Source organism: Amia ocellicauda, chromosome 9, assembly GCF_036373705.1.
Source record: "Amia ocellicauda isolate fAmiCal2 chromosome 9, fAmiCal2.hap1, whole genome shotgun sequence".
Lineage (NCBI taxonomy): Eukaryota > Metazoa > Chordata > Actinopteri > Amiiformes > Amiidae > Amia > Amia ocellicauda.
In genome coordinates this window covers 42854329-42998507 of record NC_089858.1, presented here as the reverse complement: position 1 = coordinate 42998507, position 144179 = coordinate 42854329, and the positions used below count along the sequence as shown (strand labels likewise).

Here is a 144179-nt window from a genome sequence, read left to right as displayed (position 1 = left end):
CAGAATAGGGAGTATGTGTGGTGTGTATAGGGTATCCATACAGCGTCGATATTTAGTATGACTGTAAGCAAATTAACAACGGATCAACCTTTAATAATGGTATTCCGGGTGCGCTAATTATTAATCACACATTCAGAATGTGTTGATATCTTCCTTCCTTCCTAGAAATATTACTCTCATTAGGCCTACATGACACTGAGATATTGATACACGCATTTGTTACATCCAGATTGGATTACTGTAATGCCATTCTGTCAGGTAGCTATTTCTGCACTTCAGTTTGTTAAAAATGCTGCTGCAAGAATTAAAACAAAAAAATATGAACACATCTGTCCAGCTTCTCTTCACTGGCTCCCCGTGTGCTACAGGATTTCAAAAGTTCTCTTATTAGCGTTTAAAGCAATAAAGGGACTGGCACCTCCCTATTTAAAATATCTTCTTATTGAATACACTCGAGGTCGGCCGTTGAGATCCCAGGAAGCTTAGTGGTCCCTAAAATACACAAGGAAACTGCAGGTGGTAGAGCATTTAGTTATAGGGCCCCAAAAGTGTGGAACAATCTTCCAGCTTATGAAAGAGATCCCCCCTCTGTCTTAGCCTTTAAATCACAGCTGAGGACTCATCTTGTAGTCTGTGCTATGGACATGCAATGCACAGTTGTATCTGCCCAGAAGGAGATGTTGTGACACCCACAGCCTGACTATTCCCAGTTCTGCCACCAGAGGCCACCCTAGTCTCCGCTACCTGATCTCTGCTTCCAATCCTTCAGTCATCATCCTTGTTTCAACAATTACCTTTCCCACCTGTTTCGTGTTCCCTTGCTTATTAGTTCTTGTATTCATTCTCCATTGTCATGCTCTCTTGATGCTAAGTCTTGTTTGCCTCATCGCAGCAACTCTTAAGCCTTTATCCAAGTGTTCCATGGTATCCCAGTGTATTCAACCCCTGTGTAGAAGCCTAAATTAAGTTTATCAATGGGGTAATATGTAGGGCAACAATCATTTACACAGTTTGTTGATTTAGAGGAGTGCTAGGAAAATGTTTTACAGTGTTTACTGTGTATACATGGTTCATGTTTAGGATGTATGGGTTAATTGTTATTATTCCTTGCACTTAAGATTTGTGGATTAATCGGGGATGATTGTTGTTTTGTAGTGGTTGTGTATACCTTTAATTGTGCTTTGGATTTGCTCACGTGGAGAAAGTGTTAGGGCTTTAGGTGAGGCAAGCATGGAGTGGAGCCAGATAGTTTTTTGACCTCGCTCACTCTCGCTACACTTCTTTTATGTTAATTAATTTCCTTTTGTATATCGTGCTCATCAGAAATTATCGCCTTGATTTTGTGGAATAATTCAATGGTTGTGGAATGGACAATCACCTTTTGTACTAATTATTTTATGGAGAAGTAAACAGTTAAACTTTCTCAAGTGCACGTGTGCATTTTTTTGCATGTGGATACTGACAAAGGGAGTGGATAAAGAGCGTCAAGCTAAGGCTTCATTCAGTTTGGAAACTTATACCCTGCTTTCTCTTGTGATTACACCTTCTGGATTTCTATGTTTTCTTGTTTGTTCAATCACCTGACCTCCTGACTGTGACTCCACAACACCTCTTGCCTACCCCTATTGTATCGAAGAGCTTTCCATATATTTGTTAACACACATATTATTTATATGAGTTTACTCGAGGAACAACACCCTCTAAGCACAGCGTCTTTTTCCCAACCACCCCCTCTCACCCCTTAATTGCTATATACAGTTAGGTCCACAAATATCTGGACAGAGACACAATTGTCATCATTTTGGCTCTGTACGTCACCATAATGGATTTGAAAGGAAACAATCAAGATGCACCTTTAAGTGTAAGTTTTCATCTTAAATTTGAGGGTAGTTACATCCAAATTGGGTGAACGGTGTAGGAATTATACCCATTTATATACAGCTCTGGAAACAATTAAAAGACCACTTACATTGATTTCTAAACTTGAAGTGGTCTACATTTTTTCCAGAGCTGTATGTGGTCCCCCCAATTTTAGGGGCTCAAAAGTATTCTCACAAACTAACATAATCATTAATTAAATTGTGAGTTTCAATACTTGGTTGCAAATCCTTTGCAGTCAATGACTGCCTGAAGTCTGGAACCCATAGACATCAACAGATGCTGGGTTTCTTCCCTGGTGATGCTCTGCCAGGCCTGTACTACAGCTGTCTTTAGTTGCTGCTTGTTCTTGGGGCATTTTGCCTTCAGTTTTGCCTTCAGCAAGTGAAATGCATGCTCAATTGGATTCAGGTCAGGTGATTGACTTGGCCATTGCAAAACATTCCACTTCTTCGCCTTAAAAAAGTATTGGATTGCTTTCACAGTATGCTTCAGGTCATTGTCCATCTGTACTGTGAAGCGCTGTCCAATGAGTTTTGAAGCATTTGGCTGAATCTGAGCAGATAATATAGCCCTAAACACTTCAGAATTCGTCACATCATCAATAAATGAAAGAGAACCAGTTCCCTTGGCAACCATACATGCCCATGAATAACATGATTCACAGGTGAGGTGGTATGCTTCGGATCATGAGCAGTTCCTTCCTTTCTCCATACTCTTCTCTTCCCACCATTCTGGTACAAGTTGATCTTTGTCTCATCTGTCCATAGGATGCTGTTCCAGAACTGAACAGGGTTCTTTAGATGTTTTTTGGCAAACTCTAATCTGGTCTTCCTGTTTCCTGTTTACATCTTGTGGTAAACCCTCTGTATTTACTGTGGTGAAGTCTTGTCTTGATTATTGACTTTGACACAGATATGCCTACCTCCTGGACGGTGTTCTTGATCTGGCCAACTGTTGTGAAGGGGGTTTTCTTCACCAGGGAAATAATTATTCTGTCATCCACCACAGTTGTTTTCCGTGGTCTTCCGGGCCTTCTGGTGTTCCTGAACTCACCAGTGCATTGTTTCTTTTTAAGAATGTACCAAAATGTTGATTTGGCCACACTTCATGTTTTTGCTATCTCTCTGATTGGTTTGTTTTGATTTCTAAGGCAAAACTGAAGGCAAAACGCCCCAAGAACAAGCAGGAACTAAAGACAGCTACAGTACAGGCCTGGCAGAGCATCATCAAGGAAGAAACCCTGGGACCACATATAAAAATGGATGTAATTCCTACACCGTTCACCCAATTTGGATGTAACTACCATTCTTTCAAATCCATTGTGGTGCCGTACAGAGCAATAAAGAAGACAGTTGTGTCACTGTACAAATATTTATGGAATTAACTGTACTTATGCAGTATGTAGTAGGGTAGTATGCAGTTTCGAATACAGCCATTGTCTTAGATATTGTGTGAGATTGGGCATGGGCAATGTTTGTATGTAGACTGTTATGCTAACAGTCTTTATTACTTATTCTCATCATATTATTTCAGGAAATATAAAATATACGTATTCATAATTTGAAATATTTCGAATTGAGAAACATGGGATTGAAAATGTATGATGTATTGGAGCATGAATGTGTTTTCATTTGCTATGCTCAATTAAATACTGAGAAACAGCAATTGTGCAATAATTCAAAACTGAAATCCAAATCAGTCACCAAACTTATATGCATTTACTTGGAAATGCAAGCAAATTAACTGCATTCTCAACAGACATAGTACGGTATATGACTAGCCTATTCCAGACATTTTGAAGGTCTTACATTTTTGCCTGCATTTAACCCTCCTATCTGAATATTATTAGTTAAGTAATTCATTCATTAACGTTGCTTAAATAAACTTCTGTAACGGAATGGATTGCAAAGGCTTTGGTTGTTTTGGCACTTGTGACAGTGTGGGGTGTACGTCCAGCACTGCCGGGCAATGGCAGGAATAGGGGGAAATTACGGTGGCCCTGAAGTGCAACTGCTGAAAAAATAAAGCAGCGGCTGTGAGATTTGGAAGTACTGAAAAAATAAAGCAGTGGCTGCGAAATTTGGGCTGCGTCCCAAATCGCACACTTGCTCCCTACACCCTTCGACAAGTGTACACTTTGCGTGACGTTGTGTTTACGTCACAGAATGTGCACTTGACTGAGGAGGGTGTAGGGTGAAACTAAAAGCGCTCAATGGGACACACTTCTGCGTCAGCATTCAGCGCCTTTGCCTTTGTCTGAAAAAGTACCTACGCAGTCTTTTCTTGTATTTGTATTTAATAATAATAATAATAATAATAATAATAATAATAATTTTGAAATACACTGTTCGTTAATATCACCTCCTAGTTGTATAGGATACTACTTCAGTAATTAATTAAATGATAGTTTCCAAAACATTTTTTGGTTTAACTTTCTAATCGTATATTTAAATCATGATTATATAATCATTTTATTTTATCTATCTACGTATTATTTCCTTGATACATAATTTAATAATTTCTACAACTGTCTAGCTAACATTACATTTATATACACCCGCCGCTGCTATATTTTCCCAGTTGACTTGTTTCCGCCTTTAACGCAAAGAGTTCTGGGACTTCAGCGCTAAAACACTTCCGCGTAAGTGTGCTCTTTTGTACACTTCGTCGAATGGAGAATTGAAGGGCACAAATGGCTCGATTAGGCTCCCTTCACTCGTTCCCTAAGGGTTTAGGACATACCTTAGATGGCCACCGTAGTATTTCCGCCCCGCAAGGGAAGGGAACGAGGGAACAAGTGTGCGACTTGGGAAGCAGCCTTGAATTGCTGAAAAAATAAAACAGCAGCTGCGAGATTTGGAAGTGCTGAAAAAATAAAGAAGCTGCTGCAGCATTTTCAGAAGCAATTATGGAAAGGGAGGGTACATTGTGAAATATATTTGACTGATGCCATTGGACAGCAAGCAAGTCATGTCGGCCAAGCCTGCTTCTCCGGAAGAGTTCGGGTCTCGGCTCGGGTGCCTGTCTGCGCGGGTTTCCCCCGGGTCTCCCTCTTCCCACCATCCGCCAGGTTGATCGGCAAACCTAAATTGCCCAGCAATGGGCTGGCATCTCGTCCTGGGTGTATTCCTGCCAATCCCCCATGCCTGCCGGGATTGGCTCCGGCTTCCCCGCGACCCTGACCAGGATAAGCGGATTCGAAAATGGATGGATTTTTATTTTATTAAGGACTTTTGCATTGTCTCTCTAAAGTATCTTAATTCTACATGCGTTTTATACTGAATGTACTTTTCTGCTTTAAAACCATGTACTGTCTGTAATGTTCTGTACAAAACCTGTTGGGAACCTTAATCTTCAAATAAACCATTTACAAATGTGCCTGCACAATATATATATATATATATATATATATATATATATATATATATATAATGTATTTTATATATAAAATGGTAAGAAAAGTATATTTAATTTATATAAACAGCAAAATCTTTTATTATTATTATTATTATTATTATTATTATTATTATTATTATTATTATTAATGAGTATTATTCTATCTTTTGGAATTGCTCTCAAATTAGCCTGCTCCACTTATGCATGACCAGACATTGTAATTTACATTGGATCAGGACTAATTTACTTTTTAAACGTAAAATCTTACGAATAAACGCCACAAGCATCATGTTCTGTTTAGGAATCTGAGACACTGAAACTATTTATTAGTTTGTTTTTTGTTTTGTTGTGTTGCGTTTTGTTTTGTTTTTAATTTAGCCACTGTTTTGCCATGTTGAAGCCCTAGAGATCAGAGTCCATGATCTTGAGGCTCAGCTTGCTGATCTGCACTGTATTAGTGATATAGAAGAATTGGTCAATCAGCCCATGAGAGGGATAGTGTGCTCGCCAAAACCTAGGAGGGTTGAGCCCTTAGATCATGAAAATGTAATTGGATTACAGTAGGTTGTAGGGTAGGCCAGAGTTCTGCAAGACTAAGTTAAAGAGTTAGGTAAGAAACTAAAGAGCAGGATCTCCATGGTAGTGTTCTCCAAAATACTACCAGTACCGCGTGCCAGGCCAGTGAGACAGGCAGAGATTAGAAACTTAAACATGTGGTTGAAATCTATGGAAGCATATAGAGGACTTAATTCAAATGTTAATGCAAAATGGAACATCATTATGCAATCCCACAATTGCATAATCATGTTCCATTTATGCATGCATTATTTGGTACAAAATGAAAATGCAATAATCCCATTTTCATTTTCATTTTCATATACTAGTACGCACATTCACAGACAATATTAAATTTTTAATGCAAAAACCAATTGCAATTGCATTTTCAAAAACTTCCCCTGCTTTATGGTTGACTTTATTCAAATTATAATGTATTTGCGAAAATAGAAAAACAGCACCCCTCTTTGCAAATATATGTCCTAGCTCTTATGCCATTTTCTGGACAAAATGGAAATGCAAATGTCAAATGCTATTGTAAATGCATGGTCAAGGACTACTATTACAAATGCATGATCAACCCGGCTTCAGGATGGACTTTATTGAAATGATAATGCAAATGTGAAATGAGAGAAACAGCGTCCATATTTGCAAATGCATGTCAAACCTCTTACACCGTTTTTCCGGACAAAATGTAAATGCAATGTCAAACGCTATTGCAAATACATGATCAAAGACTGCTATTGCAAATACATGCTCATGCTCTATACCGACCTCTAACCTTTGACCTCTGAACATGCCCACACAGGAGTGAAGAGCTTCCATTAGTCAGCAGTCTCTGTTCGCTGTTCTCTGCTCTGTGGTCTCTGTTCATGAGAGAAGTGCTCAATTTCAAGTATAAGTATTGATGCAGACCCGGAGATCAGACGGCTCATGGAATTACGATTATTTGGAATGTTACTCTTGCTTCATTTATTTAAAAAAAAACGGAATACATATGATGAGACTATTGACTGTAAACACTTTACAGGGAAGTAAAATTAGAAGTTGATGTGCACTGTATAGAACGATAAGTGTAGATCCTGTTGGCTAATTTCATATACCGATCAAGACCTATACTTGTTAATATAGAACACAGCCATCGTGCCAAATCAAAGTTTGACATCTGTGATCACAATATGGTTATGGCCAAAATGGTTTAAGAGAAATATGCACAAAACTATCAAGAGAAAGAGAATGTTATATAGTACATCCAAAAGAGACAGAGACTAAACAAAATACAAAGAATACATAGAACTAGACAGGGATCATGAAAGCAAAGAGGGAAATAGAAGGCAGCTCTTGTAGCTAAAACTAATGCAAAGAGCTTTTTTTTCAATACAATAACAGCAAGATTTCAATAAAGATAAAAGACATGATAAAAATGGAAGTATCTTAGAAAATGAACAAGATGTGGCAAATGTATTTTACAGAGGATTTTACAAAAGAAAAAACAGAGAATATGCCACAGGTTAACAATCTGTCCACTCAAACTCTAAAACAGATTAGGATAAATGAAGGGACTAGCAGAATTAAAAATTAACAAATCACCTCGACCAGATGGTATATGTCCAACTGTACTTAATGAAATTAGGGACATTATTTATAAGCCCACAGGGGATGTGCCAACTGATTGGAAAACTGCAAATGTCATACCTATCCACAAGAAAGGGGACAAAACTGAGCCAGGAAATTACATACCAATCAGTCTCACCTGTATTACTTAATCTGTAAAATCCGTAAAATGTTGGAAAAAATTGTTAGACATAAAATATAGGAGCATCTTAATGAAAACCATATTCTTGGAGATACTCAACATGGGTTTTGACAAGACAGATCATGTGTTTCTAATTTATTAGAATTTTTTGAACATGCAACTGCAGCTGTAGATCACGTGAAAGCATATGATATGACATACTTAGATTTTCAGAAAGCTTCTGATAAGGTTCCACACCAAAGACTGATCCTAAAAGTAGAAGCTGTAAGCATTCAGGGTAATGTAAGTAGATGGATTATGAACTGGTTGATGTATAGGAGACAGAGGGTGTTGATTAGAGGAGATGCTTCTAACTGGAGTGAGGTTGTTAGTGGAGTTCCACAGGGATCAGTACTAGGGCCTTTGCTTTTCCTAATCTACATTAATGATCTGGACTCTGGGATAGTTAGCAAATTGTCAAATTGGATTAGCCGCACATAGCACTTTCCAGGAGAAGTAGAGGAGTAGCAGTGCCAACTAAGGCAGCGTGAGTGACTTGTAGGGTTGTCTGTGATAACGAGAGGGATAGATCGGAGGCGGAATTAATTTGACGTATCTACCCTGACAGCTACCTTTTGAGATGAACTTTAACGTGAGCTAGGTGTACTATGTGTTTACAGATGTTTCAGTGATGTTTCCTTCTGGCTGCTATAGCGGAAATGCTTAGTTTTAATTAGGGATATTAGTTTCATAGTTTTAATAAAAGGTATTTTCTAATTGGGTTTTAGCGTAGTTATTACATTGTATTTGCATCCCCTTTTTCAAGTATTGTGCTGCCCATAATTGGTTTTCTTCATTTCTGTGTATTTCCTTACCTGGTGTCCTGCTGGTGTGCCAAGATCCAGACGACCTGTGCGGGGGAGGGTGTAGGTTTGAGTTCTCTGACTCGGGGTAAAAATCAGAGTGGCGTAGTACTTGGTTAGGGTGTTCCCGTGCCTGAGGGGCTTTTCCAGATCAGCAGGGACACACGGACCTGGGGACACAAATGGAAATTGGGCTTCAAGACATTCAACATGGGAAAACGGGAGACACTTCTTCACACATAGAGTTGTCACAATCTGGAAGAAACTCCCCAGCGATGTGGTTGAAGCTGAAAATTTGGAAACATTTACAAATAGACTAGATAGGATCCTTGGATTACTTAGTTACTAATTGACACCAAACGAGCACTATGGGTTGAATTGCCTCCTCTCGTTTGCAAACTTTATGTTCTTAACTGTAATCGCAAACTGGCAGACCAACCAACAGCATCTCCAACACCCAGGAGCCTCCAGCTCCTCCACACTACGTGACACTGTGAGCAGCTGCCAGGTCTGCAGCACTAATTCATGTAATTCGGAGTGAGACCAGAGGGCTCCATCGCCCCCAGATAAAGCAGGAACAGATGTTTGTCCAGCCCCAAACTGCCTGTCTAAACCGTGCACAGGCCAGCCCTACTAAGCTCAGATGTGCACATTCAACAGACTCTGGGCTGTCTGGAACACCACCTGCTGTTTGAAACCTGATTAATGCTTCTGTGAAGATACGAGTAAGCATCTCTGTGCAGCGATGCAGAGAAGGTGTTTCTGGAGGTATGCTGGAGTAATTCACAAATGCAGAGATATTTACTTATTGAATTGCAAAGCCGCACAAATAAATACTTTTTTCTAGCCAACTATAGCAATGTAATATAGATCTGCACATACAGAATGCAGTATGGCAATTTGTATGTGTGTGTACAATTTTTGTAACATGTCATTAACAGTATGTGTTGATTTACATCTGTACAACACCATACCCACACCACCTTGGCACTCTGCCTTCTGTCCTTCTATTTGGATGATAGAAAGTTGGCAACCCTAGGTGCACCATAGAAAACGGGTTTTTGTTTCTGTGTTTCTTTGTTTGCTGTAGATTGGTAAATGCGACACTGCCACCTACGTATGTGTTAACGTTACATGCAAGTATGTTGGCAGACACCTATGCGAATGTCTGTGTATGACGCCCACGCATGTAGGCAGAGTTGCAGATGCAGACGCATGAATCAGCCTTGACTCCACTAGCCCCTGTCCCCCCTCCTGCAGCGGAAGATACAACATTGCTGTTCTGAGCCAATGCTGAGAGAGAGAGAGAGATGATTTTATTCTGTCTCCAGGCTAGGGCAGATATAGGCATATCTTATTATGCCAATATGAGTGAGATTACTCTCTCATTGAACCCTTTGAACAACATTATTTAATAATTTATCTTTTCCTGATTAAATGTACTGTAGTGCAGCCAGTGTCTTCAAAAAGCGGCACCTTTCTGAGTCTTTATGGGGTGCAGATAGAAGTGAAGAGGGAGATAGGAGTGTCGAGTGGAACTGGCTCCTGCACACTGTTCATGCAGCCAGATCAGATAAAAATACAGGACTTGTATTAATACTGAAATGATTGAAGAGTCTTTTAAGTAAAGATATGACAAGTCAAGAGATAATAGCACAGCAATTCAGCTCCATCTTGGCTATTGTGATTTTTTCCTAGAGGGGTGAAAACTTTTACCAGCTTAGTTGAACTCTGCCAATAAGCAATAACCTTATACAGCACCTAAATAGATTTCTTCACTGGTACTGATCAGTTAGAATTATTTATATTATTACAGCTTAAATGTACCTTTCATAATTCCTTTAATCACCCTGACTCACTCCTCACATGAGAGCAATGTAAATAGATACATATACTGACACTGGTAGATGAAAGCAGGGCAGTCTTGGTTGAGGATATCAAATTTAATTACCGCTTTCTGTTTTTAATGGTTGGATTGTCGATATAACTCTATACTTTATTTTTGGCTATTTTCACTTTTACACATGGATGTTTACACTATATGCTATTTTTGGTATGTTTATAATATTAATCACAACACTTTGTGTTTGGAGGTACAGCAGAGGTATTATTTTTGTGGCAATGTTTTTTAATCCTTATCAAGTAAAGATGTTTTTTACCTACGGATCATGACTGTAATTATTGTTATTATTGTAAATTTTAACAGTTAAATGCATCAATCTGGTGCACTTTGAGAGGAAAAGAGGCTGGATGATCCGTGAAGAATTTTGGGCTTTTGTAAACAATCCAATCATAAACCCATGCAGTTGTATCAACTTGTAAGACGCTTGAGCCTATCAAAAAAATTAAGTTAAAGCTGTCACGTGTTGTACAGGTTTATTTAAAGTGTTGTCATTCTGCATACTGCAGTCAATTAACGACAAGAAGAAAACAAAAAAAGATACAGGCTTTTTGTTTGCTATCGTTGTTAGACTTCACCACTAACGGCAGGAATGACAGAGAGGACACAGGGTTAACCACAAACAGGAACTTTATTAAGTGCAGAGGGGAAACAGCCAGAGAGGTGTGAGGAGTTGAGGTTGGGGGGGTTGAAGGGGAGTAGATCAGAAGTGGTCGCTTGGAGGAGGCGAAAAGGGAGAGGGTCCAGAGTGCACGTTGTAGGTTTGTGACGTAGGAGGAGAGAGGAAACTTCAGAGTCCGAGAGAGGTGAGAATGAAGAAAAGGAAGCTTGGTCGGTGGGAGGTTTGGGTGTGATGGGAAAGGAGGGGGGACTGTTGAAGGGCTTGTGGATGTCTGCAATCTTGGAGGAGAAGAAGGAGGTGAATTCATCAACAGTGAGAGATGAGGGAGGAGGAGAATGTAGACAGTAGAGAGCAGTAGAGTTCGAGGGCAGCTGGGAGTTTGGTCCATTTCCACTTCTGTTCGGTGGCAGAGTAGTTCGGGTTGAGCGGAGAAGCTGAAAGTTTGGGTACATTTATAAATAGGCTGGATAGGATCCTTGGATCACTCAGTTATTAATGGACACCAAACGAGCACGATGGGTCGAATGGCCCCCTCTCATTTGTAAACTTTCCTATGTTCTTAGCTGGACTTTCCCAGTCTATGTTTGGGAAATTGAAATTCCCCATTATAACAGCCTCATCCTTGCTACATGCAGTCCTGACTACAAAGTACAATGCAACATCTTTCTGAATATCTGCATTGGGTGGTCTGTAACACACTCCTACCACTAATCCTCCAGATATTTTATTTGAAAGTTTAACCCACAAAGATTTTGTTTCATTAGCTGCATCTAATTTGAGTTCTTCTGCCTCAATGTAATTTCTGATACATACATTTCCCCACCACCCCTTTGATTTATGCCTCTCCTAAACTTATGTCTCTCCTAAACTGTGTGTATGTTTCTATCACTCCTACAACATCATAGTCACATGCCAGCACTGTGGCTTCTAGGTCTAACATCTTGTTCCTTATACTCCTGGCATTGAGGTACAAACATTTCAGGACTTTCCTACTAGCAGTTCCCTTTGTGTCCCATTGTCAGAGCCCCCCCCCCCTCTGTTCAGACATAGACTGATGTCTGGTTTGTACAGGTCCCATCTATCCCAGAAGAAAGACAAATGCCCCATAAATCTAAAGCCCTCTTCCCTACACCAGGATTTCAACCATGTGTTGAACTTTCTAATCTCTGCCTGTCTTCCTGGCCTTGCACGTGGTACCGGAAGTATTTGAAAACTACCGTGGAGGTTCTGCTATTAAGTTTCTTTCCTAACTCTTTACATTTGTCTTGCAGAACCTCTGCCCTTCCTTTTCCTATGTGTGTGGTCCAATGTGGACAATAACCAGTGGATTTCCTCCAGAGTTGGCCGGTAGTCCATCTACTAGTTTAGGGAGATCTGCAACCTGAGATTGCAAAATTGCTTCTTCTCTCACCTGTCCTTTGTAGCTCCAAAACACTTCTATTACTATTCATTCTTAGAATATCGGCCAAAATGAGACACCTCACCACAAAACAAGGCTTAAGACACACTATTTACTTCGACAATATAATAATAAATATATTTTAGTCTTTGGCTACTTCTGTTGGCACCTGTGCCACTGCAAGTGACTGTAAAGTCCAATCCTGGAGCAACAGGATTTGCCACAGGTGGGGCACGTAAGGGATGGATCTGGGGATTGGGATGATTTGCACAGAGGTGTCTACACTGTTGTTTGACTCTATTTTGGAGGGTATGTTGTTTTTCAAGGAAGTCAACTCCCATTGTACTAACTGAGGTTTGCAGCAGTAATCTCAAAGTCGCAGGGCTTGATGTTACACCTCTGTAAACCTATGTAGAGTTTTCTTGAGCTGGTCTTATAGCGCAGTTTTTACCCCCCAGATCTTCTACTGGCAGCCAGTAATTGCCAGTAATTGCCTGTCTAAGGTAGATGGATTTCAGGCATCCGTATCACATGCCCTACCAATACTGATGGATCTGGTTTTAAGGAGGATGTTGACATGGCAGTGTCCATACAATGGGAGTATTTTTCTTTGAAGGTGTCTCACCCACCAGCAACCTATGTAGAGGGGCAGCAATCTTGGCAAAGGCAGGAATAAAGTGTCTATAATACCCCAACAAACCCAGAAAAGACCGCACCTGTCACAAGGTACCGGGAACCACCCAGTTCTCCACGGCCACAACCTTCTCCGGGTTGGGGGCCACCCCTGCCTTAATACCCTGTGACCCAAATACCCTACTTCTTTCTGTAGCAGGCAGCATTTCCGAGGCTGTAACTTCAGGCTGTACTCATGAAGTGTCCAGAAAACATGTTCTAGGTGACAGATATGTACCAAAGTCCGGGGAATAATCAATGATATCATCAAGATAAACAAGTAAAGATTTATTTACCTTTTCCCCAAGTCACCTTTGCATCAGACGTTGAAAGGTTGTCAGGGCATTACAAGTCAAACGGCATCCTTTCAAACTCCTATAGCCCCAAAACTGTCTTTTCTCGGTCTTTGGGGTCTACTGCCAGCTGCCAGTACCCACTCGCTAGGTCAAGGGTCAAGTACCTGTTTCAATCTTCCTCAGTGGGGCTTCTTCAATTGACCCAGTGGCAGCAGAACCTCAGGCAGAATGAGAACTGTCAATATTTAATGTTGGTTTCTCACTGCAAACTTTAGTGTCTAATCCACAATAATACTTTTTCTTTCTCCAGGTGCAGTTCGGAGAATGAGTTCACAAGATGAGGCAATCGCTGGGCCAGTAATAACAAACATTCTGCCTAGTTTTTGATTAAGAGTATAGCCCCTCAAAGTCCAATCCTTTTTGACACAGATGTAAGGGAACCTGCATTAATAAGAGCTTTGTCAATTTACAAGCATGAAACCATGAATCTGGACTTTGATTGTGGTTTTAGGAATGAAAGCAAAAAGATTTGAGTAGTGTATTATGAAAGAGCCTTCTTTCTGCCTGTCATGTGAATCCACTCTAACAGCCCTGCAATGACACAATATAAACAGCATGGAAACTGTAACCACATCATTGTTTTAATTAGTTTCTTTATCAAAAGTCTAGATCTGATTTAGCTCTTTTTTAGGAGACTATTTCTGCTATCTTCTCCAGCAAACTTAGTTTTATTTGGAAAACCAGCTGTGTTATCTTTAGCATCTTGCTCAATACCCACAAAGACTAACAGACTGATTTCCATGAGGGGCACCATTAACTTCTAAAGTGTGGAGATCATACTGATGCTATTTTTATTTTATTTCCTTTTTTATGAGCTTGTTTGGTCAATGATTCTTTACAAAACATTGTTGTATCTATGTATGTATCTCAACTATGTAGTGTGTGGGAATGCTGTTATTGTCCAGGTTTGCACTACCATTCCACATTGTTCAGAAGCAATATCTCATCTGGAGATTTTTTTATAGCAAGGGGTTATACATAGCATTCATAGCATAGTAAAGACCTGTCTCTTCTACTGTGTCTCTACAAACTGCCACAATCTATAGTTCCCATGGGCACAAGAAATATGGTCACAATAAAAAATTGTTCCACGAAAAAGTGAACCCCCCTCCCATAAACAAATAAAGCTACTAATTGTAAAAGAGTTACATCATGCTTGCAAAAATATTTTTCAAAGCTTCACATTTTTTTCTGCTTTTCTGCCATAAAAATATCCTGTTCATTCATTTCTACATGTCTGCAGACTTCCAACATTAATCAAACAATAGTCCATAATCAAGGCTCTTAGGTTTCACTATACTGTAGATATAATCAACTCCACCTTGTGAAAATGCCCATAATTATGAACCATGTTACAACCATGTTACAACATCCTCTAAATGTGAATTATGTAATTATGGTTACAGAGGGAAATCAGAATTACTGTAGAGTGAAATGAGGGAAGTCTGTTTAGTTGTAAATGGAAAGTGAAAAAATAAATTTGACTGTTGACTTGAAAATGCAGTCATGAGCTGATCATTGTAGACTTTAAAAAGCACTATGATCCATCTGTAGAATCATAATTGTCCTCTTTGGTTTTTGATCCAGACTGCAGCTAACATATTGTGGGCATAATAATCCTGCCACAGTCTGCCCAGTAATCTAGTGTGGTATTCACAGTAGAGTGGAATAGAACCAAGTCAAACAAAGCTGTTTTGTGAAAGGCTCAAACCACGGTGTGAGTGAAATTCTATTTCTGTCTCTGCACTTTAGTTAGCTAGAGGGAAATACAAATTAGACAGAAGCTATTTCATCAGTGTATATGACTCAACAGATAGTCACTGAGCTGTTCTTCTTTTTACAGAGTATGTTTAAACAAATTAACAGGGGGTCTTTAGGCTCCTTCAGATTAGTTTCTGTATTTATGATGCCAAGATGTCTGAATGATGCTAAAAGTGCTTTGTCAAGTCTGGTCATATTTTTAATCTATTCTGTTCCTTTCTCTTCCACCCCAGTTGTCACCAAGTCCAGATTTAAATACAAATTTTCTATGCTTTGTGTCTTTGAGGCCTGGCAACAAGGGTAACTTTGCATAGGGCCTACATTTAATTAAACAAACAAAATAACCCAAGAAAACAAACATTCTTAGGATTAAATCCTTGTCATGGTGCTTTGTAAGTGACATAATAACTATAATTTAAGGAAAGGTAATCTATTCCATTTGTAATATGAGCAGCTGAGCAGCTGAATTTTCAAGAATACTGCCACCTAAACAGGCAGCATTATGTTGTTACTCACAAAAATATGGTTATCTGTTCTGATTCAACAAATACTGTTTTCCCTCATAATTTGTCATGTTACTTTGTTATGCATGTTTGTTTTTTAACTTGTTGAATGTCATTCTCCTTTTTCTTTGAATTCTCTTTTCTTTGGTCTATTGTGAAGTAGAATATACATATCGTAAGGGTATGTGAAACCATTTCATAATCACAAACCCTGTTACAGAACAAATATTAAGATTTACTAGAATTGCAATCCAGCATTATTTCTTACATTTTTATGATTGCAATGTTATGGATTTGGTTTCATTTTAGCCTGAAAACAGGCTAATTAATTCCCACTGTTCTGCAAACATCCACAGTGCTTATCTTGGCTCCAAATGTCACATAACACAAATGTTTTTGTGTATGGATCGACTCAAACACTATTTATTATTATTGCATTTTATTTATTTATTTTGTTAATTTGTTGGTTAATCTAAAATGTTTATTTTTGGTGTCTTATCTCAATTTCTCAATTCATAATCCTCCGAAGACTAGTTACTATGTGTGAAAATGTCTCCTCCCCTCTGGTGGTGACAGGCGGTGATGCTGTATCTGGAAAATAATGAAAGTTAGATATTGTTAAAAGACTTATTGCACATTTTGCAATCTCAACCGATTTCCTTGCACAGGACTTACCTGTATTGATCTATGCACAGAACTGCAAATCTCAAAAGATCAATTCATAACTGTAGATCTATTGCCCATGATAGGCTTTTGCAGCTGCTCTCATTGGGGCCCATTGTGACTACTGACTGGATTCACAGCGTTAAGGCTGGACCTGGAATATAAGGTTGAACTCTACAATAGCAGCTTATCTAACATTCTTAACAATCTTGCCTCTAAAAAAACAACTGTCTCCTATACACCATGTTCATCTAACTTTTTCACCAACATGCCTGGCACACCACTGGCTAGTTTCACTATTTTGTTACTTTGGTTACTTTTGCATATTCATTAGAAAGATATAAAATACAAGAAAATACATAATCACAACCAGCAATAGATCAAATGCTTTATATTAAAATGAAATACTGGAATCCTGGTAAATCATGTAAACATCCTGGTGTCTGAAGAGCACATTCACAAAGTGTTGCTGCATTGCTCACTAGATAGTGTGTCGGGGGATTTGTATTGACTTGAGTGTTAAGATTATACAGCCAAATGTCTCATCATTTAATTATTTCCCCATACTAATCTAAGTCATTGAATTTAAAGAAACCAGATGTAATTTGAATTAACATCAAGCTTACGCTTACAATATTAATTATATGAAGTCCTATAATTAATTCCTTTCATTTGTAATACAGCAATACCAACCACTCATGCAGTGCGAACAGCTGAGGTCACAAGGGGAAATTAAGATTGAAAATAGAAGGCATTTCTTTACACAAATAGTTGTGGGGGTCTGGAAAAAATTACCCAGTTATGTAGATGAAGCCAGTTCTCTGGGTTCTTTCAAGAAACAGTGCTGGGATTGATTAGCTACTAAAAAGCAAAAAAGCAAGATGCACTGAATCATTTATAATCTTTGGTATGTCCATGTTGTCCTTATGTACTCTTCCTAAACTGAATGTCCTTGCCTATTTAATCCCTTTAAGCACAGCCAATCGTGCACTGCCACCTGGGAGCCAAAGCCAGCAACGGAATCATCTGAATTGAAGACCAGCTCCTCCAGTCTATAGCACACTATACTCCACCTTACTTTAGTTTCTTTGTTAACTTCAGTTACATGCAATGGGTTGTCCACAAGCACAGATTATTGACCCACAGAAAATTCCCAGAGAATTCCCAAATAATTCAATTAATTCAAATTATGCACAAAATGAAAGTATTACCATCTGTCACACAACAATAACATGTAATGTCATAATCACAATAAAATAAAGTAATATATTCATGATAAAATTAATCCATAAAACAGTACAGCATCTAGCTTGTTTCCAGTTTGTGTTTTGTGACAGTTGCATTGTGTTGCTATGACAATTGTATTTAATTTGATCTGAGGTACTGCGTTCATGAATTGGACAATCTCAGTCTGGGGCTTAAAATAAAAGTTCCTTGTGGCACAAAAGTACAATCTCAAATGGATTGGAAGAAAGAAGATGATGCCAGCAAAAAGTACATATCCACCAAAATGTAAGAGATCATGCTTGATAAATTCCATGTGCTTTCTATAAAGACAGGGACTGCTTTATTGTACCTTCTGTCAGCACACTATTGACCACTGTTGGAAACAGAGGCTGTTAGGTTGTATTTGTTTATAGAAAAAAATTAGATCCAATACATGCATTTATACATATTTTCCATAGAATTTAATTAAAAAGTTCAGCAGAATTTGGAAAAAATTCCAATACATTCCATCTGGCATTTTCTTAAGATACTTAGAAAATGTAATATCTGTCTGTCATTTGAACTATTGTAAAATGTGTGTCAGAAGGAAGAAGGTAAATGAAATGTTGTGAAGCTGTAATAGCTGTGGCTAACTGAAAGTCAACTGAACCCTGGCCAAAATTATAACATTCTTATTATTTTAACACTATTTTTAAAATTATTTTAGCTCTTCAAAAAATCTTTAATAAGGAGCTATTTTAGTTAAACCATAAAATTCTTTAATCAAAATTCAGACCTTTCTATCGAGTCTAGAATCTAAAACAAGAATAGAAGTGCTGTATTATAAGTGATTAGGAATCTGGCTCTCATTATAAACCAAGATATTATTAGTGTGTATCATTTTGAGTATGGTAATAACATATTCATATGAATAATAATCATAATAATAATAATAATAATAATAACAGTGGATGTTATTATCTACATCTATGTAATAATAATAATAATAATAATAATAATAATAATAATAATAATAATAATAATAATAACAACAGGGGCATGCAGAGACTCAAAACAACCCCCCCTGGGGGCAGTGGCGTAGATTTGGTTTCAGAATTGTGGGGGACGTGTTCCCTACGCCTATGGAGCCAAGGATACAATATTGGGGTGAACAATGTAACATTCTCTCAACATTGGGGCGGGAAGTGTGTCCCCTGTCTCCTATGCCTATGCCTATGCCTGGGGTGTCAGGGGAGAGACCATATTGCGGGAGTGCGGATGAATTGTTGGGTGAGGGGGGCGGGCATAAGAATCAGCAGTGGCTACTGAACAAAAAGCAGAACGGAAATGCAAAAGGAAGAACACAAATGCAAAAATTGAAACAAAAACAAAAAGAACGCAAAAGCAAAAGGAAGAACACAAATGCAAAAAGAAAAACACAAAAACAAAACTAGAAAAAAAATACAAAAAGCAGAACGCAAAAGCAAAAGGAAGAACAGAAATGCAAAAAGGAAAACAAAAACAAAATGCGAAACACAAAAACATTTTTTTTTTAATTACCGAATTGTGTAATCTACAGTCCTACCAATAGTCCCGCCTGTTATGGGCAAGCTACACAGGACTGAAGCACTGCTATTGGTCATCGGTCTCTGTTTGCTGTTCTCTGCTGTGTGTTCCCTGCATAAGAGAAATGTTAAAAGTATACGTATTGATGCAGACAAGGAGATCAGACGGCACCTAGAATTACGATTATTTTGAATGTCACTCTCACTTAATTAAAAAAAAAATAAAAAATACAAATAATGACTCTATTAACTCTAAACTATTTCCAGGGAGTATAATTAGAAGTGGAGGTGCACTGTATAGAGTGACAAATGTAGGTCCTGTAGGCTAATCTCGATCAAGACCTATATTTGTTAATATTGAATGCAAAAATACTAGCTCTGGGACCAAATCTCTTTTAATATCAGAAATAAACATAGTTTAAACAGAGAGCTTAACTTACATTCATTGCACCTATTATGTGTGTGTTCCCTTTAGTGTTTACAGTGAACACTGTCCTCATATGTATTAAATGTACTTTCTCTCGTGCACATAGAGCACAGAGTACAGAACAGCAAAAAGAGATGCTGACCAATGGCAGCACTTCAGTCCTGTGTGGGCGTGTAGCTTGCCCATAACAGCAGTGGGATTTTAAATAATGCGGCTGAAAGTTTTTCTTTTTGCAATTCTGTTCTTCCTTTTTGCTTTAGCGTTCTTTTTGTTTTTGTTTCTTGTTTTGTTTTTGTTTTTCTTTTTGCATTTGTTCTTCCTTTTGCATTTGCATTCTGCTTTTTGTATTGTGTTTCTCTTTTTGCATTTGAGTTTTTCTTTTTGCATTTGTGTTCTGCTTTTTGTTTTTGTGTTTTTCTTTATGCATTTGTGTTTCTCTTTTTGCAATTCTGTTTTTGTTTTTGTGGTTTTCTTTTTGCAATTGCGTGTTTCTTTTTCCATTTGTGTTTTGCACTTCAGGGCCACCGTAGATATATTACGTGCTACAAAATTGCTAGCCTAAATCAATAAAATACAATTAATACATAAATAATTGGATGTGGTGAAATATATTTATACATAGTTATATAGAGTAGACATTTATCGTTACACCGAGACTAAGAGAGAGAGAGAGAACCTCTACTATGGTGTAAAGTGTTCATCTAACAGTAGGGTAGCACTACTATGCCTTGGTTCCACTGGCTTAAGCGTCTGTGCTGTGCCATGCCATGGCGTGCCCAGAGCTTTTTTTGTAAAACCAGGCCGTTGTGAAGTCCATCCCCTCTTATGGGAGAAGCAGAGGGATTGTGGGTTTGGCTTGTGTTTCGTTTTAGAAACAAAGACAGAGAACAACACTACAAGCGATACAGCCTGAGGGGTGTACTACGAAGCGAGGTAACTGGCTTATCCAGGTAACTTCAGGAGTAACTTTGTGAGGTCGGGTGTAACTTCCCGATTAACCTGTACTACGAAAGGTGGATAAGTTTTACCCAAGGTATGTTGTCATGGCAACTGCTCAGAGCAGGTTATCTTCGTGCTTAACTCGATGTCACCCTATATAAGCACCGCCCCTCAGCCCACAATCTTGTCAGGAAAAAAGCCGGGACATTTGAAAGACCCAATCAACATTGGCGCACGTATTGTGAGAGGCTCACTCTGCAGGGCAAGGGTGTTTAGAGACCGTGCAAATCCTCTAGCTTACCCCAATGATGTTCTCTATGAAAGATATCAATTGTCATCTGAGGGAATTCAGTATCTTTGCCGGCTTCTAGGGCCAGACATCACCAATGCCACTCGCCGGAGTAATGCCCTCACTATTGAACAGACAGTGCCTTGCTTTGCAATATTTTGCCAGCGGACACAATTCTATTGCTGATGCTGAACATCTGAGCAAGAATACTGTATTATTATTATTATTATTATTATTATTATTATTATTATTATTATTATTCTTGGCAGATGCCCTTATCCAGGGTGACTTACAACATAAGTGCAAAAATACAGTTAAGTACAAGGCATCAAACATTACAAATTCAATTTACATTAAACATAGCAAATTTAAATATAATACATTTTACAACTTCCAATTTGCACAGGTAAGTACAATAAGTGAGGTCATACATCCTGGACAGTAAAAGCTAAGTGCTGTCAAGATGTAGGGTCACAGTCAAGGGCTGCAGGAAAGGGAGCAAGGAGGAAAACAATCAAAAACGCAAGAAGCAAAATAAAACTCTGTGAAGTGCTATCTAACGGGGATTAAAAGGACTAACATTACAAGTACTGTCTGAAAAGATGTGTCTTGAGTAAGTGCCGGAAGGAGGTCAAAGACTCTGCTGTTTTGACTTTGGTGGGACGCTCGTTCCACCATTTAGGGGCCAGGGATGAGAAGGAGCCGGCTCTGGAGGAAGGAGAGTGGAGAGGAGGTAGAGTTAGTCTTCTGGCACTGGAGGAGCGCAGTGGTCTGGAGGGGATGTATGGAGAGACGAGTGTCTAAAGGTAGCTTGGTGCAGTGTGGTCGAGACAGCGGTAGGTGAGGGTCAATGTCTTGGACTGAATGCGGTCCGGTATCAGGTGCCAGTGGAGGGAGTGGAGCAGTGGAGTAGCATGTGCAAATTGGGGCAGAGAGAATACCAGATGAACCGCAGAGTTCTGGATGAGGTGGAGCGGGCGGGTAGTAGTTGCAGGCAGGCTGGCCAGGAGGGAGTTGCAGTAGTCCAGGCGGGAGAGGACCAATGACTGGACGAGCAGCTGAGGAATTGAAGAAGAGTGGGAGAAAAACAGGAGATCCAATTTGGAGAGGTTGAGCTTGAGGTGGTGCGAGTGCATCCAGACAGAGATAGCAGACAAGCAGGAAGAGATACGAGAGGGGATGAGAGGGTCAGAAGAGGGAAAAGACAGGAAGATCTGGGCATCAGCAGCATACAAGTGGTAGGAGAAACCATGCGATAAGATGAGGGGGCCCAGGGAGCAAGTGTAGAGAGAGAACAGGAGCGGGCCCAGGACGGAGCCTTGGGGTATGCCTGTGAGGAGAGGTTGGGGGGTGGATGAGGAACCTCGCCATGTTACTTGGTAGGTCCGGTCGCTGAGGTAGGAGGAGAACCAGGTGAGAGCAGTCCCAGAGATTTCAAGGTCAGCGAGGCAGGAGAGGAGGATGGAGTGATTGACAGTGTCAAATGCTGCAGAGAGGTCAAGGAGTATGATGACTGAGGAGAGGGAGGCTGCCTGAGCACAGCTGAGGGAGTCAGTGACTGCCAGGAGTGCAGTCTCAGTGGAGTGAGCTGTGCGGAAGCCGGATTGCAGAGGATCAAGGAGTGAGTGTTGGGACAGAAAGTCAGAGAGCTGACGGTGGAGTGCACGCTCGAGAGTCTTTGAGAGGAAGGAGAGTAGGAAGACAGGGCGGTAGTTCTGAGGAGAGGTGGGGTCCAGGGTTGGTTTCTTGAAGAATGTGATGACAGCAGCTTGTTTAAATGCAGAGGGGAAACTGCCAGAGAGGAGTGAGGAGTTGAGGAGGGAGGAGATGAAGGGGAGGAGATGAAGGGGAGTAGATCAGGAGCGGTCACTTGGAGGAGGCGAGAAGGGAGAGGGTCCAGGGCACACGTTGTAGGTGTGTGACGTAGGAGGAGAGCGGAAACTTCAGCGTCTGAGAGAGGTGAGAATGAAGAAAAAGAAGCTTGATCGGTGGGAGGTTTGGGTGTGATGGGAGAGGAGGGACTGTTGAAGAGCCTGCGGATGTCTGCAATCTTGGAGGAGAAGAAAGAGGCGAAATCATCAGCAGTGAGAGATGAGGGAGGGGGAGGGGGAGGGGGAGGGGGGGCAAGGAGGGAGGAGAGGTGGAGAAGAGTTTCGGGTGTTGTTGACAGTGGATTCGAAGAGTGATTGGAAGTAAGACTTCTTGGCTGAGGTGGGTGAGGAGGAGAATGTAGACAGTAGAGAGCGGTAGACTTTGAGGGCAGCTGGGAGTTTGGTCCTCTTCCACTTCTGTTCAGCGGCACGCAGACTAGTTCAGGTTGAACTGAGAACACCAGAGATCCAAGGCTGAGGAGGGGAGGGATGGGCAGGACGAGACGTGAGAGGACAGAGACAGTCAAGGGAGGAGGTGAGGGAGGAGAACAAAGAGGAGTTAGCACAGTTGACAGATAGATGGGAAAAACAGTCAATGGAATGTAAGAGAGTGAGGGCAGTGGAAGCAAGGGTATAGGGGAGACAGAGCGGAGATTATGGCAGAAGGTGAGAGAGGGATTGGGTGGAGTGGGGAGGGAGGGGAGGGAAAGGGAGAAGGAGATGAAGTGGTGGTCTGAGATGTCCATGGGTATCACGGAGAGTGTTGAAGGGGAGCAGCCTCTAGAGAAGATGAGGTCTAGCTGGCGGCCAGCCCTGTGAGTGTATGCTGTGCAGTTCGCAAGGTGGTACTTGCTCTCTCTAAACTGCTGGATGTATTTATTGTGTTCCCTGTCCATTTAAGCATTCTAAAGATCAAAGAGGCTTTTTATGCGATCGCAGGTAATTTGCAAAATATAAAAGTACTTGGTCTATTTTTAATTTGCATAGGCTGGGCCTATATACAGAACACATTTTTTTCTATAGGAATCCCGAGGGTGATTGGTGATCTGACATGTAGGCTAGTGTACATTATTTTGTCCTCAAAACATCTACCGATATTCAAGACAATTAAAGACACATTAGGTGGTGATTTTCTTACAATGGTATTATGTTAAAATGGCCTGATAATTCCTTTATCAGATGACGTGATCACCATTTAATGGTGACCAGTCTGGAGGCTAGTTGGCCTGGGTCGGTGCGAGATTCACACATATTTCGGGAATCCACTCTTGGTATATTTCACACATCATGCTGTATTGTGACAATTTCTTTCTATCGTTCAAAGGGCATTTTGATGGCCTGCTGCTTGAGGACAGAGGCTACCCGTGTCTGCGTTACCTGATGACCCCTTATCCTGACCCACCAACAAGGGAACAAATAAAATATAACGTGGCTCACAGTAACACAAGGGTCAGGATAGAGATGACATTTGGGGTCATAAAAGCACACTTTGCTTGCCTGCAAGGCTTACGGGTGTGTGTGGAGCGGGCATTTGAGATGGTGGCAGCATGTGTGGTGTTCCATAACATTGCCACTATTAGAAAAGAAAGAGCACCGTGCCAGCTGCCGATGCCACCAGATGTAGTGGACCCAGTGACATTGGATCACCCAACAGGAAGAGCCGTCAGAGAGGCCATCACAAATCAATTTTTTAACCAGTAAGAAGAGACACATGAAAATATTATTTATTGATATGTGTATTTATTTATTGGCATTCTCCCTTTCCTGAAAATTAAAAAAAAAAAGTTACAGATGGTAGAGACATATTGATGAAAGGATGGTCAATGTATAGCAATGGTCAATGTATACCAATACCTTTTTGTCATGTTACAATTTTTCGATTTCCAATTTAAGTTTATTTATTTGTAACCTTTTTTCTGGCAGTCGAGCTCAAGCACACGCTTATAGAGCGACCATTGTCAGATCCAGCCTGCACAGCAAAACACACTGAGAGAACGAACATGGCATGCTGGATTCGACATAATTTGTGTAACATATTGTCAGTATGAATAATCCTTTTAATAGCAAAGGAAAAGCTACCCTTTGGGTTCTCTGAGAAGCCTGAGAGGAGGTAGCCATGTGTGGGGAGAGTGGTTGATTTAGCTCCTCCTGAAAGACAATAATGTGACTGCCAACTGACCAAAGCTTTGTTCTCTTGAAGGTTCATTCTCATTAAATAGATGTATGACTGGAAATATCAGCTCATGACAATTTGCCATACACAGCCTAGTATTAAATAGACATGAAAGTACAAGTGATTAAATGGGTCAACCTGGATGTGTGTGTCAGACATGGCTGACATGGTCTCCTCACGCAAGTACTCCTGAAAAACAATTTAAGAGAAAAGCTGTTAAACATATCAGCATTGATAAATCCACTAAACTCCTCAATTATTTCTTACTTCTACCTGAGAGTCTGTTGGTCATGCTGGTGGAGTAGATCAATAGTATCCCCCTGAACTGTACATAAGACATGTGAACTACATACAATTATTTTAAACTGGGCAATCAAAACTATTTATATGATATTACCCTGTACATAAAGGGTGGACATCGAGCTGCCACCATGGTCAGAACTGACTGCCCCCTCGATTATGCTTCCATTATGGGCCTTCCTCTATTGTTCACCAGTGCCAACTCCTCAGCCTGTGAAAATGTAGCAGGGGGTGGCCCTCCTCCAGTTTTCACTATGTCTGCCTTTTTTCTTTTTGCTGTGAACACACGAATAGGCTATTGTAAGTGTAGGCTACACACCACATATGTACTGTGTATTATTGATGAGAAGTAGTAGTATACACCACTTCATAGAATATTTTTATATTTTACCCTTGTTGCCAGGTGCGCTTTCCACTGGGGTTGCAGCTGAAATGATTGTTAGAATGAAGTTATTCTGAACACAATAGCATTCAATTCATACAGGTAGCCCTACAGCCTAGGTGCTTTAGGGAGTAGAGCTTAATTCATTAACAGTGAGTAACGGGTCAATTTCAGAGATATAGCCCATGTGTATAACTGAATTATCCTAATTGTTTTCACATATTTAGATAGACTATTTTACTTGTCCTTACATCTCAATCATATTACAAATAAAAGAAGGGTCTGTAAGACAAAATAGAGAACATATGACAAGAATACTGTTCTTACGAATTTACTCTGTCGGCAATGCGATGCCGACAATCCTCCTTGGCTTTGTTGGCCGCCATGGTGTTAGATTTAGCCATTAACCTTTCTTTAAACTCCTCAAATCCTGACATTATCATTACGTGAACGCACACAACTAAGCGACATCTTAATCACCTTCGTAGTTCCGTTTAACACCAGTTTAGGCAAGTAAAACTCCCTTCGTAGTACACCCCTCTGGCGTGGAAAGGACTTTTGTGTCTGTTTTATTCTTTCTGCTTTACATGATTGTAAAAAGTGTAATAAATACACGTTTCTGTTAAGAGATATTAGGAAGAACTAAACGTGTATAGACAACATTATATTCAGACAAGCATGTTACCATAAGAATACGTTTCCATGTGCAACAATGATACTAAATAGCAAATATGTATTGTTATTATTATCATCATAATTTGTGCTAGTATATATGTATTTTAAATGGCACAATGTGACTCCCTTAATTTATTACTCTTTCTGCAGATTTGCAACTCCAAACAATACTTTTTGCCGAATTATTTATAATTTACTTAGCAGACATCCTTAACCAGGGTAAATTACAGTTGAAACAAAATACACAAGTTTCAAGATTAATCATCCAGCTACAATATAGCAGGTTATAATTAAACTAAAGTGTTCATGTTTCAGTCATGATGCATTTATTAAACCAGTCCTTAATGTTTTAGAGGGAAATCCAGATCTGCTGTATTTATTTATTCATTCATTTAACTTGTCTTAATTGTGTTTCAGGCTGTTGTTTTGTGGAAGGTGTGCAGGGACAATCCCTGGGATTGTCCCTGCACACCATCCACAAAACAACAGCCTGAAACACCACCCAGTTGTTCATAAAATATTAATAACATCGGCTGCTACCGCTCCGATTATTATCCTTCAGTTTATTTTTAACTAGTCACGGCACTGCACCGGGGTCCTGTGAAATCAAAGTTTTTAATACACTCGGATATTAACTGTAAGCAGTCATTGTTTCTGTATGTGGATTTCACGCCATGCTGCTAGTAAACCTGTAATTTCTTCGTGATCGCACTTGAGATTATATCTTCCAACATAATGTATCTGATCTCTTCCCTGTCTGTCTGCAAGTCCAGCACACATCTCTTCCTTCAGAATGGAGATATTTCCTTAGTGGGCGTGATGGACGCTTACAGTCACGACTGGCAGCAGATAGTTAACCGTCCACAAAACACGGACGCGTCCACCAGTGGAAATGGGGCATTAGTTGAAGGCCCTACCAGCAGAACTGTCCCTCGTTCCTGCCTGATCTTCTCCAGAACCACTGGGAATGTGTAGGGGAGACAGCGCGGCCACGTGTGGGCTAGCGGGTCAATCCTCTGACTGGTCCCGAAAGGAGAACCTTAGAGGACAATGTGTGGACTCCGCCAAAGCGAAGAGGTTCACCTCCGCCCTGCCGTAGCAGCTCCAAAGCTGCTGAATCACCAGCGGGTGGAGGCACCATTCCGACACCGGAGGGCCTCCCCCAGAGAGGAGGTCTGCTGCCATGTTGGAGATGCTCGGGAGGTGGGCAGCTTTGATGGAGCGCAGCTGAGGCTACATCCATAGAAGCAGACAATGCACTAGCCAATATAATGTGTGCGACCGGAGACCTCCCTACCTGTTGATGAAGGCAACCACCGCTGTGTTGTCTGTCCACACTAGAACATGACTGCCCCGAAGGGCCAGCATGAAGTAATGGAGACCAAGGAGCACAGCTCGTAATTCCAGGGCATTGATATGGAGGGTCCTGATGGGCACTGTGCAACTACCCCGGACTTCCTGTCCAATGCAGACAGCTCCCCAACCCTGCTTGGAGGTGTCTGTTGTCAAAACCACTCGGTGGCAGATGGGCCCCAAGGGCACACCAAGGGTTAAATTCGAAGGGCTCCGCCACCAACGGAGCACCTTCCAGCATGTCTGAGTGACTGTCATTTGATGTGCTCTGACGCAGCAAGGATGCTTCCCATGGGACCCAAACAACCACTGCAGAGGCCTTAGATGAAAGAGGCCGAGGGGGAGGGTTTGGGACGCAGCCGCTAGAAAGCCCAGCAGCCTCTGGCAAAGGGACACCCTGGCGCGGGGTTTTAACCGGAAAAGAGAGATACACGCGTTAATGGAGGCAACTCTCTCCGGCACCAGCATGGACAGCATGGCAATGGAATCGATGCCCTGCTGAGTTGGCACAAGACAGCTCTTCTCTCTGTTGACCCGAAGGCCCAACTCAGAGAGGCAGTCGAGGATCAGGCTTGTGTGGCTCTGAACCTGCCCCCTGGAGTTCAAACAGACCAGTCAGTCTTCAAGATAATTGAGGACGAGGACCACAAGGGGGCCAATACACTTGGAGAAAGTGCGAGGAGGTAGAGACAGGCCAAATGGGAGAACAGCAAAGTTATACACTCAGCCTTTGAAGGCAAAGCACAGAAACTTCTTGTGCGCCTGCTAATGGGGATGTGAAAGTAGGCATCTTTAAAATCCACCAAGATGAACCAGTCTCCAGGCTTGATAGCCTGAGACATGGCGCGCAGGGTGAGCATCTTGAAATGCAACACCTTGAGGCGGTGATTCAGGTACCTCAGATCCAAGATGGGGTGGAAACCGCCTTCTTTCTTGGGCACTACGACATAGGGGAAATAGAATCCCTCGTGCTGCCCCGGAGGGGGCACTTCGCAGATTGTGCGTTTCTCCAAGAGAGCGGCGATTTCAATGCGAAGCACACCACATACCAATACTTGTAGTGTTCCCTGTTTTTTCAACCTAGTGCCCCAGTAAAGTAACATGTGGTTGGTGTGTAGTGCCCCTCCCCCACTGTGTTATGTTGCGTTGCCAGTGGAGACGCACTTACGCCCTGCTAGTCGCTCCACTGTCGCAAGAGCACCCCGGCTGCTGGTGTGCCTTTGGTACCTGCATTCGCTCTGCGAGTAGTCGAATCATAGACTGCTTAGACAGAATTACTGGTATCTTGTTTGTTTTAAATCTAGTGTATGGTTCACCATATACTGAATGTGATTTGATTGCATCTTTGGAAGGCAAATTATTAAAAATAATAATAATTGAAAATAATAATAAAAGCCTACTTCCACAATGAAGCAATGTTTCCAGGCTCTTCTTACCCTGCATGTGTCTGCGATGTCTTTTTATGAATGTTTAATACAAACGCCAGTCTCCTACAATCGCCGGTCTCCAACTCATGCCAGGGCTTCTTGCAGTTATTTGGAATGAATGCCAGGGGCGTTTAATTGAAGTTTTACTGTATAAATACCATAGTTGTGATTGTGCCCCTTCCAGAGTCCGCTGTAATTCACCTCCCCCCTCCAACTCTCTGAGATGTCCTCCACCCCCCACCTCGTCAGCTTGCAACTCGGTTCCACACTCACAAACACATACACACAAACAACATGGGACTCACAATGATATGTACAATAAGTAGGATAATTATCTAGATGATAACTAATAATAAAATGCAATTTCTTCAATAACCTAGCAAATAAAGGTAATTATTTCCTTACATATTTTTTAAATTTCCCACCTGATCTTTGTACTGTGTGTGTGTGTATTTTTCTGTCTTTATTTGCTTCAAGAACTACAGCTCCCAAAAAGCAGTGGCACTGAACTGCTGAGCAAAACCTTTAGAGGAGAGACAGCATAGCATTATGGGGGCTGTAGTTCACTGACTTGACTTGACTTGACTATATATATATATATATATATATATATATATACACTCACCTAAAGGATTATTAGGAACACCATACTAATACTGTGTTTGACCCCCTTTTGCCTTCAGAACTGCCTTAATTCTACGTGGCATTGATTCAACAAGGTGCTGAAAGCATTCTTTAGAAATGTTGGCCCATATTGATAGGATAGCATCTTGCAGGTGATGGAGATTTGTGGGATGCACATCCAGGGCACGAAGCTCCCGTTCCACCACATCCCAAAGATGCTCTATTGGGTTGAGATCTGGTGACTGTGGGGGCCAGTTTAGTACAGTGACTCATTGTCATGTTCAAGAAACCAATTTGAAATGATTCGACCTTTGTGACATGGTGCATTATCCTGCTGGAAGTAGCCATCAGAGGATGGGTACATGGTGGTCATAAAGGGATGGACATGGTCAGAAACAATGCTCAGGTAGGCCGTGGCATTTAAACGATGCCCAATTGGCACTAAGGGGCCTAAAGTGTGCCAAGAAAACATCCCCCACACCATTACACCACCACCACCAGCCTGCACAGTGGTAACAAGGCATGATGGATCCATGTTCTCATTCTGTTTACGCCAAATTCTGACTCTACCATCTGAATGTCTCAACAGAAATCGAGACTCATCAGACCAGGCAACATTTTTCCAGTCTTCAACTGTCCAATTTTGGTGAGCTTGTGCAAATTGTAGCCTCTTTTTCCTATTTGTAGTGGAGATGAGTGGTACCCGGTGGGGTCTTCTGCTGTTGTAGCCCATCCGCCTCAAGGTTGTACGTGTTGTGGCTTCACAAATGCTTTGCTGCATACCTCGGTTGTAACGAGTGGTTATTTCAGTCAAAGTTGCTCTTCTATCAGCTTGAATCAGTCGGCCCATTCTCCTCTGACCTCTAGCATCAACAAGGCATTTTCGCCCACAGGACTGCCGCATACTGGATGTTTTTCCCTTTTCACACCATTCTTTGTAAACCCTAGAAATGGTTGTGCGTGAAAATCCCAGTAACTGAGCAGATTGTGAAATACTCAGACCGGCCCGTCTGGCACCAACAACCATGCCACGCTCAAAATTGCTTAAATCACCTTTCTTTCCCATTCAGACATTCAGTTTGGAGTTCAGGAGATTGTCTTGACCAGGACCACACCCCTAAATGCATTGAAGCAACTGCCATGTGATTGGTTGGTTAGATAATTGCATTAATGAGAAATTGAACAGGTGTTCCTAATAATCCTTTAGGTGAGTGTATATATATATATATAAATATATATACAATAAATATATATATAAATAACCGTAAAACCATATATATGGCATTACAAAAAGAAAGTACGATGTAACTTGATAAAAGTGTCTGTATGACAGAAAGTATGTTGTTGCACCACTTTATATTACAGTTTTTCCCAATTGTTTACACAATACAATTGGAACTTGAAATGCAATCATCGAAACCTGAAACTCATGTACCAAATCCCTAAACCAAGTCTGCAAAATTGCAAGCACAATTCCCGCTTTAAACTCAGTTTCCAATTCTATATCACACTTTTTGCAAAACACTTTACACAGTTCTCTACATTAGGCACAACATTCAAAATTAAAATCTCTGTAGTCCCTTTGGAAAGCAATGCCAATCACAATGCCAAGCTCTATACACCAATTGGCAACACCCACTCCTCACAGGTGTAAACAATAGTTGCTGAATTGTTCACTTAGAAATCATAGCTTTAGCAGTATAAAACCCACAGATGAGCTCTCCTGTTTAGGAGGAAAATGGAAGTCAATGGTGAAGCAAGGGCTAGAGGTCAAAGAGTGAGAGTAAGAGAAGAAAGAGGAGGACGAGGACGAGGAAAGGACAGCTGTCTCAGATGAGATCAGGGCCACATTGGTTGACCATGTGCTCAACCATGGATTGAGTATGAAGGAGGCTGGGCAGAGTTCAGCCCAACCTGAGCCGCTACACGGTTGCATCTATCATCCGTACATTCAGAAATGTAGACCGGTAAGTTACCTACACTATGCTCTTTATGTATGTACACTGATCAGCCATAACATTATGACCACTGACAGGTGAAGAGAATAACACTGATAATCTCATTATCATGGCACATATCAGTGGGTGGGATATATTAGGCAGCAAGTGAACATTTTGTCTTCAAAGTTGATGTGTTAGAAGCAGGAAAAATGGGCAAGCGTAAGGATCTGAGCGACTTTGACACGGGCCAAATTGTGATGGCTAGACGACTGGGTCAGAGCATCTCCAAAACTGCAGCTCTTGTGGGGTTGTTCCCGGTCTGCAGTGGTCAGTACCTATCAAAAGTGGTCCAAGGAAGGAAAAGCGGTGAACCGGCAACAGGCTGGCCCGTGTGGTCCGATCCAACAGACGAGCTACTGTAGCTCCAACTGCTGAAAAAGTTAATGCTGGTTCTGATAGAATGGAAGCCTGGTCTGATCAATCACGAGTTCAAAGTGTTGACTTGGCCTCCAAACTCCCCAGATCTCAATCCAATCGAGCATCTGTGGGATGTGCTGGTCAAACAAATCCGATCCATGGAGGCCCCACCTCGCAACTTACAGAACTTAAAGGATCTGCTGCTAATGTCTTGGTGCCAGATACCACAGCACACCTTCAGAGGTCTAGTGGAGTCCATGCCTGGTCAGGGCTGTTTTGGCGGCAAAAGGGGGACCTACACAATATTAGGCAGGTGATCATAATGTTATGGCTGATCAGTGTATATTCCAACCACTGGATGGAGGACGTAGAAAAACTCCTTTGTCTGCTCCTGTAATTGTCTAGAGTTGTAATGGTTATGGTGTTTTTCTGCATGAAATTGGCTCAAAACATTTTCATACAGAGAGAAGCTATTGTTGTACACTGCAAAGGGTCAAAACCTGCCGTCTTAATGACTTCATGCCTGAACCTGACACAGGCTTCTTTAAGGATCACCACATAATTTTTACAATAGGCAGCCATGTCCTTTCTGAAATCAAAAATGCCTTCCTTAACCGTGTCATACCAATTGAAGAAGTCTTGCCTCTCCCGAGTCATCATGGTTTCAACCCTGTAATAACTGGGTGCTGGGTAGTGTCCTCTATAATTCGATCATGTTAAAAAAGTGGCAGAACCACCCCTTTTCTCGCGTTTCAAAATCCAGCGCTTTGGGTAAAGCGCTCATTTTCATGGGTAAGAAGTTGAGCGAGTCTATGTAACGTTGGTTGAAATTGTGGTCTGTGAAACACATTATTTTACAACCCTGTGCTATGATGTCGGGGGTTACACCGTTTCCCACCAAATATTTAATCAAGATATAGCCCCTAAGCATTATGAGCTATGAATGTGTAATCACATGACACATGACTTACCGGCTGCAGCCCACTCACGATCCAGCATATACATACATCTATACAGTGAATATAATTCGCTATATGAACACCTGCTTCCTGCTTACACTCAAAGTCATAAAAGACATACTTGTTTTGTAGGGGTGCCGGTTTAACAGACTGGATGAAACACTGGTGCTCGGTCTCGGGTGTTAAGCCGGCATTACAGAGATGACACCTCAGAGCAGCACACTTGTGGGGTTTATCCTCTTTAAAGGTGTACTGTCTGTAACACTGGAGACAGAATTTAGTTTTATCGCAAGGGCTGATGCTTTGACCCGTACCCCCTCTAGGTATTTTGTGTTCAGAAAAACAGAAAGCGGATCGACAGCTTCTTAAACAATCCTTACACCGCACTGTGGGAGCTTCACCCTTTCAACATTGCAGATGGTAACACACATTACAGTACCCAGATGGTTCTTCCGGTCGTTAAAGCCCTTGTAACAAAAATCACAGATGTACGAGCACCCCAAAAAAGCCTTCAAATGTCTAACTCCATAGTAATGATATTCATGAAGGAAAAGAAAATAAACAATACATTCATAATACGTATAATTTTTACATTTGATACATTATTAAATGAGTCTTACCAATTCGTTTGTGTAAAAGTTGAGCACATTGGTTGGTGCGCTCTGTAATCCTGCAGATACACTGGGCTTGTTAGAAACATCGCACTGTGCCAAAGATATTTTAAAATATTTAAAAAGTATATATAAATAAATAATATCTAGTGTAAAAGGCTGTTGAGAAGTTTTAAAATCATTGATTCCTATAAGAATTAAAACATTTAAATACAATTTAAATATTATATTAAATACATTTCAAATATTAGTTACATTTCAACTATTATATTTCTTAAATATGTATTTAAATGTAACACATTTGTATTACACCCTTTATGAATGAGTGTACTGCTATCTAAACGCTTTGCAATTATATTTCTTGATTACTTTAATTATACTTACCATCAAAGTTTGAGAAGGTTAGTCTCCATTCAGCGTGTCCAGTCATCTTCACAGGGATTGTCTTATTTGGACCAAAGTGAAACAGCGTGTTGACCAAATGGACTCTCAACCACGGATCCGCTTTTAAATAGCACGCTTTGTGATTGTATGTGACGTCAGCGTATTTCACCCTTTTCATTCACGAATCTGAATCTTATTTTCTTATCTTTTAACACACAGTGGCTGTATCGTGTCTCCTGATTCCAAAAAAAGCTAAATGGACATCATGGTTTTATATCTTCGTACAACCTAATGGTTAAGATTAATGTTTATATGTTGACAGCCTTATAGTTACAGGTTTCATTAATTACTTCATTAAATTATTGTGTTAAGTTTTATAAATACTAGCGACTAGACAACAGGTCGTTCTCATCAGAATCTGAGACATTGATATAAGAGCCACAGCTTGCACAAACACACACACACACACACACACACACACACACACACACACACACACACACACACACATCATGAACATTGTATTTATTCAAGCTTTACATGAACTTTTACTTTAAATAAGGCATTTGATATTGTCTGTAACTCTGGAAATTCATTGTATTGTGTAGGAGTAGATTATATTGATTATATTATTTAATTCTCTTTGCATTTCATTTAATTTTCAGGGTATCATGGCACATATGATTTACACCGTCTCTTGGTGAGAAGACCGTTCTAAAACAGTTGAGATCTCAAGATATTTCTCATTATTACTAAGTAGTTCCGTGTGAATAAATTTCTTATTTAATACAGTTTCTCTTTTCTTTCTTTCTTTCTTTCTTTCTTTCTTTCTTTCTTTCTTTCTTTCTAAGGCTACATGGAATAGCCTTTGGTCACATCTATCAAGAAATCACTGTCGGGAAACTCAGGAAAGAGTCAGATCTGCAGAAAGTGTCTCTTTCACTTGCCGATGTTGTAGCACCAGCACAACCTCCAGAGAATGAGTTTTTTGAACACCTTGGTCGACATTGGAAAAAACACGAGACTGTCATCTGTGTTTTTAAGAACTGCAATTTCAGCACTAATATTTATGGAACATTTGTCTCCCACAGAAGCCGAAAGCATACTCCTCACTCACTGCAAGACTTTAAAGAAGACCTGCTAAAGAGGTATGTATGTTCTTCAAATACAGATGATTGCAGTGATGTGGATGTTCAGGATGAACTGTCTATTACTAATGATGTTCGAGATGATGATGATGTGAGAGATCTACCAAAGCTCATTTAAAAAAGTTGTTGTTTCTAAAACTATTGATGAGGTTGTCAAAGAGTTACAGTTATTCTCCCATTCGGCATCAGGTCCCATCATCAAAGAAATTTTACATTCCTGTTTGAGGAACACAATTGTGAGATTGATGAGTCTGTTGTGTTAGCTTTGTGATGCCAACCCCTTTACCTCCACCCTGAGTAGTGGCGGTCCACTATCTTCTGCCTACAAGAGAAGGGCATATTTTAAGTAGCAGTTTGCTGTGGTGGAACCAGTGGAGTATGTGCTCAGTAGGGAGGAAGACAGAAGCTTCCAGTATGTTCCTATTCTGAAGTCATTGCTTCAGGCTGTGACGCAGATCTTGCATGATGGAGAAGCTCAGAGTAATGATGAAACTCAGTACAGGGCATTTTCTAATGGCATTTATTATAAAACAAATGAGTTGTTTTCTGGAGAAGTTCCTACCATTGTTATTATTCTCTATGTGGATGACTTTGAGATATGCAATGCTCTGGGCACATCAAGGAAAAAACACAAAGTCACTGCTGTGTACTGGGTGTTAGCTGATGTTCCTGCACTGCTCATATCTTCACTGACCTCCATCTCAGCAATTCTCTGCAAGGCTTACGATGTGTAAAGGTTTGGTTACAGTACTGTACTGGAGCCACTGCTAAAGGATCTTGTGAGCTTGGAAGAGGAGGGCTTGTATGTCCCAGCATTAGGCAGAAGAGTAAAAGGAACACTGTTTAGTGTTGTGGCAGATAATCTTGGGGCCCATTCTATGGGAGGATTTGTTGAAAACCTCTTCAGTTGATGATGAGCAGTCTGAGTTTCAGGTGGAAGAAGTGAGAACAGGGGCATTTCAACTCAGAACTAAAGAACAGCATGAAATGCATGTCAAGACATATGTCTGTGGAGTCAAGAGGCAGTGTGCACATACAGAGAATCAGAAGTACTTCAGTGTTTTGTCAGGTTACCCACCTAATGTGTTGCACAATTTGCTTGAGGGTATAGTCCCTCGAGAACTGGCTCTGTGTCTGTAAATACTTCACTCTTGATGAACTCAACAAAAGCATCAAAACATTCCCCTACAAATGGTCAGACAAGACTGATACTCCACAGCAGGTCCCTCTGAATTTTGCAAGCAAAGAAAAGTGTCAGAGGGAACACCCATGAACACTGGTAATTGCTGCGATTCCTACCCCTCATAATCAGATCAAAAATCCCTGAGGGTGAACCAGCTTGGGAAGTACTTCTAGTGCTCAAGACATAGTTGAGCTTGTAAGTCATGTTCACAGAGGAGAGTATTTGTTACCTAGACAGTAAGATCTCTGAACACAGACACAAGTTTCTCCAGATTTTCCCACAAGAAAAACGAATCTCCAAACATCACTACCTGGAGTATTATCTACAGCTGATCAAGGCCTATGGTCCACTTGTGTTGCTGTGGACTATGTGGTTTGAAGCCAAACACAGCTTTTTTAAGCGTGTTGTCAGGCACACTCACAGCTTTTGAAATATTTTGTTGTCACTGTCCATGAAGCATCAGCTGATGATTGCATACAACCAGCATGATCCCAGTGTTGTGAAAACTGTCTTGCAGGCTACATAACTGTCTACTGTTGTAGATGTTACTGTGGTAAGAGAAGACATCCAGGAAGCACTGCAAGCTAAATTCCCTGGTGAGACACATATCCAGATAACCAACAATGTGTGCTACAGTGCACAAAGTATGCAACTGGAATGATTTTGGCTAATGGCTCAACAGGTGGTCTGACAGATTTTGGAGAGTTTATCCAAATAGTTATTGTGAAGGGCACGCTTGTATTCATTGTGAAATGCTTGAGTGCTTGGTCAGCTGAGCATCTCAGGAGCTATGTCCTTGAGAAAACATGCACTGTGAAAGTGCTAGAGCCAGCAGAGCTGTCCGATGTGTTCCCTTTAACACCTTACATGCTCGGTTGAAAAAGCATTGTAACCCTGAAATGTTACATTTCTGTGCCATAGATTGCCAACATATCCTTGACTTGTCAAATTCAGAAGTCATAGCTGGAACAAAAAGACAGCAAGAGCTTTGGAAACACACTTACAGTGTTCTCTAATGACCAACATACCACTTTTTCATGATGAAGTTCAGGCCTATCAGCCTGAAGTTACATTAAGATGTACATACAAGAAAATAAATGCAAATAAAGTGCAGGAACAGAGTATGTTATTATGGTTGATCCCTCAATTATTGGTTATGTGGCCTTCATGTTTTCATTTAAAAGAACAGATTAACAAAAATTAGAAGAAATAGAGTTTGGGGTTGGCCTGGCACTGTGTGAAGCCAACTCTGGGGAAAACACTATATTGTATTTTTTTACAGACTTTTGTTGTTATGGTACTTACTGAAACATTTCAAACATTTTGTGTATTACAGATTGACTAATGTCGCAACCAGCCCATCGAGTGATACTTTTAGACTGTGATGTCCAGAAACTGACATTACCATCTGGAATCCCTGGAACAGTTGGAGAACTTTATTCAGTTGTTCGAGATACATTTGGAATTTCTGTGGATTTCTGTTGGCATTAGAAGGATGCTGATTTTGGTAATGACTTTTTCTCCTTGCTTTCGACAACTGACATCAAGGATAAGGACACTATCAAGGTTGTGTATATCCAGGAACCCCCTACAGTAACTTTGACATTAACAGATGTAGACGGCTCCTTCACGAGCATTGTTTATGGTCCTCCTAAGCCTTCTGATGATTCCTGCTCATCTGCGTCCTCCCAGGACACATTACCTGTTTCTCCAAGACTGATGACAGAAAGCCCAGCCCAGAGGTCAAAGGGATGAACCACTTCAGATCCAAACTTCGAGGTACTGTCTGCCCAGAAATTGTGGTGAACTCACTCAAGAGGAAACCAGCACGTGAACAGGCTCCTGCTAAAAAAAATGTAAAAAAGCCTAAAAAGGCTGAAGTAAATTACCTACCTCCTTATCCTCAAGGTGAAACCAGTGGAAGTTTGGAGATAGAAAGATTGGACCTCTTGTGTGATGAAAAGGGATAATTGCCAGGTGGTTGCTGAGAAAATGGCCAAGACATTCTCTCTTTGTAGGCAAGAAATCATTTATGAGGCACCTGCAATCAGGGACTTCATGGGATGCTGGCCTGCATTATTTGATGCAACACAGGTAAAAATGTTAGATCTTATATTTCACACATAATACTCTCATATGCCTCCCCTTTTTGTTTTCTGTATTTGATTTTCAGGTTACAATCCTAATCCTAATGCAAGAAGTAAAAAACATTCTCATACATTGAAATATTCTTGAATGCACCACTAAGTTAACAGAAATATGTGACTTCAATATTACATGATCAATAAAAAAAAAAAAAAAGCTAAAATGTTGATTGTGGTGGATTATCTGTCTGTGTTATCATTATCAGTTTTAAGCAAGTTTAAAGGGGTCATGAACTGCCTTTTAAAATTTTGTACTGTTCTCTGTGGTCCACATATAATGTTATCAAGATTTTTACATCAAAAAACATTATAATTTAGATGTAACAGGCTATTTTCCGTCCTGTTTTGACCCCCCTCATCGGAACACACAGTTTGAATAGGCGTGACGGATTGCAGACTCAGAAAAAAATGCCCACTGGTATGATTAGCTAACAGTTTTTCATATTTAAACATTTTCAACTCCCCCGTCAGTACACGTGTGGAATTGTTTTGAAAGCTTCCGATGTTGAGAAATGGCAGCTGGTGAAATTCAACCATACATGTTTGAGCCAGAGTCTGATCCTGAATCAGAAGACAACGAACCTGCACCTCAAATGGCAAGGATACTACGGCCTGCGACAGCGTGGTAGATAATCATCTTTATTTATATTTATACTTTATGTATTTGTGAGGTAGTTAGCCTATTACATTATATTAGAGTCTAGCCGAAGACGCTACAGAAAGCGGTTTGTCTCGTAATGTTGTTAACATTTATGCATATTACACGTTTTATATTTCATTCGAATTGTGCCTTGTTTGTAAATGAATCCGCGGTAAAATGAAGTGAACAAAGGAACAAGTTCTTACTGACGCGGTCTGGAACTTCATTAAAAATAAAATTTTCTGTCCCGTTTTGACGCCCCCCCATCGGAACACACCGTTTGAATAGGCGTGGCGGATTGTAGACGTGGAAGAAAACACCCACTGGTATGATTGGCTAACAGTTTTGCATATTGAAAAATTTTCAACTCCCCCGTCAGTACATGTGTGTAATTGTTTTGAAAACTGCATGTATGTTTGACAGCCTACATCCTTCAGAGATGGATGCTGCTGTGATTTAGGTTAAAAACGCATAAATACTCAGTACATATCAAACGAGCTGTAATAACAGACAAAGCAATAGTGACCACGTAATAAAAACAGTTACTCACACTTGTGGTGGAACATTACTGTCGGATCCAATATAGTTGGCACAGCATCGTCTTTTAGTTTCAATCTTTCTGAAAATCCTGTGTCAAATTGTGCCATGTTTGTAAACGAATCCGGGGTAAAATGAAGTGAACAAAGGACCAAGTTCTTACTGATGCGGCCTGGAACTTCATTAAAAATAAAGTTCATCCACTCTTTCCTAATGTTGAGAACAGAAGGAAGCCAATGCAAAGACTGTTTTTCCACAACTTGGCAATGCACAGCGTCTTGTTGTCTTCGGAGCCATTTTTTTCGTTTGGTTTCTGCATAGACCTGCGTTTGCCTCTCTCGTTTTTTACCTACTAAATGCATTATTCGGTGGGCGGGGCTACACAGGCAGTAATGTAGAAGCAGGTGTTGATCTTCTTCTGCGGAGTTGGGGTTTAGCCACACTATTACGTAATAAAGTGGCACATTCCAAATCCTGTAGTTTTTGCAGATTGGCTTCAATATAAGCTGTTTTTAGACTAATGAGAAAGTTTTGAGTTCTGAAACTTACAGGATGTTTTTATAGTACAATGACCTCTTATATGTCAAAAGATCAAGGGAATTTTGATTTCTCAGTTCATGACCCCTTTAAATTGATCTAAAAGGTCTTTACTACACTGTGTAAAAAAGCTGCAGGTTCTGAGAAGGTTGGTGGGCATTGAAAGTTAATATTTAATGAACACTTGCTTGGAACTTTGATACTGTAATTTTACAAAATGTTTACAAAGGTTTTACAAAATGTTTAATGAGTGGAGTTAACATTTTAAAGATTTAACACATTTGGCACTGTGGTTTTAAATTCGTAAAAAAACTACTGAAGAAAATCTAATTGGAGCAACTTAATTTTTACAATGGTTTTCAACTTAAACCATGTGTTCATGATTATGGTAATTAAGTACATAACACATAAAAATTACTTTTAAATAATGTGGAAAAACTAGTTGGAGCAACTTATTTTTATGAGTAATCAACTTAAACACTTGTCTTTAAGCTACCAACAATTAAGTAAGTGGTAATAAAAATTGCCTTTGATTGTAGAGGAAAAACTAATTCCCTTAACTCAATGTAGTATGTTTGTTCAATATAATTTCAACAGAAGTTGTCATAACTCAAAAAGACTAATGCAAACTGTTGTGTTATTTTTTGTTTGTTTAGAATAAACCTTTGTTTTTACAGTGCAGGCTATTTTGGCCGTATCTGGCTTCAAAACCGTTTTCCGCTTCAATATAATTCTGCTCGTATGTTGCAGTGCAGTTGCACAACAGGGTTCTTTATTCAGCTGAATACAGCAAAGCAGGAGAGTCGGGGTTGGACTGCCGACAACACCAATCAAGCAATGTTTTTCTTTAATAATAATTAAACACATCATCAATGCATACACTTCTCCATGTCTCGTTTTCATAGTTTAGGACTACTTAATTTCGTATAGTCTGAAGCCTAAACCCCTACAACGAAACCACAAACAAACACTAGAAACCATGACAACATGAATAAACTTTCAGTTCACAAATTGTTACATGTTTTGAAGCCAAAATAGCCTGTGCATTTTACAGCACAAATTGGCACAATCGTAGCATAAAGGACAGAGACCACTGTTAAGTGATTAAAATATATTGTGTAAAATCTCAAGAACCATGTGGGTACGAACAATTATTTTTGCAGCACAAACGTAATCACAAACGAATGACACCACTTTGGATCGATTTGGAGTTTGATGGGGTGCTAGCTGAAGTCATCGCTGATAATTAAAAAATGAATATCTAAAAAACTATAACTATACTGCAAAACAAATACAGCACAAACCAGCACAGACGTAGCACAAATGAAACAGATTATTTTGGTGCGATTTGGACTTTGATGGGGTGCTGAGTGACGTCACTCATTAAAAAAGTATCGCTTAATAACTTGAGAAATAAAATAGCACAAATGTTTCTTTTAACGGCACAAACCAGCACGAACGTAGCACAAACGAGATACATTATTGTGGTGCGATTTGGACATTGATGGGGTGCTGTGTGACGTCATGACTCATAAAATATAATATTTAATATCTCGGGAACCATACCGGCAAAAAACAGCACAAATGCAGCACAAATGAATGCATATATTTTAATTCATATTCCGAACACATAGGGTGCCAACTTCATGGAGGTCTGTAACCTTGCATAGTTGCTTGCCTGTCAATTAAAATAGTCTCTGAAGACGTGCACTGTAGGTCCACATAGCGAAGCAAAATCCTTCCCCAAGATCGCTGCAGCTCAAAAGTTAAAAGAAAGTTTGACCCAGTCCTGTAGTTGTTATAGTCCAAGTTGATTAGCTGATTAGCAAGGGGACCTGCTCTCCGATTAAGCAACGGACAGGTCGTTAATAAAGCTGGAGACCGCTTGCGGGGTTCCAAATAATCTGTCCCTCGAAGTCCACTCTCAGATAAAGCATATCAGATATTTCTCGATCGAACAGCCTTTTTCACCTCATCAAACTCGTTCCGACATCTCGCCAGTTCAGTACTTATGTCAGGAAAAAACACTACTGTCTTTTTTTTTATATAGCACCTTCCCCTTCTCTTTTGTTAGGTGCAGGATATTTTCCCTGTCCTGATATTTCAGGAGTTTTATGATGACAATCCTGTGGTTTTGATCTGGAACTGGTTTGGGTATCAGAGCACGATGAGCGTGATCAACTATCAATGGCTCCCCAAAATGTTCTTAGCCCAGTACTGCTACCATCATTTTAGTGAAGAAGGAGATTGGATCTGCTGCCTCGGATCCTTGTGGCACATGCCTACAATACATATGTTACAGCATCGGTCTTGGTTTTCCAAATCATCTGCTTTATTTCTCAGCTATTTGTTTTGTTTTGTTAAAGTGTGTATCTTTTTTCCCAGCTGCACCACACTCTGTTGTGCTGATACGACTCTCGGTCTTGATCCAAAATTATCTAAGCAGTTTTTTAAGCCATCTGTGGTCGTGTGCAGTTGGGTTGTTTTCGAATTTAGTTGCTCTGCGAGATATTTGTTACCTTTTTTTAAGGATATGAGCTCTCTTCGTTTGTCTGTCCAGCGATCATGTTTTCTGGAGTGCTATGAGTATCAGAAGAGCAGGCCCCAGAGTTTGATTCCTCATTTTTTTGTAATTATATTTTCCCCTGACATTCTGCAATCATCAAACTATCGGCCCTCATACAGTGTTAGTTTATAGTTTGGTGTTGGACACAAAATAAATGTAAAAATTCGTGATGATGGTGGGGAGCTCCTTACAGATGCATCTGTTCAGCACTGCATCATCACGTGACCCCCTTTAAAGTAAACTTTAAAGCCAAATGAAATTACATACTGCTTATTCTATTTATTTTTATTACTGGTATTACTATTATGTAAAATGACTAAATATATTAAGTTCAAATATAGTTTGATCCACTATTTCACATTGCCCACAACAGCACCACAGATATCAGATACATTTGTTTAATAATAATACTGCTACTACTAATAACAATTATTAATATTTTATATAAAAGTTTTGCATCACCCTAGTTTCATGTTGAATTTTGCCCATGTTATAGTGTTCTCAAAGTTAATTTGGAGGAATTTTCTCTGTGAAAACGGTGTCATCGTCCCCCCATGCATAGGCGTGGTAAGGGGGGAACCCCCCTTCCTTGCGAAATTAAGTATAAATATATTTGTAATAAAAATTATGACAATATAGTATACATACAACGCTGACCCTTGTTCCCACAGCCAGGCGATATGGTATAGGGGCTCTGTGGGATTTGGTCTTCCCAGCCTATTACCTTTAACTTCAATGTTTGTTTATCTCTTGCAGATTCTACCACCAACATGGCACTTACCACCACAGGTAAGTGCTTCCGCCTGGTACTGCACTGTACCCGGCTGCCTCTCTATCTCTCTCTTCTCCTTTCAGGGATGCACAACCTAGAGAAGGGCAGTACTGCAACCCTGTTGGTAAAGGTGCGTCAACAGATGGAAACTGGTGAGTCCAGGATAAAGCAATCAATATACAGTCCAGTATTTTAATGCTAAAGGTCCATGCAAATGTGTAAATCAGTAAATAATAAGTTTTTTTCTTCCACAGTTACGTAACCCGAATGTTTGTTAAGCCGACAGGGAAAGCATATGGGAGGAGTGGACAGCAGCAGCCATTTCAAAATCAGAAATGTTTACTTAAACATCTTGTAGTTTCCTGTCTCTATTCACACAAGTTTAAATCCAAAATAGCACGAGTTTATACACTTAGCTGTTGCCCTGGAAGAAGCCATCCTCCTCTGCTGCAATCGTCCTCTTTACTGCTCACCAGGAATCAATTCCGTCTTCTGGTAACAGGCTTGTAATCCACATAAACCAGAAAGAAAGCCGCTTTGTTTTGTTGGTACTAGCAATATGTCGGAACGCTTCTCAGGTGTTCAAGCAAAACTGAAAGAACTGTGTCCAAATTCATTCTATGTACAATGCAGTAAACATTCCCTGGATGTGGTTTTGTAAGCGGTACCAAGGGAAGTGGTGGGTGAGAGAGAGACTGTATTTGCACAATGAAATACAAAACTTAATTCTCTGACACAACAATTTAGTAGTAGGTTATACAATATTTACTTTTCACTCTGCTGCACCTCCTACTCAAAATACCTTCCCATGCCTGTGCCCTCATGCACTACATGTCAAACTAATAAAATTGGAAGTTAGGAGTTGCTTCAGTTTATGGAACATTGTTTCCTTGGCAGTATTCCACATACCACCACAGTCCTATCTGATCTGGAAAGCTGTTATTGTAACTGAGTTGTTACTGCATATAAATCAGAGATAGGAGAGCAAATGAGCTCTTCATTATCAATCTGTTTATTTTGATATGGTTTGCATGCCTTGTTCCTCCAGGAAATATAGATACACATGAGGATATAAAATCCATTTTAGCTCTCATGTGGTGTCCAGGAAGTTATAAGGGATTACTAACTGGTTTTCATATGTAATCAGGCTGAAAGGTGTTTAGCCCTTTGTGTACATCTGTAATCTAATGTAATTTAAGCCACATAATTATGATTCACTACTCTACACTCCCAAATGTAACAGTTATTCTCCCCCTGGATTATGTGATGGTCTCACGATCTCAGATATTTTCCAGGAGATTGTTTCATGAATAGATTTGCTAGAGAAATCCACCATCATTTATCTTTCATAAAAAAGCACTCACAGGGCTACCACAATTCGTGACATCTAATTTGACCAGCATTTCATCCTTTAGAAAATGCAAAGGTAAAACCAGACATTGATAATCTTACATGTTTTAACCATCCCAGTCATCCTTATCATACCAGATTTTTAGCAGTATTACTCAAAGAGTGCACAGTATAACGTCATCCACTGTTACACCCTGTTTTAATAAGACTAGACTCTGAATATGCTTAAAGAGTTAAAGTAAGAAAGCTCTTTTCATCCGATAAAAATGTTCATTTAATTCTATCAATATGACATTCATTACCTTTGCGTATTTGTAAGGATTCAGTTGAATATATGTTTTTCATAAATTTTGCAGGGCATTTTAATCTAAAATACATGTCACGGTTGCCTCAGGGGAGGACCGCTGAGCTTAGGAGTAAGGACCCAAGTGCAGAGCTCGTATAAGAGGTCGAGGTCGAGGTCGAGGTCGAGGTCGAGGTCGAGGTCGAGGTCGAGGTCGAGGTCGAGGTCGAGGTCGAGGTCGAGGTCGCAGGCTGGCGACGGAGACAGGCTTGGTGATGCAGGTGGAGCTGACAACACTTCACCCAGAGTGAGGGGTGAGCAGTGAGGGGTTTATAAAGGAGAGCAGAAACTAGGAAGGCAGGAGCAGGACCAATAAGAGCAGAGGACAGGAACAGAAGTGCACAAGGGTGTGGAGGAATGTTAATTGACCGAGTGAAAAAGGAAAGCAGTGAAGGGAGCAGGAAAAGACAAGGGAACATTGGTGGCCTCTAGTGGGGAAAGAGGGTCAAGGCTAGGGAACTGTGACAATACAGTACCAAAAATACAGCATAAGCCTATGTATGGACTATGCATGATGAGTACATTCCTCTGAAACTTTCATTAAAACTATGCACTGTAATGAAATAGTGCCCCTCTAATGCAAAAATGAAATGTATTTTCTAACTTCTCTCAGTAGAAAGGAATTAAACTATCTTCACTGTTTTTCCCACAGCCTTGAGCACATACACTTAATGTTGATAATGAAAACTATAAATACTAGCAAACAGTAAGACCATTGAAGAATCCCCTTTTTAATTGCTTTCAGAAATCAGACTGTAGAGTTGATTGAATCAAACAGTCTTTATTCAAGCCGCTTGGAGAAAAGTAATACACACAGACACGCAGGTCTCTGTCCTTACTTCCCTAAAATCATAGAGCTTACATGATGTTATATACATACTGCGATATCCTGGACAGGGTGAGTTTGTACCAATAAGGGGGAGACAACTACCTATCTAATGATATCCTCACTATCTTCCTGATTAAGCTTAAACACAATGTTTTCTATTTTATGCCCAAATATGGAGACATATATAGCCATTTCATTTTTAATATTCCACACGTATCTAAGGCATGTCTAGATAGGCAAAGGGAGGTTGTGTGCCCACTTCCCCATCTTCTTGTGCTTTTACTAGAACATATGTTCTGTACTTAATTTGTATTGTGCATCTGCAGAGAGATGCATCTGGTACAAACTGGTAGAAGCTGGTCTCATTATGTGCTCTTTGGTAACCTCATGTACGAGTGAGGAATTTGGGGCCTCTTCAACCATGATGCAAAAGCACGGTTGACATGATAATAGTTGCTGTGGGGAAGACATATCTGGTGAGTCTGTAGTTTTACCACTATCCAGGAAGTTATGACAGGACACATCTGCAATAACTAGAGATAACTTACATGCTGAAGTTAGGCATCTGCAATTTATTAGTAAGCTTTCAATTTTATATTTCTAAAAGTTGAAATGATGGGTATTATGGGTATGATGGACTCAATCTGGAAGAGTGGTATATATCTTACTCATACACTATAAAAATACATAAAGACATCAAAATGTGATTTTAGAACTAGTGGGACCTTCACTTTAACCACATCAACACCAAAATAAACAATTAAAACCCCTCCCAGGTACCAGATTTTGAAAATAATGACAATTATTTTTTAACACTTTAAAATGCTTTAAAATGTAAATATATGATGAACGAAATTCAAAAAATACCTTTGCTCCTGTGTACTACATAAATAATAATATGCAATACACTGAAATGCAAATTAAAAAAATATTCAACATTAGTGTGATGCTGGGACTGGCAGAGCAAGCAGGAACAGGACGAAGACAAATGAGAACCCAAGTGCAGTTTAATGGAGAATATAAATGAAACAAGAAATCTTAAACAAAGGCTAGCCTGGAACAAACTAACAAAGGACTGGAGAACAAGAGGGCTATAAATACACAGACAAGAAAAACATGAACCAATAACAAGACTGAACTAATAACAAGATTAACGAACCAAGGAGATAACAGAACTCATAACAGGACTAATGAACACAAACCAATGTGGAGACAGGACTAATAAACATAGGTGAACCAATGAGAATGAATCACATGACAGGAACAAGAGGGTCACAAGGAACTAAACTTCAAAATACAAAACATAAACAAAAGCACATGAAAACATGACAATTAGACTGGAATATTGTCCATATTACAGCATCTCAAAAATGTCATGATGCTGAGAAAGCAGTTTCTGCTCATCACCTGTGTCACAGGTGACAATGACACTTCCACCCACAACTATGGACACCCTTTTAATGAGGAGGGGACCCTCTCACACCCTCTAGCTTACCACCCATGTTCAGACCCCGATCTCAGGTCCAGGTCTCCGACAACCACCAAAAATATGTAAATGTTTGTTTATTTTTGTTACACAGGGCAAGATGTCTGTGCAAATAGTAGCAGAGTATAATTTAAGTATAAGCTAAGATTGCTTTTAATAAAAGAAATGAATGATAAAGGAATACTAAGAACCCTACCCTAGTTTCTAATCTCTGCCTGTCTCCCTGGCCATGCACATGGTACCGGAAGTATTTAGCAGAAAACTACCAAGGAGGGTTCTGCTATTTAGTTTCTTTCCTAGCTCTTTACATTTGTCTTGCAGAACCTCTGCCCTTCCTTTTCCTATGTCATTGGTTCCAATGTGGACAATGACCAGTGGACTCCCCACGGGTTTGGCCAGTTGCCCATCTACTAGTTTAGGGAGAGCTGCAACCTGAGCACCAGCCAGGCAAGATACCACGTGGGTCTCCTTATCGCTAGAACACACTGTGTGATCTACACCTCTAAGAATCGAGTCTCCTACTATAACTACCTCCCTGTTCTGGGGGGAGTGGACATCATGGTGCTCTGGTGCTCAACTGCCTTTCCATCACCCTCTGAGCTGTCACTGTGCAACTTGGTGTCCAGCAGTTGGAACCTGTTGGGCATTTTTAGCTCTTGGAATGTGCACGCTCTTTTTGCAACCCAGCAGTTCTCTACACTTTCCTGCTCTAAGGTCTCAACTCTCCAAGGTTTTGGTGTGCACACCATCTCTCTCATGGGCTGATTAACCAATTCTTCAATATCACTAATACAGCGCAGTTCAGCAAGCTTAGCCTCAAGATCACAGACTTTGATCTCTAGGACTTCAACATACCGACAACGTTGACAAATTAAATCTTCTTGGATGAGTTCATCCAGGAAGGCAATCATTCTGCAAACCTGACACTGTAGTGGCTTCTAAATGTTACAGTTTTTTCAGTCTCTTGGTTTCTGTTCCCTAGTCAACTCTGCAGCTTTAAGTAGCTTTTGTCTACGTGCCACCAATTCACACCTAACTGGCTCCACCTGTAACAGAATTCTTGCCAGTCTTTGACTAAATAACCTTTCTTCAACCTATTTACGTTCACCAACTCAGCACCTGTACTGAATTGACTTCAATTAAGGCAAACTACAGGCAAGATTAACTTCAATTAAGGCAAAGTTAAAATAAAATGAGGAATGCTAAGACTGGACACCCCAGGACATCTCAGATCACCACTTCATCTCTTTTTCCCTTTCTCTCTCCTCTCTCCCCACCCCACCCACTCCCACCATCACCTTCTGATGTAAGCTCAGCTCCCTCTACATCACAATTCCTCACATCTCTCTGGCTGTTTCCCCTCTGCTTTCAAACAAGCTGCTGTTATCCCACTCCTCAAAAAACCTACCTAAGCAACCAGACTTATACCAGGTTTGAAGGGAATGTCATACTCAGAGAGACTGAGCGAACTGCACCTTTTCACCTTGGAACAGAGTAGACTATGTGGGGACTTGATTAAAGTCTTCAATATCATGAAACACATTGACCACATGAAACCAGAGGAGCTTTTCCAGATCTGCAGGGATATGCGGACCTGGAGACACAAATGGATATTGGGCTTCAAGGCTGTGACAGGCCGCTGTCTGTCACGGTACGGCTGCTGCTGACGCTCGCTAATTAGGTGCCCATGTGCTGCAGCCATGTTTTCCACTGCCTCGCAAACAGTCTGCAGGCAATGAGCACCTTGGCGACTGTGCCATCAGCGGCAGCTGTGCTCCGTCTATTTAATCTTGCTTCCTCCCTGGGGAGGCAGCTAACCACGGAGAGACAACCGACAACCTTACCTTACCGGAGCAACCCGTTAGTCTGGACATTGTTTTATGTGCTAGTTTTGCCTTGTTTCCCCTGTTCGTGTTTTTTTGTTGTTGACCAGTGTCTATAATAAAGTCCGGACACTGCCAGAACACGAGACTCTCTCTCTCCACTATTTGTGTCCGGCTTACAAAGACATTCAAGACAGAAAACAGGAAACAGTTCTTCACACAGAGAGTTGCTACAATCTGGAACAAACTCCCCAGCGATGTGGTTGAAGCTGAACATTTGGGAACATTAAAAAATATACTGGATAAGATTACTTAGTTATTCACCAAATGAGCACAATGGGTCGAATGGCCTCCTCTTTTGTAAACTTTCTTATGTTTTTATTTACTCTTGACCTACCTCTCCTCAGAACTACCGCCCTGTCTCCCTACTCCCCTTCCTTTCAAAGACCCTCGAGTGAGGTGTTCACCGTCAGCTCTCCACATTTCTTTCACAACACTCACTCCTTGATCCTTTGCAATACAGCTCACTCCACTGAGACTGCTCTCCTAGCAGTAACTGACTCCCTCAATTCAGGCGGCCTCCCTCTCCTCAGTCCTAATCCTCCTTGATCTCTCCACAGCGTTTGACACCATCAATCCTCCTCTCCTGCATCGCTGACCTTGGAATCTCTGGAACTGCTCTCACCTGGTTCTCCTCCTACCTCAATGACGGGACCTACCAAGTGACATGGAAAGGTTCTTTGTCCACACCTCAACCTCTCCTCACAGGTGTACCCTAAGGCCCTGTCCTGCACCCCCTCATTGCATCCCATGGTTTCTCCTACCATTTCTATGCAAATGATGCCCAGATCTTTCTGTCTTTTCCCTCTTCTGAACCCCTCATCCCCTCTCGCATCTCTTCTTGTTTGCTATTTCCAACTGGATGCACTCATACCACCTCAAGCTCAACCTCTCCAAATCTAACTATTTTCCCCCCTCTTCTTCACCTTCTGCTGATCTCTCCCTCTCAATCCCCTTAGAATCTTGGACACTCTCTCCCTCTTCTTCTACTAAGAATCTAGGAGTCACCCTCAATCCTGCACTCTCCTACACTTCTCAATAACATGGGGTCATTCCTAAGATTTGGAAAACTGCACATGTGTTACCACTGTATAAGGGTGGGGATAGTAGCGTGCTTGATAATTATCGACAGATCTCTAAACTAATTTGTCTTGATAAAATACTGGAGTCATTAGTAAATATACAGCTGTGTTCTTATTTTAACTGAAAATAGTATATTTAATGAATTTCAATCTGGTTGAGACCAGGACACAGTTACAATCACAGCAACCATGCTGGTTATAGATGACATCGCAAAGGCCTTGGATGAGAAACTAAGTTTTGTTGTGCTATTCATTGACCTGTCTAAAGCCTTTGATACTGTTGATCACTCTGTTTTGCTGAAAAAACTGTCATCATTGGGCATGGATATTAGTACATGTTTGTAGTTTAAAAACTACCTCAGTGAAATAATTCAAGCTGTAGTAATGGATGAGTATGAATTTAAGTTTATTGCTGTTCATAAAGGAGTTCCCCAGGGATCAATTTTGGGGCCTTTACTGTTTACCTTGTATATAAATTATATTTGTAACTCTGTGAGAAACTGTAAATTCAATTTTTATGCTGATGATACAGATTTATATACAGCAGCACCATCTCTTGTTCAAGCATTTTTTAACTTCATGTCTGATTTCCAAATTTTACAAAATTCCTTTATTGATCTTAGATTGGTTTTAAATGGAAACAAAACAAATAAATTGTTTTTACCAAGCATTGGTTTGGAAACAATTTTATAACTATAACTCTGGACAATTCGGTTTTAGAATGTGTCCCTTCATACAAATACCTTGGCATTTGGTTTGATGACAAACTTTTAAAACCTACATTACTGAGTTGGTGAAAAGTTTGAAGTTCAGATATGTTTTTTTTATATAGAAAGACATAGACATAGAAGGGAAATTGTGTAGGATCTAACTGGTACAAGAGGTACCACGGGCTCATTCTGAGATAGGAAAAATGTAATTCACCTTCAATGCCCCCCATTCATGGAATGCTCTGCAGTAGACCCTGAAGTTGAAGACCACTGTGTCTATATCACTTTTTAAACAACTGTTGAGTGACTATTTTACTGTAAATTGTGTGTGTTATTCTTAAAGTGTTATCTATTTTAAGTCTATGTTTTTATTGTATATGGTTGTAATACAGGGCACCACTGTACTGTAAAGTTGGTCTTCCCTGTATAAATAAAAGAAAATAAAGATTAAAAAAAACATGACACGCACCTGCCGATTCTTCCTGAGCAACATACAAATGCGGCTCCTGTGTTCAATGTAATAGTACATTCAAAACACACTCGTTTAAACATCAATTTGCTGGATAAATACATTCCTATAAAATGTGTAATATCAGGTAAAACAACTGATCTACACTCACCTAAAGGATTATTAGGAACACCATACTAATACTGTGTTTGACCCCCTTTGGCCTTCAGAACTGCCTTAATTCTACGTGGCATTGATTCAACAAGGTGCTGAAAGCATTCTTTAGAAATGTTGGCCCATATTGATAGGACAGCATCTTGCAGTTGATGGAGATTTGTGGGATGCACATCCAGGGCACGAAGCTCCCGTTCCACCACATCCCAAAGATGCTCTATTGGGTTGAGATCTGGTGACTGTGGGGGCCAGTTTAGTACAGTGAACTCATTGTCATGTTCAAGAAACCAATTTGAAATGATTCAACCTTTGTGACATGGTGCATTATCCTGCTGGAAGTAGCCATCAGAGGATGGGTACATGGTGGTCATAAAGGGATGGACATGGTCAGAAACAATGCTCAGGTAGGCCGTGGCATTTAAACGATGCCCAATTGGCACTAAGGGGCCTAAAGTGTGCCAAGAAAACATCCCCCACACCATTACACCACCACCACCAGCCTGCACAGTGGTAACAAGGCATGATGGATCCATGTTCTCATTCTGTTTATGCCAAATTCTGACTCTACCATCTGAATGTCTCAAGAGAAATGGAGACTCATCAGACCAGGCAACATTTTTCCAGTCTTCAACTGTCCAATTTTGGTGAGCTTGTGCAAATTGTAGCCTCTTTTTCCTATTTGTAGTGGAGATGAGTGGTACCCGGTGGGGTCTTCTGCTGTTGTAGCCCATCCGCCTCAAGGTTGTACGTGTTGTGGCTTCACAAATGCTTTGCTGCATACCTCGGTTGTAACGAGTGGTTATTTCAGTCAAAGTTGCTCTTCTATCAGCTTGAATCAATCGGCCCATTCTCCTCTGACCTCTAGCATCAACAAGGCATTTTCGCCCACAGGACTGCCGCATACTGGATGTTTTTCCCTTTTCACACCATTCTTTGTAAATCCTAGAAATGGTTGTGCGTGAAAATCCCAGTAACTGAGCAGATTGTGAAATACTCAGACCGGCCCGTCTGGCACCAACAACCATGCCACGCTCAAAATTGCTTAAATCACCTTTCTTTCCCATTCAGACATTCAGTTTGGAGGTCAGGAGATTGTCTTGACCAGGACCACACCCCTAAATGCATTGAAGCAACTGCCATGTGATTGGTTGGTTAGATAATTGCATTAATGAGAAATTGAACAGGTGTTCATAATAATCCTTTAGGTGAGTGTATATGATAATCTATATGATATCTTGCCCTTGGTAAAGCATACATTGGCAAAACCACCCAATCTCTTAAATCCAGAATTGCTTAACTTCGTAGTAATATTAGCCAGGGGTGTCACGCAACTAAATGTTTTTGGGGGACACAGAGAAAACAAATTAAGATTGCTACAAATGGTTCGTATTTAATTTGTCACACATTTACATTACATTATTTGTCATTTAGCAGATGCTCTTATCCAGGGCAACTTACATTTGTACCCATTTATACAGGTGGGCATTTTACTGGAGCAATCTAAGTGAAGTACCTTGCTCAAGGGTACAACAGCACTGCCCCACCAGGGATTTGAACCCACAAGTCCAGAGCCCTAACCACTACTCCACAGTGCTGTCTATAACTTAAACCTTGTGTTTTTTTCCACATTTAGTAAATACGAAGATTTCGGTTTTTTAAATAAATACATAAATAAATGCTTAATCTTCGTTTTGGAAAAATAAATATTTATTGTTTGATTAAATATAAATCCTAAATCTCTGAGTCACAAAATAAATATAGTTTTTAAATAAATATTTAGTCTAAATATAAATGTTACATATAAATATTAAATGTTAAATATAAATGTAAAAGTTAAATATAAATGTTAAATATAAATTTTATTTTGTCTGAGAAATATACCTCTTTGTATCTTTATTGTAATCAGAACCAATTTAATTAGTTTGTTTATTGTGAAAGGACAAGTTTAGTCTTTAAATGTAAGCTGTATACCAATTTTAGGTATTATCAAACCATCATGAATGAGCCTAAAAAATCTTAATATATTGCAATTATCTAATCTGTGCTAATGATGCATTCTCATGTGAGTAATTGCTTTTTCATCTGCAACAAATGTGTAATCTTTTTAAACATGTGATGGGTTTGCTTACTCTTACCCTGATGAAAGCACACAAGTGCCAAAATGTCGATTTTTAATTTTTAATCATCTGATCATTTGGGATTGTATTTTGTATTTCCTTCTTGTAGTTCAAAAGCAATCCCAAAGCAACTTGAAAGTGGTTGAGCAAACCTGCCAAGAAGCATGGGCAAAAATTGCACCAAGCCAGCGGGCAAAGTTGGTAGAGACTTACTTTAGACTGTAACTGCTGACAAGGTACTTCCACAAGATATTGAGTTGAGGGGTCTAAATATTTATGCAATCTAAATATGTATATTTTTTATCTTTAGTTTTTGCTAAATTATTACAATTAAGTAAAATAAATAAATAAATGTGAATGCAGCATTTTGTAACTTTGCAAAATGGGATGCCATAGGAAGAGTCTGAACACTTTTGTAAGTACTATATGTAACCTGTTTTTCCATGTTTTAAATATAACTTTCTTTGGTATTGAATAAGGAATTGTGAATTATTTATCCCTTCTAAAACATGTGAAGATGATGTTGAAACAAAATGTAAAAATGAAATGCATATTTTGTGTTCATTATTTATTTTTTGACAGAATTTGTATGTACAGCATTGTCTCATTCTTTAAAATATAATCAAAGCAGAAACGCTTTTTTAAATCAAATTTAAAATCTGCATCATTGTCTAATTTACACATTGATGTTGAAACCACAGTACTATGTAATGAGGCAAAACTAGTCAGCAACTAAAATGTTTCACCCATATATCTTTACACAAGCAGGCAATAATCTCTACTTCTGCCTCCTTCATATTACCAGCCTAAATATCTGGCCCTTGGCAAATCAGTGCTCAGAGTCAAGTGGTTGGGTGGGGGCAATGGAGCTGTCTATGGTTTGGTCTCGTACAGTCTTCAGGAAGCTCATGATTCTGGAGCCGCCTGTGCCCCTGTCCTCTAGTGCTAAGGGGGCGTGGACAGACTGCTCCCCCTGGACCTGCATCTGCCTGGCTCTGGCGGCTGGCACACTGATGAAACGGCTGACAATGATGATGTGGTAGTTGCGCAGTGAGAGCAGTTGGGACACACAGCTGTTGAAGGCCTGCATCAGTTTTGGCTGAGCACTTTCTAGGACATACTGGCGCAGGGAGGGGCCACGAGACAGTGCCTCAATCAGCTGTTTGTGGGAATGAGGCATGTAGTCCCTCATCCTGGTCAGAAACTCACCTGCATATGGAGAAACCACACAAAACAGTTTATTATATTTATATATAAGAATATCCCAATATACCAATACAATTTCAATATACATATATAGGGCATGCCACTGTTATTAGTTTACTAGCTAGTGTGGCTTTTGACACAATTGATCACCAAATCTTGATACACTGCTTAGAAAACCTTGTTGGCCTGTCTTCACGGTTACGCAGATGACACACAATTATATCTGTCAGTAAACAATACCACAGATAATAGAAACACTAATCTGCTGTGTGTCTGAGATTAAATCCACTAAAGGGATTGGCACCTCCCTAAAAGATCTCATCGAATACAGTTCGCCGTTGAGATCCCAGGAAGTCGGATACTTAGTGGTCCCTAAAATACAAAAGAAAACCACAGGTGCTAGAGCATTTAGGTATAGGGTCCCAAAACTGTGGAACAATCTTCCAGCCTCTGTAAGAGATACCCTCCTGTCTTAGCCTTTAAATCACTGCTGAAGATTAATCTTTTTAGTCTGTTTTTCAAGTCACTAATGCTGCCAGTGTGCGATGTGCATGCAATGCACAGTTGTATTTGGAGATGTCCTGCATTGCATGAATAGTACCTGAGCACAATTTTCCTTTTGTCTTCCAGCAATAGCTCCCTCTGTGGGGCCGACAAGGCACCTTGTCCCCCACCGTGGAAGCCCGACAAGGCACAACCCACCCCAGAGGCACCCCACCACGGAGGGCTAACAGTGCACCCACACCCCAACCCCTGCGAGCCAGCGAGATGCCCCCACCAGAGGGAAGCACCATTTAAGAACCTAGCTGAGGAGGTGGCTCGGGTCAAACTGAGTCTCTCCGCCCTCTATCGGGAGGAGCAAGAGAAGATCAAGGTCCTTTCCAGGGTCCGCATCATGGAGGACGATGAGAAATGCAGCCGCTTCTTCTTCAAGAAAACGAAGGAGAGGCGGCCTGCAATGTCCTCCATGATCGACTCCTCGGGGCAAGAGGTGGAGGGCAGAGAGGCTGTTGAGACAGTGGTGCGGGATTTCTACAGGGAGTTGTATGATCAGAAGGTGGTGGATCAAAATCTGATCCATCACTTTCTGTCCCTGTTGGAGTCCCGCAGTGAGGGGGACGAGGAGGAGGAGGAGGATCCAGAGATCACCACCACTGAACTCTCCCAGGTGATAAAGAGTCTTAACTCTGGAAGGACACCGGGTCCCGATGGGATCCCTGCTGAGTTCTATAAGATCTTTTGGGAGGTGCTTAAAGAAGATCTGGCCCAGGTCTTGGGGTCGATGTACAGAGAGGGTAGATTGGCCCCTTCTATGAAGAAGAGTATCCTCTCCCTTCTTCACAAGAAGGGAGACCCAAAAGATCTGAGGAATTGGCGGCCGGTCAGCCTCCTGTGCACCGACTACAAGATACTGGCCAAAGCACTGACGCTCTGGCTGCAGCGGCCACTACCTCAAGTCGTGGGTCCCGACCAGGTCTGTGGTGCCCGGGGGAGATCGGCGGCCGACAACGCCATGCTGCTCAGGGATGTCGTGGCCTACTCGAACGAGAGAGGGCTTCCCCTGGTCCTAATCAGCTTGGACCAGGAGAAAGCCTTCGACAGAGTGGGCCACGAATACCTGCAGCTCGTCATGGAGAGGATGGGTCTCGCTCTTGGCCTGAGGAAATGGGTTAAGATCATTTACAGCGGTCTAAGCAGCAGGGTCCTTGTGAACCGCCACCTGACCGAACCATTTCCGGTCAGGTCGGGGGTCTGGCAGGGTTGTCCCCTGTCGGCCCTGCTGTACGTCCTCTGTCTGGAGCCGTTCATGCAGCCGATCCGCCGGGACGTCTCCATCTCCCGGGTTCCGGCGGAGAGCAACTGAAGGCCCTGGCCTACATGGACGACATGGCCGTGGTTTGCACAGACGCTCCGTCCGTGGCCAGGGTCGAGGAACTGCTGGACGGCTTCTGCAGGGCGAAGGGGGCCGCTGTCAACAAGGCCAAGAGCGAGGTCTACCTCTCCAGGGCATGGCCTGTCGGCCGGGGCCCGCCGACCGTGTTCCCTGTGAAGCCGTTTATCAAGGTTCTGGGGATCACGATCGACGGGACCAACACGGGCACCCGGAGCTGGGAGGAGGCCATATCTAAGGTCCAAAAGAAGATCCACGGCTGGAGCACAAGGACCTTGACGATGGCTGGTAAGGTGCTGGTCGTAAAGGCCATCCTCTTCCCGATACTCCTCTACGTAGGAATGGAGAGGCTGAAAAGAGTGCAGATGGTGAAGGGTACCCTGGATGGAGGCAGGGGGGTCCCGGACGTTGTGTGGCTGATAAAGGCGCAGGGGCTGGCCTATGTGGTCAAGAACATCCAGGCTGCTGGCAAGAAAGTGAGTTTTATGAACCGCTTTTATTTTGCCAGCAGCCTGAGACCATTCGGCCTCTGCACCATGGATAACACCAGGCCGCACTCGTGGGATCCCCCGCCGTTCTACAGGGCGCTCCGAGCCTTTGCGCTCGAAGTAGGCCTCCATAAAGTCGTGCTGGCCTCCTGGGATTATAAGACCATCTGTAGCCAGATGAGATCTACCCAGGAGACCAGCCGGATAGAAGATTTCCCTCCCGAAACCTGCCGGTTTATCTGGGCTAACGCTACGCACGTTTGCCTCACGAATACACAGAAAGATGTCTCCCGGATGGCTGTGAGTCGGTGTCTCCCCACCCGAGTGTTCATGCACAGAAGGGGCATAGCTCCTTATGACACCTGCCCCTATAAGGGTTGCCTGGGGAAGGAGACGGAGGCTCAAATCTTTAGAGATTGCCCCTCCGCCTGCAGGGTCTGGCTCCTGTTTTTCCCGTTCCTCCGCAGATTTGCCGTTCCTGTGCGGACGTCCGCCCAGCGGATTCTTTATGGCCCTGCCAGGGGAATAACATCTCCCTCCCTGAGGTGCTGGTGGCGTGTCGTCTGCGCAGTGAAACAGGCCCTGTGGGAGGGACGGAACATCTGTCTTTTTAATAAGCAGGAGCTGGACCCGATTGTCACCGCGCGGAGGGGCATGGTACTCATTCGTGAGTATGTCAATCTGGAGGTCCATCAGAGGGGCAAGGTGGAAGCCTATAAGAACTGGCATATACAAGATCTGGGGGAGCTCAGGATCCCATGATGGGACCCACCTCCGGGGACGGTCAGTTCTCCCTGCTGGAGCCCGAGTCCAAGATCTTTTAACTATTTTATGAATGATTGCTTTTAAAATGACTTTTAAAAATGAATTTTAATTGTTTTTAAAGATTTAGTTGTTTTTAAAAACACTAGTTGTTTGGGTTTTTGTTTTGGTTTAGTTTTGTTTTATTTATTTGTCAAATACATTGTCCGTTTTGGATTTAATTTTAAATGCATTGGACCGTTTTTGTTTGTTTTTTATTTTTACCTTTTTAATTGTTTCTTTATTTTGTCCAGTGCATTTTCAGTTATTATCAATGTATTTGACCCTTTTGTTGGTAGCAGTTTTGCTTTAATCACATTTGTTTTGTTGTTTTGTGCACTTGTTTATTTGAAGTTAAGTATTTTGTTTTCGTTAAATCACAAAGATTTTAAAAATTTTAAGTGATTTTAGTAATTGATTTAAAAAAATTTTTTAATCACAAGTATTAAAATTTGAAATGTTTTTATTTGAAAATGTAAAATACTTCAACAATAAAACAGTATTTAAGAACTTTCTGATCGCTTTGCTGCTGTAACAAATACATACACTCTTACCAACTACACACCTGGGCAGTTTGATGGTACATATCCTTCTGGGTAGTGTGCAGCTTACCACAGGTTCTAGTAGCTCCTTTTAGCCTTCTCCCAGCTCATGTCTGTCCCTGGCTGCAACCTCCCACCAACTGCCCTGATTCTCTCTGCCTGCTCCCTTATATACCCAAGAGCCCTGCCCCTTCCTGTCTGGCTGGATTCAAACTCACACCGAAAATCAATTAATCAAGTAAACAATTGAAATCACAGGCTGTTCCAACTTGCATGAATTTCATCGCGGCAACTCATAATGTGACTCAGTAGTGTGTATGGCCCCCATGTGCTTGTATGCACTCCCGACAACGTCTGGGCATGCTCCTGATGAGATGGCAGATGGTGTCCTGGGGGATCTCCTCCCAGACCTGGATCAGGGCATCAGTGAGCTCCTGGACAGTCTGTGGCACTACTTGGCAGCGTTGGATGCACTGATACATAACATCCCAAAGGTTCTCAATTGGATTCAGGTCTGGGGAACGTGAGGGCCAGGCAATGGCATCAATGCCTTCGTCATCCAGGGACTGCCTACACACTCTGGCCACATGAGGCCGGGCATTGTTCTGCACCAGGAGGAACCCAGGGCTCACTCCACCAGCGTAAGGTCTGACGATGGGTCTGAGAATTTCATCCCAGTACCTAACAGCAGTCAGGGTACCGTTGGCCAACACGTGGAGGTCTGTGCGACCCTACAAGGATATGCCTCCCCAGACCATCACTGACCCACCGCCAAACCGGTCATGCTGGATGATGTTGCAGGCAGCATAACATTCACCAGAGCGTCTCCAGACTCTTTCACATCTGTCACATGTGCTCAGTGTGAACCTGCTCTTATCTGTGAAGAGAACGGGGCGCCAATGGCGGACCTGCCAATTCTGGTGTTCTCTGGCGAATGCCAAATGAGCTGCATGGTGCTGGGCTGTGAGCACAGGTCCCACTAGAGGACGTCAGGCCCTCATGCCACCCTCATGGAGTCTGTTTCTGACAGTTTGGTCAGAAACATGCACACCAGTAGCCCGCTGGAGGTCATTTTGTAGGGCTCTGGCAGTGCTCCTCCTGTTCCTCTTCGCACAAAGGAGCAGATACTGGTCCTGCTGCTGGGTTGATGCCCTTCTATGGCCCTGTCCAGCTCTCCTTGTGTAACGGCCTGTCTCTTGGTATCTCCTCCATGCTCTTGAGACTATACTGGGAGACACAGCAAACCTTCTTGCGATGGCACGTATAGATGTGCCATCCTGGAGGAGCTGGACTACCTGTGCAACCTGAATGGGCTGCAGGTACCGCCTCATGCTACCAGTAGTGACAGGGACACTAGCAAAATGCAAAACTAGGGAAGAATCAGTCAGGAAGGATAAGGAGAGAGCAATTGTCTGTGGCCACCAGCTGCAAAACCATTCCCTTTTTGGCGGTTGTCTTGCTGTTGCCTCTCCAGTGCACCTGTTGTTACTTTCATTTGCACCAAAACAGGTGACATTGATTCACAATCGATTAGGCTTCTTAATTCTTTTGAGTAGTGTAGTACAATGTAGGAATATAGCTTCCTTTTTATTTTTTAAGATTTTAAAGAATTTTAAAGAAGGGAAACCTATAAAGAAAATTGTAATGGAAGAGATTTAAATTCCTTTTGGAGTCAGGTCGAATTAAAAAGTCATGTTACATTCTGAAGACACCTTTTCAATTGAATCATGTTAACAGTCTCCCTCTCTCTTGTAAAAAACAAGTCTTAATTGCATTGGGGACTCTTAAGCTTAAATACATTGAAAAGGCCAATTGGGTTTTGCCACCACAGGTCTAGAGAACAGTGCTTCCCTTAACAATTTCCCTGAATTGTATTTCCAAACCTCCCCTTTATGTTATATGTTTTGATAATAGATTTTTGATGCCAAAAGAACAAGTTAAGAATGTCTCATTCTGAAATTGTAGTTCACTTTTGGCGCAGGTCTAGCTGACACCAACCTCATGCACACCTCCCTGACACTTACCAGTTTTGCCCTCATGCCAGACCCCCAGCAGCTCATCAAAGCAATGCAGCAGACTGCTTTGGGCAGCGCTGCCCCCGGACAACTGCAGAGGCTGTTCCTGTACCCCCTCGTACACCAGACCCTCAGACATCATGGGGTTGTCTTTCCACCTGAACATGCCAAACACAATGCATCAGAGCTAGCTGGGCTGTAAGAAAGCAATCATAACCTCTAATCAATCTAGTCCAATCATAATACATGTATTTATATTTATTGTAACTAGTCACTAATGTATTATGGTGCAACATCAAAAAGCAAATATTAAAAGAAAACCACATGATCAATTCTTGCAATAGTAAATGCAGCACTCCTGTAGACTCAATCAATCATTCTCCTTATACATCCCTTTAGGAAAATATACATTATTGTTGTTATTATCATCATCTAAACCATTATGCTATGCAAAAGGTCATAAAGTCACATCATATGCCACTATTTTCAGGAAGAGTACATGCTTGTATTCATAAATTGCTTACAATTGCCCTCCAGAATGCCAAACTTTGGAAAGCGATACAACCATTAAATAATTTTGTGGATCTTGACAAATTAGAAATATAATATCTAATATCATATATATTTATATGAACCTTTCAAGATGTCTTTCATGAAGTAGCACTGCATTTTATTTAAATTTGTATGTTTTAGGTTATTATTACGGAAATTATATACGTAGGAAACACTGTTTTTACACTGTATTTAGGCCTGACATCTCTCAGCAGACAGAGATCCACAATGCACGATTCCTAAAATTATGGTTTTATGTGTTGCTAGAGTGTATAAGTAATGTGTATAGCACTTTTTGAGTTAATGTAATATAGTGCCTTGCAAAAGTATTCATCCCCCTTGGCATTTTCCCTATTTTGTTGCATTACAACCTGTAATTTAAATGGATTTTTATTTGGATTTCATGTAATGGACATACACAAAATGGTCCAAATTGGTGAAGTGAAATTAAAAAAATAAACTGTTTTGAAAAATTCTAAAAAATACAAACGGAAAAGTGGTGCGTGCATATGTATTCACCCCCTTTGCTATGAAGCCCCTAAATAAGATCTGGTGCAACCAGTTACCTTCAGAAGTCACATAATTAGTTAAATAAAGTCCACCTTTGTGCAATCAAACTGTCACATGATCTCAGTATATATACACCTGTTCTGAAAGGCCCCAGAGCCTGCAACACCACTGAGTTAGGGGCACCACCAAGCAAAAGGCACCATGAAGATGAAGGAGCGCTCCAAACAAGTCAGGGACAAATTTCTGGAGAAGTACAGATCAGGGTTGGGTTATAACAAAATATCCGAAACTTTGAACATCCCACGGAGTACCATTAAATCCATTATTAAAAAATGGAATGAATATGGCACCATAACAAACCTGCTAAGAGAGGGCCGCCCACCAAAACACACGGACCAGGCAAGGAGGGCATTAATCAGAGAGGCAACAAAGAGACCAAAGATAACCCTGAAGGAGCTGCAAAGCTCAACAGCGGAGATTGGAGTATCTATCCATAGGACCACTTTAAGCCACACACTCCACAGAGTTGGGCTTTATGGAAGAGTGGCCAGAAAAAAAGCCATTGCTTAAAGAAAAAAATAAGCAAACACATTTGCTGTTCGCCAAAAGGCATGTGGGAGACTCCCCAGACATATGGAAGAAGATACTCTGGTCAGATTGAGCTTTTTGGCCATCAAGGAAAACGTTATGTCTGGCGCAAACCCAACACCTCTCTTCCAGCAGGACAATGACCCTAAGCATACTGCTAAAGCAACACTCAAGTGGTTTAAGGGGAAACATTTAAATGTCCTAGTCAAAGCCCAGACCTCAATCCAATTGAGAATCTGTGGTATGACTTAAAGATTGCTGTACACTAGTGGAACCCATCCATCTTGAAGGAGCTGGAGCAGTGGCTAGAATCCCAGTGGCTAGATGTGCCAAGCTTATCGAGTCGTACCACGAGACTTGCAGCTGAAATTGCTGCAAAAGGAGCCTCTACAAAGTATTGACTTTGGTTATGCACGCTCAAGTTTTCTGTTTTTTTTTGTCTTATTTCTTATTTGTTTCACAATACAAAATATTTTGTATCTTCAAAGTGGTAGGCATGTTGTGTAAATCAAATGATACAAACCCCCCAAAAAATCAATTTTAATTCCATGTTGTAAGGCAACAAATGCCAAGGGGGGCACTGTATACTTGTAACTTAATCAAATAATCATGCATGTCAAAAGCCAGTTTGTATGTTCTTTCAGGGTATTAGGATTTGTAGTCATAACTTTCTGTATAGCAGAAACACAACAGAACTGCAAAGCACCAGATGCGTTGTCTCCATGGCAACTTGAGTCATATTATAAAGTCAACCGAGTGTTAAGAGTTTCACAGTCTTACTCCTTGATAGTAATTATAGTCTCCATAGACAATATAAAGTGTTGCTGTGTCCACTGCTGTGTATAAAACTGTGAAGACTTAGTTATTCTTTACTATTTTCCAACCACAAAGGAGATTAACATGAGTTTGTGCAAGTAAAATGAAAAAATCCACATTAAAAAATGAAAAAATCACCTTTGATCACAATGAATTCCAACATTTGCATAATTTTAATCATCCCCCCACCTATGCTGGTTTGTATGAATAGGCTTATGCACACTTGGCCAGCATTAGAGAAGGGCAGACACTACAGTTGCATGGGGCCTCCGACCACTAGGGGGCCCTGCCATCTTTTTTTTGTATACTGTGCTAACACATCTGTCTCTGGTACCTCATGGCAACAAAATTGTTCACAGTCTTGTCCAATTCCAATTGCCTTGCTCTTTCTCATTATTTGCTCAACAAAGCTAGTACTGAAAAGGCCTCCTTGAAATATTGTATGTTTTGATCAGGGGATCAAGGGGATAGGGCTCAGAAATGACACTAAGAGTAATACAAAAGTTAAGTGCAACTAAGAGGTATATATATATGCGCAGCAGAGGGAATAGGGGAACAGTGGCTGGGAGTGCAGGATGAATGGGAGAAGAGGGTTGAATGAACAAACGTATATGGTGCTGAGGAATGTTTAAGACAAAGTTAGAATTCAGGAGATGATGACCTCTGGTGGCAAACTGGGGAAGTGTTGGGAGGGAGATCTCACAATTGGTTACTGAGATAGAATCTCTGGTTGCAGAATTTCAAATCTCTGTATGAGTGCGTCCATGCCATGGAACTGGTTTAACAGCTGTTGCGTTACAATATTCTAAGAGGATATTTATTTATTAAAATAAAATTGTGATTTAAAAATGTTGCTTGTTTTTTTTTTTCAAATCTTTTTATTATTATTCAAGATTTTAACAAATATGTACACATACACATGCACATACACCGACACATATGTGTACAAATACACACACATGCATACATATACATACACCAATCTAACGCAGAACTCACCAAAATAAAAAATAAAATAAAAAAAGGCTAGGGTACTCCAGATACACTTAGCAAATTAATGGTAAGGAACAAAATTAAATTTCAGTTTAGAACTATGATACTCTTATTAACTGTGCAATAGCATGCTTCACAGAGAGACAAAGGTATCGTTCGATTGTACATGGAAATTAAATAATGGTTGAAAAAGGCCCTGCGAGGAACACCATCTAAGTAACCAAACTTTGTGGAATTTTTCCAGTTTCAAAGGGAGAGAGAGAGACATCCTTTCCATGGCATATAACTCCCACATATATGAAATCCATACCCTGATTGGGGGTGCTTCAGAATTCTTCCAGTAAAGAAGAATAGATCTTTTAGCTGCCTAGCTAATACATTTAAGGAGGTTATTTTGATAAGTGTCAATTTGAAGATTGGTGGAAAGACCCAACAAGAAAATCTCAGGGAGTTTGGGGATTTCCATATCAAGAATATTCTGATTTATATTGGAAATCTCAGTCCAGAAACAGGATATCCTGGGGCTGTCCCAAATTTGATGTAAATATGAGCCTGGGGCATGGCATCCTCGCAAGCAATCCAGGGGGTAGTTATTATCAATCTTATTCATTTTAATTGGGGTGAAATGAAACTGTAGAAGGATTTTCAATTGCATCTCCCTCCATCTACTGCAAATAGTGTTAGCATGACCATGACCACAGATTTCTTCACAAGAGTCGAATGAGAGATCCTCTTCTACAGATAAGCAAATATCCTCAAAACCCAGACTCTTCCTGTCAATCAGTATATTATATATTTTGGACAATATTTTATCTGTGCCTGGACAGATTATATTGATTTCCAATTGAAAGTAGGGATGATCCATGAAGGCCCTATTAGTTTTATTATTTATATAATGAACTACCTGTGCATATCTGAAGAAATCCTTAGGGGATTGACCAATTTTAGATTTCAGTTCCTCAATAGTTAATAAATTACAGTAAATAAATTAAATCTCCTAAACAAATTAACCCGAGTCTCTGCCATTTCAAAAAGGTAGTATCGAGAGGGAAGAGTGGGTTTGAGCATATAGGAGTCAAACTAGAAATGTCTGGGGGAATGCCAATATATTTCTGTACCTCCCGCCAGATCCTCATAGTACATTTCACAAAAGGATTTATAGAGGATCCTGAAGTAGCCGCAAGACTAGGAAGAAATGGAAGGCCGACGGGGATGTAATGTGGACACTTTGGTTTTCAATATCCATCCACAGACCTTGGGTGTAATTATTTAACCACAATTTAATTATTATTATCTGGGCTGCCCAAAAATATAATCTCATATCCGGAAGGCCAAAGCCACCTGAATTTACAGGACACACTAGTCTAGTATAGCTGATTCTGGATTTCTTATCCCTCCATAAGAAAGCTCTTATCTGCCTATCTAAATGTTTTAGACTGGAAGCTGGTACATGCACAGGCAGGGTCTGAAATAAAAATAATAATCTTGGTAAAACATTCATTTTTATAGTGTTTATACGCCCCAGCAAAGATATAGGTAAATCAGTCCATCTATCCAGGTCCATCTTAATCTCTCTTAAGAGCCCAGGATAGTTTACTTTGTAGAGGTTATTGAGATTAGACAGGATAAAAATCCCAAGATATTTAAAGCCATGCATTACCCAATGAAAGGGTATAATTATTTTTTTTTCAACCCTGGTGATATATCTAGGTTCAGGGGAAGGACTTCAATTTTATTAACATTACATTTAAACCCTGAAATCATACCAAACTCCTTAAAAGTATTCAATACTGAAGGGATAGAGGATTCAGGATCAGTAATAAACAGTAATAAATCATCTGCATATAATGACAATTTATGGTTTTGTTCAGCTATATTATAACCAGGAATGCTATGGTTTTCTCTCACTGAAATGGCCATGGGTTCTATAGATATAGCAAATAGCAGATGGGAAAGGGGGCATCCCTGTCTGGTGCCCCACTGCAACCCAAACCTGGGAGAGAGAATCCCGTTAGTGCATACCAGAGCCATAGGATTAGCATACAAAGCCTTGATTAGGTCTATAAAACCTTCACCAAATCCAAATGCCTGAAGCACAGCAAAAAGACCCCCACTCCAACCTATCGAAAACCTTCTCTGCATCAACTGAAACAATCCTGGCAGGTGTTCTACTTTTGTGAATATGGTGCAAAATATTAAGTAAACGTCGAACATTATCTGACAATTGGCACTTTAGGATGAAACCAGTCTGATCATCTTTAATTATCATTGGAAGAACACCCTCCAACCTTTTTGCCAATACTTTGCAGAACACTTTTAGGTCTGTATTTGGTCTGTATGAGCTGCATTCCAGAGGGTCCCTCTCCTTTTTATGAATAACCGATATAGAGGCATAATTCCAAGAAGGGGGGGATGCATCTGGATTCTTTAATATTGTTAAATAGTTTTGTTAATAATGGGGAGATTTCATCCGAGAACTTTTTATACATTTCGTTTGTAAAACCATCCAGCCCGGGTGACTTGTTATTCTTAAATTTTTGTATTACTGACTTAACTTCAGCCATTGTAAATGGAGAGTCTAATAAATCTCTGGCTTCCTGGGAGACCTGAGGTATAGAAAGCTTATCAAGCCAGATTTTGCAACTACAATTATCAGAGATAGATTCTGTGGAGTAAAGTTTGGAATAAAAGCTTCAGTGATGCTATTTTGATCATATGTGATGTTACCTTTGCTAGTTCTCACCCATTGAATTGTATTTAATTCCTGTATTTTTTATGTATAAGCTAGCAGTTTAGCTCAACAGATGTATCCAGGCAAATCTCAATATTTTTTGGAAGCTTTTGAAGATGCCACCAAGACTTATTTGTCGATCTCATGTCAAATACCCCTGATGAATAACGTTTAACGATCTTTAACGGGTCTTTTCCTCCCGGATACCCCGGTGGTTTTTGTGTATAAAAAACAAAAAAAAAATAAAAGCCGTAGGTAATTTGCTAAGTATCGCCCTTCCCCTCATCACCAGCTTACTGGCCAAGTAAAAAATGCAGTTCACAGAAAAAATGTATTTAGTTCCGCAGAAACAGATGGACCGAATTAAAGAGGACTTTCCAGTTGAACACGACACTCTCATTTGGATGAAAATGAAAAAGCTAAACGCTATGCACAAGTTTTGCAGAGGTACCTAGCCTGGACGCATCAGGCAGAATCAGAAAAAGCCATGTTAACTTTGCAGATGCCTGATGCTAACACCGCATACTAAATAATACCTACAGAGCCTGTTTTTGATTATATTTTAGAGGCTATACCACAGAGGCAAAAGAAAAATGCCAAAATATTACTTAAGAGAATGGTATCCAACAATGCTGTAACTTCATGGAACGAGAATGGGGAATTTGGGAGCTCCTATCCGCGGGTCTCATGTGATAGATCTGGTTAGAGCTGTCACACAGCAGCACACGCTTGCCTCAGGCAGAGCTCCGAAAGGCTGGGGCAGTTTTATGACAGCTATGGTGGAGATTAATATCCCCTGTTCTGTATTGTCCAACAGAGTTAACAGGGTGTAATTGGAGAAAGTAAAAATGGCTCCTACTAGGGACAGTTCTATGTGTGCTCAGAGATACCCTATTTCTCCCGATCCAGAGCTTATCTCAATAGAGGAGGCCGCTGCCCCACCCGAACCTCCACAGAGAGAGCGGCCCGCAAAGAGACGCAGGCTGTTTGGAAAATTACCATGTTATCTCTGTAAAATGGGGGCCTATTTTTTGTATTATTATTTTGGTGGGTGTTTGTTTACATATAGGTTATAGAAATACACAAGTTGTTGTTATCTGTAAAATGTTTAATCCTAGTGCGATTCTGATACTAATAAATGTTTTATCATTATTATTATTGTGTTTGTATGCCAAAGAACAATTGTCAGTGGTGTTTAATAGTTTTTTTGATACTTTTTTGTGATAATAGGGTTGAATAAAAATGCAATGTGTGATAAACAATGTTGTTTGTATGTGTGAATTTATTAACTAGGTAAAACCGTAATTATTGTGTATATAATATTTTATTATCTGGTTAACAGGTATTATATACACTCACCTAAAGGATTATTAGGAACACCTGTTCAATTTCTCATTAATGCAATTATCTAACCAACCAATCACATGGCAGTTGCTTCAATGCATTTAGGGGTGTGGTCCTGGTCAAGACAATCTCCTGAACTCCAAACTGAATGTCTGAATGGGAAAGAAAGGTGATTTAAGCAATTTTGAGCGTGGCATGGTTGTTGGTGCCAGACGGGCCGGTCTGAGTATTTCACAATCTGCTCAGTTACTGGGATTTTCACGCACAACCATTTCTAGGGTTTACAAAGAATGGTGTGAAAAGGGAAAAACATCCAGTATGCGGCAGTCCTGTGGGCGAAAATGCCTTGTTGATGCTAGAGGTCAGAGGAGAATGCGCCGACTGATTCAAGCTGACAGAAGAGCAACTTTGACTGAAATAACCACTCGTTACAACCGAGGTATGCAGCAAAGCATTTGTGAAGCCACAACACGTACAACCTTGAGGCGGATGGGCTACAACAGCAGAAGACCCCACCGGGTACCACTCATCTCCACTACAAATAGGAAAAAGAGGCTACAATTTGCACAAGCTCACCAAAATTGGACAGTTGAAGACTGGAAAAATGTTGCCTGGTCTGATGAGTCTCGATTTCTGTTGAGACATTCAGATGGTAGAGTCAGAATTTGGCGTAAACAGAATGAGAACATGGATCCATCATGCCTTGTTACCACTGTGCAGGCTGGTGGTGGTGGTGTAATGGTGTGGGGGATGTTTTCTTGGCACACTTTAGGCCCCTTAGTGCCAATTGGGCATCGTTTAAATGCCATGGCCTACCTGAGCATTGTTTCTGACCATGTCCATCCCTTTATGACCACCATGTACCCATCCTCTGATGGCTACTTCCAGCAGGATAATGCACCATGTCACAAAGGTCGAATCATTTCAAATTGGTTTCTTGAACATGACAATGAGTTCACTGTACTAAACTGGCCCCCACAGTCACCAGATCTCAACCCAATAGAGCATCTTTGGGATGTGGTGGAACGGGAGCTTCGTGCCCTGGATGTGCATCCCACAAATCTCCACCAACTGCAAGATGCTATCCTATCAATATGGGCCAACATTTCTAAAGAATGCTTTCAGCACCTTTTTGAATCAATGCCACGTAGAATTAAGGCAGTTCTGAAGGCGAAAGGGGGTCAAACACAGTATTAGTATGGTGTTCCTAATAATCCTTTAGGTGAGTGTATATGAGAATGTGACAGGCTGTTGTCTGTCACGGCACGGCTGCTGCTGACATCCGCTGATGAGGTGCTCATGTGCCGCAGCTGTGCTGTCCGCTCCCTCGCTAACAGGCTGCGGACTCACGGCTGCGGGCAATGACGTCAGCTGCAGCGTGCCTTCTCTATTTAATCTCACTTCCTCCCTAGGAAAAGACAGCTAACCGACGAGAGCGAAGACGGAACCTACAACCCCTGACTGCCCGGAGCTCCCCGTTTGTATGAACATTTGTTTGGACGTTTATTTTCTTGTTTTGCTTTTGTTTTCCCCCCCTGATTGTCTGTGTTCCCCTGTACGAGCCTGCAAAGCTCAATAAAAGCCAGACACGGCCGTACTCGAGACTCTGGGTCCCCGCGTATTGTGTCTGGCTGTCACAGAGAATTTCAAATTTCATTAACTTAAACACACACACACGCACTAATCTAGCATGTCTATACCTCTATAGCGTTATTCATACATGGCTCTAACATTGGTTATTTCTGTTCATGACTGATTTAGCAATTATGACAGATCCTAAAATCATGCATTCGGTAACACATCTGACAATTCTCATTTTCATGAAGCTTAAACAAATACATAGGTCACGTTCTCCTGTTATAACTTTTCACAAACTGCATTACCATGTTGTCATTATTATGATTATTATTTTTGTCATTTAGCTGACGCTCTTAGCCAGGGCGACTTACATTTGTACCCATTTATACAGCTGGGCATAATACTGGAACAATCTAAGTGAAGTACCTTGCTCATTACTAATTAAATCTTCAGAATACAAATCCAATATCTGATTATAAGATAAACCTTTACATCGCTGTTGTAAAAAATACACACAGTGGTTTCCACATGTTGTGGACAAAGCATCTTGCAACTGGTTACTCTTATACATGGGTAACACGGCATTTGTGTTTAAAAAAACACATGATTGATTTAGGGGAAAAAGGAGCATTGGGACGGAATCCATAAGAAACAAAGATTTCAGCGTTCCCATCTCCTCCCAGATAGATAGCGAGCCAGTGTTCCCCGGGTAAGTCGTGGGGGTGGGTGTTAATAATAAAGCAGACTGGCCTCCTGTTTGGGACTTGTGATCGTTTGGGGAGCTTATCAGATGGAAACACACCCAGAAAATAGTCTCTTATGTTAATGTCCTTAGTCATAATGGCACACAGTTGTTTGGTATCCATGGCTACTTTGCGGAAGGCACAAAGCAATCTTTTTTTTTTCCTTTTCAGCTGTAGTCATAAAGGACTTGGCATCTCATGTTAATTTCATCAATGTTGTCAAAAACAGCATACACTATCATGTTCACGGTGGTTGGTAATCGCTGGGCAAAACGAATTTCTGCTCTCAGGTTCCATGTTTTTATGAGTGAATAGTGCCCGGTGAACTCTTGATCAGGGCTGAGATTGAATGCAAACAGCGTGTAACCTTTGGGAAACTCCCGGACATAGTTATAATTTGCGAAATCCGGTTGTAGCGGTTTAGTGGGGATCTGCTCCCCATCTGCATACAGGGCCAGGAAATTAATATCACAATGTTTAAAGTTGAAGGGATTCTGTGTAACGTCACCGCTGAATCAATTACTATTATTTTAGGCAATTGGCCCAGAAATCAATTTTCCTGGTTACACACCCGGCTTCCTTTGGCCAGACTGAACACCTTCATCTGAACCCTATCTACAGGTTATTTTGCATTAGCCACCTGCAGCGCATCGGCATGTCCCAGCTTGACAGCGGGGGCCACCAGGACCCTCTTCACAAACAGAGCTGCAGAGAGAATCGACAGTTTGAAATCCTCAGCGTTGCTCATGAGACAGAATGCTTCTCTGTTACGGGTGAGCTTAATTTTTATATCAACACCGTTCAGCATTACCTCCACATAGAAACTCTTTTCAATGCTGGTCTGTGTGGGCGCCAGCTGAAAAAGGTCCAGTTCAGATTTGGTGCACTCCCCAGAGCTACAGTGAACGAAAGCCATGTTTAAAATATTATCCCCGTGATGTTGTTACCTGGAGCTCCTGTTCTTGCGGGTGCTGTTTCTTTTATGATTGTGTTTCTTCCGTACAGCCCTTCTTTTAACAAGTGCCGAGGGCCCTGTGAGCCCCAGTGGTGTCGTTCTTTTCCTTTTAATGCCTCTCCTTATATACATTAGTCCCGAGCCCTCCTGTTTCGGGGCATTTATTCTACTGGCCACCGCACTTGTAACCTGGCCAACCACATCTTTAGCTATGTTTGTCGCGGCTGATCTGACATGTGGCTTGACAATTTCTAACCCACGTCTCAGGTAAGGCATAGCTTTTCTGAATAACGCTCTAAATATACCAGCTACCCCCACACCGTATTGTACCGGCATCCCGGCAAAACTGGGGAGGCCGTTACCCGCCTGATACTTGTAGTAGTTCCTATACATGTGTGGGTCTCCATAGTTTTTAACAATCACCATGATTTAAAAGTGGTTGTATCTAACAGGTCGGAAATGCAACTTCACTATTACCTTGCCGTATGCGAATGTGACATGTTCGTTCTGATCAGTCTTTATTTCAATGCTGATGGTGTCAAATTGATCCATGCTCAGGGGGACAAAGTGAGGCTTATCATATAACAACGTAACAAATTTGCCTTCTTCCCCTTTTTTAGGCGCACAACGCAGAAGTGGGGCGTAAGTGTCACCCACTAATTGGTGTTAAATTATATCGGTATAAACATACATGTGATTAAACCCTGCAGTAATATCCACAGGATGGGGTGATTTTTTTCGCCCCCTTCTTGGGAATGAACCCCAAGACATGTGCTAGTTGGCCCCTGGTAAAAAACAATATAGTTGAATCACCAAAAAGCCTCACACTTCTACTAATATAATTGTATTGAAAGTATACTTTGGGTGATGTGGGGACGGACTTGACAGCATTATTCATGGCTGTTAACAATACATCAATGTTTTTATAGTAGCCTTGTGATATTTCATAATACCAATTTGTGTCGGTTGTTTCAGAAAGCAATTCGAAGCTCTGTTTCCTGTCAAATGTATTGACAGTCATGGGGTAGTGCATCTCCAACATCCCTACCTCCCATTTACCTGATAGATCAATGGATTTGGCTATATTATCAGTAAAGTTGGAGCTCTTGTTATTAGGAAATAGATCCTGTGAGGCATTGCTGGTTAAAGTCAGGTAAAATCCGTTTTCACTCATTTTTGAGCCTCTCACAACCCCGGTGCTATGTCTTTCACCTCTGAAGCTTTGATCCAATTATAAAATTTAATCCCCCAACCCAGCCATTTGACTAAAACTTGTTTATTTCTGCCATGACCTCTGGAGTCTAAAATGTTTTGTACACGATAGATCCGGTCAACATTCAGGTTTATCAATCAGATTCCAAACTCTCCACCATGACCAAGACCAAAGAGCTGGCCAAGGATGTCAGGGACAAGATTGTAGACCTACACAAGGCTGGAATGGGCTACAAGACCATTGCCAAGCAGCTTGGTGAGAAGGTGACAACAGTTGGTGCGATTATTCGCAAATGGAAGAAACACAAAATAACTGTCAGTCTCCCTCGGTCTGGGGCTCCATGCTCCATAGTTCTCACCTCGTGGAGTTTCAATGATCATGAGAACGGTGAGCAAACAGCCCAGAACTACACGGGAGTATCTTGTTAATGATCTCAAGGCAGCTGGGACCATAGTCACCAAGAAAACAATTGGTAACACACTACGCCGTGAAGGACTGAAATCCTGCAGCGCCCGCAAGGTCCCCCTGCTCAAGAAAGCACATGTACAGGCCCGTCTGAAGTTTGCCAATAAATAACTGAATGATTCAGAGGAGAATTGGGTGAAAGTGTTGTGGTCAGATGAGACCAAAATCGAGCTCCTTGGCATCAACTCAACTCGGAATGACCCCAAGAACACCATCCCCACCGTCAAACATGGAGGTGGAAACATTATGCTTTGGGGGTGTTTTTCTGCTAAGGGGACAGGACAACTGCACCGCATCAAAGGGATGATGGATGGGGCCATGTACCATCAAATCTTGGGTGAGAACCTCCTTCCTTCAGCCAGGGCATTGAAAATGGGTCGTGGATGGGTATTCCAGCATGACAATGACCCAAAACACACCGCCAAGGCAACAAAGGAGTGGCTCAAGAAGAAGCACTTTAAGGTCCTGGAGTGGCCTAGCCAGTCTCCAGACCTTAATCCCATAGAAAATCTGTGGAGGGAGCTGAAGGTTCGAGTTGCCAAATGTCAGCCTCGAAACCTTAATGACTTGGAGAGGATCTGCAAAGAGGAGTGGGACAAAATACCTCCTGAGATGTGTGCAAACCTGGTGGCCAACTACAAGAAACGTCTGACCTCTGTGAATGCCAACAAGGGTTTTGCCACCAAGTACTAAGTCGAAGGAGTCAAATACTTATTTCCTTCATTAACATGCAAATCAATTTATAACTTTTTTGAATTGCGTTTTTCTGGATTTTTTTGTTGTTATTCTGGCTCTCACTGTTAAAATACACCTACCATTAAAATTATAGACTGATCATTTCTTTGTCAGTGGGGAAACATACAAAATCACCAGGGGATCAAATACTTTTTTCCCCTCACTGTATATATATATATATATATATTTAAAACTTTTCTTATTTTTTAATTTACCAACACAGTATCATAAAACAATATAACCTTAAAAACACAGTTTATGCCATTAAATATTACACCTACACACCAGCAGGGTGAGGGACCCTTGGACCCTCACCATGATGGATGTCATCCTAACAAAATGGCTACCATCTTACCAGATGACCTGTGACCTTACAAATGGCCGATATCATCCAAAATGGCCGACATCATCCAAGATGGCTGACATCCAAAATGGCCGACATCATCCAAGATGGCTGACATCCAAAATGGCCAATATCATCCAAAATGGCCGACTGCCTAAGGCGGGATGTCCGGTATATGGTACGGAGGGATGGTGGGACTTCCGGCTATCAAAAAAGAAAGTGATCTTCACTACTTACTTACATTACCCTGAATGCCTACAGCTTCTAATTTGAGGATCAGTCTTTGGTGTGGAACCTTATCAAAAGCTTTCTGAAAATCTAAGTATATCATATTATATGCTTTCATGTGATCTACAGCTGTAGTTGCATGTTCAAAAAATTCAAATAAATTAGTAAGACATGATCTGCCTCGTCTAAACCCATGTTGACTATCTCCAAGAATATGGTTTTCATTAAGATGCTCCTCTATTTTCTGTCTAATAATTTCTTCCATCATTTTACAAGTAACACAGGTGAGACTGATTGGTCTGTAATTTCCTGGTTCAGTTTTGTCCCCTTTCTTGTGGACTGGTATGACATTTGCCATCTTCCAGTCAGTTGGCACATCCCCTGTTCTAAGTGTCATTTGGAATATTTTAGTTATTTTAGTTTATAGAGGCCTATAAATAATTTCCCTCATTTATTTAAGTACTGTTGGAAATATATCATCTGGCGCAGGTGATTTGTTTGTTCTTAATTCTGCTAGTACCTTTAGTACCTCCTCCTCATATATCCTAATCTCTCTTAGGGTTTCACTGGACTGATTGTTACCCTGGGGCATGTTATCTGTTATTTCTTTTGTAAAAACCTCTGTGAAATACTCATTTAGAACATTTGCCACATCTTGTTCATTTTACAAGATACTTAAATTTTTGCCTTTTATCTGTTTCACTTCCTCCTTTATTGACCTCTTGCTGTTGTCATATTGAAAAAAACTCTTTGCAATACAACAATGTATCATTAAGAATCAGTTGTGCCATATTAGAATCATACACATTTGTCATTTTTGTAAACACATTGCTCAAAAAAGGAAGGTAACTATGTAACGGAAGCAGATATCTGAAAATTAACACTTTTTTAATTGTAATTTTGAAAATGTGGTTAGTCTATCAAGTGGAAATCTTGCAGACATTTTGTCGAAAAAAAAATGAATTAAATATATAATCAAAATAGCCACCTAAACATACAAAATAGTTTTTAATTGAACGCATACAAATTACATCGACTACTAAATGTCTGTAAACCGGAAAATAAAGGTATTTTGCAGTTGACATGGTGTTATAATCTTTATACATCCAATTTAAAACTATTTTGTTATTGTTATTGCTAGTGTTTTTATTGCTAGTTTCTACAAAATGTTTGCAATGTTTCCACATGAGTCACAGAGTTAAAAAAGGAGCATGCTTAATACGGATTAATTGATAAGGATTCTTAACTAAATAATTCTTGGAGAGCGCCAAGATCCTTTAAATCATACAGATAATTTATTTGAGCATTTCAGGTTCAGTTGACAAGGGATGATTTATCTAGTTGATTTCAACATCACTAATGCCACCAACTGCAGTCATGCATTGTGCCACAGTGCCACAGACCCTCTGTGTAGGGCTGGGCTACTTACCCAGTGGCATGTTCCTCTACTGTAGGCAACTCGAAGCATCTGAGCAATTCTGCAGTGTGCATCGCTGTTTGAAATTTTGTATGTATTATTCTTTGTAAGTACCATGTAGAAAATACACGTATATTTCAATACAGTATACTGCTGGCCAGCACAGAGCTCTACGTAATATCTACATAAGTCTGGGATAAATTATATTGAACACCAATGCATTTTGGGGTCATTGACATTGATGCCATTAAAAAACAAACTTAAGCATTTAATTTATTTTCTATTGTTTTCCAGGCTTCTTCCCTGGCTTATGCAGATGCAGCAGTTTTCACTTTATTCAATATGTCCTTTGCCTCCTGATGCTCTTCCATAATAAGTGCTGAAATTGGCAAAAGAGCATGCTGCTGTCGGCAAATCATAGTTTCGGCGCCCCACTGTGACTCCTTTTGTATCCAAAATGGAACACACGCTTATCCTCGATGAGTGACATCTGTCTTAAACTAATAAGCAAATTCAATCCTAGATGTGTGTAAGAAGAACTGAAAATCACGGGATCCCGTCTTTTTGTCAAGTAGTTTGCATCATTCACTTGTCATCACTAACATTGAATCACCAGTGTCAGTTCATCTCCAATTTGCATTTTCAATTAAAAATTGCAGTGGTAGTTGGTTTTTGAAAGTACATATTCAATTCAGTAAATAAATATGTTTTACACTTATGTTGTAAGTCGCCCTGGATAAGGGCGTCTGCCAAGAAATAAAAATAATAATAATAATATAAGGGACATATAGTATTTAACAAATACTGAAACCACCCAACACAGGACCCAGAATATTGCTGTGCAATTCAAAAAGATGCCCCAAAGAGCAGTTTATTCACACAATACAATATAATTAATAAATAGGTCCGATAAAACAAGCAGACAATAACATTAAAAACTGTTTAACACTAGAAGTTCATAGCCTTTTTGTGCGGCATTTGCAATTCAAAAGTAAATATCTCTGTGTATGGCAATTTCTCCATATCCGTTCTTATATGTTACTAAATGTTTGAATGAAATACATATAGGGCATTTCAGCTAAAAACTCCTAAAAATTAACAACTGATAAATACTTTCTCCTCCAACCTCCGGACCCACAGTTTATGCTACTGAAACAATTGCCAGCAATTTAGTGGCATTTTGTTGGCAGCAAGGTCTGTGTGAATGGTTTATTGCCGGCAATTTTCCGGCAAGGGTCCTAGTCTAATTGCGGGCAATTTTCTGGAGACAGGGCTGCATCCCAAATCGCACACTTGCTCCCTACACCCTTAGACAAGTGTACACTTTGCGTGGCATTGTGCTGACATCACAGAGTGTGCACTTGAGTGAGCGAGGGTGTAGGGTGTAGGGTGAAGCCAAAAGCACTCAATGGGACACACTTCAGCATTCAGCGTCATTGGCTTTGACTGAAAAAGTATCTATGCAGTCTTTTCTTGTCATCTGTCTCTGTATTGAATTAACATAATAATAATAATAATAATAATAATAATAATAATAATAATAATAATAATAATGATAATAGTAATAATGGCCCGAGTGTACCCAGTGGCACCTCAGGTTCAGCAACGCAGGCCGTCTGCGGCAGCTCGCCGGCGGGGAGGCCCACCGACTGCGGCTCTCAGGCCACAGCCCAGGCCACAGGTTGGACCACAGCCAAGGTCACAGCCCCGCCCACCTGCCGATCTCTGCCAACGTCTGACTGGCAGGCAGGCGGCCCCCCAGGCTCACGCCCTGGTCCCCGGCGGCCCACGGCAGCTCGTGGTAGGAGGGGACCCGGCCCGACCCCACCTCCTCCACCACCACCCGAGCCCCGCCCCTGAGGCATTCCAGCAGCCTCTGGCCCACCCTTACACCCCCCAGCAACTTTCAAATTGGCAACTCTGCACCCAAGACTCTTGGGTGCTCCAAATTATATCAGTTGGCTACTCCCTGAAATTTCAGACACGTCCCCCCCTTCCAGGGTGTGGTGTAGACACGAGTGAGGGACCCGTTGCAGTGTGCGGCGCTTCACGTCGAAATCGCCGCTCTCCTAGAGAAGCGAGCAATCCACGAAGTGCCCCCGCCGGGGCAGCACGAGGGATTTTATTCCCCCTTCTTCCTTGTGCCCAAGAAAGATGGCGGTTTCTGCCCCATCTTGGATCTGAGGCGCTTGAACCGCCACCTCAAGGTGCTGCGCTTCAAGATGCTCAACCTGTGCACCATGTCCCAGGCCATCAAGCCCGGTGACTGGTTCATCACGGTGGATCTGAAAGATGCTTACTTTCACATCCCCATTGCGCAGGCGCATAGGAAGTTTCTCCGTTCACCTTCGAGGGCTGAGTATTCGAGTTTGCTGTTCTCCCGTTCGGCCTGTCGCTAGTGCCATGCACTTTTTCCAAGTGTATGGATGTCGTGTCAGCCCCTTTACGTTGCCAGGGAGTCCGCGTCCTAAATTATCTAGATGACTGGCTGGTTTGTTCTCACTCGAGGGAGCAGGTTCAGACACACATGGACCTGATTTTAGACCGCCTCTCCGAATTGGGCCTTTGGGTCAATCGAGAGAAGAGCCGCCTGATGCCAACTCAGCAGGCACAGTTCCTTGGACTGCGCCTCAATTTCGTTGCCATGCTCGCCACGCTGGCGCCAGAGAGAGTTGCCTCAATGCACATGTGTCTCTCCCTCTTCCGACTGAGAGCTCGTGTCAGGGTGTCCCTTTGCCAGAGGCTGCTGGGCCTCCTAGCAGCTGCATCACAGACCCTCCCCCTCGGCCTCCTCCAGTTGAGGCCGTTGCAGTGGTGGTTCAGGTCTCTCAGGATGCACCCTCGCGGCAATCGAACACACAGTCACTCCGGTGTGCTGGAAGGCGCTTCGTTGGTGGCAGAGCCCCCACAATTTGACCCTTGGTGTGCCCCTGGGGCCAGTCTACCACTGAGCAGTCATGACAACAGACGCCTCCAAGCAGGGTTGGGGAGCAGTCTGCGACGGACGTGGAGTCCGAGGCAGGTGGACAGAACCAGCACGGGCCCTCCATATCAACATCCTGGAGTTACAAGCAGTACTCCTTGGACTGTTTCATATCCTGCCAGTCCTGTGGGAAAGACATGTGCTGGTTCGGACAGACAACACAGCGGTGGTTGCCTATATCAACATGCAAGGAGGTCTCCGGTTGCGCAGACTGTACTGTCTAGCACGCCATCTGCTTCTGCTGCCACGGTTACGCTCCAACAGAGCAGTTCACCTCCCAGGCCTGTCCAACACGGCAGCGGACCTCCTTTCTCGAGGGGCCCCCCGGTCTCGGAATGGCGCCTCCACCCACTTGTGGTACAACAACTATAGAGTAGGTTCGGCTGGGCGGATGTGGCTCTCTGCCTTGGCAGAGTCCACACATTGCCCACTATGGTTCTCCGTCCGAGACCGCTCAGGAACCCTAGGGATCGACGCGCTAGCCCACACGTTAGCGGGCTGTTTCCTTTATGCATTCCCACCGCTCCCCCTTCTCCTGGTGGTCCTGGAGAATGTCAGGAGAGAACGAGCGACACTTCTGCTGATAGCCCCACGGTGGCCTCGCAGATTCTGGTTCGCAGACCTGATCGCCCTCCTCCAAGGAGAGCCTTGGCAGCTCCCAGTGAGAGCGGACTTGTTGTCCCAGGTGCAGGGCACGCTTTGGCACCCCAAACCGGGCCTCCTCCAGCTCTGGGCCTGGCCCCTGAGTGGGAGCGATTGATTGCCTGGGGTCTGTCGGACGCGGTAGTTGCCACCATTCAGTCAGCGTGAGCGTGAGCAGTATTCCTACCGCTGGTGGACGTTTAGCACCTGGTGCCAAGACGGCGGTCAAGACCCAATTAATTGCCCCATCGGGGTCAATATTGCAATTTCTACAAGAGCTGTTGGACCAGGGCAAGTCCCCGTCCACGCTCAAAGTGTATCTGGCGGCCATCTCTGCATGTCATGTCCGGATTGATGGCGAGCCTCCTGGGTCTCATTTTCTGGCTGTGCAGTTTTTAAAGGGAGCTCGACAGCTATGGCCTACTTGAACCCTTTCACTGCCCATCTGGTGCCTTGATGTAGTGCTGGACGCACTTTCCCAAGCTCCATTTGAGCCACTGAACTCAGCTGAGCTGAAGCTGGTGTCACTTAAGACTGCGTTTTTGCTGGCAATCACCTCTGCAAAACGCGTGAGCGAGTTACATGCCCTGTCTATACATCCATTGTGTGTCCGTTTTGCGGGAGATGGCTCCAGGGTCACGCTACGGCCTAACCCTGCATTCCTCCCGAAAGTGCTGTCTCCATTTAATGTCAACAGGCCTATTGAGCTGATGGCTTTTCATCCTCCTCCCTTCGCTTCAGAGCAAGAGAGTCGGCTTCACCTGCTCTGCCTGTGCAGGCCCTCAGGTGCTATTTGGAACGCAAGGACATTCGGCGCTCAGACCAACTGTTTGTGTCTTATGGAGCGCGAACACAGGGCCAGGCGCTTTCAAAACAGCGCCTCTCGCATTGGATTGTGGACACCATTACCATGGCCTACAAGTCTACCGGGACCCCGGTGCCTGATCATCTGGTGGCCCACGTGACTCGAGGCGTTGCCACATCATGGGCACTTTTTCAAGGTGCCCCCTTGGCAGACATTTGTGCAGCTGCAGCTTGGGCCTCGCCGCTTACATTTGCCCGGTTCTACAGGTTGGATGTGATGGGACCGGTCCCTTCCATTGGGAACCCAGTATTGGCTGCAGTCGAGCCCCAGTAGCCTTCGGGCTCTGGCTCCTGCCTTTTCTCTCCCAGTCTGCCCCTGTAAGTGCTTCCTGAGGGAGCTAGTGAACCGTGTCTTTCCCTTCCACCGGACTATGTCTTTCAGTCGAGCACCCACGCGAGCTGCTCCTGGATGTACAGACTGGAATTCTCCAGTGCCCTGCTGTGTATATACAGTGAGGGAAAAAAGTATTTGATCCCCTGCTGATCTTGTACGTTTGCCCACTGACAAAGAAATGATCAGTCTATAATTTTAATGGTAGGTGTATTTTAACAGTGAGAGACAGAATAACAACAAAAAATCCAGAAAAACGCATTTAATAAAAGTTATAAATTGATTTGCATGTTAATGAGGGAAATAAGTATTTGACCCCTTTGACTTAGTACTTGGTGGCAAAACCCTTGTTGGCAATCACAGAGCTCAGACGTTTCTTGTAGTTGGCCACCAGATTTGCACACATCTCAGGAGGGATTTTGTCCCACTCCTCTTTGCAGATCCTCTCCAAGTCATTAAGGTTTCGAGGCTGACGTTTGGCAACTTGAACCTTCAGCTCCCTCCACAGATTTTCTATGGGATTAAGGTCTGGAGACTGGCTAGGCCACTCCAGGACCTTAATGTGCTTCTTCTTGAGCCACTCCTTTGGTGCCTTGGCTGTGTGTTTTGGGTCATTGTCATGCTGGAATACCCATCCATGACCCATTTTCAATGCCCTGGCTGAGGGAAGGAGGTTCTCACCCAAGATTTGATGGTACATGGCCCCGTCCATCGTCCCTTTGATGCGGTGCAGTTGTCCTGTCCCCTTAGCAGAAAAACACCCCCAAAGCATAATGTTTCCACCTCCATGTTTGACGGTGAGGATGGTGTTCTTGGGGTCATAGGCAGCATTCCTCCTCCTCCAAACACGGCGAGTTGAGTTGATGCCAAAGAGCTCGATTTTGGTCTCATCTGACACTTTCACACAGTTCTCCTCTGAATCATTCAGATGTTCATTGGCAAACTTCAGACGGGCCTGTACATGTGCTTTCTTGAGCAGGGGGACCTTGCGGGTGCTGCAGGATTTCAGTCCTTCACGGCGTAGTGCTGGCCTATTCAACTGGCGGCCCGTGGGCCATATCCGGCCCATTTGTCAATTTAGAATGGCCCTTTGATAAATTCTTAGTATTAATAAAAATCCTCGCAAAAATCAGATGTTTGATGCCAAAATGAGCCATTATTCAATATCCTCCAATAAGATACTCAGTTTTTTCTGTAGTCCCGCCCATAAAGTGCTGTCAATCAATATCATCAGCAATAGCATCTGTTACAGCCAATCAGAATTGAAAAATATCCCAGGTAACCGCTGCAGTCTACAACTGTGTGCCACCACAATCAAGGTATTTTACAATTGTTTAGCACAAAGTGAAGGTGAGCTAGAAACATGTCTCTTTCTACTCTGAAGAAAAGAAAAGTTGATGATGAAAATAGGCAATTCAAAAGTGAGTGGACTGAGAAATACCTGTTTATAAAAATTACAGGAGGGAAGCCTATGTGCCTGCTGTGCAACGAGGTCGTTTCTGTGCAAAAAGACTACAATCTAAGGAGACACTTTAAAACTAAACTCTCACAATTCGACATTAACTTTCCAGTTGGTTCAGATGTACACAAAAATAAATTAAAAACCTAACCACCTCCTATGAGCAGAGCCGGGTCACTATGGTGCGATCGTGCTCTGCACAGGAAAACGCTATGGTGGCCTCTCTCCGTGTGGCATGGATACTTGGTAGAAAGAAGAGACCTTTTACGGACTCTGAGACTGTGAAAGAGTGCTTGCTAGCTGCCATTGAGGAGGTGACACCGGACGAGAAAGTGAGAAACCAGGTGATGTCCTCGATTAAATATATATCCATGTCGGACACATCAACTACAAGGAGAATTGAAATTCTTGCTATGGAGGTTTTTGAAACGCTGTTGGACAGACTGAAGAAGGCAGAGACAATGTCCCTGGCTGTGTACTAGTCAACTGACAGTACTGACATAGCACAGCTGTGCTTATATGTGCGATTTTTTGATGCAGAGTGCTTTCGGGAGGACGTGCTGGGCTTAATACCACTGGAAGGACACACTACTGGTGAGATAATTTTCCAGAAAATCGTTTCGTTTTTCAATGAGAATGGACTGGATTTGGAGCGAGTTAACATGCTTGTCACAGATGGCGCTCCGTCTATGTCGGGCAGGGTACAGGGCTTATCAGCCCGTCTAGCGGCTCTTTCGCCGCACATGAGATCACTGCACTGCCTGATACACCAGAGCGCGCTATGTGCGAAACTTAGCGGTGAGTTAAAAAACACCATGGACTCAGTTATGGCTATGATCAATTTTATCAGATCAACATCTAGCCTGCAGAACCGCTTGTTTCGTAGTCTTCTGAAAGACATGTCTGCAGAGCATTATGATCTACTTTTACACAATGACGTTAGGTGGTTAAGCAAGGGAAATGCTCTCAACAGGGTTTGCGAGCTTAGGGAGGAGATAATTGCTTTTCTGCGCGATTGCAGCCACAAGAAAGCCAACACCTATCTAGCGAAAATGCTTGACGAGGAGTTCGTAGCACAGGTGTGTTTTTTGAGTGACATCTTCATTCACTTGAATGGACTTAATTTGTGACTACAGGGGAGGGATAAAACAGTTATTGACATGATTGAAAAACTGACTGCTTTTCAGAAGAAATTCGTTATTTTCTCTTCTGATCTGTGCCCAATTAAAATGCTCCATTTCAATACACTGCACAACTATATCCATTTATAATCAGCACAAATCACCCCTGTAATGTTGGAGTTTTTAGATAAACTGAAAATAACTTTTCAATTAGATTTGACGAGTTTAATCTGCCAACAGAGATCATGCAGTTTGTTAGGGACCCATTCTCTACTGATCCGGGTGGAGACTTCTCCGCAAAAGCTAAACAGGTGCTGATGCCTCTCGATGAGGGTTCCCTCCAGTTGGAGCTAGTGGACATGCAGGTATCAGCTGATCTGAGGCATGCTTTTCAGTCTGTGGGCTGTTTGAAGTTTTGGACTGAGCATGTTATTGCAGAGCGATTCCCAAACATGAGATCTTTGGCCTTTTTTCTTTTGACGATGTTTGGTTCAACATACACATGTGAATCCAGCTTCTCTCACATGAACGCCATAAAAACAAACACTCGTTCCTCCTTGTCAAACGTGAATCTTCATCACTGCCTGTGACTTGCACTGACCTCCTTTGTGCCTAACTTTTCTACTCTTGCCCAATCTAAAAAGTGCAATTTCTCCCATTAGTAGTGAGTTAAAAAGCAGAAACATAAAATGTTTAGAAGTTATGTTACAAAGAAAATGTGTGATACATGGGATATGAGTGCTTTATAAAACAATTGTTTAAAAAAGTGCAGCTTCTCCCATTAGAAGGGAATCATGCATGTTTATGTTAAGAAGAAAAGTGTTAAACATACGTGTAATAGGAATAAAGGTGCATTATAAGCTTATAATTGTGTTTGCACTGTTTATTTATAATGTACCTATGAATAGTAATTGTATGTAGAAAATGTCTGGCCCCCCTGACAAAACGTTTTTCAAATCTGGCCCCTGTAAGAATATAGTTGAATAGCCCTGCAGTAGAGCATGACTCGCTCCTGGATGGCTCAGGTGTGGCCCTACGGGACCCCTGAGGTTACTGTCTGGAGTTGTGTTGCCGAGGACCCCTAGCAGTGCACCTCGGGGCAGGCTCCCTTATCAGCTCGCTGCCTCCTCCCTTGCGATGGTTTTGTTATTCAGTAACACCTCCCCCTTGGGCAGTGCTTCCAACTTGAAAGATAACGATAGGTTGCGTATGCAACCCCGGTTATCTGAAAAAGGAAGCACTGTCCAAGGGTTGCAAGGTCGTGCGGGAGTCCTGGCTCCCGGCAAAAGAGTACGAACCATCGCTGATGTCACGTTTTATAGAACAGGAAGTGGGAAGGGACCTGTTTTGAGTGACGAGCACAGGGGCCAATGGCAGCTTTGATAGATAGACGTTTCGATCGGGTTCCTATGGAAGTGCGCAGAATAAATAAGGTTTAGAAGGTAACTATGAATTTAAAAGCTGCAGCAGTTGTAAGTGTAGCTGATGCGGGTCAGAGCTCCCCGAGCACAGTACAGCGTTAAGCCCTCTACACTAAAAGGCCGGGCCTCCTACCACTGGAGGCTCAACGCTGTACTACATTTTTACTGAGGGGTTATGTCACATTCAAAATTCAAATAACTTCCTGTTTAATGTTAAGGATGCAACAAGGGGTGGCACGACTTTGTCCTCTTCTCTCTCGTCACTCTATACAGTAGAGTTGAAACATAAGACGTTTACTGTGCGAGCTACACACAAAAAACGGTCATACTCGGTCAGGCGCTATAGTAAAAACAATTTGCTGCTATGTGCTCCTTAGTGATATACTTTACTTTTCCAGCTGTAAATATATATAACGCACACATCAGAAATCAACTTGACAGGTTAGCAACTAAATAAGGTTGATAAGTTGACTCCAAGTTGGCTGCAAATTGAAGAGCTGAAGCATTTTTAAGCCACTTAAATGTTCAGTTTGATTGTGTTTAAAAGTACACAAAACGAAACTTAGAGAATCAAGTGTTTACTAATATGTTATGATACTAGAGGCATCTATGCTATTACTAACTTAGTTAAATTTGCTCTATTTGAATTAAATAAGTGTAGTTGTTTTTTGAGATTGTAACTGGTTGAACATTAAAAACAATATTTGACCACAAGAGGGGGAACTTGACCATGAATACTCTGCTTACCAAAACTTTTAAGTAAATAATGTTGTCAAAATATGTAATCTGATTATTATTTTTATGAGTCTGGAACCATACATTTCTCGACTGCAAGCACCTGGAAGCCTCAAACGTTGCCTGCAACTTCTAGTTATTATTATTATTATTATTATTATTATTATTATTATTATTATTATTATGTTAAATACAGAGACAGATGACAAGAAAAGACTGCATAGGTACTTTTTCAGTCAAAGGCAAAGACGCTGAATGCTGACACTAAACTGTGTCCCATTGAGCGCTTTTAGCTTCACTCTACACCCTACACCCTCACTCACCCAAGTGCACACTCTGTGTACACTTGTCGAAAGGTGTAGGGAGCAAGTGTGTGATTTGGGACGCAGCCCGGGTCTGTGTGAATGAAGCAGGAAAATGATTGCCGGCAAATGACGCGTCATGGCCTTGCGTTGTCGACGAACTGCATCAGCTAACTGATCAGAATAGGGGTGTATTTTTGCAAATGCAACACAACACGGTTAAACCACCTTTGAACAAGAACTTGTGACTGTAACAAGAAATGGACCGGCTTGTTAGAAATGGCTGGTTGAAAATGTTATTGGCGTATTTAATGCTAACTATTGTCACACGTCAGATGTTATATACTAATAAATCATGCAATATATCTCTATACAGGCAAACGTGTTACCCCCTCCCACTGGGTTAGTTACAAATTAAATCGGTTTGCTTTGAAACACTCTATCAATGTGCTTATTGTTCACAATTTTCCGTCTACAAATATGCTCAGTTAGTTTGGAAACTAACTCGGGATCATTTTCGTGGTTCACTTCCATGTTTTCTCAGGACTCAGATCATATTGCAATAATCAAGTGAGCTCAAGTGTATTAATAAAACACTGGATATTTACATTTTAAATGATTAGTGCATATAGGAAATGGCAGCATAATGCATACAATAACAAATACATACACCGTTTAGTCATAACATTATGACCACTGACAGGTGAAGTGAATAACACTGATAATCTCGTTATCATGGCACCTGTCAGTGGGTGGGATATATTAGGCAGCAAGTGAACATTTTGTCCTCAAAGTTGATGTGTTAGAAGCAGGAAAAATTGGCAAGCGTAAGGATCTGAGCGACTTTGACAAGGGCCAAATTGTGATGGCTAGACGACTGGGTCAGAGCATCTCCAAAACTGCAGCTCTTGTGGGGTGTTCCCGATCTGCAGTGTTCAGTACCTATCAAAAGTGGTCCAAGGAAGGAAAAGCGGTGAACCGGCAACGGGTCATGGGCGGCCAAGGTTCATTGATGCACGTGGGGAGCGAAGGCTGGCCCGTGTGGTCCGATCCAACAGACGTGCTACTGTGGCTCAAATTGCTGAAAAAGTTAACGCTGGTTCTGATAGAAAGGTGTCAGAACACACAGTGCATCTCAATTTGTTGCGTATGGGGCTGCGTAGCCGCAGACCAGTCAGGGTGCCCATGCTGACCCGTCCACTGCCAAAAGCGCCTACAATGGGCACATGAGCATCAGAACTGGACCATGGAGCATTGGAAGAAGGTGGCCTGGTCTGATGAATCATCAGTTCAAGGTGTTGACTTGGCCTCCAAATTCCCCAGATCTCAATCCAAATCGAGCATCTGTGGGATGTGCTGGACAAACAAGTTCAATTCATGGAGACCCCACCTGGCAACTTACAGGACTTAAAGGATCTGCTGCTAACATCTTGGTGCCAGATACCACAGCACACCTTCAGAGGTCTAGTGGAGTCCATGCCTCGACGGGTCAGGGCTGTTTTGGTGGCAAAAGGGGGACCTACACAATATTAGGCAGGTGGTCATACTGTTATGGCTGATCGGTGTATGACGGCAATAAATTATCTACATGCAGTAGTCTAACACATTTGACAGTCTACTTCTGATACAACCAAATAATACATGGGTACGTTCACATTGTGCAGAATGTGCGCAGATCTGACCAGCAAAGCAATTCATTTTCAGAATCTGTGACAGTTGTCTGTATCATGAACGCATCCAATATTTAAACATACTGTATGCAGTTATTAAACACAACAATATGCTGCTGTACTTGTGAATATTATGATCAGTGTTGCACTGCCGAATGGTGATTGTTTTGCCTATATAAAAATATACAATAACAGTAGTGTGACGTCCCCTAAATATCCATCTAGGAGTATTTTACTGCTACTGCCATGCCTTTAAACATATAGTGCTACTTTACATAATATTAAATTAATGGTTTTTATAGCAATTTGTTATTTCTGACATTTAATTTCTCACACAAACAAAAGTACAAACCAGCCACAAAATGATTGAAAAATGTCTCACTCACACGCAGCATCTTTAGATACAATTGTACGATGTATTAACTTTAATTTGTATTATATTCCATTTAGAAAACAAATTAGAGCAATACCTTTGTAACACCCTGATAGCCCAATATACAATTGTTGTCAGATTATTTATGTTATCGTTAACAATAAGTTAATTAACAAATACAAATGCGCATGTTATCTTAACTGGTACTGTACAGTCAAAACTACACATTATTGGGTGAAATGTGGGGTTTGTTTTCTTTTTGAAAAAGAACTGAGACGCTCCTGTGTCACATTCAACTTTTCCAAGGGAACCGAACTCAGTTATTTTGCCAAATGGACAGCGACCAAGTCTTTCCAATCGAATTGTGTTGTTCACTCTTCCCCGAACCGAACCGTACTAAATACGAAACAAACCTTGAGGGTGAACATGCCTTTAGACTGCATTACAGTGACATTGATGGTAGTTTGTTTTGAATTATTTCAACCTGATGTTAATGCAGTAATGTCAAACTTTAAAAAATGAAAACAATTGTTGTTTTGAGTGTAGTTTGTAACTCAATATGCAAAGTGCTGATGCATATGAACTGATGCTGGTGATGAAATGTACCCCATGATGAAATGTGCATGATGAAAAGATAATTGCGGATATCAGTTAGTGCTTTAGCTCAATCTGGGATATGTCAACTTAGCCTGATTTTGTTAAACTATGTACGAAGAACGGACCATAGGAAGTTAAGATCCTGAAACCCTGAAAAAGCATACATTCCAGAGTTACCATTATTTGGTAAGTTTTATATTTTAAAGTTTTAAAAGTTCTTAATTTGATAGAATTGAACTTGAAATGTGCTATACATCTTACTATAGCAACATGTAAAACACAACACATAATACAATAATTATAGGAATTGGTTGTATTCCCCATTAAGGCCTCTTTTAAAGTATAATAAATACATTTATTTTTAAGCACTACTGCACCACTGAAGGAAAGGCAGAAACAAATTACATTTGCATTGACTGTAAACTTACTAGCCATTGGATTGTACTTTAAAATGTTAAGCATATTGAAATGAAGTTTAACTAAAGTCTTGCTTTCTAAACATCATAGTGCAGATTCACTATGACAGTGAAAAGTAATTGTAATACCAGGATTGAAGCATTTCAAGGTTGGGATAAATTACACATTTTAATTGAAAAATGTGGTAATCACTGAAAGGAGAATACCTACCCCGACAGATAAATACGCATGATCCCATAAAATACAGTTGGGTCGACATACACTGAAATCAGACAAGAAAGGAGAGATCCAAGGTATGATTTTCTAAACAATGAAGGAAGGCTTGGCTCCTTAAACTAGTGAATTTCATGAAGTAAGAAATAATGTAATTATTATATAGACTAGAGTGCATCCGGAAAGTATTCACAGCGCTTCACTTTTTCCACATTTTGTTATGTTACAGCCTTATTCCAAAATGGATTCAATTCATTACTTTCCTAAAAATTCTACAAACAATACCCCATAATGACAACGTGAAAGAAGTTTGTTTGAAATCTTTGCAAATGTATTAAAAATAAAAAACAAAAAAAAGCACATGTACATAAGTATTCACAGCCTTTGCTCAATACTTTGTTGAAGCACCTTTGGCACCAATTACAGCCTCAAGTCTTTTTGAGTGTGATGCTACAAGCTTGGCACACAAATTTCTGGCCAGTTTCTCCCATTCTTCTTTGCAGGACCTCTCAAACTCCATCAGGTTGGATGAGGAGTGTCTATGCACAGCCGTTTTCAGATCTCTCCAGAGATGTTCAATCGGGTTCAAGTCTGGGCTCTGGCTGGGCCACTCAAGGACATTCACAGAGTTGTCCTGTAGCCACTCCTTTGTTATCCTGGCTGTGTGCTTAGGGTTGTTGTCCTGTTGGAAGATGAACCTTCGCCCCAGTCTGAAGTCCAGAGCGCTCTGGAGCAGGTTTTCATCAAGGATGTCTCTGTACATTGCTGCATTCATCTTTCCCTCGATCCTGACTAGCCTCCCAGTTCCTGCCACTGAAAAACATCCACACAGCATGATGCTTCACTGTAGGGATGGTATTGGCCAGGTGATGAGCGGTGCCTGGTTTCCTCCAGACATGACGCTTGCCATTCAGGCCAAAGAGTTCAATCTTTGTTTCATCAGACCAGAGGATTTTATTTCTCATGGTCTGAGAGTCCTTCAGGTGCCTTTTGGCAAACTCCAGGCGGGCGATCATGTGCTTTTTACTGAGGAGTGGCTTCCGTCTGGTCACTCTACCATACAGGCCTGATTGGTGGAGTGCTGCAGAGATGGTTGTTCTTCTGGAAGGTTCTCCTCTCTCCACAGAGACACGCTGGAGCTCTGTCAGAGTGACCATCAGGTTCTTGGTCACCTCCCCGACTAAGGCCCTTCTCCCCCGATCGCTCAGTCTGGCCAGGCGGCCAGCTCTAGGAAGAGTCCTGGTGGTTCCAAACTTCTTCCATTTACGGATGATGGAGGCCACTGTGCTAATTGGGACCTTCAATGCTACAGACATTTTTCTGTACCCTTCCCCAGATCTGTGCCTCGATACAATCCTGTCTCGGAGGTCTACAGACAATTCCTTGGACTTCATAGCTTGGTTTGTGCTCTAACATGCACTATTAACTGTGGAACATTATATAGACAGGTGTGTGCCTTTCCAGATCATGTCCAATCAACTGAATTTACCACAGGTGGACTCCAATCAAGTTGTAGAAACATCTCAAGGATGATCAGTGGAAACAGGATGCACCTGAGCTCAATTTTGAGTGTCATGGCAAAGGCTGTGAATACTTATGTACATGTGCTTTTTTTTGTTTTTTATTTTTAATAAATTTGCAAAGATTTCAAACAAACTTCTTTCACATTGTCATTATGGGGTATTGTTTGTAGAATTCTGAGGAAAATGATGAATTTAATCCATTTTGGAATAAGGCTGTAACATAACAAAATGTGGAAAAAGTGATGTGCTGTGAATACTTTCCGGATGCACTGTATATAGAGACCTCAGGAATACAGGTTTATTCAGCCTGATGGCATTTTCTTGTGGGAAAAGTTCAACTTTGTGTGGTTGATGGATAATATCTGAGGATGAAAAATGCAGTGAAGACTATCTATATTTGTGAATACTGCTAGGTGGTGTTACAACAGATAACGTAATAAAATACAGATAACGTTATAACTCTACAATAACGTAATAATTTGCAGTTCATAACGTAATACTGATAACATAATAAATGTAGCGATAACGTAATAACTTTTTACCGATAATGTAATAACATATTACATTATTGGCATTTATTATGTTAGCTGCATGTTTCTGAGGATAACATAATAATTATACCATTATTACCAATGTAATAACACTCAATAATGAGCACCCAACTGCCATCCATTTACATTTTTTGTAATCATCTAATGTACTACATGTGAAAAGAGATGACTACAGTATAAAATAAAAGGTGTTTGGTCATTATTTCACATATCATTTTGCGTTACCTGGAGTAATACTTTGGCAATTATCATTCACACAAAATATTGAGAATTTAATTTCAACATTTCAACAATGTCAACATTTCCAAATATCTCTCTCTCTCTCACTCTCTCTCTCTGAGAAGGGCAGTATCTAAAATGCCTTGAGTATCTAAAATCTAAAATTCAACTAAAACAGTCTTTGAAAATTACACTACTTAATAAAACCATGTCTGTATTAGACTATCAACTTTCAGACTTACTATTGTCAACTTTTTTATTTGTATTAAAATCGATATTGTTTGTCTGTTACATTCAATTTGTGAATTCCAGTAAGAAATTGCCAACATACATTTAACTGGAGAACAGTCACAACTGTATTTTCTGTTAATTATTTTGAATGAAGAAGAGAGAGAAAATAAATTGTTAAAAACATATATATTCAATTATTAAACATTACTCTGTTTATGACTTTTGATATGGTGCATGCCATAGTCTCAAGTTCTACACTCACCTAAAGGATTATTAGGAACACCTGTTCAATTTCTCATTAATGCAATTATCTAACCAACCAATCACATAGCAGTTGCTTCAATGCATTTAGGGGTGTGGTCCTGGTCAAGACAATCTCCTGAACTCCAAACTGAATGTCTGAATGGGAAAGAAAGGTGATTTAAGCAATTTTGAGCGTGGCATGGTTGTTGGTGCCAGACGGGCCGGTCTGAGTATTTCACAATCTGCTCAGTTACTGGGATTTTCACGCACAACCATTTCTAGGGTTTACAAAGAATGGTGTGAAAAGGGAAAAACATCCAGTATGCGGCAGTCCTGTGGGCGAAAATGCCTTGTTGATGCTAGAGGTCAGAGGAGAATGGGCCGACTGATTCAAGCTGATAGAAGAGCAACTTTGACTGAAATAACCACTCGTTACAACCGAGGTATGCAGCAAAGCATTTGTGAAGCCACAACACATACAACCTTGAGGCGGAGGGGCTACAACAGCAGAAGACCCCACCGGGTACCACTCATCTCCACTACAAATAGGAAAAAGAGGCTACAATTTGCACAAGCTCACCAAAATTGGACAGTTGAAGACTGGAAAAATGTTGCCTGGTCTGATGAGTCTCGATTTCTGTTGAGACATTCAGATGGTAGAGTCAGAATTTGGCGTAAACAGAATGAGAACATGGATCCATCATGCCTTGTTACCACTGTGCAGGCTGGTGGTGGTGGTGTAATGGTGTGGGGGATGTTTTCTTGGCACACTTTAGGCCCCTTAGTGCCAATTGGGCATCGTTTAAATGCCACGGCCTACCTGAGCATTGTTTCTGACCATGTCCATCCCTTTATGACCACCATGTACCCATCCTCTGATGGCTACTTCCAGCAGGATAATGCACCATGTCACAAAGGTCGAATCATTTCAAATTGGTTTCTTGAACATGACAATGAGTTCACTGTACTAAACTGGCCCCCACAGTCACCAGATCTCAACCCAATAGAGCATCTTTGGGATGTGGTGGAACGGGAGCTTCGTGCCCTGGATGTGCATCCCACAAATCTCCATCAACTGCAAGATGCTATCCTATCAATATGGGCCAACATTTCTAAAGAATGCTTTCAGCACCTTGTTGAATCAATGCCATGTAGAATTAAGGCAGTTCTGAAGGCGAAAGGGGGTCAAACACAGTATTAGTATGGTGTTCCTAATAATCCTTTAGGTGAGTGTATGTTTGTGAATAGACCGTAGATGGTATTGACCTCTTGTTACTCATTCTGTTACATAGTTTCATTGTTAAGTTGAAAAGGGGTTTTTGGCTGACCTTTAACATCAGCAAGAATATATTTCTATTGACAAATGACAATTTGGTCATCCACAGGCATTATGGGATGAAATACTTTTTTAGTAGTTTGTCAGAGTTAAACAATATATTCGTTTTTTCTTTATGTACGAATTGCGTGGCAGGTTTAAAAACATTGTAATTCTTCATGTTTAAGATATATTATTTATAACTTTTTTTGGGGGGGAAGTTGTGTTGTACTAGCAATGCTTGGATTCAATATATGGTTTCTTTTGGATTCTACAAATTTTTGTCCGCTTTTGATTTGTGTTTTAATATATTTATTATATTTTTGATAGAAACAATAACAGCAATGTGTTAACTACACAAATCAAGAATCCAGGCATTCATTTGAAAATGTATATTGGACAAGGAGAAAATATTTTCCTATTTAGGCTTAAATAACATTACACCTAGTGTCAATCAACAATGTTATGTCTTTCTGTACTATTCATAATGTACAATTGTTTTTCCTGCCAAGAAAGTAAACTAGTTATCTTACAAGTCTGAAGCACTGCCCAAGGGGGAGGGGTTTCTGCGCACTTCCGTAGGAACCCAATCGAAACGTCACTATATCAAAGCTGCCATCGGCCCCTGCGCTTGTCTCTCAGAACAGGTCCCTTCCCACTTCCTGTTCTATAAAACGTGAAGTCTGCGCAGGTTCGTCCTCTTTTGCCTCTTCGCTGGACTCAGGAACGTAAGCTCTCGCTGTCTGTGTTTGTAATAAACATTCAAACTGCGTATTTCAGCTGGCTGGCTCACTTCATAGTGTTGTTCACCACCATTTTCGCTACACATCGTCTCTGTCTTGTGTGTGTTTAGTTATTATTGATAGCTAATCCCGATTCTTTCCCATCCGTGCACCGGAGGTCCGGCTGCACTTTCGGTTTCAGTTTCGTTCACAAGAAGAGCCTTTTAAAAATAATAGTTGTGTTTATATAGTGCTATATATATTCCGACTGCTTGCTGTGGTTTTTGTCCACAGGGCTTCTTCCACCACAGCAGGAGCGCTAGCAGCGGCAGTAAAATCTGCGGCCCGCTGCCTGGCTGGAGCCGCGGTGTGTTGTAAGAGATCTCGCCTGCGTGAGGTGCTCCTCCACCGGCTTGCGCCCACACTACAACCCCACTCCTCCACCACCCGGGCCCACCCTTACACCCCACAGCAACTCTTGGATCTGAGGTGCCTGAACCGCCACCTCAAGGTGCTGTGCTTCAAGATGCTCAACCTGCGCACCATGTCCCAGGCCATCAAGACAAGCGACTGGTTGACACCAACTCAGCAGGCACAGTTCCTCGGACTGTGCCTCGATTCCGTTGCCATTCTTGCCACGCTGGCGCCAGAGAGAGTTGCCTCAATACACACGTGTCTCTCCCTCTTCCGACTGAGAGCTCGTGTCAGGGTGTCCCTTTGCCAGAGACTGCTGGGCCTCCTAGCGGCTGCATCACAGACCCTCCCCCTCGGCCTCCTCCAGTTGAGGCTGTTGCAGTGGTGGTTCAGGTCTTTCAGGATACACCCTCGCCGCGATTGAGCACGCTGAGTCACAGTCACTCCGGCGTGCTGGAAGGCACTCCGTTGGTGGCGGATCCCCCACAATTTGCCCTCGGTGTGCCCCTGGGGCCAGTTTACCACCGAGCAGTCATGACGACAGACGCCTCCAAGCAGGGTTGGGGAGCAGTCTGTGATGGACGTAGAGTCCGAGGCAGGTGGACGGAGCCCGCACGGGCCCTCCATATCAACATCCTGGAGTTACAAGCAGTACTCCTTGGACTCATTTCCTGCCAGTCCTGCGGGAAAGAGATGTGCTGGTCCGGACGGACAACACAGCGGTGGTTGCCTATATCAACAGGCAAGGAGGTCTCCGGTCACGCAGACTGTCCTGTCTAGCACGCCGTCTGCTTCTGTGGGCGCAGCCATGGTTCCGCTCCGTCAGAGCAGTTCACCTCCCAGGCCTGTCCAACACGGCGGCGGACCTCCTCTCTCGGGGAGGCCCCCCGGTCTCGGAATGGCGCCTCCACCCGCTTGTGGTACAACAACTGTGGAGCCGGTTCGTCTGGGCGGACGTGGATCTCTTTGCCTCGGCACACACTGCCCACTATGGTTCTCCGTCCAAGACCGCTCAGGAACCCTAGGGATAGACGTGCTAGCCCACACGTGGCCGCGCTGTCTCTTTCACGCATTCCCACCGTTCCCCCTTCTCCCGGTGGTCCTGGAGAAGGTCAGGAGAGAACGAGTGACAGTTCTGCTGATAGCCCCACAGTGGCCTCGCAGATTCTGGTTCGCGGACCTGATCGCCCTCCTCCACAGAGAGCCTTGGCAGCTCCCAGTGAGAGCGGACTTGCTGTCCCAGGTGCAGGGCACGCTTTGGCACCCCAATCCGATCCTCCTCCAGCTCTGGGCCTGGCCCCTGAGTGGGAGCGATCGATTGCCTGGGGTCTGTCGGACGCGGTAGTTGCCACTATTCAGTCGGCGTGAGCTCCCTCTACGAGGTCGCAGTATTCCTACCACTGGCGGATGTTTAGCACCTGGTGCCAAGAAGGCGGTCAAGACCCAATTAATTGCCCCATCGGGGTCATATTGCAATTTCTACAAGAGCTGTTGTACCAGGGCAGGTCCCCGTCCATGCTCAAAGTGTATCTGGCAGCCATCTCCACATGTCATGTTCGGATTCATGGCGAGCCTCCTGGGTCTCATTTTCTGGCTGTGCAGTTTCTAAAGGGAGCTCGACGGCTACGGCCTCCTCGAACCCTTTCACTGCCCGCATGGCACCTTGATGTAGTGCTGGACGCACTTTCCCAAGCCCCATTTGAGCCACTGAACTCAGCTGAGCTGAAGCTGGTGTCACTTAAGACTGTTTTTTTGCTGGCAATCACCTCTGCAAAACGCGTGAGCGAGTTACACACCCTGTCCGTACACCCATCGTGTGTCCGTTTTATGGGAGATAGCTCCAGGGTTACGCTACGGCCTAACCCTGCATTCCTCCTGAAAGTGCTGTCTCCATTTCATGTCAACAGGCCTATTGAGTTGATGGCTTTTCATCCTCCTCCCTTCGCTTCAGAGCAAGAGAGTCGGCTTCACCTGCTCTGCCCTGTGCGGGCCTTCAGGTGCTATTTGGAACGCACTAAGGACATTCGGCGCGCAGACCAACTGTTTGTGTTTTATGGAGCGCGGACACAGGGTCAGGTGCTTTCAAAGCAGCGCCTCTCACATTGGATTGTGGACACCATTACCATGGCCTATGAGTCTACTGGGACCCCGGTGCCTGATCACCTGGTGGCCCACTCGACTCGAGGCGTTGCCTCAGCGTGGGCCTTTTTTCAAGGTGCCCCCTTGGCAGACATTTGTGCGGCTGCAGCTTGGGCCTTGCCACTTACATTTGCCCGGTTCTACAGGTTGGATGTGACGGGACCGGTCCCTTCCATTGGGAACCCGGTTTTGGCTGCAGTCGAGCCCCAGTAGCCTACGGGCTCTGGCTCCTGCCTTGTCCTCTCCCAGTCTGCCCCTGTAAGTGCTTCCTGAGGGAGCTAGTGAACCGTGTCTTTCCCTTCCACCGGACTATGCCTTCCTGTGAAGCACCCATGCAAGCTGCTCCTGGATGTACGGACAGCCCTGTCGATGTGTTCCCAGGGCTTGTCATGTGGCCTACAGGCATGTTGCCTTATGAGGCCGCACTGTATATAGTTCGTTCATTATAATTGTGTTGCGGTGGTGCATGCGTTGGCCTCTACCACACTCTGTATATTGGTCAGCAGGTCTGTGGCCCACTCTGGCTGGTTTATGCCATGGAGCAGGGGACCGCTGCTGTTGTCCTCCAGCGGAGGGCACTTGAGTTCTCCAGTTCCCCGCTGTGCACATAGTTCATTTATTCACACGGTAAGAGCTGTAGTTGCCCTGCGTTAGCTGTAACAGGTGTCAACTGCTCCTGTGTTCCACATGTGGCGCATGAGCCAGCTCCTGCACCCCGTGATGTATATATGTGTATATATGTATTATGTGTTAAACAGCAGGACTGTGGCTCCATTCTAAAATTGTAGAATGGAGTTCACTGCCGCTGTTCCCAGCTGATGGCGCTTGAGTTTCGCTGCCTCGCTGTGTTCATAGTTCATAGGTCAGCAGGTCTGTGGCTCACTCTGGCTGTGTGTCATAGAGCAAGAGTCCACTGCTGCTGCCCTCAGCAGTAAATACATGAGCAGGCTCTCGTGTTCCACTGTGTATATAGTTCCTTTGTTAACACAGTAGAGCTAATGTTGCCCTGCATTAGCCGGTCTAACCAGCAGACGTCAACTGCTCCTGTGTTCCATGGGTGGCACATGAGTTCGTTCCTGCGCCCCGTGGTGTATATAGTTCGTTTGTACGAAATCTAAATTGTCAGCACAATGGAGCTCTTCCACCCTGTACTGTTTAGTCGAGTTGGATGCTCTTGTGCTGCGCATCGACAGAATGAAGGTCTTGCTGTCCCGCGATATGTTTAAATTGTATTGTTCAGCTCGGCTATGTATTATATTGTATTTTTCTCACTGGGTCTGTGGCCCCACTCCTATTGGATCAGGAAGTGGGAAGGGACCTGTTCTGAGTGATGAGCGCAGGGGCCAATGGCAGCTTTGATAGAGTGATGTTTAGATCGGGTTCCTACGGAAGTGCGCAGAAACCCCTCCCCCTTGGGCAGTGCTTCCTTTTTCAGATAACCGGGGTTGCATACGCAACCTATCATTATATAGGACTCATCTCTAAGCAAAACGACCATATTATTTGTTGCAATTAATCACTAATTCTTATTGCATGTTGTATCACCTTACAATACCAATGTATAGGGGAATTAATGTGATATAGACAACCACACAATCATGGGAGGCACAACAAATAGTTGACCAGGACCAAACCTCCTACCACTGGTCTATCATAGTCTGTGCTAACATCAAAAGTGTTTAAAATTATGGATTTTACAAGATGAACACAATCATGGAAGTTTCCTTCCTGCCAGTATCATCATAATTGTTAAGACCGATTTAAATTTAGATTTACACAGATTGATAATTTATCAAAGACAAACAATACTGAAGAATTACAACAGGTAACATATAATTATATTTAAGTAATGACCAACCATGTAAATGGATGGCAATTGGGTGCTCATTTTTGATATAAATTATAATTATTTAAGAACAAGTTGTATCATGCGGATAACGTAACAAAATGTCCCTACCGATAACATAATACATTTACAGATAACGTAATAAGTTATTATGTTATCAATATTATTACATTATGAACTGCAAACTATTACGTTATTGTAGAGTTATTACGTTATCGGTATTTTATTATGTTATCAGTTGTAACAGATGGTCCATTTGGTTATGATGACCATTTGTAATTAACATTAACAACTTAACATTTACCATGCATTAGCTTGAGAGCCTCCATCATTTTGTGGAGGGACTCAGAAATTTCCTCCAGTGCTGCCTGCACTGTATGGGAGTCTCGCTGCATCACTCCATTAAGAACAGCTTGGATAGCCTATAACACATTAACATAGCACCACAGTTTATTGACTGCTAAATCATGCTCACATTTCCCACAGTCACACAGAAGTGGGCTATTATTGTAGAAAGAAAAGGCAAGTGGAATTTTATCAAGATCATGTGACCTGGGAAATGTGTGCTTTACAGACAATACAATCCCTAAATACAAGCAGACTGCATTACTCACAAAACAGATACCCTTCCATTGTCCTAGCATATTGGCTGCTAATCAATCCTTAATATATGAAACCTCAGAAACATTGCATTCATTAATTTATGGCAGAAAATAGTTCTGTGAACTGGATTATATTGATTGGTTTATTCAAATCACAATATTGCAAATGTTAAACAGTATAATGTTGCACAGTTTTATAAATAAAACCCCATTCACACTGAAACAATTGCCGGCAATTAGCCAGCAATTTGCCGGCATATTGTTGCCGGCAAGGTCTGTGTGAATGGGTTTTCCGGCAAGGGTCCTAGTAAAATTGTCGCAATTTGCCGTCAACGTGTCTGTGTGAATGTAGCCGGTATATGATTGCCAGCAAATTCAGCGTCAAGTCCTTGTGTGTTGATGCAGTGCATCAGCTGATGCAACCAAATCAGAATAGGGGTGCATTTTTGCGACCACAACACGACAAGGTTAAACCACCTTTGAACAAGAACATTTTACATGATGCATATAAGAAATGGCAGCATAACGCGTGCAATAACAAATAAATATGACTACATTGTATTGTTTACTGTATTTCCTATACATATGTGTAAATTTGAATTTGGAAATTGCATTATGCTTTGAACTGTAGTTTTGCACTTTAATCTACAAGGCAAAGATATTGCTGTGTTGGTTTGAGCTTGTTTCAATCTGGTTGGACTCCAGCATTTTGAACCCAGCAGAATTCAGCTTTAAAACAGGCTGCAATAATTATGATAGTATTACATTATGTGGTTTGGTGCTGTTGCTCCATCTACAGCTGGCCACTAATATTTTTAATGATTCTGTTATTTATTACTTTTAGTTATATTTCTTTTAATCAAAAATAGTAATTGCATTTTGCTACATAGGAAGTTACTGAGTGGTGAGTGGATGGAAGATACTTTACCTTAATCCCTGGCACAGCTGCGATCTCGACCAGCAGAGTCACCAGAAAAAATCCTCTGGCATTATCCCCTCCTGGAAGACTGAGAATCAGCTGTAGATTCCTGTGACATGTTCAGCCAACAGAAAAGCCCATCACCCTCCGAACAGACCTTAACACCCTGCCTGAGCTGCCTACTACCCCTGCTCTACACTCTCTTGAGGCTTTTAATACAATAATACAAACAGATAGAAAAATACTGCCAGCATTGGCAAACTGCACTATTTTGTGAAGAATCCAAGGTTCCATAAAATGTAGTTTTAAGCAGAAGTTCAGGACAACCCCAATCTCATGTCTTACTTCAGCTTTACCAAGTATAAGTATCCAGCAACAACACACTTTTCCAGCATTCACTACTTCCTGCACTATATCCAGCTAATACCGCAGGTATGTCCAGCCTAACATGTCTTCATCAGCCTCTCCATTCTTACAAACTGGGCATTCTACTCACAGTCCCTTCATCCCCAGCAGCATCCTGCATGTACTCTGTCATCCCTCAATTCCATTTTCACCTCTTTTCTTATGCTCTCTATGCTGGAGTGTCAATTCAGTATAAGACCTCCTTGCCTATACAATTTTCTGCGGGAAACCCAGACCTGGGATTTGATAATGCCATTCATTTTGGAGCAGAGATGGAATTTTTTGTTTTTTCCTAGAACTCCCGCCATTCACTCCCATCCTTATACGTTGTCATAGTATGTAAGTAAAATACATATCCCTCTTTGAAAAAAATAAATTTCAAAACGTACATAATAATGGTGAATTTGAAACTCCGACGTGTATGTTGTTTCAGTTAATCCAGATTCATCCGAACATATAGCTTCCTGGATAGTGGTAAAACTACGGAATCACCTAGATTTGTCTTCCCCATGACAACTATTAGCAAGTAAACCCAGTGTTAGATGATCTTGCTACTAGTAAATATAGTTTCCATAAACAACATGAAGTGTTACCGTGTCCACGGATGTGGAAAAAACTGTGAAGATGGCCTTATTCTTTTTTTACTTTCCGCCAACAGAGGAGATCCTGCAGGGGAGATTCCAAGTAAGCAATCCCACATTCACAAATGGGAAAAAAAAAAAAAAATTGGCTAATGCACAGTAATATATTGTAATATAAAAAAAAAAACTACTGACACAAATCTTCTGGTGATTGGCCACATAAAAATTATAGAAAGTTACTCCTCTGTGTATCACTGCGTCTGCAGCTATACCCATATAGATATTTTAATTGGGTGTTTTCACATATGCCATGTTTTTGCTGATATTTTTCTTTGGGGAGTTATTTTAATAATGCAAAGACATAAACAATTGTATACAGATCACTATGTGTTGTATGCTTTTGTTCTGTTTGGGAGTGAATGGTTTCATTTCAGTTTGGACAAGACTTGATGGGTCAATTGCATAAAATTTGCATAGTTAGTATGGAGCTGCCTACTAGCTAGTACATTACTATCTTGAGATCATCGCCACCTCAAACATATCATATAATTTGAACATTTAATGCACATGCCCCTGTACAGAACTGTGGTCCTGAGCTGCTGCTCTCAGCACATAACTACAGCCCTACACCGGGCACATTATACTAATACTATTGGTACAAGTCGGCAATAGGCTATATACAGCCATTATTATATATGACTATATGACAGATATATTATTCATATAATTTTGTATTAAAATTCCAGATGGGTAATAATTAATGTACAGCTTTCAATTGCAACCATTCAACTTTGCAGTTGTTAGCTGCGGTGTTAATTTTAGGCTAAATGTAGGCTACATCAGAGCATTTGCCACTGTTTGTAACTCATTACAAATATGTTGTCAATGTCAAAAACAAAAATGTAAATGTGTGGTTATGAAGAGTTCAGTTACAAAAGTTGTCAATACATTTATAGATTTTTCAGTTTTGTTCCACTTAGTATGGTACTATCCATAGTAAGTCCATAGCAGGTGTAAGACTAAGGGCTGGATTAAATCAAAACTATGACCCACCCGCTAACAGAAAATGATAGGTTGCGTATGCAACCCCGGTTATCTGTAAAAGAAAGCACTGCCCAAGGGGGAGGGGTTTCTGCGCACTTCCGTAGGAACCCGATTGAAACATCACTCTATCAAAGCTGCCATTGGCCCCTGCGCGCATCACTCAGAACAGGTCCCTTCCACTTCCTGTTCTATAAAACTTGACATCAGCGCAGGTTCGTCCTCTTTTGCCGGGAGCTAGGACTCCCGTGTGACCTTGGAACCCTTGGGCAGTGCTTCCTTTTTCAGATAACTGGGGTTGCATACGCAACCTATCATTATCTTTCAAGTCGAAAGCACTGCCCAAGGGGGAGGAGTTACTGTATAACCAAGCTGTCGCAAGGCAGGAGGCAGTGAGCTGATAAGGGAGCCTGCCCCAAGGTGTACCGCTAGGCGCCTTGGCAACACAACTCCAGACAGGAGACACAGAGGCCCCTTGGGGCTAAACTGGGCTGTCCAGGAGCGAGGACCGTAGTCATGCTCTACCGAGGACTGTCTGCAATCAGCATATAAAAAGCGGGGCTACAGAGGTCAACTCTTACGCCCTCCACTTACAATAGCAAGGCCAGCTGCTCTACTAGAGCATCTAGGAGCGAGGCCGTGTATCTACTTGCACAAAATGTGGCACGAGCAATCAAGCAACTTGTGCGCCTTCCGCGTATTAACGTGGCAGTGAACCCCTGATCCTGCAGGAGCGGGACCACAGACCTACTGAATAACACAGCTGGCTAGTTCACTGAGTAGCTACAGCTGGACATAACAGTATACACAGCGCAGCAGCCGTAACTTTCACTGAACGGTACAGAGCACCCAGCTCCACTGTGCTGTCATAACACATCTTGGGGTGCAGGAAGCAAATCATACACCACCACGTGACACGGGAGCAGTTGTTACCTATTAGCGCAGCTAATGCAGGACAACAGCAGGCTATACCATGACCAACAAACCATAACACTGCGGTGTGCAGGAAACCGTTCAAGCACTCTTCGCATAACATGGGAGCATTGGCCGCGTGCTCCACAAGTCCCAGTGTAGCGTTAAGGGGGGGGGTGTATTGTGATAAGAGCATTTTAGCCCTGAGCTGGAGCTCTGATCTAAAGAAGACTTCTCCCCCAAAGTTACCAGAATTCCTAAGTTCATCGGCCCATGAACTGTTCTACGTCAAAGTGACATTTTTGGGAGTCGGCTCACCAAATGGGTTGGAATCCCTGATGTGAAAATGTCTGGGGAATATGGCGTGGAGGTAATAAAACCCTTTGAAGCAGGTGAGAGCCGAAATCCTGAAACAGCGCTATGAACCCAGGCCAACCGGCATTTCCAAAAGACGGCATGGATTGACATCAGGCATAAATCAAGCCTCCTCCAATAGGGGACTGGGGGGCTGGCACAAATCCAACCTCGCATTCAAGAACCATTCGCCTATGATCTAAAACAATTCCTCTCGTTACAGGACACTGAGAAATTGAAACACGCATTTGTTACATCTAGATTGGATTACTGTAATGCCATTCTGTCAGGCAACACAAACAGAGCTATTTCAGCACTTCAGTTAGTCCAAAATGCTGCTGCAAGAATCCTAACAAAAACAAAAAAACATGAACACATCACTCCAGTATTGGCTTCTCTTCACTGGCTGCCCGTGCACTACAGGATAGACTTTAAAGTGCTCGTATTAACATTTAAAGCACGTAAGGGACTGGCACCTCCCTACCTAAAAGATATCCTTATCGAATACACTCCAGGTCGGCCATTGAGATCACAGGAAGCCGGTTACTTAGCGCTCCCTAAAATACACAAGAAAACCGCAGGTGGTAGAGCATTCAGTTATAGGGCCCCGAAGCTGTGGAACGATCTTCCAGCCAATGTAAGAGATGCCCCCTCTGTCTTAGCCTTTAAATCACGGCTGAAGACTCATCTGTTTAGTCTGTTTTTCTAGCCCATAGTGCCGCCGGTGTGCCATGGACATGCAATTGCACAACTGTCTTTGGAAATGTCCTGCACTGCATGACCAGTATCTAAGCACGACTGCCTTCTTGTCTTCCAGCAACAGCCCCCTCTGAGGGTCCAACGAGGCACCTCGTCCCCCACCATGGAAGTCTGATGAGGCACAACCCACCCCAGAGGCACCTCACCACAGAGGGTCAACGGGGCATCCACCCCAAGGTCTGACGAGCCATCGCAACCCAAAGCCTGTTGATGGTCCAACCCCCCCACCCCCGATGGCCAGCGAGAGGCCTCCTCCAGAGGGAAGACCACAGCCAGCAGCACCGATAAAGAACTTTCTGATCTCCTTGCTGCTGTAATAACTATACTGCCTGGAGAGGAGGCAACCATTAGGCCTAGGCCCTAAGCTGTGGACCCCCAGAGATTCATTTTCTCCTACATGCCATCCATAGGAGTTTTTTGTTTTTCTCTCCTCTGTGCCTAAATGGTTTATTTACTTAAATGTTCACTCACTTTATTCTAGATCATGTAAAATGTTTACAGGTCTATATTCTATTTTATTGTTTTTATGTATTTTATTTTGCTGTACGTTTGTTGTATGTTTACCAGTCTGTAAAGCGCTCTGTGGCTACCCTGCGAAGGGTGCTATACAAATAAAAATTGATTGATTGATTGATTGATTAAAAGGGCATAAAAAGGTAATGCACAGCACCTTCTCTCTCTCTCTCTCACCTGAACCGGTAACTCGCTATCACAAGTCAACTTGTAGCTCTGTTGCCAGAACCGGAACCAGAAACTTTGCCGGCAACAGAAGAGTTAACTGGGAGAAGGAGATTGAGCTGTACGAAGAATTCTTTAAAGAAATTTGTTAAGTAAAGAACTATAGAACCTGTGCCTGCCCGCCTGTGCCCACCTGATGTGGAGTTCATACAGCTGGACAATTGACTGTAATACAGAAGTGTTCAGTCATTTAAATAGCTATTGAGTCTTAAGAAACTTGACCCTCGGAAACGAACAGGGCCCTGCTTTCCTCAAAGACTTTGTAACTATGGTGGAAAACCCTGCTTGCAAAAGAAGATATCCTGTGCACAACCGTGGAGCCTTCAAACCAGTGGAAAATCTGTATGGAAAAGACACCCCAACTTCCAGGAGCATCGACTCAGGAAGTTATTGGACAAAGCCGAACCAGACTGCCTTTGTTCCAAACCACACGGACCTCGTCCCACCCCATGGAACCTCGTGCCATGTGCGTTTATCTGATCCCGAAGGCAGAGAGGCCTCTCTGCGACGAAGTTCAGATAAGTTTAACAGTTTAGAGTTTATCATTCAAGACATTTGAGAAATCAATTAGAAATGTTATTCTGTGAGTCATTAACTTTAGAATGTGTAATATCATTTAATATTTTCTTAAATATAAATGAGTACTGCATTAAACTGTTTTGTTTGACAATTTTAGAAATAAAATCTATCAACACCGAGAAATATCTTCTCATTCCTGTTTAACCGTTTAGTCTGAAATTGACACACGTTAATAGACACTAGATTATAGGTGGCCCTGCCTATCCTTAATCATTGAATAATAATCAGTTAAGGGAAATTGTGGTAACAAGAAATGATAGAATCTTTCTCTGCACCCAAACATAAATGAGACTGATATATATAACGAGAAGTTATTTGACATAAATACTAACCTGCATAGTTATTTGATGTCTGACTAATAATACTAATGAGAGACTCACCTTCGTCTTACTAACCGGTATTGTAATCAATGTGTTTATAATTTTGTTTAACAATTTGTGTTATCATATGCGATTCCATGTGTTTTGATTTGGTCACGGAAGTGATTTGTCTTTGATTTGTTGATCTTGAGTGAATTTTAATTAGTTTTTCCCTCTTTGTATAACTAGTGTAGAGCTACATTTTATCTTTGTTTTTAATAAATTTGAGAATTTATATCTTTGGAATTATAAATGGAATGGAATGGAATGCGTCCAACTATTGATATATGTACCTTACACTACACCAGCTAGGGGCGAGGCCACACCAGCTCTACAATGTTGTACAAATGAACAACAATATATATCGTGTGGCAGCAGGAACATTCATGCCGCCTGCGCACAGCACAGGAGCATCCAAATCAACTGAATAGTACAGATTGGAAGAGCTCTATTGTGCTGACAATTAGATTTCGTACAAACAAACTTTATACACCACAGGGCGCAGGAGCCTGCACATGTGCCACACGTGGGACGTAATAGCTGTGGCCACTTGCCCCACTAGCACAGCTAGAAGCAAGGCCACACCAGCCTGACTGTGTCGTGACAAATAGACTATATACCTCACGGGGTGCAGGAGCCGGCTCTTGCACCACACTTGGAAACACAGGAGCAGTTGACACCTGCCGAATAGCACAGCTAGCACAGGGCAACCACAGCTCTTACCGTGTGAATAAATGAACAATGTACTACAGCAGGGCACTGGAGAACTCAAGCGCCCTCCGCTGGAGGACAACAGCAGCGGTACCCTTGCTCCATGGCATACACAGCCAGAGTGGGCCACAGACCTGCTGACCAAGAACTATATACACAGCAAGGCAGCGAAACTCGAGTGCCATCAGCTGGAAACAGCGGCAGTGAGCTCTGTGCTGCACAGGTCAGACGGAGCCACAGTCCTGCTGTTTAACACATTTATACAGTGAGGGGAAAAAAGTATTTGATCCCCTGCTGATTTTGTACGTTTGCCCACTGACAAAGAAATGATCAGTCTATAATTTTAATGGTAGGTGTATTTTAACAGTGAGAGACAGAATAACAACAAAAAAATCCAGAAAAACGCATTTCAAAAAAGTTATAAATTGATTTGCATGTTAATGAGGGAAATAAGTATTTGATCCCCTATCAATCAGCAAGATTTCTGGCTCCCAGGTGTCTTTTATACAGGTAACGAGCTGAGATTAGAAGCACTCTCTTAAAGGGAGTGTTCCTAATCTCAGCTCGTTACCTGTATAAAAGACACATGTCCACAGAAGCAATCAATCATTCAGATTCCAAACTCTCCACCATGGCCAAGACCAAAGAGCTGTCCAAGGATGTCAGGGACAAGATTGTAGACCTACACAAGGCTGGAATGGGCTACAAGACCATCGCCAAGCAGCTTGGTGAGAAGGTGACAACAGTTGGTGCGATTATTCGCAAATGGAAGAAACACAAAATAACTGTCAGTCTCCCTTGGTCTGGGGCTCCATGCAAAATCTCACCTCGTGGAGTTTCAATGATCATGAGAACGGTGAGGAATCAGCCCAGAACTACACGGGAGGATCTTGTTAATGATCTCAAGGCAGCTGGGACCATAGTCACCAGGAAAACAATTGGTAACACACTACGCCGTGAAGGACAGAAATCCTGCAGCGCCCGCAAGGTCCCCCTGCTCAAGAAAGCACATGTTCATTGGCAAACTTCAGACGGGCCTGTACATCTGAATGATTCAGAGGAGAACTGGGTGAAAGTGTTGTGGTCAGATGAGACCAAAATCGAGTTCTTTGGCATCAACTCAACTCGCCATGTTTGGAGGAGGAGGAATGACCCCAAGAACACCATCCCCAACATCAAACATGGAGGTGGAAACATTATGCTTTGGGGGTGTTTTTCTGCTAAGGGGAAAGGACAACTGCACCGCATCAAAGGGATGATGGACGGGGCCATGTACTGTCAAATCTTGGGTGAGAACCTCCTTCCCTCAGCCAGGGCATTGAAAATGGGTCGTGGATGGGTATTCCAGCATGACAATGACCCAAAACACACAGCCAAGGCAACAAAGGAGTGGCTCAAGAAGAAGCACATTAAGGTCCTGGAGTGGCCTAGCCAGTCTCCAGACCTTAATCCCATATAAAATCTGTGGAGGGAGCTGAAGGTTCGAGTTGCCAAACGTCAGCCTCAAAACCTTAATGAATTGGAGAGGATCTGCAAAGAGGAGTGGGACAAAATCCCTCCTGAGATGTGTGCAAACCTGGTGGCCAACTACAAGAAACGTCTGACCTCTGTGATTGCCAACAAGGGCTTTGCCACCAAGTACTAAGTCGAAGGGGTAAAATACTTATTTCCCTCATTAACATGCAAATCAATTCATAACTTTTTTGAAATGCGTTTTTCTGGATTTTTTTGTTGTTATTCTGTCTCTCACTGTTAAAATACACCTACAATTAAAATTATAGACTGATAATTTCTTTGTCAGTGGGTAAATGTACAAAATCAGCAGGGGATCAAATACTTTTTTCCCTCACTGTATATACAGAGCGTAGTACAGGCCAGATGCATGCACCACCACGACAATGCATAATGAACGAACTATATACAGGGCGGCCTTGTAAGGCAACATGCCTGTAGGCCACATGACAGACCCTGGGAACACATCGACAGGGCTGACAGTAAATCCAGGAGCAGCTCTTCACGGGTGCTCGACTGGAAGGCATAGTCTGGTGGAAGGGAAGACACGGTTCACTAGCTCCCTCAGGATGCACAGGGGCAGACTGGGAAAGGAAAAATGCAGGAACCAGAGCCCGTGGGCTAACTGGGGCTCGACTGCAGCCAACACCGGTTTCCCAATGGAAGGGACCAGTCCCATCATGTCCAACCTGTAGAACTGGGCAAATGTAAGTGGCGAAGCCCAAGCTGCAGCCGCACAAATGTCTGCCGAGGGGGCGCCTTGAAAAAGGGCCCAAGATGTGGCAACGCCTTGAGTCGAGTGGGCCACTAGGTGATCAGGCACCGGGGTCCTGGTAGACTTGTAGGCCATGGTAATGGTGTCCACAATCCAATGCGAGAGGCGCTGCTTTGAAAGTGCCTGGCCCTGTGTCCACACTCCATAAGACACAAACAGTTGGTCTGAGCGCCAAATGTCCTTAGTGCGTTCCAAATAGCACCTGAGGGCCCGCACAGGGCAGAGCAGGTGAAGCCAACTCTCTTGCTCTGAAGAGAAGGGAGGAGGATGAAAATCCATCAACTCAATAGGTCTGTTGACATGGAATAGAGACAGCACTTTTGGGAGGAACACGATGGGTGTATGGACAGGGCATGTAACTCGCTCACGCATTTTGCAGAGGTAATTGCCAGCAAAAAACGCAGTCTTAAATGACACCAGCTTCAGCTCAGCTGAGTTCAGTTGCTCAAATGCGGCTTGGAAAAGTGTGTCCAGCACTACATCAAGACGCCATGCAGGCAGTGAAGGGGTGCAAGGAGGCTGCAGCCGTCGAGCTCCCTTTAAAAACTGCACAGCCAGGAAATGAGACCCAGGGGGCTCACCATCAATCTGGACATGACATGTGGAGATGGCCACCAGATATACATTGAGCGTGGACGGGGACTTGCCCTGGTCCAACAGCTCTTGTAAAAACTGTAATATGACTCCAATGGGACAGTGAATTGGGTCTTGACCGCCGGCTTGGCACCAGGTGCTAAACGTCCGCCAGTGGTAGGAATACTGTGACCTTGTAGAGGGAGCTCTCGCCGACTGAATAGTGGCTACTACTGCGTCTGACAGACCGCAGGCAATCAGTCGCTCCCACTCAGGGGCCAGGCCCAGAGCTGGAGGAAGCCCGGGTTGGGGTGCCAATGCATGCCCTGCACCTGGGACAACAACTCCACTCTCACTGGGAGCTGCCAAGGCTCTCCGTGGAGGAGGGTGATCAGGTCTGGGAACCAGAATCAGCAGAACTGTTGCTCGTTCTCTCCTGACCTTCTCCAGGACCACCGGGAGAAGGGGGAACGGTGGGAATATGTAAAGGAGACAACGCGGCCACATGTGGGAGAGCGTCAATCCCTAGGGTTCCTGAGGGGTCTTGGAAGGAGAACCATAGTGGGCAGCTGTGGACTCTGCCGAGGCAAAGAGATCCACGTCCGCCCTGCTGAACCGGCTCCACAGTTGCTGTACCACAGACGGATGGAGGTGCCATTCCAAGAAAGGGGGTCCTCCCCAAGAGAGGAGGTCCACTGCCGTGTTGGCTAGGCCTGGTAGGTGAACTGCTCTGATGGAGTGGAACCATGGCTGCACCAACAGAAGCAGATGGCGTGCTAGACAGTACAGTCTGCATGACCGGAGACCTCCTTGCCTGTTGATCTAGGTGACCACCGCTGTGTTGTCTGTCCGAATCAGCAGATGTCTGTCCCGCAGGAATTGGCAGGAAATTAGACAGTCCAAAGAGTACTGCTTGTAACTCCAGGACGTTGATATGGAGGGCCCGTGTTGGCTCCGTCCACCTGCCTTGGACTCCACGTCTGTCGCAGACTGCTCCCCAACCCTGCTTGGAGGCATCTGTCATCATAACTGCTCGGTGGCCCCAGGGGCACACCGAGGGTCAAACTGTGAGGGCTCCGCCACCAACGGAGCGCCTTCCAGTGCGCCGGAGTGACTGTGACTCGGCGTGCATAATCGCGGCGAGGATGCATCTGTAAAGACTCGAACCACCGCTGCAGCGTCCTCAATCAGCGGTGGCCGATGGGGAGGGTCTGTGATACTACCGCTAGGAGGCCCAGCAGCGCAAGCTCTCAGTCGGAAGAGGGAGAGACACACGTGTATAGAGATGTGGAGGCCCTGGCAAGGCAAGGGGCCGACAACGTTGATGCACTTGGAGAATGTGCCTGGGACATGGTTCGCAGGTTGAGCGTGCTGAAGTGCAATACCCTGAGGTGGCGGTTCAGGGGTCTCCAATCCAAGATGGGGCAAAAAAATGCCACTATCCATGGGAACCACTAGTGTGTGGGGATGAGAATGCCCTGTGCTGCCCCAGTGGGGCGCTTCGCAAATTGCTTGCTTCTCCAGGAGAGCAGCAATCTTGACGTGAAGTACCACACACTGCCACAGGTCCCTCACTCACGGCCACACCATGCCTCTGAAGGGGGGTGGATGGGCCTGAAACTATGCTGTTATATTTTGGAGTTGCTGGGATGTGTACGGGTGGGCCAGAGACTGCTGGAATATCACAGGGTCGAGATGCAGGAGGTGGGGTGGGACGGAAGTCTGCCAGCCGTCCTCCTGATGCATGTCATGCTGGACCGCCAGCGGTCAGGATGTAAGGCCTGGCACCCGGCTACCGTGTGGGGCACCTGCCTGCCGGTTCAGAGATCAGCAGGGTGGCAGGATTGCTGCCTGGGAGCCAAGGTCGAGAGACATTGAGCTACTGAAGACTACCTGCGAGGCTGGGCCGAGGGTGTAACCGGATAGACCCTGGCTCGCTGCAAGGACTGTTCCCTCTCCTGGGGAGTGCGTGTCAGCATCTCCTCCATGGAGGGGCCAAAAGTAAAGCCCGGTGATATGGGCGCATCTAGGAGGCCTGTGACAGCCAGAGCTGGCAGCGTACCTCCACAATAGCTGCCAAGGAGCGTCGAGTTGCCTTTGTGCCGTGATGCATCACATTGACCAGCAGGTCGGCTGCCACCGCTATCTCTCTCTGATAGGGAGCAGGGCCTGTGATGCAGTGACTGGGTCCGGGGCCTCAGTCAGCTGGGCCAGGTAAAGGGCCAGCAGGCTTTCGGTGTTAAGCAGGTGAGCCGCTTGGGCTCCAGCCTTGTAGAGACTCTGCTCCAGAGGTCCTGTCACATGACATTGTTTGTCAGGAAGTGTTGTTTCTCAATGGAGTGGGGGGGGATGAGGCCGGTTCCCCCTCCATGAGCTCCACCTCCGACTTCAGACCTTTTTTTAGTCTGCAGCTGGAGACAAACTTCAACTGCCAGGTTCGTTGCAATTGTTTTTAACTTGCATACTAACCACAGGATCAACCCCAGTTATTACGCTGTTTTCAGTTCATTGCAATTGACCTGGTAAGCAGTAACATCTACAAGCAATAATTACGATGTAGCAGCCAGCATATTGTGTTGGTTTAATTAATAAGAATTGATAATTGGTTATTCTTTAACTCTTTTCCCTCTCCAGATCATCAACCCAGACTCTAGTCAGTTCTAGCAGGCCATTAAATGCATCAAAAATTTGTCCACACTTTAGGGTGAATATGGACATCTTGATAGAAAGTCATGTAACACGTGTTTTATGTGGGGTTTGTATTTTTAACTGATTTATTGTTTATAAATCAATTTATAAGTTTTAACTGATTTTAACTGATTAATTGCAACACCTGAATGATATCCTGCTCACTAATTTACACGTGCAGGACTAATTGTAGGCAATTAAGGGGCTAACCTCTTTGTTTGGTTCTGGCTTATATATGCCGTGCTGTAAAGAGCAACGGAGGGTCGGAAGCGCATTGCAATCTGTGCGAGAGACTAGCGGGCGACGTTTCAGTAAAGTTTGTGGAAAGGAAAGAGTGATTTTATTTGTGAATGATATGGTAATAGAACCACGTTTTATATCACTGCTACTTTTGTAGAGTGTTAAGATTTACCAATTCACAGCAGGGCGGCCGACCTGTTTGTGTGTTGTTTATATATTTATATTGAGCTGTTGCAGTCCGCGTAGTTCCTCCCTCGGTCTCCTTGACGATTTATCTATTGCTATTTGGGGTAGTGCAATATTAAGGATAATTGTTTTTAACTTGTTTATTTTTTTAATAAACTTATGTTTTAATAGATACTTTTAGTACAAACAGCCTTATTTTATCTCTAAGGATCATCCCGTTTAGTGGTGGGGGCTGGTATTGTAGCTTTCTATTTATTATTATTAATTAGGTGTGTTTATATCGACTATTTATTGTTCATAGGGTTTTACTTGGTTATTCTAAGTTTATAGTTCTACTGTGTGAGATATTGGTGTGGTACAGTGAGGGGAAAAAAGTATTTGATCCTCTGCTGATTTTGTAAGTTTGCCCACTGACAAAGAAATGATCAGTCTATAATTTTAATGGTAGGTGTATTTTAACAGTGAGACAGAATAACAACAAAAAAATCCAGAAAAATGCATTTCAAAAAAGTTAAAAATTGATTTGCATGTTGATGAGGGAAATAAGTATTTGACCCCTTCGACTTAGTACTTGGTGGCAAAACCCTTGTTGGCAATCACAGAGGTCAGACGTTTCTTGTAGTTGGCCACCAGGTTTGCACACATCTCAGGAGGGATTTTGTCCCACTCCTCTTTGCAGATCCTCTCCAAGTCATTAAGGTTTCGAGGCTGACGTTTGGCAACTCGAACCTTCAGCTCCCTCCACAGATTAGGAGCACTCCCTTTAAGAGAGTGCTCCTAATCTCAGCTCGTTACCTTTATAAAAGACACCTGGGAGCCAGAAATCTTGCTGATTGATAGGGGATCAAATACTTCACTCATTTACATGCAAATCAATTCATAACTTTTTTGAAATGTGTTTTTCTGGATTTTTTTGTTGTTATTCTGTCTCTCACTGTTAAAATACACCTACCATTAAAATTATAGACTGATCATTTCTTTGTCAGTGGGCAAACGTACAAAATCAGCAGGGGATCAAATAATTTTTTCCCTCACTGTATGCGTTTATTTTGTGTTGGTTGGTTCGGAGAGCACCAGCCCACCACCTTTTACATGGTTGTGATTTTTGACAATAAAGAAGGTTTTTGTATTTGTCTGTTTTGGGTTTTATTTTGAGGAAAGTAAGAACACCAACCTGATCAAAAGAATCTGTGTGTGTAGAACACATAGATAACTTAATTTCTATAGTCCTGACCTTCAGGTTGAGGTGTTACAGTCATAATTCAGAAGATGGGACAGCCAGCTTGACACTCTCTCATACAAACTGAAATCTATAATTCTGTTCTGGAAGGTGTCAAATCGCCCCAACCACATCTCATATGAGATTGTAAATCCTATGACAGCTACCTGATGAGCAGCCAATCAGCAGGTGATGAATCTATCCCATGTGGGATCCACCAATCAGGAACATACCACGAGACCACAGACCACAGCTGGAAGTAAGCCAATCAGTGCTTGTATTATTCTTCCTTAAAGTACTCCGCTCCCTTAAAGACGCAATGCAAGTCGCGTTTCGTGCTGCTTGGATCTCGGAAAGAACTCTGAATCCAGCAGCCCAATCTCAACTGCAAAGAAGGTATTAAGAATTCTTCACAAAAGTCATCAAACTTCAAGCTAGCATTCTCACCTGATCACTAGGAGAGTGCCTAGTTTTAACATTTTCATCATCAAACTGAATTGGAATAATTCAGCTGAATTACCTACTCACTCTTGCTGCATCAGCAGAACACTCATCTTGCCAAGAGAATTATCCCAGTGTGCCCCCCCCCCCCAGAGATGGTGTACATGGAGGAAGAGCCATCACTTTTAAGTCAGAAAATTGATGTGACTGGACCTTCTTATTTGTGCAATCAACGCAGGAACCAAGCATCACTGGACCATCATTCCTCACCATGGAGACATACCCTTTGCTTGAGTCCCTGGCTGTAGCCTTATCAAGCTCCTGAATATTATTTGGAAATTCTGATGAGTATCCGAACATTCAATATTTGTTATGTATGTACAAGAAATATTGCAATTTAAATTGTGTTAAATTAAGTGTTGATTATATACAATAGCATATTACTTTATTTTTGCATTATTTCTATTAAACATATTAAATGTTTGTTATACATATATGAGCATATAAGACATGGAGTAACATGTCAAAAATAACCTTCTTCTTAGGATATTGTCCATTATAATCTTTATTGAAAGTAACTTTTACTTACTTATTTTATCTATTAGTAATTTATCATAGTGTAGCTGTGTTTTATAATAAATAGTTGTTTGTATCTTTTGAATTTGTTTGTGTCTGATCTATTCTAATGAATGGAGCTCTACTGGTTAAACATCTTACATATGTTATTTAATTGGGGAAACCCAACCCTTATTATATAACAGCACTACAATGATCAATATGGTCAATACAATTATTATAATTTTTTGTGCGCAGTCACTTCAGGCTGGAGTATTGGGACAGTGTTTATTTTAAACAAGTCATGTCATTACAATCAATACAAATTTACTTAATGGAGATTGTACTGGAATAAGACAGTTAATATTTAGCTTGTGAACACACACAAACACTATAACAAACATACTGTGCATTAGTCAATTCATACAAACCAGCATAGGCGAGTGGCATGATCAAGTGATATAAATGTTGGAATGCACTGCAATCACTGCAGATTGCATATTTTTCTTTTTTCCCTTTTTTCAATATGGTATTGCTTATTGCACAAACAACCCCACCTACAGATTAATCTCCTCTGATGTTGGAAAGTAGAAAATATATAGAAAATATAAGGCGATTCAGTTTTTTTCTGCTATCCAGGATGTTATGACAACACATCCAGACGAACTGAGAACATACATGTCAGAGTTTGGCATTGGGTACATTTTTAAAACTGGCTTATATCCATCGATCTGGAACAGTGGTATGTATCTTACTTATGACTATTACAACACAAAGATGCATAAAACCGTGATTTTAGAAATGGCGGGAGTTACAAATTCAGTTAATAAAACATCTAAACAGGCTCTTTCACTTTAATCTGCACCATCTATGCTCCTGATTATTTATATCAAAGACTAGCTCTCAAACGAAATGAGAAATTCAATAACCAGGCTCCAATAGTAAAATGTATGCCATCTCCAATTAATTTAGGAATGGTTTACTTAATTTCTAAGATGAAATACTGTTCCACAATGCTTCACAACTTAAATTAGGTCATAATATTAAGTACTTCTGCCCTTTAATGGCTTCCTTGTGCATACATTTCCTTCTACCTCTCCTAAGAATTCTGTGATCAAGCAAACCCATTGGCTACTTGAAAACAAATTAATTGGAAACTGCTTTAAATCTGTATCATGGATCATTATTTAACCAGAAAATAAAATCGAAATAATTCTGCATTGGTGGTTGGGGATGAATTACAACTTAAGGGGTTCTGTTTACCTTATACAGTGTATATATATAAGTCTATTGGGGTTGTCCGAACTCCTGAAATAACTGTTACTGTTAAGGTACTGAGGTAATTCAAGTACTGAGATAGGAAAGTCTTCAGTTACACTTCTGCAGGGTAGACATTTTTAAGTTCATGAATAATTAAAACTAGAGCTTCCGAACACAAAAACAAAGAAACAAGCATTATATTATCTTAATACTAATAAGGAAAATCAAATGTCATTTTTAATTAAAATATTGTATTGTATGTAGTTGACCTGTAAGGGGGTGAGATGTATTTTCTTGATTCGGTTGTAAAATAAAAGTATAAGAATAAATTGTACTTACCCCATGTCAAACGGCCTTGTAATGGATTCCAGGAATTATATACAAAAAATTACAAATAATTGAAAACATTATTAATATTTGTAATCTGAATAAGATACAACATTACTTAAATGTCTTCTAATTTTACAGAAAAGATTACTGTAAAACCATGAAGTCATTATTCATTACATCAACAAGATATGTTGATGAATAAGGGGGGTCAGTTCTGTAACATAAGCTAACATAGTGTATGCAAACCGTGATACAGCATGGGGTGTAGTATACAAAAGACACTATAAAAGAAGGGAATGGATCCCCTGTCATACCTCAACAACCCACAGTTGAACTGAATCTGCCTTCATACCAGTCACCTCATACAGGTGAAAAGGAGCACTTTCAAGCAAAGAGTAGTGACCACTGTGTATTTTCAGTTTTTCTGGCTTTTGACACCATTTTTGTGCTGAGGACCTGATTTAGGATACTGACCTGGACTGGAAGACGACCATGATTATTAACTAGAAATTAAGTTCTTCTACCAAGATGACAAGACCATAATGTGACACGTAGTGTTTTCTGAGGGTATTATTCAGGAAACAAATGTGTTGCCGGAGCATAGCTAGAGATATCAAAACTTAGTAAGCTCTCAGGCTTGACTTTCTTTTCAGTTTTACAGCCTTTTTGAATACGAAGTCCAAGAGGATACCACACCCTGCACTGCACTGTATCAAACAAACATACTTATCACGGGCTTATAGTAGGGTGGTCAATCAATTAAAAAAAATATATATATTTAAAGCGGTTAAGTTAAATGTTAGATTATGCCTTAACTTAGATACATGCAATATCAAAAAAGCTAAATTTTGAATTTACCCCTAATCTTTTTATGCACCAAAAACATGTATTTTTTATTAAATCCACCATCTTGGATTTTCTTTACCAGTGTAAACATAAAAGTAAACTTAAAAGTAAACATATAAGTAACTACCACATTTATCATACCCTTGTCTAACGTTTGGATAGGATAGTTGATCCCAAACCAATCCACCATTTGGCAAGAAAATGCAGCTCTGTGCAGACGCTCCAAGTGTTCAATGTAGAATGTAGAGACAGAGCGGAGAGACTTATCCTCCTGCATTCCACTGCCAGAACCGCCCACCACTTCACTGTTTTACTTTGTTATATACAAATCCGGGTGATAAGATTTGTAATACTAAGAAAAATATATACTGCGATTTAGAAACACCAGGGATCATTTTATGTACATGCACATGTAAGAAAATAATATATCAGACTATGTATATCCAAACAATATAGATTATATTCACATTACAGGAATGGGGCAGCAGAGTTGTAACCTGATTGAGTGTTTTTTCAGCTTCTGTGTCCCTGTGCCAATTTGGAAAACACTCCTTTTAGCTTTTTCGTATGCAAATGCAAAAAACGTGATTGCTTATATGATTTCTGCTATCATATTACCTAAAATGAAACGTTTAATTCATGATATATCCGGGTAATTATTATTGTTGTTTATGTGAATGATCTGAGAATATAGCAGCCAGCTCCCTATCAGCAAACCTCAAATGCTGCATATCTAACAAAGTGAATGTCATCAAACCTGGTCAAATCGGAAATTAAGTTTCTTGAGAGCAATTTTACAACTTGTCAGTGAAAAACAAACTTAAGAACATAAGAACATAAGAAAGTTTACAAACGAGAGGAGGCCATTCGACCCATTGTGCTCGTTTGGTGTCCATTAATATCTAAGTGATCCAAGGATCCTATCCAGTCTATTTTTAAATGTGCCCAAACTTCCAGCTTCTACCACATCGCTGGGGAGTTTGTTCCAGATTGTGACAACTCTGGGTGTGAAGAACTGTCTCCTGTTTTCCGTCTTGAATGCCTTGAAGCCCAATTTCCATTTCTGTCCCCGGGTCCGTGTGTCCCTGCTGATCTGGAAAAGCTCTTCTAGTTTGATGTTATCGATGCCTTTCATGATTTTGAAGATTTGAATCAAGTTCCCACGTAGTCTCCTCTGTTCCAGGGTGAAAAGGTTCAGTTCCCTCAGTCTTTCCGAATAAGACATTCCCTTCAAACATGGAATAAGTCTGGTTGCTCTCCTCTGAACTGCCTTCTAGAGCAGCGATATCTTGCTTGAAGTGTGGTGCCCAGAACTGCACACAGTATTCCAGATGAGGTCTAACTAGCGCATTGTACAGTCTTAACATTACTTCCCTTGTTCTAAATTCTACACTTTTGACAATATACCCTAGCATTCTGTTTGCCTTTTTTTATTGCTTCCCCACATTGCTTGGATGGAGAAAGTGAGGAGTCCACATAGACTCCTAGGTCTTTCTCATGCGTTACTTCATCTAGATCTGTACCTCCCATAGTGTAATTATAGTGGACATTTTTGTTACCTGCATGTATTACCTTGCACTTGTCCACATTGAATTTCATTTGCCAGGTGTCGGCCCACAACTGAATATTATCTAAGTCCCTCTGAATAGCCTGTGCTGCCAAGATTGTATCTGCTGAGCCACCTATTTTAGTATCATCTGCAAATTTGACAAGTTTGCTAACTATCCCAGAGTCCAGATCATTAATATAGATTAGAAAAAGCAAAGGCCCTAGTACTGATCCCTGTGGAACTCCACTAACAACCTCACTCCAGTTAGAAGTAACTCCTCTAATCGACACCCTCTGCTTCCTATACATCAGCCAGTTCATAATCCATCTACTTACATTACCCTGAATGCCTACAGCTTCCAATTTGAGGATCAGTCTTTGGTGTGGAACCTTATCAAAAGCTTTTTGGAAATCTAAGTATATCATATCATATGCTTTCACGTGATCTACAGCTGCAATTGCATGTTCAAAAAATTATAATAAATTAGTAAGACATGATCTGCCTCATCTAAACCCATGTTGACTATCTCCAAGAATATGGTTTTCATTAAGATGCTCCTCTATTTTCTGTCTAATAATTTTTTCCAACATTTTACAAGTGATGCAGGTGAGACTGATTGGTCTGTAATTTCCTGGCTCAGTTTTGTCCCCTTTCTTGTGGATTGGTATGACATTTGCTGTCTTCCATCCCCTGTTCTAAGTGTCATTTGGAATAATTGAGTTAGTGGCCTATAAATAATTTCCCTAATTTCTTTAAGTACTGTTGGAAATATCCCATCTGAATTTGTGATTTGTTTGTTTTTAATTCTGCTAGTCCCTTTAGTACCTCCTCCTCATTTATCCTGATCTCTCTTAGGGTTTGACTGGACTGATTGTCAACCTGTGGCATGTCATCTGTTTTTTCTTTTGTAAAAACCTCTGTGAAATACTCATTTAGAACATTTGCCACATCTTGTTCGTTTTCCAAGATACCTCAATTTTTGCCCTTTATCTGTTTCACTTCCTCCTTTATTGACCACTTGCTGTTGTAATATTGAAAAAAGCTCTTTGCATTGGTTTTAGCTCCAAGAGCTATGTTTCTTTATATTTCCCTCTTTGCTTTCCTGATCCCTTTCTTAAGATCTCTTTGCAGCTCAACATATTCTATGTATTTTGTTTCGTCACCATCCCTTTTGTATGCGCTATACAACATTTTCTCTCTCTTGATATTTTTTTGCATACCTCTATTAAACCATTTTGGCCAGTGTTTTTTGGTCCTCAATTTGCTAATTTTGGTACAAATTGCTCCTGAGCCTCAAGTAGTATATTCTTAAAATATACCCATCCATTTTCAACTGACTCTGTATCCAGTGGGCTCCAGTCTACCTCTTCTAAGTGCCATCTCATACCTTCAAGGTTTGCTTTTCTAAAATTGTAGACCATTGTTTTAGACTTGGACCTTGTTTTTTGAAAGAATGCCTCAAAGCTAACCATATTGTGATCACAATTTGCCATTGGTTCTCTAACTACTGTCCCCCTGACTCTATCTTGGTCATTTGAAAAGATCAAGTCAATACATGCACTCTCTCTAGTTGGTTCCCTGACAAATTGAGTTAGAAAGCAGTCATTTACCATCTCAACCATTTCGATTTCTGCTTCTGTAGTCCCCACTGGGTTTTCCCATTCTAAGTTTGGGAAATTGAAATCCCCCATTATAACAGCCACATCCTTGCTACATGCAGTCCTGATTACATTGTACAATGCAACATCTTGCTGAATATCTGAGTTTGGTGGCCTGTAACACACTCCTACCGCCAATCCTCCAGATCTCTTGTTCAAAAGTTTCACCCACAAAGATTCTGTTCCGTTACTGGGATCTAATTTGAGTTCTTCTGCCTCAATGTCATTTTTCACATATAATGCTAACCCACCCCCTCTTCGATTTTGCCTGTCTCTCCTAAACTGTGTGTATCCTTCCAACTTGTATTCATCCCCATCATTTTCTGTAAGCCATGTTTCTGTCACTCCTACAACATCATAGTCACACGCCAGCACTGTGGCTTCCAAGTCTAACATCTTGTTCCTTATTCTCCTGGCATTGACGTACAAACATTTCAGGACTTTCCTACTAGCAGTTTCCCTTGGTTTTCTTTCCTTAGAGGAACATCTCCCTTTGTCAGAGCTCCCTGCCCCCTGGTTCCTAGTTTAAATGATTCTCAATTTCACTGCACATACGCTCTCCCAATGCATTAGCCCCCCTTCTGTTTAGATGTAGACTGTCCGGTTTGTACAGGTCCCATCTATCCCAGAAGAAAGACCAATGCTCCATAAACCTAAACCCCTCTTCCCTACACCAAGCTTTCAACCACGTGTTAAACTTTCTAATCTCTGCCTGTCTCCCTGGCCTGGCACGTGGTACCGGAAGTATTTCAGAGAAAAGTACCATGGAGGTTCTGCTCTTTAGTTTTGTTCCTAACTCTTTAAATGTGTCTTGCAGAACCTCTGTCCTACCTTTTCCTATGTCATTGGTTCCAATGTGGACCATGACCAGTGGATTCCCCCCGGTTTTGGCCAGTAGCCCGTCTACTAGTTTAGGGAGATCTGCAACCTGAGCACCAGGCAGGCAAGATACCATGCGGGTCTCCTTGTCACTAGAACACACTGTGTGATCTACACCTCTAAGAATTGAGTCTCCTACTATAACTATATATAAATGTACATATACATGTATGTACAGTAATATAAAAGTGTATTGCATTTGAAACCCCCTCCCCCATCAGATCGAAAATAAATGGGATTTTTTCTTATTTTTAATTATAGGCTTATTTAGATGTTTTAATGGAGTAGAGAGTATGGTATTATTTACCATTTGTAATTGTTGACACTTAAGTTATTCATCTTAGTGTAGGCATTGTCACATTTACTTAAATAATCTAATTTGAAGTAAATCAACCCACTAAAGTTAAACTCGTTTGCAGTTCTATATTAATGGCGAGCACTAAAAGAGTCTCTCTCTTGCTCGAAGAGAAACTACATTATCAATGAAATCAAAAAGGGATGAAAGCAGCCACAATCATGTACTGAACTGGGGTTTCCTGTAAGCAAAGAGCTTGGTGTTAATACATGTTTTGTGAATAACAAAGCAAGTGCAGATCAGTTCATGGTTAAACCTGAAGAGCTAAAGTTTAAACAGCAGGAGTCCTGCAGCAGACATCTATGAAAGATTTCCTAAACAAGTAACGTAGAACGTGCAGTTTGTATGTTAAAGTGCATTGTATGGAATTTATTGACAAAGATTATCCTTAAAACAAATACAAATGTTTCTTTCCAAAAATAGTACAACTTGAGCGCAGCACTTCTTTTCCATCTCATACAAAATTGGAAGCAAAAACATGATACTGTACCACAGCTGAGTGGAGATAGTTATTTGATTATGAGAGGAAGGATCCTGTCTGCACACTCCTGTCTGCGACCAAAGCCAGGAGAAATTACCTTTATTTATTGAAAAAAATGATCAGGTCTTGAAATGCAAAGGGTTTAAAAATACATACAGACATTTCACAGCTCATGCTTTCATCAGTGCTTGGATTGTGCAGCTCACTGAGCTTGTTTAAAAGTCCTTTGATTAAATACATTATTTTAAACTTGATTACTCGTTAACACCCTCACCTGTTTGTAATGTCTGGAGAACTTTAAAATTAGCTTTGTGAGCTGATGATTTATTTAAAGAAATAAATGCAATGGTCATTTGACTTTGCACTCTCTTTTGCATGCAGTGTGCAGACAGGGTCTTTCCTCATAATTAAGTTATATTTTCACAAAACTTTCCAATATATTATTTATATTACAAATAAGGCATTTCTTAATGCATTCCTTGTTTTAATATACAGTGACATAAGCCATAATATGAACTGATATAATTATAGTAAAGAGCAGAACAATAACAGTGATTTAACACTTCCGTGAAGTTGGACCCCATGTGTTGATATGAATCAAAATATATGCATTCATTTGTGCTGCATTTGTGCTGGTTTGTGCCGTAAAAATAATTGTTTATGCCGGTATGGTTCCCGAGATATTAAAGATTATATTTTATGAGCTGTGAGGTCACTCAGCACCCCATCAACGTCCAAATCGCACCAAAATAGTCTCTTTCGTTTGTGGTACGTTAGTGCCGGTTTGTGCCGTATTTTTTTTCATCAGTACAGTTATAGTTGTTTAGATATTCATTTTTTAATTATCAGCGATGACGTCACCTAGCACCCCATCAAACTCCAAATCGATCCCAAGTGGTGTCATTCGTTTGTGCTACGTTTGTGCTGGTTTTTGCAGCAAAAATAATTGTTCGTACCAACATGATTCTTGGGATATTACACATTATATTTTAATCACTTAACAGTGGTCTCTGTCCTTTATGTTACGATTGTGCCGATTTGTGCTGTAAAATGCACAGGCTATTTTGGCCATATCCGGCTTCAAACGCGTATTCTGCTTCAATATAATTCTGCTCGTACGTGGCAGTGCAATCGCAAAACAGGGTCTTTATTCGGCTGCTTACAGCAAAGCAGGAGAGTCGTTTTTGGACTGCCGACAACACCAATCAAGCAATGTTTTGCTTTAATAATAATTAAACACGTCATCAGTGCATACACTTCTCCATGTCTCGTTTTCCTAGTTTAGGACTACATCATTGTGTATAGGTTTAAGCCTAAATCCCTACCATGAAACCGCAAACAAACACTGATTACAAATGATTACGTGTATTACACTAAACAACAATATTTATTTTAGTACAAAAAAACGATTTCAATCGAATCATTCCTAATTCTGGAATGTCTAAATCATTTTCTTTCATTATCACATGTCTGTGTGGTATACTGACCACTGTTTTAATGCAATGTGATTGAAATAATTTACAATGCGTGAATAGCATCGACCGTCTAGTAAGAAGTTGCCCTGGATAACTGATGTCTGGTGCAAAACAAAATACCTTTTCAATTGTATAGGGTTCGGAGTTATAGGCTACTTCCTTGTACCCAGAATGGAGTGGTGAACCTGTTGATAACAGGTAATAATTTGTGAACTGTCATGGTTTCCAGTGTTTGTTTGCGGTTTCGTGGTAGGAGTTTAGGCTTAAATCTATACACAATGATGTAGTCCTAAACTAGGAAAACGAGACATGGAGAAGTGTATGCACTGATGACGTGTTTAATTATTATTAAAGCAAAACATTGCTTGATTGGTGTTGTCGGAAGTCCAAAAACGACTCTCCTGCTTTGCTGTAGGCAGCCGAATAAAGACCCTGTTTTGCGATTGCACTGCCACGTACGAGCAGAATTATATTGAAGCAGAATACGCGTTTGAAGCCGGATATGGCCAAAATAGCCTGTGCATTTTACAGCACAAATCGGCACAATCGTAACATAAAGGACAGAGACCACTGTTAAGTGATTAAAATATAATGTGTAATATCTCAAGAATCATGTTGGTACGAACAATTATTTTTGCTGCACAAACCAGCACAAACGTAGCACAAACGAATGACACCACTTGGGATCGATTTGGAGTTTGATGGGGTGCTAGGTGACGTCATCGCTGATAATTAAAAAATGAATATCTAAACAACTATAACTGCACTGATGAAAACAAATATGGCACAAACCGGCACTAACGTACCACAAACGAAAGAGACTATTTTGGTGCGATTTGGACGTTGATGGTGTGCTGAGTGACGTCACAGCTCATAAAATATAATCTTTAATATCTCGGGAACCATACCGGCACGAACGATGATTTTTGCGGCACAAACCAGCACAAATGCAGCACAAACGAATGCATATATTTTGATTCATATCAACACTTGGAGTACCAACTTCACGGAAGTGTGGTACACCCCATTATAAATTATTAAGGTAATTGACCTTGTAAATGGAATTCTGGTGGCGCGCCTTCCACTGCTGAGGGGAAATGGCGGTTTGTGTTCGAAAAAAATACTTTTCCAGAAATATACGGTGTATGTTGTATTTCAAACCTTGTGTATTACAGAGCCCAAAAAGTTTGGCCTAGGTCTGTATAAACATTGAAAGCAGATGGGTACGGCCACCTCTCATATCTGTGTCAACACAGTAGTTTTATGTAACACGAGCGCTGCTAGTTTGAAAAGTAAACAAACCTATTTTTATCTAACTTCCTGACATCAGGTACAAAATGCCTGTTCACCTACTATTGGTGGGGATGTAACCTCTCAAATGACACCTTCATTAGAGGTGTGCGTGAAACCACCATTTGGGCTTGAGCTTTTAAAGAAGGGGAGGAACCGAAAATCTCAGTGCACTGCAGCCTTAGAGTCGGTGCTCCCTAGCACTCAATAGGACAATATGGCTTTTCATACGATGTACAGAGAAAAAGCCTTTAGTATGGAGGGTGATCAGTGCCAAAATTTAGATTACGTGATTATGAACATGAAGATGAACATGCAGACTGTCCGCTTTTACAATGTTGCCATAGAAACTGGTCGGAAGTCAGATCAATGGTGGACAGACACATTTCAATGGAAGTTACAATTTGGAAGCTATTACATTTTATTTTGTTTGTTCTTCTTTGGGAAAACATACAAAGACACATCTACTCACTCACATGGTCCTTAGAGATAAAGGGAGGTGTTAAATTAAGTCCTACATTTTACTTTATCTTAGGCTTTATACGATTTATATATTATATTAGTTAGTTAGTTACTGCCTTTTCCCGGACATGACTTTTGTATATCCAAAAGCGTACATGTACATGAAGATGATTATGAACATGATTATATGCATTGGATTAGCCAATAAGCATACTAGATACCACCCACTATCTGTGATTGACAGTGGGGGTTTGTCACATTGAAAAAGAAAACAATACAAGAGACTCTATGAAATTTAAAAGCGCACTGAGAAATGTAAATAGCAAAGAGGCAAACGAAAGAAATATATACATGTTGAAATGAATGTATATATAAATGTTGTAAAAAATTGATATGCCTAAATGTCCATGTATTTATTTAATAATTGATTTACTTTGAGTATTTATTTCAAATTTTAGTATGGATAATCCTCCATACTCTGAAACCGTTTAACTCCATGAAAATATATTATATATACATATACATATATACACTCACCTCAAGGATTATTAGGAACACCTGTTCAATTTCTCATTAATGCAATTATCTAACCAACCAATCACATGGCAGTTGCTTCAATGCATTTAGGGGTGTGGTCCTGGTCAAGACAATCTCCTGAACTCCAAACTGAATGTCTGAATGGGAAAGAAAGGTAATTTAAGCAATTTTGAGCGTGGCATGGTTGTTGGTGCCAGACGGGCCGGTCTGAGTATTTCACAATCTGCTCAGTTACTGGGATTTTCACGCACAACCATTTCTAGGGTTTATAAAGAATGGTGTGAAAAGGGAAAAACATCCAGTATGCGGCAGTCCTGTGGGCGAAAATGCCTTGTTGATGCTAGAGGTCAGAGGAGAATGGGCCGACTGATTCAAGCTGACAGAAGAGCAACTTTGACTGAAATAACCACTCGTTACAACCGAGGTATGCAGCAAAGCATTTGTGAAGCCACAACACGTACAACCTTGAGGCGGATGGGCTACAACAGCAGAAGACCCCACCGGGTACCACTCACCTCCACTACAAATAGGAAAAAGAGGCTACAATTTGCACAAGCTCACCAAAATTGGACAGTTGAAGACTGGAAAAATGTTGCCTGGTCTGATGAGTCTCGATTTCTGTTGAGACATTCAGATGGTAGAGTCAGAATTTGGTGTAAACAGAATGAGAACATGGATCCATCATGCCTTGTTACCACTGTGCAGGCTGGTGGTGGTGGTGTAATGGTGTGGGGGATGTTTTCTTGGCACACTTTAGGCCCCTTAGTGCCAATTGGGCATCGTTTAAATGCCACGGCCTACCTGAGCATTGTTTCTGACCATGTCCATCCCTTTATGACCACCATGTACCCATCCTCTGATGGCTACTTCCAGCAGGATAATGCACCATGTCACAAAGGTCGAATCATTTCAAATTGGTTTCTTGAACATGACAATGAGTTCACTGTACTAAACTGGCCCCCACAGTCACCAGATCTCAACCCAATAGAGCATCTTTGGGATGTGGTGGAACGGGAGCTTCGTGCCCTGGATGTGCATCCCACAAATCTCCATCAACTGCAAGATGCTATCCTATCAATATGGGCCAACATTTCTAAAGAATGCTTTCAGCACCTTGTTGAATCAATGCCACGTAGAATTAAGGCAGTTCTGAAGGCGAAAGGGGGTCAAACACAGTATTAGTATGGTGTTCCTAATAATCCTTTAGGTGAGTGTATATACACATAAAAAACATCATCCATACATCAGGAGTCGAACCCACAATACCAGATTCCTTTCTAAGGTTCTAGAGAAAGTAGTTGTAAACCTATTGCAAGCTTTTTTACCTGATAATTATCTTTATGAAAAATTTCAATCATGCTTCCGTTCCGGCCACAGTACAGAAACGGCCCTGTTAAAAGTATTAAACGACGTTTGTCAGTCATGTGACTTAGAGCATACCACTGTTATAATTTTATTAGACTTAAGTACGGCTTTTGACACAATCGACCACAAAATTTTGATGCACCGCATAGAAAACCTTGTTGGCCTGTCCCACAATGTTCTATCATTGTACAGATTAATGAGAACCACTCAAATGTAACTGAGGTTAACTGTCAGAGTACTAGGTCCACAGTGGGTACTCTATGCGTCAGGCCTAGAGAGCTCTCAAAAAATCACAGCGCTTAACATAGCGCAGCAAATTACTTAATTTTACATAAATACATATAAGCATAATATGAAACCTATAAATCACAAGAAACGTAAGACACTGACGATTTTCATTCTTCTATAATTTGTTTATTTTTGGAATGAATACAGAAATGTGCATTGGCAAAGAAACTAAACATATACAGATGCCATTTTTATTTTTAAAACAACCCAGTTTTCAGAATTAACCTGGCTTATAAACACTTAAAAAATCATATTCATATAAATCGCCAGATGTTCTTTTTATTTGTGTCAAAAAAGTGATTCTGACATTTAGGTTGACCAGCGGAAATAAACTACAAACATTTAATCTGCACCGTCACCGCCTCACATTTACATTCCCGTGATAAACTTCTGCCTCCCCCTCTTTCAAATCACTGTCATAACTGTAAACAAACTTAGTATTTTACAATTTAGTTTTACCGGTTTCAAAAGTAGTAACATTTTCAAAACATCCCCCATTTCACTCCTTTAAAAGCGCTCTCATGTAGTCTGCACTTTCAGTGCGCCACCATCTTTTCCCGTCTTCTCTAAGAAACGTTTTTTATTTTTTAACCAATACAAAACCTCTGTTTGTTTTAAAAGTTTTTTGAATGGTTCATTCACTCAATGTACATCTCTGTTATTGGTTAAAACTATTTGTCACTATGCAGATTTGTCCAATAAACACAATTTTAAGGGTAAAAAGGGGGCAGAATTTTGGCCAAAAATTGAGCCCCTAATCTAACTGTTCATCATACACTGACAAAATGATAACTTTAATTTCTCCCCTAAGGAGATGGCACGAAACCTCGGTGTCATCTGTGATCTAAATCTATCCTTTGAATCACACATTCAGAATGTGTCGAGATCTTCCTTCCTCCAGCTTAGAAAAATTGCTAGACTAAGACAGTTCTTCTCATTACAAGACTATATATATGGCCTACCTATATCTGTAGGTGTTCTATGGCTCCACAATACATTGTATAAAGCCTAAAATAAATGCAATAGTAATATGTAGGACTTCATTTAACATCTCCCTTTATCTATAAGGACCGTGTGAGTGAGTAGATGTGTCTTTGTACGTTTCCCCAAATAAGAACGAACAAAATACAATATTGAAACTATTATGTTTTAATTTCCATTGAAACACGTCTGTCCACCATTGTTCTGCATTGCAATGTCTGTTTTCCGACAAGCATCAATGGAAAAGAGGATGTTCATAATCATCTTCATGTTCATCTTCATAATCACGTTCATCTACATTTTGGCACTGATCACCCTCCAAATTTAGTTTAGACACACAGCTTTGTGTATACTGTATGTGTTTTATATTACTAATCTATGTTGTATTTGGATCAGATGTTTCTTTTAATTTTTCTTAATAGTAATTTGAAAGCGGCAGACGTAAATGCTTGCAACCTCTTCACGGAGAGCTTCTACACTCTTTGTTAAATGCCGTTAGGGAACGTTCGACCTCCCTATTTATAGGGGATAGATCTAAATAGATTAGTTCGGCTTATATGGTTGTTACTTTAAATCATTGATAAGTATCTACAGTGCAAATGAAAAGACTTGGAGAGTATTATACAATATGTCTTTGCAATGTTTAAAATTTTATTTTGAGAGGATTTTGTTACATTACTTTAGCTGTAACTTGGAAGACTTGTATACCTTTTATTTTCATTAAGAGCCAGGGTGTATATGAAAACAAGTTGTATGCTCTGAATAATGAATGGGTTATAATTGAATTCAACTGCCTATTGAATATTCACACATAATACATGTAGTAGTGTGCAAATGTATTACAACACAGTGACTGTAATTTACTTCCCTTTTCATATAAAACTAATGTTGTACTGCAGGAAATTGGATTTCTTGCAAGCTCATTTCAAATTAAAACCACAAACATTTCTTGGTAGTGGGTTTCTAAATGATCTTTTTTGGAATATAAGCCCCTGCCCAGTCACATCCTTCCTTACACAGTATGAATGGTGCTCTATGAGTGAATAACCTCCTGATAAAGGATCCTAACACAGCAAGTTTTGTTAAATAACAAGATGCAGGGAAACAACCGAATGCATAGCCTTACATTTTGCAAGGATAGAAAGAATTTGAGAAAAGGTTTCAGGAACAAGGAGTAACAAAGAAACACAGTCGGATTTAAAACTCTAGTAATGTGAAATTTAGTTCTTCAAGTAGAATGGATGGTTTCTGTACATGATTGATTTAATATAAACAGCTACTTTGTGAAGATTGCTCAGCACACATTGGAATAGTATGTGTAGCATAGTGTCAGTGACATAATATCAGTGGGCAGCATAGTAGTACAGAAGTTCAGATTAATGGCTGTAGTTTACTAACATGCATGTTTTAACAAAGTTCTTATTTTGGTAAAGTGCAGTTTATTTTGAGAAAGGCTATCATTGTTGATACCTTGTTGATTTTTCTGCTGTACACAGATCATTTATTACATAAAAAAAAACAGCATCTCAACTTTTTGCAACTAAAATCATACTACATTTACTGGAATATTGTTTGTGTATCGTTGTTGTTGTTGTTGTTATTATTATTATCCGGAATGTATGTGGCTTCTGGGACAATCTTTTGCCTGGGATAGGGTACTGATATCAGTGATGTATGGTCACCCTACATTACTCACCCTTCAGGGTCAGTCTTCCTCCAGTTGGCCAGCACCCCATCTGCGTGAGTCAGGATAGGAGGGAGCCCCAGGCGCTGAGACACTTCCCAGTATGGGACAGCCAGATTTCGGGGTAACACCTGAGAGAATGACCCAACTTGAACAGTGAGCAAGATTATTCAGCACTGTCATTTAGTTCAGATGATAACGTTTGCTTTTCAATACAGATAGTAGAAATGTGTGGTGGAGTATATACACTTGTGAATATTGTGACACCAAGGTTGGGGGGGGGGGGGTTGCCAAGGTGCTGGGCACTTGAAATAGGTGGGGCCTCAGGAAACATACACTAATAGTTAATCAGACCAGACAAACAAAAAAGACCAACAGCAAACAGTCCAAATCGCAAATCCAAAAGGATAGTAAAACACTGCTTCCCCATGTATGATTAATCCCCCCAGGGCATCTGGGAGATGTAGTGCCAGGACTGTCTGCCAATTTGTGCCCCTCCTTGTACTATGCTACAATATATTTTAAAGATATTTAACTAATTAAAAAAGTCCTATATAAAATGGTGGAACACTTTGTTTTACAATGATTTATTCCAGTACAACCATTTTGTCATCTGCAAAAATAAAACTTCTGCTTCAAAAGATTTTTCTCTATACATTTGTATTGGTGCGTATAAACTTTTCAGAATTCACAGAATGCAAAATAATTATTATCCAGTGATTAATTTAGTTTAATAATTAAAATTATACTTATTGACCAAATGTATTTATTTGTTGAACACTGATTCAGCCCATAAAAATTGTAAAGATTCTAGATGACTGAAATTAGTTAAGTCTGTACCATTTTTGTCTGCCTTTATTTGATTGTCAGTCAAAGGTTTACATACAACCTCTTAATTCAATTCAGTCAACTGGAATATTTACAGTGATATATTTATGTTTAGTGAATTTATTTTGAGAAAGCTCATAAACCTATTAATGCTTGTGAAAGTTTACAACGGTAATATTGTATTAATAATTTGCCACTTTTCCTAGCTATACCATGCATATATATTGCTTTACCTTGATTTCACTTTGCTTAGTCTACACTTGTACACAATCTGTGGTTTCTGTTGGAATCTTATCTTCACCCCAGTCAGTGTGACTCAGGTGATGGGAGACATAGAAAGTTGTCAGTACCTTCACAGCACCCGTCTCTCCCTCCTGCCACACATAGCCCATTGTCATCACACTGAGTGCCAGGTGTGCCAGTCTCAATTCTCTGTATGTGTGTAGATAGCAGGTGTCCAGCTGGGGCATCTGGGAACAAAAGAGGCAGAGTTTGCTGTAGCTGAGTCCCTATGTACAGTAGCAGATATGATAGAGGGAAGCTGCAAGAATTGCAGAACAAATTATTTATTTTTCCTACTAATTACAATGGTCATATCTCCTTTATATTCCTATTACAATAAGAGAATAAGAATGAAGATGATTATTAGGGATTTAGATGTGTGTGTGGGTGTGTGTGTAAAAGGAATTATCCCAACTGACTACTTTATAATCAACAGTGACATATAGACAAGAGAATATGTGGAGAGAGGAAGTGTATTTCTGAAAATAGGAGGCATTTCTTTACACAGAGGATTGTGGTAGTCATGAACCAGTTACCAAGCCAAGTGGTTGAAATAGGCAGACACCCCTAGCAACCTTCAAGAAGCAGCTTGATAAAATCCTTAGATTAATTAGATAGTACCATGCAAGAAAATCGGCTATAGATGCCAATAACCATGGTCTCAATTGTAACCTTATGGTCTTTGAATGTACAGCAATACAAAATTGTATTATTCCGATATACAATATAAGCATACCTCACATACTAAATCATACTAGTGCTGCACAAAATTATCTGAACATTTTGACCGTCCTAAAAACTATAAATTCCAAAACCAGGGCTTGATGTTGGAAATAAATCCCAGTAGAATAAAAATAAATTTAATAATTATAATAAAAATAATGTATATTTTGATAGAAGTACTTTGTTTACAATGTATGCCTGGATTAACTAAAACATTTCACTTATCAATTGCTCATTTGAAAAGCAGTGTTTTTGCACTTAGTAACTGTAATCTTTTAGGGGGTATTCAGACTTTAGACAATAACTCAAAATTAATAGTTTCCTGGAAGGCTCTGCATTTGACCTGTACTTCACAAATACCTATCAGAGTAATATATAACCACATGTACAACTGTATCTTCTCTGCCAAAAACCCTGATTATTGTTTGGCTTATCAATTTTGTTGTCCACAATTTATTTCAGTTGCTGGCTATGGATACGTATTACATTAAACAAGAATTGTAGGCTGTGACCTATATTGTCCCTGAAATGTCAATGAAAATGCAAAAATACCAAGAAGGTTTAATACATTTGAACATGCTCTGCCAACAAGAAAAAGGCTGTGCCACTTGTGCAACCACAACAATGTTGTACAAAAATCAATAATGTTTAATAGGGCAGAGGTGTACACTGCAGTATAGCAGGGTTTATATATAACTCAAAATGGCCAATTAATAGCTAATGTGGCTAACTAGTTATAATCAAGTAATATTAAAAAAATATTAACAATTTAAGAAAAGTTTTCCAGTTAAGTAATTCAGAGGTCAGGGGGACTCCAAATATATGAACCCTGTTGAGTAACACTGCTGTCAGAGAAGTAATCATAAACAGACAAATACATAAAACTAATTATGAACCCAACCTGCTCAACAGATGGTGCCAAAATACTCCATCTCCTCAAATACAGAGTACATGGAATTCAACCTAGATTTGCATAGAAATGTTCACATTTGTAAATGGATTGAGTGGTATAGATATTATTCTGATCAGACTTGCAGATGATGATTCTGTAAAACACAAATCCACATTTCTACAAAGATCCCCTTATCATTGAGCCAGCATAAATCTTGAAGTTACAGTGTCTGCAGACAGGAGAGACAAATGCAAGATCTTTTGGACAAAGGGCATTAAGTCTTCTTCAGTAATCCATCAATTGCAATAATTTCTCCATCACTAAAATTACATTGGTAAGAATACATACAGTCTGGGCACTTCAGAGTGAAGCTTGTATATTCTTTCACTTGAAAGAGCACTTAACAGTAAAGCATCAATTCCTAAAATCTTTATAGCCTGCTCCAATACCATTCCTTACCTTGCTGATTTCAGTGCGTAGCACATGACAGTCAATGAGCTCACTGAGCCGCCTGGCAATCTTCATCCAGGGCTGGTAATACTGAGGCAGGTCTGTCTTTAGAGAAGTAATACATAGTCTTACTGCACACATCAGGATCTCATGAAAGCAGATGGTAGTAAATCACCAACAATGTATTCCTTTAGATTTGCAGTTTGCCTGTGCATCAAACTTCAGATCTACAGTTCTACAGATTCTTCTGGTTCAAGTTCCTATTTGAGGTCTGTTAGTTATGCTAATGGTGTTTTTGTTGAAATGGATATCACATCTGTTTTCCTGGGTTCATTATGCAGTTTGTTTAAAAGGATTAGACCAGGGGTCCCCAACTGGTCGATCACGGGACCTTTCTGAGGGGTTCGCCAAGCAATTTAGAAAATTCTAACAGTAATGTGCTGTTTTTCCAAAATACGGTGAAATACTGTAAAGTTGGATGCTTTTTTGGAGCCAAAAACAAGATTGACCATTAGCACCAGGCTACCGTATAAATTGACGGTACGATGCAGTGTTTTATATTTTTCCAGTAGTAGAGTAGTGAGCCACATTCAACAGTCGATTTCGAATCACCCTTCATTGTCCAAGAAAAAGGTCAGTTACACAGACATCTGTGTGGAATTTTCATTTTGTTCCTTGTTTAATTTACAGACAGCTAAATATTAACAGATCCACAAGGTATACTGTAATGTCTGGTGTAGCTAAAAGCCTGAGATTATACTGTGATGGGCAAATAGCTAGTTGCGCTAGCATCTTTGCTAATCTAACGAATATGCAAGCTAGTGTAAAGGGCCAAGGGGTCTATTATCGACCATTCAAACTCTCCAACGTTCCAGACCCGATTATTGGCCAACCGTTGTAACAAGACTGTTTCTTCTGTTAATTTGTTAAAGAAGATTTGCTGCAGCAACATAAGAAAGTAAATCTCCGATATGTATACACCTTATATTGCTATACTAGTGATGCGCGGGTCAACCCACAATCCACGGGTCGGGCGGGTTCGGGTAAGCGTTCTAGAAAATATCACAAATATCAAATTATGAATTCACCAACATATTTGAATCAGGTAATCAAATTACCAACTCACTACATAAGTACAACGTTGTCAATTGGTAAGTCATGACATTACCAATAAATCCAAATAAATTATGTTGCAGTTACGTTGTGTGTTAGCTGGGTTTGCTGCTATATAACACTAAAGAACACTGTTTGGAACAATTAGTCTGTTTATTTAGCCTATCTTCCCTGTTTATTTAGCCCAGCTCCCTGTTGTAGCTGTAGGGTAAAATTCCTGACGAGTGTCGAGAGCTAGCCGATCGATAATAGACTCCTTGATGCTAATGGTTTTGAAAATCTGCATGCTAGCTAGTTTAGTAACATCATACTGTCTTTGATAGTTTGCTAACTGCTGGCATTTTATTTTGTTCCGGACTTGCATGTGAATAAGGATTCAATTCAGTCAATGAATCCGGACTTCATGAAATTAAGTGTTTTTTGTAGCTTAATGAATACAATATGCAGCCAGTTATCTACCAGACTGTAGACATGTGAAAATTAATTTAGCCGACCCCGTGATGAAGAATAGGCTAAACCTTTAGTCTCTGGTGTTAGACACATTTGATTTTGCTTTGTACTGGTTGCAATGACCATACAAAAATGATAACGTGCAACATTTGTTCCAAGACCTGCACCAATATATTGGCATATGTGAGGCACATGCGCAGTCATAGTTGTATGCCTAATGTGTCATTCAAGTGTGGTTTTCTTGGATGCAGTAGAGCTTTTTGTAAGTTTTCAGCCTTTAAGTGTCACATTTATCGGCATAAAGACACACATAGGCCTAGGACTGATGTGGAAAGTGCAACCGATTTAACATGTCATGTTGACAGAGGATATACAGTTTTTTCTCCCATCTGAAAACTCATATCAAAGAGGGAAAATCTGTTCCATGTCCTTTCCACCAATGCAAGCAAAGCTTTACAGTTAAGTCTACATTTACATCACATATGTCAAGAAAGCATGAAGATTCTTCTGAAGAATGTCTGATGAGGCCAGTTGTAGCCTCAGCAAATACAAGCGAAACTGCTACTTCCATCCTCTACTATTCAAACTATAATTGAAGACTATCAAGGAATACATGCCAGGAAGTCAGTCATATCTGCTTTTCAAACTTAAAGAAAAGTTAATCTCTCTTGGGCTTCCAGAAGCAGATATAGGCACTGTGATTGACACCTTAAAAAGTGAGGATCTTTTCAGGGCTTGCAATACCCAGACACTCCAAACAGATCACAGGAGAAAAACTGTTTTTAAAAACAGCTTTAACTATGTTGATCCAGAATCCATCTGTCTTGGCCAGAATGAGTCGGGCAAAGAATGCTTTGCACAGTATATTCCTGTGAAGAACACCATTGAGTTTCTTTTGCAGTGTAAATCAGTGTGGGAGCAACACAAGCAAATAAAAAACACCATGAGAACTGATTAAGTGCTTCATGATGTCTGGGATGCCACAAATATTGAAGGAAACATGCTGTTCAATAATACAGAATCTACATTGGGTGTCATTCTTTACCAGGATGCTTTTGAGGCAGAGGTGATTCTAGGATATGTGGGGGCCCCAGGCAAAATAATTCCTGACGGTGATGGTATTTTCTCCGGTGAGAGCGCGGGGGGGGGGGATTCAGAGTTTTTCCAATTTGGCCCCCCCCCCCAGCAATGCCCCTGTTTTGAGGTAGTAAACCCTCTAGGATCTGGGAGAAAGAAGCACAAGATTTTGGCAGTGTATATGACACTTGCAAATATTCTGCCACACAACAGATTTAGCATTGATCTGATGCAACTGGTACTACTTTGTTGAGAGCAGGATTTTAAGTATTTTGGACAGGATCTTGTGTTTGGCTCTCTTGTGAAAGACTTAAAAGATCTTGAAGTGGCATTACCTTGCCTGATGGCCAGATCTGCAAAGGAACCCTGTGTGCCATTGCAGGTGACAATTTGGGTTCACACAGTATTGGGGGCTTTGTTGAGAGTTTTGGCAGGACCTTGAATTTCTGCAGGTATTGAGATTGATTGACACACATTTTTGGCAGATCCTCTTGCCAAAGGTCTTAATCGCACAGCAAAATCATATCAAGAGCATGTTCAGGCTCAGACACACAATGTTGAAGCAAGTGGTGTTAGAGGTGTCAAATTTGACTCAATCTTCAATGAGCTTGCTCACTTTCATGTTTGCCAGCCCGGATTACCTCCCTGTCTTGGCCATGACCTTTTTGAGGGCATTGTTTCCTCTGATTTGGCCTTGTATATTAATCACCTTGTTACAAAAGAAAAACAGTTTTCTTACCTTGAGCTGAATCGCCAGCTACAAACCTTGCGAGGATAATCCAGGTACTGGAAAACTCTCTGGACATGCAGTCCAGAACTGGTGTTATCTTGGATGCTAGCAGTGTTGATTGGTGAAAAAATAAAAAAGCAGCAGATAGTGAAGTATGGCAGATAATTTTACAGCTCAGAGAGATTGTTGATCTTGTTTGTGCTCCAAAAAGTTCCACTGGTCAGATTGCATACTTGCAAGTTGTGATAGAGGAGTATTTGCAAATCAGAAAAGCAAACTTTTGGGGATCAACCACTAAAGCCCAAGCATCACTATCTATGTCACTATCCAGAACTCATTGTTCAGTTTGGGCCATTGATCCGCCTTTGGACATTATGATTTGAAAGCAAGCACACTTATTTCAAGCAGTGTGCAAGGAAGTTGCATAACTTCAAAAATCTTTGTCAAACTCTTGATGAGAGGCATCAGCTTCTGCAGGCGTTTCTAAGTGCTGGCACTCCCTTTCCACCAGATGTTGTGGTAGACAGGGGCACAGAGTTTTTCTTGAGAGATTACAATGAGGATATACAACAGTCAGTTTGACATCTTCACTTTGATCCTGTAAATTCTCTGATTGCCCATGATGTGAAAGTGAAAGGTACAAAATATAGGAGAAACATGTTTGTTGTGATAGGTCATAATTATGATGGCTTATTAGTAGGAAAAATGAAAAAGTGATTGTTCATAAAAACTTGGTAGTTTACTTTATCAGTGAGAAACACCAGGCAGTTCATCTTCCCTTCATTGATGCTCATCATACCACACCCATGCCAAAATCCTACAGCTGTGTCAAACAAGAGGAACAACTTGATTTTTACCCACTGCCAGAATATGCGGTTTGGGGTATGCCGCTGGTAATACTTCACCATTCTGTGCCTACTTTTTAACTCAATGTCAACCTTAGCTGACTCTATAAAGGAGATCATCCTCAAGGCTTTGCCCAGTCTGTCTGAGGAAACTCAAGAAATGCTTGTATCTACACTGGAAAGTTCTGGGGTTGAGTCTGTACAAAGTCTAAAGATCTAAACTATGTCCAGCAAGAGGACATCAGAGACCTGTTGCCTGTTATTCAGCAAGGAAAACTGCTGGAGACATTCAAATTAGGTAATAACTAATAATGTTTTAGACATGTTCTGTTAACTGTTATGTCTAGTTAATTATACAGTAAGTTGCCAGTTTATTATGTCCACCTAGATAAAATCAGATCATCAGGCACAAACAGCACTTCAAGCGGAGATATCCTCACGGGAGGGTATACTTCTCTCCTGACTCAACTTAAAACCCGAATTGAGAACATGAACTGCTCTGGGAGCTTTCAAAGGAACAGATCATCAGGACCTTGTGGAATAGCTGGATTCAAGTGGGGGCCAACTGATACATATGGATGTACCAGATTCCAGCCGCAACTACCTCCATAAGAAACTGACAACACAGTGGAGGAGAAGCGCCAAAGACTGGAAAGCATATACAGCCAGGATGGCATTCATGGAGGAGAGAGGGCAGAAGTGACAGATCTCATGAAGACCACATTCAGTCTTCAGCCAAGGCATATCAATGAGATCCCAGCACCCTCTCTTCCTGATTTGCAACTCAAGTGGCCTTACCTACTTACTCAAAAGGGAATCTATTCTCATTTTGAGTTACTGACCGATGTGCCTGTGCTCTGTGCCGTGGAGTTGGCGATTGAGGAATGCGGAAATGCAATTGTGGAATATTGCCGAACAAAAGTGAAGACAAATGATGTCCAGGCTGTCTTGCAGAGAGAAAATGGGGACACTGCATGTCATTCAGCTCTTGATGGGCCACTTCAAGGAGTCACCTGAGGGACTGATACTCAATGCCAATGTAAGTTAATTGCTAAAGTATTTATTATAACTTTTTTCTTATTATGATTATATGTTGAATACCATTGTATATAATAGCAGTTTTCCACTGCAGCAGACCTTGAAGCCACCCTGACTTTGCCAGCCAGCCCTTGTCTGATACTGCGTACGTGAAGAATGGAGTAGGAAGTTATTAGCCTAAGTGTTGCAGAATATTCATGCACATGTTGTAGTCATGGACTCTGATGTACATAATAGAACCTTCATTTGAATATTATTTGTGATTACACAGAAGAGAAGACCTGAAAAAATATATACATTTTTCCAGTGAGGAATTTTTTGGAAAAAGTTTAAAGTTTACTAAAGACAATTATTGTGTATTATTATACGTGTACAATACAAGATACCTATGTGTTTTAACTCAACTATCATTTCTGTCTGCAACAGGTAGCACTGAGCAAGTCAGGACTGGATGGATGGTTAGCACTAAAGGCCGAATTATCGGGGAGGGAGTCCAGACAACCTTTATCACAGGGCTTGCTGCAGTGTTTGCCACTTTTTATATCTTCAACCTACAGTACCAAGATGTGGCGGCTCAGACACTGGAGTTCATTCAGAGGTAAGGCCTCTGGAATATAGCCTTTGCTATGAAACTCAAAATTGAGCTCAGGTGCATCCTGTTTCCACTGATCATCCTTGAGATGTTTCTACAACTTGATTGGAGTCCACCTGTGGTAAATTCAGTTGATTGGACATGATTTGGAAAGGCACACACCTGTCTATACAGTGAGGGAAAAAAGTATTTGATCCCCTGCTGATCTTGTACATTTGCCCACTGACAGAAATGATCAGTCTATAATTTTAATGGTAGGTGTATTTTAACAGTGAGAGACCGAATAACAACAAAAAAATACAGAAAAAACGCATTTCAAAAAAGTTATAAATTGATTTGCATGTTAATGAGGGAAATAAGTATTTGACCCCTTTGACTTAGTACTTGGTAGCAAAACCCTTGTTGGCAATCACAGAGGTCAGACGTCATTAAGGTTTCGAGGCTGACGTTTGGCAACTCGAACCTTCAGCTCCCTCCACAGATTTTCTATGGGATTATGGTCTGGAGACTGGCTAGGCCACTCCAGGACCTTAATGTGCTTCTTCTTGAGCCACTCCTTTGTTGCCTTGGCTGTGTGTTTTGGGTCATTCTGGAATACCCATCCACGACCCATTTTCAATTCCCTGGCTGAGGGAAGGAGGTTCTCACCCAAGATTTGACGGTACATGGCCCCGTCCATCGTCCCTTTGATGTGGTGCAGTTGTCCTGTCCCCTTAGCAGAAAAACACCCCCAAAGAATAATGTTTCCACCTCCATGTTTGACGGTGGGGATGGTGTTCTTGGGGTCATTCCTCCTCCTCCAAACACGGCGAGTTGAGTTGATGCCAAAGAGCTTGATTTTGGTCTCATCTGACCACAACACTTTCACACAGTTCTCCTCTGAATCATTCAAATGTTCATTGGCAAACTTCAGACGGGCCTGTACATTTCTTGAGCAGGGGGACCTTGCTGACGCTGCAGGAGTGTGTTACCAATTGTTTTCTTGGTGACTATGGTCCCAGCTGCCTTGAGATCATTAACAAGATCCTCCCGTGTCGTTCTGGGCTGATTCCTCACCGTTCTCATGATCATTGAAACTCCATGAGGTGAGATCTTGCATGGAGCCCCAGACCGAGGGAGACTGACAGTTATTTTGTGTTTCTTCTATTTGCGAATAATCGCACCAACTGTTGTCACCTTCTCACCAAGCTGCTTGTCTTGTAGCCCATTCCAGCCTTGTGTAGGTCTACAATCTTGTCCCTGACATCCTTGGACAGCTCTTTGGTCTTGGCCATAGTGGAGAGTTTGGAATCTGATTGATTGATTGCTTCTGTGGACAGGTGTCTTTTATACAGGTAATGAGCTGAGATTAGGAGCACTCCCTTTAAGAGAGTCTCAGCTCGTTACCTGTATAAAAGACACCTGGGAGCCAGAAATCTTGCTGATTGATAGGGGATCAAATACTTATTTCCCTCATTAACATGCAAATCAATGTATAACTTTTTTGAAATGTTATACAAATTTTTGTGTTGTTATTCTGTCTCTCACTTTTAAAATACACCTACCACTAAAATTATAGACTGATCATTTATTTGTCAGTGGGCAAACGTACAAAATCAGCAGGGGATCAAATACTTTTTTCCCCTCAATGTATAAGGTCCCACAGTTAACAGTGCATGTCAGAGCACAAACCCAGGCAAGAAGTCCAAGGAATTATCTGTAGACCTGGGGAAGGGTACAGAAAAATTTCTGCAGCATTGAAGGTCCCAATGAGCACAGTGGCCTCCATCATCTGTAAATGGAAGAAGTTTGGAACCACCATGACTCTTCCTAGATCTGGCCGCCCGGCCAAACTGAGCGATCGGGGAAGAAGGGCTTTAGTCCATGACCATGACCCCGACGGTCACTCTGACAGAGCTCCAGCGTGTCTCTGTGGAGAAAGGAGAACCTTCCATCTCTGCAGCACTCCACCACTCAGGCCTGTATGGTAGAGTGGCCAGACGGAAGCCACTCCTCAGTAAAAGGGACATGACAGCCCCTCTGGAGTTTGCCAAAAGGCACCTGAAGGACTCTCGGACCATGAGAAACAAAATTCTCTTGTCTAATGAAAAAGATTTGAACTCCTGTCTGGAGGAAACCAGGCACCGCTCATCACCTGGCCAATACCATCCCTACAGTGAAGCATGGTGGTAGCAGTATCATGCTGTGGGGATGTTTTTCAGCGGCAGGAACTGGGAGACTAGTCAGGATCGAGGGAAAGATTAATGCAGCAATGTACAGAGACATCCTTGATGAAAACCTGCTCCAGAGTGCTCTGGACCTCAGACTGGGGCAAAGGTTCATCTTCCAAGAGGACAACGACCCTAAGCACACAGCCAAGATAACAAAGGACAACTCTGTGAATGTCCTTGAGTGGCCCAGCCAGAGCCTAGACTTGAACCCGACTGAACATCTCTGAAGAGATCTGAAAATGGCTGTGCACTGACGCTCCCCATCCAACCTGATGGAGCTTGAGATGTCCTGCAAAGAAGAATGGGAGAAACTGCCCAGAAATAGGTGTGCCAAGCTTGTAGCATCATACTCCAAAAGACTTGAGGCCGTAATTGGTGCAAAAGGTGCTTCAACAAAGTATTGAGCAAAGGCTGTGAATACTTACGTACATGTGCTTTTTTTTTTTTTTTTTTTAATAAATTTGCAAAGATTTCAAACAAACTTCTTTCAATTCATTATTTTCCTAAAAATTCTACAAACAATACCCCATAATGACAATGTGAATCAAATTTTGAAATAAGGCTGTAACATAACAAAATGTGGAAAAATTGAAGCGCTCTGAATACTTTCTGGATGCACTGTATATTCCTATGATGGGATTCCAAACTAACCTGAATATGAATATAACCTGAATATAGTTTTGGTCATGAGCATGTTTTATTGTGCTCACGACTTTTGACATAAAAAAACCTGATGGATTTTGAGTGGCACTTCATGAAGGTTAGTATAAGTGTCCCTTCATATTTGAAATGTTTCTGGGACAACCATTTACCAATCAACAAACTGAAGCCATTCATTTTGATATTACTGTATAATTGTTGGGGTTTTGTTGTATTGAACAAAAGACAGTTTACATTGACACAAGACAGGCAATTTTTATTTTAAAAAAAAATTAACTTTAAAGTGATAATTATTTTCTCTTTGTTTCAGAAACATTGTAATACTGCATACATTGCTACCTTTTAATAAATGTTCCATGCAATAAAAGTCACTTGCCTCTTTACCGCAATTCGCAGTAGTTTTTATACATTTTAATACAAAGAAAACCTTATATATGTTATTAACAAACAATAGAAAAGAACATATTATGTGAATATTGTACTTGGAAAAAAAAAATCCATTGACCTACATAAATCACATTAAAAAAAAAAAAGAGTTTAGAGGCAGAATAAAGTTTCATAATGCAAGTTTGATAAGATAGAAGGCTATATGATGAGAATTAGTAAAGGTTAACGTTTTTTGGTTTGGATTTACCTTTGGCAGAAGCTATTAAACCGAAATTTGGATCAAACTAATGATTTGTAAATCAAACATTCCACCGAGAAGTATCTGCAAGAGAAGGAAAACCACAAAGCCAAATACATAATAGGATATAAATAAACAAAACACATAATGGACATGGTTTTTCAATTTCTTTAGTCAATATAAATGTTGAAAGTTTACCTACCAGTGGTCTAGGAAGGATAAAGCCATATTCTTCAGAAATATGATACTTATTTAAAGAGAAGGAGTCAGAGTGATGTGGGTGCTTGATATTGCTCGCCATAGTCACATCCACTGCCACTATAATACTCTGCATAAGTCTAGACTGTCTCTTTGTCTGACACACAGTTTATCAGCAAGCAAGTCAACATAACCTTCGCTTCTCAATGCACTTGAACCTTTAGCCACAAATATTACCACACTACAGACCTGAAGTAGAGGAAAGGTACGATGGCTCTTATTTGAAATTTGAAATAGCAAACAAAGATAACAATTAAAAAGCTGTTATGTCCCCGCTCTTTGTAATTGTTCAGAGTTGGAGTATTTGATACACTGCACCTGTCTATCGTTATCCTGAGCCTGAGTGGACGGAGGACTACATGGTCTGCACCTGCCTCTGTTTTGCCTGTACTTATGCCTCGATATTAGACACTGATGTTGTGTGTTCTGATTTGGCTTTTGTTTGTAGTTTCTTTCGTTTTGCTTATGGGAACTTATTTTCTTATTTGTCTTTTCTTTTGGATTCCTATGGCAGGGCGGTTAGTATTGTTACTAGTGTTTGGTTAATACATGAATTATAAACCGTAGGAGTAGTTATGTTTGCTTTGTTTCTTTTACGCCCCTTCCGCACTGCAAGAGTAGGTGCCACCTTCTTGTTAGATGGGAATGCCATTTTTTGTAATAATTTAGAATGTGTAGTTTAAACTTAGTATACGTCTGGTGTGTGAATAAACTACTACGGTACTTTTCTTTTGGGCTACAACAAACTACTCTGTATCGTTACTCTGGTTTGCGGCTAATCAATTAGTTAATCCCTAATTAAACAGAAGCTGGAGGCAGGGGAAAACAGTGTGTGTGACTCTTGTGCTTTCCCCTCCCCCCCAGCATAAACTAGCATGGTCATTGAACCCTCTAGTCTATTGCATCACACCATGCAAAACAAAAAAACGATATTGAAAAAAACTGTCTAATGCAATATTATAATATTTTGTACGCTATTAATTATAGATTCTTATCCAATAAAACCTTTGGGATTATTCATGTGATCTTGACGGATAAGATAAAGTAAGTATACCTCGCTTTGTACGAGTCAGGTTCCGCAACAATCTGTGTTATCAAAATTCATGGTAAATGGGGTCATAACATTAAATGAATGTGCTGGATCTACATAGGTTAATAATAATAATTATTATTATTTAGAACTAAAATAATTAACCTAAACGAATCTACTCTTGTCAAAACTTTATTCAATTGGGTCTGGTTAGACTAACTGCAGAATATGGGCGCCAAATGTAAAACAGCACACTTTTTTTCCGAGTGTTTTTTAATAATAAATATATAGCTTTTTAAATAATATGTAGTCTAAATATCAATGTTAAATGTTGAGTTAAATATATAGCTAACATTCACATACAGTCCCGCCCCTCTGGGCACATCAGCCTCTCACAGCAGTGGGGGAGTATGATCCCTGTATAGCGGTGGCCGAAGTGTAGTGACAGCATATACAATATATATATATATATATATATATATATATATATATATATATTCTGTTA

The 144179-nt window shown here is 41.4% G+C and overlaps 1 protein-coding gene across 1 annotated transcript; it reads right to left on the bottom strand.

Annotated features, from left to right (window-relative positions):
* Positions 1-54350: 54350 nt before the first annotated feature.
* Positions 54351-142869, bottom strand: ido1 (indoleamine 2,3-dioxygenase 1). The gene is made up of 10 exons (XM_066714552.1): positions 142589-142869; positions 133056-133151; positions 131050-131169; positions 129884-130002; positions 116031-116045; positions 99813-99912; positions 98587-98704; positions 89077-89128; positions 60750-60898; positions 54351-55006 (listed from the first exon to the last, which is right to left on the bottom strand). Exons 1-10 carry the CDS (start codon positions 142718-142720, stop codon positions 54627-54629), a joined length of 1281 nt encoding a protein of 426 aa, XP_066570649.1. The 5' UTR covers positions 142721-142869; the 3' UTR covers positions 54351-54626.
* Positions 142870-144179: the final 1310 nt, after the last annotated feature.

Coding starts and splice junctions, on each gene's coding strand:
- ido1 (XM_066714552.1), bottom strand. CDS start 142,720: ATGCAGAGTATTATAGTGGCAGTGGATGTGACTATGGCGAGCAATATC. Junction 60,899..89,076: donor ATGCGTATTTATCTGTCGGG/GTAGGTATTCTC, acceptor TGGCATGTTCAG/GTGGAAAGACAACCCCATGA. Junction 55,007..60,749: donor CTGGCATGAGGGCAAAACTG/GTAAGTGTCAGG, acceptor CTCCATATGCAG/GTGAGTTTCTGACCAGGATG.